General features: G+C 40.9%; 2 protein-coding genes across 2 annotated transcripts; one reads left to right on the top strand and one right to left on the bottom strand.

Annotated features, from left to right (window-relative positions):
• The first annotated feature begins 4,759 nt into the window (after positions 1 to 4,759).
• SLC4A8 (solute carrier family 4 member 8) lies at positions 4,760 to 82,885 on the top strand. Its single transcript, XM_032211475.1, has 24 exons — positions 4,760 to 4,838; positions 11,223 to 11,348; positions 20,251 to 20,386; positions 23,759 to 23,919; positions 25,934 to 26,113; positions 37,377 to 37,465; positions 38,474 to 38,631; positions 43,265 to 43,352; positions 44,265 to 44,411; positions 47,924 to 48,024; positions 50,837 to 51,011; positions 52,043 to 52,176; positions 54,208 to 54,453; positions 58,313 to 58,418; positions 61,551 to 61,712; positions 64,143 to 64,256; positions 65,340 to 65,501; positions 67,311 to 67,562; positions 71,429 to 71,497; positions 74,391 to 74,564; positions 79,298 to 79,435; positions 81,994 to 82,109; positions 82,544 to 82,615; positions 82,753 to 82,885. Exons 2-24 carry the CDS (start codon positions 11,252 to 11,254, stop codon positions 82,883 to 82,885), a joined length of 3,210 nt encoding a protein of 1,069 aa, XP_032067366.1. The 5' UTR covers positions 4,760 to 4,838; positions 11,223 to 11,251.
• Positions 82,886 to 100,476: 17,591 nt separating this feature from the next.
• On the bottom strand, positions 100,477 to 111,901 carry LOC116504456 (exendin-3-like). Its single transcript, XM_032211461.1, has 4 exons — positions 111,801 to 111,901; positions 108,541 to 108,696; positions 104,518 to 104,586; positions 100,477 to 100,570 (listed from the first exon to the last, which is right to left on the bottom strand). The coding sequence occupies exons 1-4, from the start codon at positions 111,899 to 111,901 to the stop codon at positions 100,477 to 100,479; spliced, it is 420 nt and encodes a 139-aa protein (XP_032067352.1).
• Between the last annotated feature and the right edge of the window lie 9,995 nt (positions 111,902 to 121,896).

The raw sequence follows: 121,896 nt of genomic DNA, 5'->3' as shown, positions 1-121,896 counted from the left end.
TCAAAGTACTACTTACAAATGAAAATTATAAAATAAAATACAACTTTCATTAATATGAGATAAGCAGAAAGAGTAACAATTTAAAAATTGTAAGTTGCCAGTGACATTAAAAACATTTCCAAACTAACTTGTTTTAGAAACTGACTTAATGTCTATGGGTAAATAGGCATTGATTAATTGGATGATTGGGAAAATGGAAAATGTTAGAGTTATGAACTATGGGTGTAATTGAAATAAGGGCAAAACAGAAGTGCAACCTCATAGCTATGCTGGCCTCTAAGAAGGATGATTGTCAAAAGAAATTAATGGATGCTGTAGGTTCATTTACTTTTAAAGGTTTCCTTCCATTTTGTTATCCTTTTTGAGTTAAGCCTTTACGTTGTTTTTTGTTGAGTTGGGAGGATGCATGCAACAAAAACACATCTGGAATACGACAGGATTTCAGATTCAGACAGGATATTTGAAGTTGTGGTTAAAACAAATCATGGTGCTTTTTGGCCTAAACCAGTGGTGGGATTCAAATTTTTTTTAACTTAAATTTAATTTTTTTTAATCAGCTGGGACCCGAGAGGCAGCGAATAGATTGGAGGTGAGTCCAGTCAGCGGTGGTATTTGCCTGTTCTCCAAATTAATCAAACTTTCCGCTACTGGTACTCCAGAACTGGTCAGAACTGGCTGAATACCATATCTGGCCTAAACATAAGGTAGCACTTGTTGCTTAAAAGATGGTTTGCAGGATCATTTAAACCCAATCAGATTAATTAAATCCCAAATCCTGGTTTTCCGTTATGCACAGATCATCTCCAATATTGATGGAGGAACTACAAGTAATTGTAGAGGAACTTTAAAAAAACCCTATGCATTTAAACTTGACTGATGACCATTCAATTGCTGATATGAGGTAAATTTAAGAACCCAACTGGAGTTCTATTTATGGAATAATCTGGTTAGAGACAGAATTGCATTTTGTTTTTATATTGGAATTTGGCTTCATCTTGTAATGGCCCATTGATGAGAAAATGTTTTGGTTTTCTTTGGGGAATATCTGCTTTCAGCAGAGCTATATGAGATGGACATGCATAATTTATGTTTCTAGGTTGAGGAAAGAAATAAAAAGAAAAGGCCGCTTTTATTGAGTGGTTTTTCTTTCCCTTTGAAGGACTATTAAAATTTTAATAAATACGAGGCATAAGCAGCAATGGGTTAGTACTTTAAACCAAGAGGATCATTTATGTGTTGTCATTTCCCATTTATTTGCCAGGAAAAAAAGATTCCTCATTGCTAAGCTAAGTCTCATGGATTTCTTTTTTTAAGTTTGACAATGAGAATTCCTGCATGTTTTTCAGAATCTCAGCCTCTATGGTATTTTAGTGAGTTGTGTCTTGATGAAATAGCAGAAACAACATTCAAACAAGTGACTTACAGGTTCTCAGGATCTGATAGAAAACAGTGCAAATATCACTTTAGACTTTTCCCTCTAAGAGGCCACCATCTAAGTGCATTCCTCAGCAAGGTTATGTAAGGTTACCTACAGCTCTCCCACATTTTCTTGGCTGCTTTTACAGATAAGCAGAAAAGACTACCTAAGTCATATTCTGAGGTATTTTTTCCTTTTACTAAATAGGGACCTAAAAGTTTCTCTAAATATATATCTTTGAAAAATATAGATGCAAACTGCAAGATTTGAGCCAGTTTGGTCTAGTGCTGTGATGATGAACCTATGACACGTGTGCCACAGGTGGCACATGGAGCCCCCTCTGCGGGCAGGCGAGCCATCACCCAGCTTAGCTCCACCGCGCATGCGCGGGCGCCTCCTGCCGGCCAGCTGATATTTAAGTCTCTGCTGTGCATGAGGGAGATGTGTGTGCATGCGCAGGGGGTGGGGGTGCATGCATGTGCATGGGTGGGGGCGCATGCATGTATGAGAGGTGAGGGGTTTGGTTTTAGGAGGCTTCAGGGAGGCCTGCTAGGCCTAAAACGGGGCGGTGTGTGTGTGTGTACTGTCGGCACGCGAGGAGAAAAAGGTTAGCCATCACTGGTCTAATGGTTAAAGCATCAGACTAGAAACCAGAAGTCTTTGAATTCTAGTCCCAGTTTACTGTAGGTATGAAAACCAGCTGGGCCAGCCACTCACTTTCAGCCCAAGTCATCTCATAGGGTGGTTGTGTTGAGGAAAATAGGAGGAGGGAAAGTGTATTGGGAATGTTCACCGCCTTGTGTTATTTATAAAAATAATAAAGGTGAAGACAAACAAATATATTTCTTACTTTGTTATGGGTACTCTTTTATGTTTTTAAATACTTTTAATCAGGTATATGGGATTGCTTAAAGATATTGGCTAACAGTTTCTCTGTCAATCAAGCCAACAGTTGGCTTTCTTTCTGGCTGGTAAAACTTGTTCTCTTCTGTCATGTTCAAGCCCTACAAAATATACTGTAAACTTTCTCCCACAATCCAGCCAGCTCTTTGTCTTCAGCACCATCTTCCAGTTCATACCATGCTATGTTTAAAATATTTTCTGCAATCACAGAAACAAAATAAAGTTTCAGCAGTTTAACATTGCACAGTAGAATTACCAGTTGCCAATGCATTTTTTTTCTAAAACAAACAGCTAATCAATTGCCAGGACTGTCTATATCCATCTTAGATGCTAATCTTTACATGTTTTCATTCAGTTCACTTTCCTCAGTTCCCAGAGTTCTGTGGTAATTTAAGACTGCACCTCCGATGCCATGTCAGAGCCCTTCTTTCTCCTTCTTCTCCTTCTTGTGCCATATCTGTCATCATCGGATGTTGGGGATCCTATTTTTATCAACAACACACAAAAAAGTGGTGCTGAGTTTTGTCTAAACTAGTCCCTTAGATTTTGAAGCCATGGTATTGTTCTTCTGCCTGGATCTCGTTTGCCTTCAATCTTCCCTGGAGGATTAAGTGAAGGATGCCGTATTTTCCCGTGTGTCGCATCACATGTCTGAAATATTCTACCTTTCACTGTTTTATGGTTTTGATGAGCTCCCTTGGCTTTCCCAGGTGGCTTATCACCACCTCATTTCTGATTTTGTCAACCCAGCTTATACATAGCAGCCGTCTGTAAATCCACATTTCAAATGCTTCTAGTTTCTTCAAGTGGCTTTCTGTCAGAGACCAACTTTCTACTCCGAAGAGCAGGATAGAAAAGATATAACATCCAAGAAGCCTGATTTTCAATCTTAGGCTTATGTTGTGACTGCAGAAGACCTTTTTTATTTTGAAGAATGCTATTCGAGCAAAGTGCTTCCACCACCCCGCCCTCCCCTTCCACTCAAAAAGAGCCTGCGGCAAAAACAGCAGAAGGCCAGCAATGCGATCACCCCCTCCCACCTGTTCCTTCTTACGCAAAAAAACACCGCCCACCCCAATGGTAAAGGCAGCCTGCCTGGTTCCCTTCCATGCCGTCCCTTTAGTGAGGGGTGGCAGATGGGGGTGGAGAAGCGAGATGTGCCTCTTACCTTTCCAGCTCCATCGTGTTCCTCACCCTTTCGCCCAGGCAAGGAACGCAATGGAGCTGGAAAGGTAAGAGACACGCCTCACTTCTCCCCCCCACCTGTCACCCCTCATTAAAGGGACAACGGGGAAGGGAATCAGGCAGGCTGCCTTTACCATTGGGGCGAGGTGGGCAGCGTTGGGCCACGAGGCACGCTTCTTACCTTTCCAGCTCCATCGTGTTCCTCACCATTGTGTCCAGGGAAGCCCCTGGTTAAAAAAAAAAACCATTCTCAGGACTTCATGATGTTTGATTGAACTTGCGAGAAGGTTTTTTTTACCAGATGCTTCCCTGAGCACAATGGCGAGGAACACGAGGGAGCTGGAAAGGTAAAAGGCGCGCCTTGCTTCTCACCTGCCCCAGAAAATAATAAGCCCTCCCCTATAATAAGCCCAAGGCCATATTTCATGGAGCAAAAGAAAATAAGACCCTGTCTTATTTTCGGTGAAACATAGTATTAAACACGGCTTGATTTAAATCAACTCGAATTCAATCATAATTTTTAAAGAGCAACTGTCATCTCTTTTCCACAGCGGCTTCTCCTCTGACCTGCTGTTGACTCACTGACAGTCCCAAAATTGCAGAATATACAGCCTCATGCTACATAAACTAAGCTCCATTTCATGCTGAATAAACTGAATTATTAATGTATCTTAAATAGAAAACAATCTTTGGATAGATTTTTACTCCAAAAGCAATTTATTAAAATAAATTTAAAATCTGATTTAAATTAAAAAAATCCGATTTAAACTAAAAAAAATCTGTTTTTTTAAAAATAATAAAAAAATCATTGATTTTTATCCACCCTGGTAATAAAATGTTGCTTCTACTCCATTCTGAAAATGAAACTGATTCTCCTATGCTACTAACTGAACTTTCAACAATATAAAACAAAGAAAAATGTGTAAAAGAAGTAAGGCTGTGTCTTGCACAATTCATGTTATCATAAAGAATTGTCATGATATGCTGTCAGTGTGTCTGTTGTACAAGATTCTGAAGTCTATCCATGCCAGAGAGACCGAGTCCATTATATTGGGAGGTACAATACCACAAAGGAGTATTCACCAGCAGACAAAGCTCAAGCAGTCTCTCTCCCTCTCCCTCCCTCCCTCCCTCCCTCCCTCCCTCTCCCTCCCCCCCTCCTCTCTTCCTCTCTCACCCTTTCTCTCTGTGTTTAAAGGGGAATCCATAGTGATACATTTATGCGATATTCCTTGTGTATCTTTCCAACAGAGGCCTGAGGATGAGGTGATTGTTGATTTGGGAAGCACCAGCAACGCTATTAACATTCATTATGAACCAGAGGAGTTGGAAGGTAAGACAATTATTTTCTAGTGTTTTTATTTTTTCCTCCATTTTTCTGTTGCAGACCCCAAGTTGGAATTTCTGCCCCCCTCTGACCCGCACAAAAAGACCCCGAAGGGGGAGACTCTGCAGCAACACAAGAGTTCATTGCACTTATCCGGGACTGTAGTTTGAGGACCCCTGATTTAGTGCAATATAAAAAATAAAATTTTCTGCGGACCACCAAAATTTCCTCGCAGACCACCAGTTGGTGATCGCTGTACTAGACAATTCAGATCAAGGGTTTTTCATCTCTAGTTCATAATGGGGTTCCACTCTCCCAGATGCAACAGTTTGGGAGACTTCCAGGACCCTCTTAAAGAGCAAATTGCATCTGTAGCCACCAAGGCCTTTGTACAGATTCTTAATTGCATCTGTATGTGGAACGGGAGGGCTCTTCTCATGGTCACTTGTTTACCTCAGGTATAGAATACTGTTCTTTGCTTTATATCGTTTGCTATTGAAGGTTATTCAGAAGCTACAACTGGTAATATCAGCAATTTCTAGTATGATCCTGTACTGGGGTTAATATGCAGTTTATTCAAAATGATATTTGGGGAAAACTGCATTTTAAGTATATAGCAGTTACTATTCTATTAATAGCATACAGCAGCAGAAGTATGTTTTCTACTGATTTAGGAAAAATGGATGGAAAGCATGCAGTAGAAGAGTCACTGAAACAAATCAGACTTAAACTGAGTCAGATTGTTGCAGGGGTCAGCAACCCACGGCTCTGGAGCCGCATGTGGCTCTTTCATCCCTCTGCTGTGGCTCCCTATCTCCAGTCGGCTCCACAATTGATAGGGCTTTCAGTTAGGACAGGTAGACGAAAAAGGATGCCGCACTAGGAGGAGACTCTTATGTTGGGTGAACCGGACTTCCGGCCGGCTCCAGAATTGAACGAGGGGCTTCCGGTTAAGACCTTTGTGGCTCTTTGCATGTTTAAGGTTGCCGACCTCTGTACTATTGAATCAAATAGGTAACTGAATCTATACATCAGAAGAGAATCTTCTGACTCTATACATATTTATGAAGGTCCATGAAGTGGACTGAATGCCACTAAAAGCATACAAAGAAGGGGGGGGGATAAAGATACATTCATTTTAAAGATGTTCTCTAACACAAACGTCGTTTCTTCAGTCTGTAGCTATAACTTTTGAATTCTGCAGATGAGATTCTTGCATACCAGTAGTGATTTGATCAGAAGGCTGGTTATATTCACTCCACTGGGGGTTGATTCTGATTGGGGAAAAACACCCCTATTTAATAAAACATTCTTGCTATGAGTTTCAGAGTGGTAGAATAGTGAACTTATGCTTATGTACCTTGCTTAAGAACATGCTTGTCAGTGTTTTAATTTACCGTTTTTTTTTAATGGATTTAGAAATGACATGTATATTGCCTGCTTCAAGTCTTTATCACATCCCCAAAAGCAAGCAGGTTGTCAATTCCAATAAATAATTCCTTTTATGCCAAAAGAAGCGTCACTCTTGAGAGTCAGTACAAAGGGGGAATAAATAATTATTTCTGCAGCTTATACTTTATTCTCTTTATACTTGTTCCGCATCCTGCCTGGCACAATGTGTTTAAATTAGTAATAAAGAGTGGAGCCACAAAATGTCACAAAACCTTTCCTCTCTTGTGAATTCAGGCATGTGTTTTCATTGCTAGGGTTCAGGCAGTGGAATAATAGTGGAAGAAAGAGAGCTCATATCCATGAACTTAGTTCATCCCTAAAAATGTACAGCATGAATTCTGTGACATAGGTTTTACGAAGTCAAAAGAGTATTGCTTTGTAGTAGATTTGCATATACTTTGCTTTTTTGTATTTGCTAGAAAGTTAAATTCTGGAAACCGGATAGATGAAGTATGGAATTGTATCTGAACAAATTACCATCTTGGTAGAACAAAAGACAGCAAAAATTAGCAATCTATATATTGGCTTGGAGCCATCTTGTTCCAGGATACATAAAAGGAAGCTCCACTATAGGTAGTCCTTGACTGAACCCAAATTTTTTGCTAAGCAAGACAGTTGTTAAGTGAGTTCTGCCCCATTTTATGACCTTTCTTGGTACTGATTTACTGACTTATTTCATTTATACGGTGGCCCATTGCAAGCAAGTGACTCTGAGTGGTAAAGAATTAATTAAAACCACATTACAATCACTATACCACTTAGAGAGGGTTGTAAAGCACTGTAAAGCAGTATATAAATCTAAGTGGTATTGCTATAAAAAGATGATATATATATATATATATATATATATATATATATATATATATATATATATATGTATGTATGTATGTTTTTTTAATTTGTGCTGATAAATAAATAAAGGGAGACTAGTATAGATCTATTTCAAGCTATTTAGCTCTCATCAGCTAGCCATACCCTTACTGGGATTTGAACCTTGTGACGAGCCGAAGGACAGATGATGGAAGCAGTTAGCTTCTTCCCATAATTGGGGCTTACCAGGGGTTGTAAAAAATCTTATATATATATATATATATATATATATATATATATATATATATATATATATATATATATGAAAAATAACAGTAGTTGAAAAAGATAATTCATACATGCTAACAGAGCCTTCCCCCCCTTTTTTGCTAGCTACCTCAAACTGCAAAAGCAAGAGAATTGTCAAAATATCCAAGAGGTTATTATGTGTTAAACAGTTAAAACAACTGTGTTTAACTTGGTGACTTATAATGCAGGTGAAAATAGATCTCTAAAAAGGGGTTGTTCAAAAAATTGTGATCCCCTTTCCTGTTTATGAATTGTGATATTAATCTATGCAGATAAGTGATTTTTTAAAAAATCAATATGCACCAATCATAACTTTCATTCAGAGCTGGGTTGGCGAGCCCGGATTTGGTGAACCGGTAGGGGCAGCGGCGGGAGGCTCCACCCATTCGCACAGAAGTGTTGCGTAAGCACAAGCAAACCAATAGTAAAACAAATAGCAACCCATCACTGCTTTCATTGTCTTTTCTTCCAGACCAATTCTCCTGAGTGTATAGGCCTTTTTACGAGAAATTTTCTTTCTCCTTGTGTGGTGCGCAGGCAATCACAAAAGAGACTCCTATTCTCTCATTTCCTATATTAGTATGATTCCCCCTGAGCCTGCAACATGTTTACACCATTAACATCAGAGAATTCTCACCAGGAGCAAATGTGAAACTCTTGGTAGCATAAACATCCTGGCTAAACTCATGCCTGAGCAGAGACTCTTAAGAGACAGAGAGGGAATGCTTACGATTTTTCTGTCAATGGAGAATGTCAAATGGTATGAACAAAATATGTAGAAAGGCAAGTCTGAAAGATGCAGCAATCACATGAGCAGTTCATCTCATAGTCATCTAAACATTGATGTGCTATATGGGAACTATAATTCATAGTAATTATTAATGTACTGCTCACATGGTAATGCTGGATTTCCCTCTTTTTGTGCTAATTTTGATTGTAAGGCTTCGGCTGCTATTTCAAATTCAGAAACTAACAAGCTTGCTGTACTGACTTAGTTTGTACCTCACACAATAATATAAATCATTCATCATTTAAAGATTTAGCAGATGAGAGACAAATCAGAAGGCAGACAGACAAAAAATCATAGGAAATTCAATTGAACACTAACAGGAGCCAATCACTGGGCTTACTTTGAAGTTGTGATGGAGGCCAGAAATATTCTCTTCCACCATTTATCCTCTCACTGCCAATTATTGGAAGTCTTTCCAGGTAATTGTAGTGCTATCATGTCCATTTAGATCATACAGAATCTTTGGTAGCTTTCTGTGTGATTTATTGGCAAGATGCTTTGAAGACAAAACAGATCAAATATGGCAAAATCAGTTACAGTTTCAGCATTAATTCATAGCTCTGCATGAATTAATACCTGATCATATTAGTCTATGTAGTTTCTATCGTTCTAAGCCATTTCCATAGAAGTCAAATTAGTAGCTTAGAGTACTTCTAACCCGTCTTTGTCATGAGGGACCCAAGTGGTGGTAGTTTTTTTTAAAAAAAAAATGAAATACCTTCCATTACCTCTGGCTTTACTGGCATAGAGATAGCTGCATTACAAAAATCCATCCCTTCAAAATTTCTTGTTTAGATTACTGTAATGAACTATATACTTGTGGCTGCACTTGACGATGATTCAGAAATATCAATTGTACTACAAAATATTGCAGCAAGATTTGAACTGTGAAACAGGTTCATCACAGAAGTTCTTTATTCTTTTTATTGGCTTGCAGATCAATTCCAGTACCAATTATAGGTTCTGGTTTTAATCTATATAGCCCTTCATCATTTGGGAATGCAGTATCTTCTTTTTACACTTCTTTTTATATGTTCCTACTCTTTCTCTAAGGACATCTATGGAAAGCCTGTACTCTGGGTGCACTCTCTCTCTCTCATGCTGAGATGTAACAACTGGCTAAGGACTGGTGTTTTCAGTCTTCACCATTTTTATTGCCTTTTCTTCCTCTGGCAAAGTCATTTTTATTTACCAAGCTTTTAGGAACAGGATAATGTTACTGTGGGTTTTAATTGCTTTAGCACTAATTTTACAAGTGATATATTTTTGTCACTTGTTTTATCCTTTTAAAATTCTTTTTGATTGTAATTTTAAAGTATAAATTACATTGGGATTTCTCTTAAAGAAGGAAAGCAAATAAATAAATAAAAATAATAAATAAATAAATAAATGCATACTTGTTCTCTTAATGTAATTAGCAAACTTCATTGTTGTTCATTTTGAGTCAAGGCTGCTTCTGACTGCAGGATGCATCTCCCCCCCCCCCCCCAATATTAGAAGTTTTAATCACATTCTGTTAATGGTTTGGTTCTTCAGTTCATTCTGGATGGAAGCATCCTGTACCTCATATTTAGATGATATATTAGCTTTCAGGAAATCATGGGTAGGTATTTCATTAGCTGTATTACATAAGAAGGACCAGAAATTATTAATAGCTGTAACAAATCTTATGAATTACAGTAGTATGTACAAAAGCTGCCGTAGTTTGCTTAGAGTGTAATGACAGCTTGAAGTATAGATAGTCCTTGTTTGATGAATGCCTTGTTTAGTGACCATTTGCAGTTATGATATTTTTTTACAACAAATCCTTATTTTATTTATTTATTTAAAGCAGTTGTATAGCTTCCCATCTTCTAACCATCTCTGGACAGCTCTCAAGGAGTCCTTATCCATAGAACAAAGGAAAGCAAGATCAAAAGAAGCAAGATCATAAGCACACTTGCTTCACTTAACGAGCGCTTCGCTTAACAGCTCAGTTACCAATCCCAATTGTGGTCGCTAAATGAGGAATACCTATATACAATTTATGTATATAAGTAATCCTCGAGTTACAGCAGTGCATTTAGTGCCCCTTCAAAGTTACAATGGCATTGAAAGAAGTGATTTATGACCATTTTTCACAGCTATGACCATTACGACATCCCCACAGCCATGTGATCAAAATTCAGATGCTTGGCAACTGATTCATATTTAGGACGGTTGCTGTGTCCTGGGGACATGTGATCCTTTTTGCGACCTTCTGACAAGCCAACTCAATAGGGAAGCCAGATTCACTTAGTAGCCATGCTACTAACTTAAGAACTGCAGTGTTTCACTTAACAAGAGCCAAGATGGCGCAGTGGTTAAATGCAGCACTGCAGGCTACTTCAGCTGACTGCAGTTCTGCAGTTCGGCTGTTCAAATCTCACCAACTCAGGGTTGACTCAGCCTTCCATCCTTCCGAGGTGGGTAAAATGAGGACCCAGACTGTTGGGGGCAATATGCTGACTCTGTAAACCGCTTAGAGAGGGCTGTAAAAGCACTGTGAAGCGATATATAAGTCTAACTGCTATTGCTATTGCTAACTATGTCAAGAAAAGTCATAAAATGGGGCAAAACTCATTTAATGTGTCTTGCTTAGCAACAGAAATTTTGGATTCAATTGTGGTTGTATGTCAAGGACTACCTGTATATATTGGACTGATATCAGGTTTTCAATTTCAATTATATAGCATGTGAAGGATGTGTGTTTGTGTTTTTATTTTTATAGTTATAATGTACACTGAAGACAGCATTTAATTTCGTTGTATGATGTGCAATGACAATAAGGTAGAAGTAGAAGTAGAAGTAAAAGAAGTAGAAGTAGAAGTAAAAAAAGTAAAAGTAAACGTAAACGTAAACGTAAGTAAAAGTAAACTCATGTTCCAAGGTCTACATTCAACATAATGGTGAAGTGTGGCTTTAACAAGGAAGATGACCTTTTCTGTATTTCTGATGTAATTTCAACAATGTCAAAGCCATAAATACCTGACAATTTGCTTTTGTTCCAGGGCACAGGACATTATATGTTGGGGTGCGGATGCCTTTGGTTAAACAAGGCCACAGACAACACAGAACCAAACACAGGAAACGAGCTCGGATAAAGGAAAGTATATTGGAGGAGCATGAAACTTACGGTAAGTGTGTGTTGATAATAGAACACAATGGGGGAGTGAGCCATATAGTCTCCTATTTGCCATACTATTGTCGTGTATAAGTTCTTTAGGATCTTATGGAGGCATTCAGAATATGGCTGAGAACTTTTAATGCTTAATCTTTGAAAGATTTGCAGATGGACAGGACCTATTGTCTCTGAAATAGTAGGATCACCCTAGAGTCACCCAAACACACAAGCATTTGCAGGCCATTATTCTGATTCAGAAACTAAAATATACAATTGGTGGCAGCTCACCCTCTGCTTGAACACCTATCCTAATGGAGAAGCCTGAACTTCCAGTCAATCAGTTCCATTATGGAACTGCTCTTAGAGCAGCACACTTCATGCTCAAATAAAAATTGCCTCTTGCAGCTGAATTTTATATAATCCTTTCCTGGTAGCAAAGGATGTGTTTGCATGCTAGCCTTTCAGGTATGTTGGAAAGTATTGTTATGTCTCCCCTTGCCCATTAGAGTTATGTGTATTGTAACTGTCTCCCATATGATGGATCATCTGAATTTGCCCTTTTCCCAACTAAGATACATTTCTTCTTAAGTGTCTGAGCCAAAAGTGTTTTCCAATCTTCAGAGGTTCTAAAGGATTGCTTAGTATGGAATAAAGTGGGAAAGTTCCTTGCCATGACTTGGCGCTATGATTTCCTTTTTGCAGCTTCATTAGCCATTTTTACCTTCCAGGCCTAACACACTTACTCATGTTCAGCTCGTGAACGAGCATGATCCTAAACATTTTTCAGATACACCATTGGGTATGTGTGATCATTAATGTAGGGCAGGGGTTTTGGCCTAAACTACAGAAGTGAATTACTGACAACCAAACTGCTGCCCAAACTAACTTTTGGTGGTCTTGGATTGCTCTCTAATCAGCATTAAACCTTTAAACCTGACATTGTTTCCCACAATTTGATGTAGTTAATTATAGTCGTCGTCATCATCATTATCATTTAACAATTCCATGATCCCTTGCGGGGTGGAGTCTGGGCAACTGAATAGAGCTAGCTGAGCATTTAATGGCTGGATGCCCTTCCTGTCACCAGTGCGGAGCTTTGTTCAGCAGATATATTCTCATTGCCTCCAGAGAGAAAAATATCTGTCTCTACCTAAGATTGAACGCACAGCTTCCTGATTGCGAGGCAAGAGCTCCATCTCTAGGCCACTGCACCACTCTGATGTAGTTAATTATAGTGTAACCCCTAAAATAGATACCATTCTAAATATTTTTTAAAAAGTTGTAAAACTCGCCACAAAAAGAAGGAAATGGGAAGTCCCACCTGTATTCATGTGTGGTGTAATCCCATACACTTTGCATCCTTACACCAGTACAGTAAAAGTACATTACATGTGATGCTTAGGCAGGTAGAGACTCTCCACCTAGTTACTTAGAACTCATAGGGTGCCATCCAGGACTGAACATTTAGATATCAGTCAGACAGCTGACTGAATGCAGCTAAGACATTAGATAACATGTTGCCGGAATAAGGAATCTAAAAGGGAACTGAAAGATTAGAGTGGCACATCACAAATGAAAGATACTTAGCAGAAACAAACAAAATGGCAATATAATCTAAAGTGCAGGAGTGTCAGCTTCTGCCTTGCTGTTGCTTCAGCTGCCATGAAACGGGAAGGGGGGGGCTGGTATTTGGGAGGGGATAATTGATGTGCTGGAGGAATGTTCTAGGATGTACCAGATATTGGGATTGCGCATGCGTGAGTGTTCCCGCCTGCATCAACGGCCTCGACATTCCATCTTTGGCCTGTCTTTTTGAAGTTATCTCACACCTGACACTTGAAGGACTTATGATTGGCCTGGAGCTATGATCCTAAGGGGTGGGGAATGGGCTATTCTATATATCAATCGCTTTCGCGCCTTATTAAGTAGACTTTGCTTTGCAACTGCTTGCTTACCATTTATAATTAGTAAAAGTACTTTGAATTTCCAACTCATGGAGTCTCTTAGTTTTCTTTCCTAATTATGGAATGGAGTAACGCTGACAAGAAGCAAAGTCTACTTTAAACCCTTTCCAGGAGATTTACGTCTACCGTGAAGGGAGATATGTCTTCACCGATCAGAGATATGGAAGGGGCCGTTAGCGGCGTGGATTCCAGCGAAGCCGGACCTCCCGAACTTTCGCTTCACGAGCCAGAGGGCCCCGACCTATCACTTCATGAAGATTTATTTCAACTGCAAATTTCCAGCCAGCCGGACCTTCCTCCCCCTCGATGGTCTACTTCGGTCGGGCAAAGAGAAGAAGAGGCGAGCTGGAATGCAGGGATCACTCAAAGGCAACCCCGACAACCAGCGCTGGAGACTGGAGCTGTGAGAAAACCCCAGAGGAGTGAATTACCTGATTATTGGGGTCAAAGGTATTTTGGGGAAAGAAGGGGGGAAGATGAAAGAGACTGGAGAAGCTGGCGTCAACAAACTCCACGCGCGCCTTCACCCCCTCCCCCTAGGCCTGCTACACCCCCTGTGGCTAGAGGCTTTGCTGGACCCGGGGCCCCTCCTCCCCGACGGCACCGAATGGCAAAAATCCCTCCCCTGCCTGTGCGTTTCAACGGTGATTCTGCTACCCTGGCCTCTTTCATTATGCAGGTCTTTAATTATATGGAGATTTATGGCCGTGATTTTGAAACTGATGGCATGAGAGTCCGGATGGTTCTCTTATCTTTAGATGCTGAAGCTGCCACGTGGTCCACGGCTTTGCATATGTCTGGTTCTCCCCTCTTGGGAGATTTCAACCGCTTTATGGAGGCTTTCCGCCAACGCTTTGATGACCCTTTGACAGAGAAACGAAGCAAATTGAAATTTATAACCCTTGAGCAAGACGATAGACCTGTTGCCCAATACATCCAGGAATTTCAATGTCTGTCGCAATACATGAGAGGCTGGGGGGAGGACGCACTCCTGGACAAATTTGCTTCGGGGTTAGATGAAGACATTTACCAGCAATGTGTCAATCGTAACCTGCCCAGGCGTTTGGTCACTTGGTTTGAACATGCTGCAGACGCTGAGCTCGACCTCACCAGGCTCCGTTATGCCAAAGAAGAAAGAAAGAAGCGAAAGGAGAAAGCTGCGAAGTCTTCTCCCCCTCCTGCCAGGAAATCCCTCTTCAAACGACGGGGGGAAGGGAGGGGGCCCCCTTCAGGGCTCTCCAGACCGTTAACCTGCTTCCGTTGCGGTAAATTGGGGCACACCACCCCCGAATGTCGTGCTAAATTGCCCATCTCTGCTCAACCCCCTCCCAAACGTGAGGAAAAGTCTGGCAGAGTCTCAGAGAAGAAGAAAAAAGAAACTGCCTTTGCTGTGGACAACAAACCCCCTCCTTTCGCCCAGCCATTAGAGGGAGACGCAGACGCCAACTCCTCTTCTTCTGAAGATTCCGATGATGACACATCGCCTCACTGGGTGAGTTCAAACAAAGGGCCCCTGCTAATCCCCATTGAGTTAAAAGTACCCCCCCAGGGACCACCTGCCACCCTTCTGGCCTTGCTCGACTCCGGCTGTTCCCGATCCATGATCAATCCGGCCATGGTGGAAAAATTGGGCCTCAAATTGCGCACTTTGAAAACCCCAATTGTGTTTTGCCAAATAGATGGCTCTATTGCAGGGGGGGGGGGCGCCCATTTTTTTACTGAGCCTTTGGAAATGAAAATGGGTACCCATACTGAACTAATTTCCTTTGTGGTCGCGCCTGGCATGGACAGGCCACTCATTTTGGGCATCCCCTGGCTCCGGAAGTGGAACCCTCACATAAATTGGCGCACAGGCCGCTTACGCGTCCGCTCCAGGGTGCCTCCAGTGGGGGAGGACTCTCCTGAACAACCTGTAACTGACATTCCTGAAGTGGCCGCTAGAGGGCAGGAGAGAATTGCAGGAGAGGAGAAAATTCCGAAAGAGTATTGGGATCTTAAGGAAGTCTTCAGCGAAAAATCTTCAGACAATCTACCCCCCCACAGGCCTACTGACTGCTCCATAGACATTTTACCCGGGGTTAAGCTCCCTAAACCCCAGATCTACTCCATGTCTCCCAGGGAAATGGAGGAAATGCATTCTTTCATTGACAAAAATTTGAAACGTGGTTTCATTGAACCGGCTCGCCCCAAAGTGGCTGCCCCTGTACTTTTTCGTGAAAAAAAAGATGGCTCTCTTCGTCTATGCTGTAATTTTAAAAATCTTAACGCTGTATCAACTCAGAACCTCTACCCCCTCCCGTTGATGAAAGACTTATTGGCACAGCTGGGGAAGGGCCGCATCTTTACTAAATTGGACCTCCGGGAAGCTTACTATAGGGTCCGCATAAAAGAAGGAGACGAATGGAAGACTGCTTTCAACTGCCCTCTTGGTTGTTTCCAGTTCCGGGTTATGCCTTTTGGCCTACAGGGGGCTCCTGCTGTTTTCATGCAACTTATTAATGAGATCTTGCACGATCACCTGTATAAAGGAGTTATCGTATATTTGGACGATATCCTTATCTATACTCGCACATATGACCAACACGTCGCTCTGGTGCGCACTGTTTTGAAAAAACTACGTGCCGCTGACCTCTATGCCAAATTGTCTAAATGTGAGTTTCACCAAACTAAAATTGACTATCTTGGCTATCGCATCTCACCAGATGGCATTGAGATGGACCCTGAGAAAGTGAGGGCGGTCACTGAATGGGACGCACCCAAAACTCGTAAACAATTGCAAAAATTTTTGGGTTTCGCTAATTTTTACCGTCAATTCATTCCCTCTTTTGCTAAGATTGCTCTTCCTATTACTAATTTGCTCAAGACTAAGGGCGATCCAAAACCTAAACCTAATAGGCCTTTGGACTGGAACATGGAATGTCAGGCGGCATTCGAGAAACTTAAACGCCTTTTTGCCGCTGAACCAGTACTTAAGCATCCTGACCTAGACCGGCCTTTCGTCGTCCAGGCTGATGCCAGTGATGTCGCCGTAGGGGCCATTCTGCTGCAAACCAACGACCAAGGTAACCTGCAACCTTGCGCGTACACCTCCCGAAAGCTCACTGACACGGAGAGACGTTGGGCGGTTTGGGAAAAGGAGGCTTTCGCGGTCCGTTGGGCCCTGGCTACGTGGCGCCATTTCCTAGAGGGCGCGAAACACCCATTTGAGGTGTGGACTGACCACAAGAACCTGGAAGCGTTGCGGACGCCTCGTCGTCTCTCCCCCAAACAAATGCGATGGGCCCAATATTTCAACCGTTTCAATTTCACTCTAAAGTATATCCCGGGAGGGAAGAACTTCATGGCGGATGCTTTGTCCAGATTACCTCAATATAATTGCTCTAAACTGACTATCGTCCAACCACTCCTGGCAGCTCCGGTACTCACACGTCAACAGACCCAGGCACAGAGAGAGGTGCCTCAAGATCTACTTTCTGACCTTAAAAAAGCTCTTGCTCACGACGACTGGTTCCTGAACCATCGTGACGAGTGCACCATGAGAGACGATCTACCGTGGATTGGTGCTAAATTATACATCCCCGCGTCCCTCCGCCTCGTGGTCCTTCGCCGCGCTCATGACTCCAGATTGGCGGGTCATTTTGGATTCGTAAAAACTTTACATCTCGTGAAGCGACAATTCTGGTGGCCCTCTTTAAAAAAGGACATTGAACTTTACGTGGCTAGTTGCCCCATTTGCGCTGCCGCCAAGAAACCACCTGGGAAACCGCAAGGACTGCTCCAGTCCGTCGCTCGCCCAGTTGCCCCTTGGAAGGAGATTTCTATGGACTTTATTGTTGAGCTTCCCGAAAGCCAGGGGCATACCGTTATATGGGTGGTCACTGATTTGTTTTCCAAGCAAGTTCATTTCGTGCCTTGTCACAAAATTCCTTCCGCCAAGGCATTGGCTAAACTGTTCATTTCCCACATCTACCATTTGCATGGAGTGCCCGACCGTATTATCTCCGATCGGGGGGTCCAATTTACATCTAAATTTTGGAAGGAATTTCTCAAGCGCATCGGCTCCGCCCAGGGCCTTAGCTCCGCCTACCATCCTCAGACTAATGGCGGCTGTGAACGTACAAATTCTGTTCTTGAGCAATATTTACGTTGCTTCATCAATTATCAACAAGACGATTGGGTGGACTTGTTACCACATGCTGAAGTGGCCTACAACAACTCGGTTCACTCCAGCACGGGGTTCACCCCTTTTCGGGTCGTTTACGGTCAAGATTTTGTTCCTATTCCCGAATTGCCTAGTGACCAACCGCAAGTCCCTTCAATTGTGGACTGGAGTGAACGCCTCAGTCACATTTGGCCGTTGACCCTTTCCACTTTGGACGCTGCTCATAAAGCCCATAAGAAGCAAGCAGATAAAAAACGCACTCAGCCCTATGAATACCGCCCTGGGGATTTGGTATATTTGTCCACAAAATTCCTGCACACTACGCAGAAGTCAAAGAAATTGGGGCCCAAATATGTTGGCCCTTTCCCTATTGTAAAGGTCATCAATCCTGTTTCTGTTCGTTTACAATTGCCAAAACACCTCAACCGCATCCACCCGGTTTTCCACATCAACCTCATCAAACCTGTTCGGGTTTCCCACTTGCGCCCCCCAGATGAACCTCCGCCTACTCCGTTACTAGTGGATGGGGAACGTCATTTTGAAGTTCGTGCCATTCTTGATTCCCGCAAACACCGTAATCGCATCCAATACCTAGTGGCTTGGAAACATTTTCCTCCCTCCCACACTGAATGGGTTGATAAATCCCATGTTCGAGCTCCCCGTTTACTTCGAGACTTTTATGCTGCTTATCCCGACAAGCCTTGACTTTCTTTTTCCCCCTCCCTCTTTTTTTTGTGTTTGTCGTTTGTCTGTTTCGTTTGTTTTTTTTTACAGGCCTAACAGCCTTTTTTCCGGGGGACGGCCGGATGTCAGCTTCTGCCTTGCTGTTGCTTCAGCTGCCATGAAACGGGAAGGGGGGGGCTGGTATTTGGGAGGGGATAATTGATGTGCTGGAGGAATGTTCTAGGATGTACCAGATATTGGGATTGCGCATGCGTGAGTGTTCCCGCCTGCATCAACGGCCTCGACATTCCATCTTTGGCCTGTCTTTTTGAAGTTATCTCACACCTGACACTTGAAGGACTTATGATTGGCCTGGAGCTATGATCCTAAGGGGTGGGGAATGGGCTATTCTATATATCAATCGCTTTCGCGCCTTATTAAGTAGACTTTGCTTCGCAACTGCTTGCTTACCATTTATAATTAGTAAAAGTACTTTGAATTTCCAACTCATGGAGTCTCTTAGTTTTCTTTCCTAATTATGGAATGGAGTAACGCTGACAAGGAGGAGGTGGGCATCTTTGCTCATAGGTTAATTATTGACTGATCTTTTCTAAGCTCGGGACTAAGTAGAATTTGTTTAGAAACCTCCAGGAAATAGAAGTCTGTAAACTACACAAAGAAAAGAAATCCCAGAAGAAGGGGGATTTATTAATCTACCTCTATATAGTTACCAAAAAATCTATATGGGTGAGTCTATGAACTTGAGTTTCATTTAAAGGTGACTTTACTTTTGTGTAACTTGTTTTTTTTTAAATGAACTTTTGGTTCTGCAGATTCTATTTACTTCTTCACTAATAGAAAAATTACTAATAATGACTTTCATTCACCAAAGAATAGAACACCAGAAACAACGAACTAAAAGAATCACATCTTTGACTGATATTTTTGAGAACTGATGACTTTGCAAGATCTTTTCTGTAATTTGCCCCTTTTATCTGTTAGATTTCTCTCTGTATACAGGTAGTGCTCAACTTATGACCACAATGGAGCCCAACATTTCTGTTACTAAGCAAGGCAGTTATTGAGTTGTGCTCCATTTTACGACCTTTTTTGCCACAATTATATTAAGTGAATAATTGCAGTTGTTAAGTGAATCATTCAGCTGTAAAGTAAATCTGGCTTCACCCACTGACTTGGTTTGTCAAGCCAGCTGGGAAGTAACAAATCATCTCAGAAGGTGATCACATGACCTCAGGACACATCATAAATACATGCCAGTTGACAAGTGCCCAAATATTGATCACATGACTGTGGGGATGCTGCAACGGACATAATTGTGAAATCTGCAGAACGACTACAGGAATTGGGTATGGCCAGTCTAGAGAAAAAAAGGACTAGAAGCAGTGGTGAAATTCAATTTTTTTTACTACCAGTTCTGTGGGCGTGGCTTGGTGAGCGTGGCAGGGGAAGGATACTGCAAAATCTCAATTCCCATCCCACTCTGAGGCCAGCCAGAGGTGCCATTTGCCAGTTCTCCGAGCTACTCAAAATTTCTGCTACCAGTTCTCCAGAACCTGCTGGATTTCATCCCTGACTAGAGGTGACATGATAACAGCATTCCAGTATTTGAAGGGCTGCTACAAGGAAGAAAACTTACTTTCCAAAGCACCAGACGGCAAGACAAGAAACAATGGATGGAAACTAATCAAGGAGAGAAGCAACCTGGAATTCAAGAGAAAGATCCTAACAGTGAGAACAAACAACCGGTGGAACAGCTTGCCTTCAAAAGTTGTAGGTGTATTCATCACTGGACATTTTAAAGAAAAGACTGGACAGCCACCTATCTGGAATGGTATAGGGTCTCCTGCTTGAGCAAGGGGTTGGACTAGAAAACCTCCAATGTTCCTTCCAGCTCTATTCTGATTGATTGGCCATAAGCCACTTTTGTCAATGCTGTTATAATTTTGAATAGTTACTAAATGAATGGTTGTAAGTTGAGAACTGTCTGTATGCTTTGTAATTCTTTTTTCTTAATTTTTCTGTTCCTGTGCGTTTCCATATCTACAAAGAATACATTACCACTGTCCTCATCATTAGACTTATTAATACAATGTTCCACTTTTTAGATTCCCCATCTCAGCGAGTTCATTTTATCCTTGGTATGGAAGAGGACGAGGAGCATGTCCCCCATGTCCTATTCACAGAAATGGATGAAATCTGTGTGAAAGAAGGTGAAGAATCAGAGTGGAACGAAACAGCAAGGTAAAAATTAATAAATGTATAAACGTACAACAAGGCTGTATTCCACCTTTCTGTATAATTGATTCAGCTTTATAATCCAGAAAGAAAGCAAAAGAACCAGGGAGTTATTTTTCCTGCATGTTGATTGTTAACAGGGAACAAACAAATCACTTTTTAAACATGGTCTTCGGTATGTTTGTTCCAATTATACTTGGACAGAATTTGTCAGATCAGGATTTCTGGTTTAGAAGCAGCTTCTGCTCCTGTGCGGAATCTGTTCTAATTTTACCTGAAAATCTCTGAATCTGGTAGTCTGTTCAAAAGTTTTCCCAATTTGTGAGTTATTTTGAAGTGCACAACTGGTTTTGTGTCAGCATGAGATAATACCATGTCAAATCAGGACAATTCTGTGCATTCAGTAGCTCATCTTACAATTGTGGGAAAAATTTCAAGCTTACATCATTATCTTTGGATTCAATAGCAATAGCAATAGCAGTTAGACTTATATACCACTTCATAGGGCTTTCAGCCCTCTCTAAGCGGTTTACAGAGTCAGCATATTGCCCCCACAGTCTGGATCCTCATTTCACCCACCTCGGAAGGATGGAAGGCTGAGCAACCTTGAGCCGGTGAGATTTGAGCCGCTGAACTGCAGATAACAGTCAGCTGAAGTGGCCTGCAGTACTGCACCCTAACCACTGCGCCACCTCGGCTCTATAGTTGATTCAATTTCAGTTGAAATTGTTTCAGTTAAAATCAATTTCTGGAGGAGTGCATTTCTGTTGGCTATAGTACTGATAACTATTGTGCCAAATACCACTTTGAACAGAGTTCAGAAATGGTTTTAAAGTAATTCCAAATTTGATTCAGGAGTACATTTAATGCACTACCAAACATAATTCAAAATATATGAGTAAGTAAATAGAAAATAACATTTGGAAGCTGATAAAAACCTTACAATAATACATTTATTATTGCCTTAGTTGGTTGTAAAATGATGCCATCTTCTGGCAGATAGAATACTAATGCCTGCTACTACACACACAGCAGTACCTATTTATTACTTTTATAGCTGCTGTTGTTACTATGATTGGTAGCACAGTCAGCCCCAAATGTTTAGACTTTTGTCATTATTATTATTTAAACCAGAAGGTTGAGAGTTCAGTCCTAGGTAGCAGTAAATGTTTCTCTCCTACAGTAGGACGCAAAGGATAAATATCTGCTCCAAACTCCATGTGGCGTCAGGAAGGGTATCCAGCTAGAAACATTCAGCTCCATCCAGTCACATCCCAACTGTACCCTGAATTAAGGGATTATAGGGTTGTAAAAAAGGAATTTATTATTAGTTAAAAATATAGGAATTGGAATGAAACAGTAGTGCCTCCTTGTAAATTTAGCATATGTATATGCTGAGATTGAGGGCAAAGCCAGAAATCTATGAAGATTATTGCCAAGGTAAATTTAAGTCAGGCAGCATTCTATGGAAAAATAGCACTAGCACTTAGACTTATATACCGCTTCACAGTTTTTTACAGCCCTCTCTAAGTGGTTTACAGAGTCAGCCTATAGCCCCCAACAATCTGGGTCCTCATTTTACTCAACTCGGGAGGATGGAAGGCTGAAACCCTAACTTTGAACTGGTGAGAATTGAACTGCAGTCAGCTGGCAGTCAGCAGAATTAGCTTGCAGTACTAATTTCTTACTACTGTGCCACCATGGCTCATTAAAGCTCTTAAAGAATCAAAACGTTGAAGAAAAACTCATTCCATTCCTGTTCCATAATCTGTTGTCTCGGTAGTTCAAATACATGCAAAACGGGATCTGGGGAAAACCTTTCCTACTTGCTATTATTTTTCTAGCACTCTTCAAAGAGAGACATGTTGCAGCATGAAAACATACATTTGGGGAAAGATCACACCTTGGAGGGGAGTAAGATAGATTCTTTAATCATGATAAAGGTTACGTTTTGTATCTGAAAGATCCCCAATACAGGTAGTCCTTGACTTACGAGCACAATTGAGTCCAAAATTTCTGTTGCTAAGCAAGACATTTGTTAAGTGAATTTTGCTCCATTTTGTGACATTTTTTGCCATAGTTGTTAAGTGCAGTTGATAAGTGAGTAACCTGGTTGTTAAGTGAATCTGGCTTCCCCATTGACTTTGCTTGTCAGAAGGTCGCAAAAGATGATCACCTGACCTTGGGACACAGCAGTGGTCATTAACGTGAACAAGTTATCAAGCACCTGGATTTTGATCACATGATCATGGGGAGGGGGGTGCTACAGAGGTCATAACTGTGAAAAATGGTCATAAGTCACATTTTTCAGTGCCATTGTAACTTTGAACGGTTGCTAAATGAACTGTTATAAATTGAGAACCACCTGTATTATCTGGCATTTCTTTTATAGCACCTTAAATATTTTGGAATTACATTGTATAATCAGTCTAGGGGATATTCATGTAATCTGCAGTCAAGCATGGTTCACTATGCATATATCTCCAGCATCAGAAAAGCTACAGCAAATGTTTCTCCAGATTCGCCTATCTGCTATAAATGAAATCCAAAACTGAACTTAGTTGGATTATTTATCAGATATATTTCTAAATTAATCTCCCATCTTAAAAAAAGTCTGTTTAGTTCCTGTTTTGTACCAATTCTTCTTTTGAAAATATGTCTAGCTCCCTGGAGTATATATGTGGCTTTTGTCCCTGTGAATGAGCCAACAGGGCAGTGATAGGTTGCAGGTGGTACGCCTCAATACGGGCATACCGAAGCCTCCCCGGAGCACCAGGTACCGTTCTGATACGGTGCTCCGGAGGGCCCACCCGCCTGCCTGCATTCCTTACCTGTCTTTAAACTCTTCAGCGCTTCCGTGCATGTGCACGGTGCGTACAGCGCCTGCGCGATGGTCCGCCGAGCAGCTGGAGCATCGCGGAGGCGTTGCTGGATGGTAAGATGCATGCGTGCGCTGCATGTATGCATGCACACACTGCGTGCGTTCATGTGGAGGACACCGGGCAAAACTTATATAACAACTGTCTCACTTAGCAACAGAAATGTTGAGCTCAACTGTGGTCTTAAGTCGAGGGCTACTTGTACTTCTGTATTCATTTCTGATTTCCTTGAGACTTGTAATCCCTTTTGTAAATAAAAGTAACAATAGAGACTGGTGTTTTGCATTGCTTTCATTGATGTGGGACAGGGCCTGGTAGATTTTGTGGGATTTTGACTTCACATTACAGTTCACTGATATTAATGCATAAAAGCTTGCTTGGCTTCTCTATTTCACAGCTGGGTCTTCCAAGCCATCTGGAAAAATAAATATTATGTATTGATCCTGAAACCTTTTGCTGTAGTATTTGATTTGGGTTGTGTTGGTTGCCTCACTTGCAGATGGCTGAAATTTGAGGAAGATGTGGAAGACGGAGGAGAACGATGGAGTAAGCCGTACGTGGCTACTCTCTCACTGCACAGTCTCTTTGAACTGAGGAGCTGCATCATCAATGGGAGTATCCTTCTGGATAAACCTGCAAACTGCACTGAAGATGTTGCAGGTGCTATTTTTAACAATTTATGAGAATAAAAGTCAAGGAATCTGTTCTCTATGCCGCCTTCTCCTGTGTACAGAGAACATCCTTCCCGGATATAACCTGCCCAGATGCAAACTTGGATTAGACAGAAATTTCCTCAAATTCTAGAAATCTGTTTCAAGGCAGAATAATATAGCAGTCTTCCTTAATTTGGTGCCCTCCAGATGTTTTAGGGATATGACATTGGGAATATCGAGCCTTGCACACGATGACTAGGAATTTTTGGAGTTATATTTCCAACAATCTGCAGGACCACAGATTACGGGAAGGTTTAATTTAAAAATCAAGCTAGTTTGCCCAGTTTGGTGATTCATTACATTTAGAGAATATTAATCCTCATTAATGCAGGTTGGGTGGGTGGGAAGATATGATGCCAAAGTAGCACAAATGGTTGAGAAAAGAGTGTTTATTGTGCCTTCTGTTTTTCCCCCTCTTTAACTATTTTTAAAATGTTGGATTAAAACAAAATGTGGAAGCCAGAACAGATTTGGCTCTTTATATGAATCTCCCTCCTACCTCCATTACTCATGGAATGGAGCATCATGGATAGCTATTCTGAGAATTAAATATGGCAGTTAAGAATTTTCCTCTGATTGTCACTTTGGGGTGATTGCATTGTTTCTATGTTAGATTTTTTTCCCCTCAAAAAGAAATAGAATGCATATTTTAGTATCCTTACTCAAGCATACTGCTGCCACTGTCTAACCAATCCCAGGGCATGAGATCTAATTTAAGAGAAGAACAAGCATGGACTTCTAAATCAAAAGCCAATAAGAATGCATTATCTGATGACTGAACCCTTACACATTGAAATAAATGCCAGTACCCTTGAAAGAAGAAACACATTCTTGTTCTTGAATATGATACTAGATAGCAGTGATGCCAAACCTTTTTGGTACTGACTGCGCTCGTTTGGGATGTACTATGCGAACCTATGGCATGCGTGCCTAAAGTGCCATGTGGAGCCATGTCACTTGGCACACGTTGCCTCACCCATTCCTCTTACGGTTTCCAGCGGGTGCAACTAGACTTCCGGTTACTGGCATGCAATCAGCTGGCCGGAGTGACCAGCTCTTCCAGTTTCCGGCACTGCCGCCTGCACAAAAGCCAGCTGATCATTGTGCGTGCAGAAACCCAAAAGAGGAATGGCAGGCGACATGGCTCCATATGCCATTTTGGGCACGCGTGCCAATGGTTCACCATCACAGCTATATAGCTTGAAAGATACAAGAAATGAACTGATATTGCAAATACGCTTGTGTAAAAGTCTTTATATTATATTTTTTAGAAACCATTTTGGGAGTTTGAAGTTACAATCATTTGTTGTGACCACTTGAAGTTACAGTGGTATTGAAAAAAGTGACTTATCAGTTTTCACACTTACGACCTTTGCAGCCTGTGGTCATGTGGTCAAAATTCAGACACTTGGGAACCTGCATATGTTTATGACAGCTGCAGCATCCTGGAATCATGTGATTACCATATATAATTTTCGCAGCTAGCTTCTGATAAGTAAAGTCAATGGGGGAAGTCAGATTCACTTAACAACTGTGTGATTCACTTAAAACCTCTGGCAGAAAAAGATCATAAAATGAGGCACAACAATGGCCAATGGAATGGATATTTGGGGCGCCATTGAGATTGTAGTTGAGGACCTCCTGTATTTGTCTCCTTTGAAGACAAATGATGAATTACACTCATTTATTCTATTATAAATGGTCCAATCTGATGTGTTGTGAAATGCTCTTTTCTGTTAATGGACTAGTTTTAAAAATGCAGGTGTGCAAAGGATTATAAGGATTGCTGCTATAATAGGAAAAATATATAATTAAGTTTTTCTTTCCTCCCATTGGAAAAACTATACTGCTGAACCTTCCAACCATACCCAGTCTAATTAATATGATTTTAATTCAGGTTCACTAATCGCAGTGTAATCTGCATTGCATTTGTATAACTAGGTGGTTTTTCCTCTTTTCAGAAATGATCCTGGATAGCATATTTTCATCCTATGATGAATCTACACGTAAAAAATTCTGGGACACCCTCTTGAAAAAACACCATCATCTGCATGAAAAGAAGAGAAACATCCTTCCAATGGTCGGTTCTTTTGGACAAAGTGGCCAGAGAAAGTCTGATTCTCACTCAATTGATAAGACAGGTAAAGAATCCCTGTAATTCTGGTCCAATTTGCTCATTACATTAGGAATTATAAACCAAATGTTGAGAAATCATTGGGAATATGTAACAACTTCTGATTTACAACAACCACTAGTTCAGTTGCACAACACCCGAATCCAAACCACAAATGTTTGTGTATGGATCTAATGATCAGAGAATGTGCCTCTGCTTGGTTTCTGGATTGTACATACTTCAGAGTAGCAGAGGAATATGAAAAACAAACACATTATTTTGGCAAATACTTACTCCATCTGACAAATTTTACTCAATCTATCATTTATTTATTTATTAATCTTATAGGCCGTCATCTCCATTCAGTGACCCTGAATATGGACTTGATGCATGGACATGACTAATTGCATGCAGCTTGTCCTTTCCCTTTTGCTATACTGCTTCAGCAATTTGGAAGACAAACTGGCTGCATTCATATAATAAAGTTGAATGATAATCTCGAGTGAAACCAACCAAAACTACTCTGTTTGTGTAATATGCTATCCCCAAATAAATTAGCCATATTGAATTGACAGCCTAGTTCACACATTATATTAAGGTGTAATTTGTTGCCTTTTACCTTAACTATTTCGCCTAAATAATTTATGTATGTTAATCACCTTTTAAATAAGCATTTTAATTGTAAATGTTCAAAAACCTCTAGTAGTCAGTTGTATTGATTTATTATGTCATGTTAATTCAGTGTTGACAGTTAGCAACCATATAGATAGACTCTCTCCCAAGATCAACTGTCCCAGCATGAACCTTTTTCATTATGTTCCTTGACTTTAATTATCAGAAGTGGCATATCATTTATCATTTAATGTTGCCAAAGGCATAGTACAAGTTTTTGATGTTTCGGCCTCCAATTTGAAAACCATACTCATTTTCTTTCAATCCAGCTTCGTTCGTACTTAAGAAATGGAAATCCCAAAACATTAGCCTGTCCTCACACTTATACACAGGGCAGGGTGCGTGTCACAATCCAGACAGAAGGTAGTTGTGTGTGTGTGTCTGTGTGTGTGTGTGTGAGAGAGAGAGAGAGAGGGAGAAGGAGAGGGAGAGAGAAACTAAACTCAAAACTATGTTCAGCACACAACCAGTGTTTACATTTTCCCAAAGTTCAGCAGTGGCAATTTCTAATTCCAATTTTTGAATGCTGTTGATAATGACAGAATTAGATCCTTTGTTTTCCATGAAAAATTTCCCAAGTAATGGAAATCTTTTCTAACAGCCCATAGATAGAAGCAGCTATGGTTTCACTATAGAGAGTCGATCCACCACTTTCATTGCTACTATTATGGAAGAATAGTTGGCAAATTCATACAATGTTTTTTGCTTGTTTCTAAAACTAAATTTTCTTTTTGGGAATGAATTTTATTATTTTCATAAGGTATAATGACTTCTTTAGGATGTGACCGTATCACGTCCTCCATTTGTTTAGTTCAATAATAAAAAAATGAAAAAAATGGAGGGAGCTAGGAAACATTTGTCATTTTGTTCAAGTTGCTTTTTTAAAAGAACATGTCATTTGCTTGCAGTGAAAATTGTTATGAGCTTTACCATGTTAAAAATTTGTTACAGCAAAGCATCAGTTCATGACTGTTGTTTTCTTTTTGTACATGCCATTCACATAAGTAAAATAATCCATGGACAGATAGACATTATGAGTGAAATCAAGCAATCTACATGTGTTTATTGTTGATAAGGGTTTGTAAAATATTTTTTTTCAAAATTATACCTTCAGTGTATGGTTGCGAGAGTGAGCTTGCATTGGGAATACAAGCATTCTCACAATCCGATGGTCCACTTCACGAATCTCTAATTCCTAGGCTGCTTTGGCAATGAGACACACACACACTCTGCAGACTGGGTGAAAATGGCGTCTTCTGGCTAAACCAGAACACTTTTTATTAGGAAAGTTCAAAGAAAGCTAGTCAGCAGTTTATTACAAACAAAGGATCTCACAGTATGTTACAAATCACTTCTTGATCACACATTCTGGCAGAAAGGCAGGGAGGAGGGACAAAGGGTACTCTTTGATAAGGGGAAATGAGGAGGTATGGAATTGTAAATCACATCCTGATAAGGAGAGCAGGAAGGAGGAACAAACGGTCTTAGAATTGTAAATCACAGAGAGCTACATTAGGCATATGGGAATGACTGATTTGTTACACGAGGCGGCAAAAGGATGCAAGGCTAATTCTGTGTGTTTATATCTCAGATAATAGAGGCCTCTCATCTCTGTGTGTATCCGTGTATAGACACCCGAAATGAATTCGGCTTCCTTATCTAAAAGCTTTCCCAGGACTGTTCTTTCCATATGGCTTTTGGCAAATGTTCACTGGGACCTTTGATCCAGATAGAATTGATCCAGATAGAATATTATATCCTATCCTATTGATCCCAGCTAATTTCACCCAGCCAATTATGGGATAATTTCCCACATCTCCTCCTTTTTTATTTTTTAAATGGAAGCAATTGCCATGGGTTGTTTCTTTCTCACAAATCCCCCTTCCATTGGATATCCAGGGATTATTAATTCTGATGTATTGACACTTATTAATAATGCGTGATGCTTCTGGATAGCAGCGTCCGCAATACTCTGCATAGTGGATCTCAATAATGGTATTATGCATGGCAACATAGTTAATCCCAAAAATATCATCCCAATAAAAAATAGACCTTGCTTCCAATTGTTAAAAATACCTCCAAGCCAACCATCAGTGTCCAATATGCCTTTCCAAGTTTGTACAGGAACATGTGCAGTTTGTATCATAGTTCGAGTTATTTTTTCTATCACAATTCCAGAATCATCAATTTGTATACAACAATTACTAAGATTAAATTTACCACACACTCCGCCTTCGGCAGCGAGCAAATAGTCTAAGGCTAAACGATTTTGCATAATATAAGTTCTTGACAATACACTTTCTTTTGCAAGCTTAGTTAATGCCAATGCAGTTTCATTTGTAATTATTTCTAATACAGCTTGTAATCTAATAATGCGATTTATCATGTATATAGGCGTTCTATATCCCCATGATCCGTCTTGTGCCCACGTCGCAGGATCATAATATGCAATAATTCTCTCAGGGGGCCACTCATCATCCTTCCAGTTACCTATTTTTATCCCTTTAGCAAGATCTATGGTACGTTTACGTCTTTCAAGAGTATCATATACAGGGACTCCCAATTTTTGTTTTTTCTCTATAGGCATGAGGAAGAATGAAGGCTGAATCGCCCCTAAGATGCATGACCCATACCAACCCGTGGGTAACATATTATAGGCAAAATTACCACATATCCAATATAACCCATCAGGTGAATTCCACACAATAGTATCATTTTCAGGGTCTGAAAGTCCTCGTAACTTAGTTACTTCCAGCAATGAGTTTTCAGGTTTGGTCATATTAGTTTGTGAAACCCAAGTGTTATTTTCCCACTCATTAGAACATTTTAAAAATCCCATAGGTTTATTTCTTTTAGTCTGATTATTTTTATTTCTGGTATAACATATGTGACCTATTATATGAGAGGTAACTTGCCAAGTTTCATTGAAGTTGTTATTAAAGGTGAAGTTCCCTTTCCATTGAGCTATTTCAGTATAATTTGCTTCTTGTACGTGCCATGGCCAGCGATCTCCCATAGTGGTTCCTCCACATACAAAACAATTTTTTAACATAAGTTCTGTAGCAACTTCTTGAGCCAAATTAATAAACATATTTTTTGCTTTTGGAGGTGTAGGTAGATCGTTAAGTTTAGCAATCTCCTGCTCATAACTCCAAAAAAACTTTACAGGTTGATTTGTCAATTTTGTTGCTTCAGTCTTTACAATGATGTATCCATAAGGATCCTTTCCTGCTTTATCTATACCAATACCATAATGATAGTATCGGGTGCCTAAAGTACCTGCTACCTGTGCAGTAAGGCAGAGTGGTGTGCAGTGATGGGATTGACAATCAGTAGTGACTGGAGTAATAGAAAGATCAAAATTGTTAGGTCCATAGCCACTTGTATACCAATATACACTCGGTTGGGTATAGCCTCCATGTGCTGAGAGTGTTGAGCGAGTGAATAAATATCTATGGTTTTGGATATATGATTGTTCCCACGACTGTCCTCCACAGGTTACCCCTGCGGATCCTGTTCCTTGCCCTATGGCAATTGCTAAACATGTATCAAAACAAACAGTAATGGGTGCCATTCCCTTTGAAACATTATGGGCTATGTATCCTGATAATCTTTGTGCTGTAAGAAATTGATGTTTTAAATTAGTTGATCCTCCTTTATAGCCATAAACATAGATGCTACTTGTTATAGGTCCTACCGCTCTCGGTTCATAACACTGTATTCCATTTGGTGTATAGCACTGATTGTATTGTGTATTATTATGTGTGCATGGTGGTATTAAAGTTCCATTGCATTCAGGTTTCATAGTATAATATATTAAGGTCATGGAAATTGTTTTGCCTTGTTTGGTTTTTTGTAAACAGGCTGTGCAAATGTCCTCTTTTATCTCTCTTTTTGTTTGGTGGTGAGAGCTGTCTCCTCTTATCTCTTGTTGATAACTCAATAGTGTTAAGAACCACTCACTAACTGGGGGAAATTTTATACTTGCTCTTGAAGTTACTTCTGTTTTTATCATTTTATTAGGCAACCCTTTTTGGTATTGTGTGCATCGATACCAACCTATAGAGTTCTCTGTAATTTTTACTTTAATGTGTGATAAACAGCCGTTCTCTTTCGGGTGTGAAATACCTCTCACATTTTGGATTGCCTTTTTGTATTTTGCAGGCAAAAATTGCCATGTAATTAAACATGCTGCAGCTGGATTTTTCAAATAACAAGTTAAGGTAACTTGTGTATTGGCTTCTCCGTATGTATTGTGAGGGTAGATGCATATCCCTTGAGAATTGCAGTTTTCCCCATTGGAGTATGGAATGATCGCTCTTTTTGAGTGGTTGTGTGTGAAAGGAATTTCTTGAATATCCTCCACTATTCCCTTCTTATTTTTGCGTTCATATTCACATGCCCCCCATATGATTAAAAGTACAATTCCCATTCCCAACATCATTAGCAAAAGGTGTAACAGAAAATGCTTACAAGACATCGGAAGAGCCCAAAAATCCCAAAATCCCATTTCCTGTCCAGGCGAAGGTCCTCTGAAAAATGGGCATCGGGGCTGACGTACTCTGGGAACATATGACCGGCCAATGACCTGTTCCGGACGGATTTTCATCTTGAGTATCAAAAGAGGGGTCAAGAGATCCTTGGTGATAATTGTTAACCCAATGACTGTCAGGGGCCTGTTGCACAGTAAGGGTAATGCGAAGGCAAGTAGTAGTGTAGAAAGGATTTGTGTAATCAAAATATTCTTCAAAAAGCTGTTCAATCACCACAATGTCGCACTGGAGTTTGCAGTCAGCTCACAGGAGAAGCAATGGAAACACCAACAGGCTTCGCAGGGAGCAATGTTAGTCGTCTGTGGCTTGAAACAAAAGGGATAGGCTTGCTTCGGGATCCTTGTTATCATCTGTCTTCACTGATTTCTCATGAAACGGTCGTATGCATCTTCCAGGAACCCACAACACTCTGTCCGGGAGTTGCACGGCAGCGTATCCACGTCCCCAAGTAACGAGCTCCACTGGGCCCTTCCACTGAGGGTCTGGCAATTGTCTGTAATAAACAAGAGGGCGGGGAGAAACTACGCTATTCTGAAAATGTCTTTCCCCAGCTGTGGAAGCTATGGGTGAGCCTGTAAGATTCAAAAAATTCTGTGTGTATAAGGCTTTGCTCAAACGGTTTTGGATTTCAGGCAACCCTATCTTAAAGGGGCCTTGCTGTTTATCAAGCATCATTTTTAGTGTTAAATTTGCTCTTTCCACAATTCCTTGTCCTTGGGAATTGTATGGGATGCCAAATTTATGGACAATTTTCCATTGATCACAAAAGGTAGCGAATGCAGCGCTACTGTATGCGGGTCCATTATCTGTTTTAATCTCCAGGGGGCTCTTGCCTGCTACAGGTTGAGCACTGCTGGATGATCGCTACAGCCTCAGTTTTTGAAATTCCAAACATCTTCACTAAGGCTTTTGCATTTTGATGAAAATACTCATGGCTTTCCCATGGAGTTGCAAATCCAATAAAACTTTCCCTAGCGGCTTTGTCCGCATAATCATTTCCCTCTGTTAGCATTCCAGGGAGTGACTGGTGACTCCTAATATGAGCCACAAAATATTGAAATTTTCTATCCATTATTAATTGCTGTAACTGTAAAAACATATCTAACAATTGCTTATCTAGGGCTGGTGAAAGATAGGCATCAAACAAGTTATTAATCACTTGGTAAACATACAATGAATCCACAATTAAATTAAATGCTTGATCTTTTAATTTCTCAAATGCTAATATGGATGCAGCCAACTCAGAACGCTGTGCTGAACTCTGAGGGTGCGTGTGGTAAGTTATCCACTGTCCTGAGATTTGATACACACATGCACCCCTGTTCTTAGTTCCATCAGCAAAAACTGTAACTGCATTTTTAATTGGCAGTTTACTTTGTAAGGAAGTCAATTGTAAATGTTGTAGATTCAGTAACAAAAACCTATAATCTGTGGGATAGTGGTATTTAATTGTCCCTAAATAGTCACTTAAGGCCAATTGAAGTGCATCTGATATTTGAAAATATTTTTCCCACCAAGGTAGTGGGTAAGGAACGTAAAAAGTTTCTGGATCAGTTCCTAGTGTAGCTCGAGCTCTCTCTCTTAGCTTTATAATTATCTGGGATAACAATAGAGGTTTTGTTGAAACTGTTCTCCCCGGGCTGTTTGCTAAGTGTATCCATTCAATCACTAACACTTTGTTCTGTTGTATTTGCAGCAAACACCCTGTGGGCAAGTTTTTGGTATTGAAAATAGCAGCTGAGATAGGAACGTGTGAAATCATCCTGTCTACCCAGGTTTTTGTTAAGGCTGCCTCAATCACCTGAATACACTCTTTTTCTTTGTCCCCTATGGTTAGTATAGCAGCAGGCTCTTTTCCTCCTGCCAGCAATGCAAATAAAGGTTGTAATTGACTCGTAGTTAATCCCATGTAGGGACGTGCCCAGTTAATTGAACCCAAATATTGTTGTAACTGCACCAAACTACATTTATCCATCTCAGGTAGTTTTGGAATTACTGGTGAGGCGTGAGAAGTCATGATTCTATGTCCCAAATATAAATATGGTGGCATAGTTTGAATTTTTTCTGAAGCAATTTTAAATCCTTTATCATTAAATCCTTGTATGATCTCTGTTAAAATCTGTGGATATGCACTTTGTGCAACTTTTTCTATGGCTAGCAAGATATCATCCATGTAGTGGTAGAATAGGATACCTTTATACTTGGCTCTAAAATGTTTTAAAATTTTATTAATGTAATATTGACAAAGCGTTGGGCTATTTAGCATTCCCTGGGGTAAAACTTTCCACTGATACCTTACTGTTGGCTCACTATAATTTAGTACAGGAATTGTAAATGCAAATAATACTCTGTCCTTTTTATGTAAAGGTATTGAGAAGAAGGCATCTTTTAAATCAATAACTGTTAAAGCATAATTTTGAGGAATTATGTTAGGGTTGGGTAACCCGCACTGCAGGGGCCCCATGGGACAAATTACTTCATTTATCTTTCTTAAATCCTGAAGCATTCTCCACTTCCCTGATTTTTTCTTAATTAAAAATACAGGAGTATTATAAGGGCTATTTGACAATTCTATTTTTTTATCTAATAACAACTGTTGCACAATTTCTTTTAAGGCTTCTAACTTGACAATGGGGAGGGGCCACTGTTCAATCCAAATTGGGTCATTGTTTTTTAATGTTAATTTCATTAAAGGGTCCATTTCATTTATTCTTAATACAAAACATTCATTACCATCAGTTCAAAAAGCTATACGTAAGCCAATGAGCTCTATTTTCTTACTGTCTCTCTCCCTCTAGGTCTGAAAGCAGTCACTCACACACACTTCTCTTTCTCTCCCCCCTTCTCCTGTTTCCTTCCAAGGAAAGGCTCAGGAAAAAAAAAGGGGGGGGGAATGGCTGGGCTAACCTCTCACAAACTCTCCTTTGTTCTCACTCTGCTTTCTCTCAACAAGCTTCTCTCTCCCCCCCTTCTCCTGTTTCCCTCCAAGGAATGACTCAGGGGGGAAGGGGGGGGGGGTGGAACTCACGCACGCAATCACTTTAAGTTAGCCCAGGGCTGAACAATTCTACAAACGGCTATCCTGCTCTTTAAAACATGCTTTCTCTCAACAAATTTGGAAATGATATCACAAAGGCATACACACATAAACAATCTTTGCAACTTGCTGTTTCTTTATATGAAAGAAATCAAAGTACGTGCATACCAACTTTTACCATTTAACATATATTAACACTGCAATCAAACTGCTTGTGTAAATTAATTTCACATGCAAAATCCTTAGTCATGCATTCTTCAAACAGCGAGGAATTTCAGAGAGCAGTTTAAATCCTAACTAATCTTCTCACCCTCACGGCTTCAAGCCAAAAGCCCATTTACAAACTTCAAACATCAATTCAATTCAATTCTCCTCTTTCTCTTTTCCTCTATTCACTTCCTTTTTTCTCTCTACCTCTCTCTCACTCTTTTTTCACTCTTTCTCTACTTTACTCCAAAGTTAGGGTTGCCCCAAACTGAGACAACAAATCTCTCCCCCACAAATTAACATGCAGTTTTAAAATAACCGGTCGTGCCTTAATTATAGAACCTTTAAGAGACAACTATTACAGCTGTAACAATTTTCATCTGATGGTGGCCAGAAAGTCAGCAAATTTGTTACAAAATTGAACACTTTAAAATCCCTGTCTTTTGGATTGAAGACATCTTATCTACAATTACCTTGAGGGTGCACAAAAACTTAGGCACACATTCATACACGCACAAAAACATTTTTTCTCCATTCCAATTCAGATCTGACACGGGCTTTTGTAATTAGAGCTGCAAAGAGTGCAGGTTTCTGAGAAATGAAACATCTGTGAAAAAGTTTCAGGTGCTCAGGCAGAAAAGTGTGCTTAAAGCAATCAGAAGAAAAATTAGATGAGTCAGTAAGAAAGGGAGTAACAAGAACTCCTTGAGACAAGAAATGAATTAGAGGTAGCCGGAATCACCAGAAGAAATAGGAAGAGCCAGGCAGATTCACTTGCCAAAAGATTGAAATGAGAAGGAAAATAAAAGGCAGCCTTTTGTGTGGGGCTGGCCGAATGCCCCAAAATTAATCTCCCGACCATGAAACAGACAGAAGCGTAACGTTGAGAAGCTTCAAAGGCATACATACAAGGGAAAAGAAAGCCTTGGATTCAGAGTGAGAGTGTGAATTTAGCAAAGAGGTTTTCAAATATAGCGGGGGGGTGTCTGGTCCCCCCATCACGGCTTGTTCATGAGTTTTTAAACATTCCGTGATGATCTGCCAAGTGGAAAGTATTTTTGCTACTGAGTACCATTCATTTGGCAATAAAACATAATTTTCAGACAAACTCTGCAATAAACCTTGCACATATGGAGACAAATCTTTTAAAACACTAGATGGCAAGGGAGTGAACACAGGGTTTTGTCCTGTAAAATCAACAGGAAAAGTGGCTAACATTTTCAGGTCGTCCAACTTCACATCGTCCCCACTTCTCTTTTTTTGCATTCCTGCAGTGAGGGGACCGAGTGAGTACTCAGTACTTTTTAAAACTGGATAAATATTAGATTTTTCTTCCTGAGGAGCCTGTTGTTTGATCTCCTCTTTTATCTTTTCTACAGTCTCTGTTGTTACTTCTTCATATTTAGGAGGGATATCAGATTTTTCTGGGGTGTTGGATTTTTCTTCTTGAGGAGTTTGCTTTAAAATCTCCTCTTTGCTTTCCCTTTTCTCTTCCCCTACAGCCTTTGTTGTTATTTCCTCATACTTGGGAGGGGCAGTGGGTTTTAGAGATGTTAATTCATCTGCCTGCTTTTTGGAAAGCGTGAATGTGTCTCCGTGATGAAGACAGAGAGCAGTTAAAACAGCTTTACAGCTGATTAATATAGGTGTCGGTGCTCTAGGCTCCTCGTGTAAATAGGAGCCTATTTTCTCCCACGTGTCTATATTAAGAGATCCAAATGTTGGGTAACACGGACAGTATTGCCAAATGTACCTCATTAATTCTCTAACCTCTTTTTTTGTGGGAAGTTCACTTTTATCCTTTAATATAATTTTGTGAGCTCCAATTATCTGTCCAATCTCCTTAAGGTGAGCCTTCTGCTCTCTGGACAGGGGTCCTGTTTCCTTAAGACGGGCCGCCCGCCCTTTAGACAAATCTTTTCCCATACTTACGTAAGGTGCGCTGGGTAAGAGATGGGAATATTGGGCACGCTGAAAGTCCGTTCGACCTGTCCGGGCCTCCCTGCGTCGCACCTCGACTGATTCCTGGCGTTGTGAAATGGATCACGTCGGAGGTCACCACTTGCGAGAGTGAGCTTGCATTGGGAATACAAGCATTCTCACAATCCGATGGTCCACTTCACGAATCTCTAATTCCTAGGCTGCTTTGGCAATGAGACACACACACACTCTGCAGACTGGGTGAAAATGGCGTCTTCTGGCTAAACCAGAACACTTTTTATTAGGAAAGTTCAAAGAAAGCTAGTCAGCAGTTTATTACAAACAAAGGATCTCACAGTATGTTACAAATCACTTCTTGATCACACATTCTGGCAGAAAGGCAGGGAGGAGGGACAAAGGGTACTCTTTAATAAGGGGAAATGAGGAGGTATGGAATTGTAAATCACATCCTGATAAGGAGAGCAGGAAGGAGGAACAAACGGTCTTAGAATTGTAAATCACAGAGAGCTACATTAGGCATATGGGAATGACTGATTTGTTACACGAGGCGGCAAAAGGATGCAAGGCTAATTCTGTGTGTTTATATCTCAGATAATAGAGGCCTCTCATCTCTGTGTGTATCCGTGTATAGACACCCGAAATGAATTCGGCTTCCTTATCTAAAAGCTTTCCCAGGACTGTTCTTTCCATATGGCTTTTGGCAAATGTTCACTGGGACCTTTGATCCAGATAGAATTGATCCAGATAGAATATTCTATCCTATCCTATTGATCCCAGCTAATTTCACCCAGCCAATTATGGGATAATTTCCCACATATGGTGTATAATGTAATAATTAATGCAACAAATTATCTAGATTTTTCCTCTCTGTTTCTATTTAGGAGTAATTTCACTGACTCCTCCTCCTTCTAACACACTAGAAGTTAGAAATGGATTGACTCATGATACTACCCCAACAGATATGTGCAAAGTGAGTTAATGTAATTGTTTATCACTAATTGTAAGAGCATCTTAGAGCCAATCAGATTTGACTTCATCAAAGTCAAATGAAAACAATTGGCATTGCTTTTATTCTGAATTGGCATCTTCGGCCAAACTGACTTTGTGAATAATGTCACTGTCAATGGGAAAAAAGTTTTACCATAGGTCATTATTGCTGTCATGAGTAGCAGCCATGGTATATCAGCATCTCATCTGGATATGAGCATCTCTGTATAATGTCTATTTTTAAAAACTCTAAAATCAGCCCCAAAAGGAGGAGGTTCTCTGGAATCTATACAGGTAGTCCCTGACCACAACTGGGACCGTCACTAAGTACAACAGTTGTTAAGTGAAATGTCACATGTCCATGCTAACTTACATCGGTTCCAGCTGCAGGTGTTAAGCAAGTCACCCTGAATCATTAAGCATGATATCATGTAACTGCAACTCGTAAGTTCCTTGCTGACTTCCTCATTGACTTTGCTTGTTGGATGTCAGCTGTAGACATTGCAAATGGTGATTGCATGATCCCAGGACACTACTCCTGTTGTAAATGCACATAGGTTGTGAAGCACCCAAATTACATCAGAGATGCTGTGACGGCCACAACTTCAAGGACTGGTCATAAATCTTCTTATTCAGTGCTGTCGTAACTTTGAACAGTTGCTGAAAGAGAGTGTTGACTGTATTTATTAAATTACCTGTATTCATTACCTGTATTTATTAAATGCATCATAATATCTGTATTTATTAAATGCATCATAATATCTGTATTTATTAAATGCATCATAATATCTGTATTTATTAAATGCATCATAATATCTATTTATTAAATGCATCATAATATCTGTATTTATTAAATGCATCATAATATCTGTATTTATTAAATGCATCATAATATCTGTATTTATTAAATGCATCATAATATCTGTATTTATTAAATGCATCATAATATCAGTTCTGCCTTAAAAATTAAGCTTTTTTTCTTTGTAACTAGGCAGACCTTCATTTTATGAAGAAGATTCCTGTTGGAGCTGAAGCTGCAAATGTTTTAATTGGAGAAGCAGATTTCCTGAAACAACCTATTATTGCCTTCTTACGCTTATCACCAGCTGTTCTTCTTCCAGGCATGACTGAAGTTCCACTCCCTACCAGGTAAAATGTGGTAGTGATGATGGGAGCGTTTGGAGATAACTAATAGTACTGATGTCCTCAAGTCAATGTTGCTTCTTAGTGACTGCAGCTATGCAGTTTTCTTGGCAGTGTTACAGAAGTGATGGTTCACCATCAACGCCTCTGCGATTTCATTTATTTTATTAAAAATTTTTTTGTAAAAAAAAAATCTTTATTTTCAAGACAAACATACAAATCCACCTTCTTTACATATGTAGAAACTGGTTACAAAAGGCTTCTGTGCATCTCTTCTACCGTCATCAAATATAATTCATATTAATTCAAATATCTTAACTCAAATATTTATTATATTACCATCATCATACCTCCACTTTTATTTGGCTATAGTTATTTAAACGTCCTTCATCCTAAAATATACCAAGATTTAATACATAACCACATGCTGGCATTTCATTTACTTATTTATAAAATCCTCCATTAACATTAAATCCTCATATCCTGTTTTAGCTAAACATCCATAATATTTAATACAAAAATTTTCTAATCCTCCATGTATATAATTTATTATCATTATCCTTTCTTCATTTAACTATATCCTATATCATAACATTTCCCCTATTAGTTAAAACTTAACTGTGTCTAATTTTGTTCTTTTTTATTATTATTGTTATTATTAATCTTTATATATAGTCCAAAAAATTTCTAACCTTCCCTTCTCAGGTAACATTCATTATTCATATCCAATCATTACTTATCATAACAGCTCAACATTGTATACATTACTATCATTATCAATTTTTATTTAACTATACCTATTATCACTGAATTTAACTAAGTTTAGCTAATTTTGAATTATACTCTTCCATCAACCTGTATCTCTCCAATAGCAAAACAATCTTATATCTACTGCCATTTGTGGATCCAATTCTCCAAACATCTTCTTAAACAAATCTGTACAGACTCCTCTTTGCAACTCCTTGTTTGTAGTATCTCTCATATAATGTTGACACCCTCCTTCTGTTTCCTTTTTCAGTTTATCTTTAATTCTCAGCAGTGTTATCAAATATTTTGCAAATAGTATTTTATAATCCACAAATTCTTTAATGCTTTTAATGCTTTCTTCTCCTTCTATGTGCTGTCCTTTGAAATAGGTTTTCTCTCCATTTAATTTATCTTTGAATATTCCACTCTTTCCTCCCTCAGAAATAAACCAATTTCCACGAATATCAACAGGCTCAATCTCTTTATATTCGTCTTCCATTTCAATTTTTTGAATTTCCATCTTCTTATTTTGCATTTGAAGAACATTTTCAGTTTTTTCATCACATTTTGTTGCCAAATGCACCAAATAGTCCAATTTTCTCTCAATTCTTTCCTCTGTATCAAACACCCTCTTCAAAGCTAAAAGCACCGCTTGAAGAGGCGCCATGTTTATATGCAGGTATTTTTTCTTAGAAGCTCAGCAAGATTGAAACACACTCGCAAACTCTCTGCAAGCGAAAACAAACTTCAGAGGAACAGCTGTAAAATCTTATGAGATCTTAAGCCAGAGCAGCCAAGCAATAAAAGTGTCAAAATAAAAACAATTTGTAGCTTACAGAGTCAGAAGAAATGTTAGGATAATCTATCCATTTGAAAAGGTTTACTTAGAATCAGTCCATGTAAATAACATTTAGAAAGTAAGCTAATCACTGTCCAGAACCATTACAAAAATCAAATTCACCACTAAGTTCTTCTGTTCTTTGATTTAAATTAGTTTTTAGATTTTATAGGCAGTCCGTTTTTTTAAAAAACAATAAAAGTTTCTCACCAGCTTAACACTTCTCCTCCATATTTCTTTTGAGGTCACCCTGACTTTGTCAGTCTTGACAGACTGGAATTTTTATTGCCAGCAGAAGACTTTTGCCTTGGTTTTCTCGGAGATTTTGCGATATCCCCGAGATCAGCAAGATGTAATCTTCCTGTTCACCATCTCTTCGGGATGATTTAGGTCTGTTGGAACCCCCCAGCAATAAAAGTGTCGAGTGCAATCTCAGAGCTTTGAGATTGCGCGTCATCTCGTCACGGCATCGGCCCCTTCCTCTCGGGATTTCATTTATTTTTTACCTTCTCAGTTTACCCAACAGTGATTAGTGCTAATTTCACACTGATTGTCTACTAATGTGCATAGTTATGTATATGCTTAATATTTATTTATTTATTTAGTCATGTTTATGTAGTGTATATTAGAGGTAGAGACCCTTTGAGAGATGTATGCAACGAAATTTCATTTTAATATATGCTGATTAGTGTACATTCAAAGTGGCAATAAAGTTTTCTAAGTCTCCTACTATTATTTGTCACCTTGATTATTGCATTTGAGTTTATGCTTGTAAATAATTTGTCCATGCCATTTAAAATTGTGCTTGTTGCAAACTTTGGCATGTTGCACTCCCATTGAGTTAAAAAATATTTAATCATCCATTTTAATAATTTTGTAATTTAGACTGAAGCTTTAAAAAAGTATTTCTACAATTTTAAGCTCTGCTGAAATAAAACCCCAACTTTTTCAGTGGACTCAGGAGAAATTTAAACATTTATTTGGATGGGTTTGGATAGTTCCTGTTCTTACACTATTTAATCCTTTTAAAAAAACTGCGACCTCTAAAGAGGCATTCTATTAAAGGATCCATAAATATTCATACAGTATTAGATACAGGTAATCCTCAAGGTACAACAGGCCATTTAACGAATGTTTGAAATTGCAAGTGACAGCTCCCCAAAGCTACTTATGACCTCAGTTCAAAATTAGGACAGCTGCAGTTGGCCTGCATTCACCCAATGACCCACTACAAGGTCGCTGGAGTGCCCTCCTGCCTCTCTCCCCCATCCCACCCCACAGAAAACTGCAGGACTTAGGTATTCTCCTCACACCCCCACTCCACCCCACCTTTAACTTATCAAACTCTCCAGATCTCATGTTATGGAAGGAGGGCAGGTCATGTGTTCCTGCGTTGTGGAAACACAATGCAGCTGTCATTTTGTCCCTGTTCACAGACGGTATGGGGACGAAATGATGGCCACCAGACAAACTGTTTTGTTTTGCTACCTTAGGTCTCCACAGTGCTGATTGTATAGAGCTTGTTAAGGCAGCAAAATGAAGCAGTTTGTCCATGTCGCAGCGACCCAAATGCATCCGCCATTTTGTCCCTGCCCACAAATTAGCAGGGACAAAATGATGGTTGCCAAACAAACTGCTTCTTTTTGCTGCCTCAGAGAGGTCTCCACAGTGCTGAAGAAGCTTCTGAATGCTTTTGCAGCGGCGTGCAGAGCTTGTTAAGGCAGCACAATGAAGCAGTTCGTCCCCAGGCAATGCAGCAGTGACCCGAATACGGCCACCATTTTGTCAGTGGGTCAAAACGGTGGCCGCTTTTAGAACTGTGCCATGTGTTTGGGCAATGAAGAAAGTCATCCCGGCACTCTGGAAGGCCTTGGAGCTCTTCAAAAGGTAAGTAGCGAGAAGGGTGTTTTGCTAGGCGAGGTGGGAATCAGGCCTAAAGCCTGGGAGATAACCAGTAGAAGTAGGAGTAAACCTGTTGGGACTCAAGAAATGGGACATGGAGCATGAAGCATCTCGGGGTGGGGGAAGTCTTGGGAGAGTTTGTTACATTAATGTGTATTAATGTTTTTCTACATATACTGTATAATCCAAAATGTCATCAATATTTAATAATTTCTTGTCTGTGGATAGCAAGACACTAACAGGCATAGGAAAGACGTCTGTGCATGCAGAATGTCTATACAGAGGAAAGTGAAAATTTCACGTAAATGCACATACATTGGGCACAACCTTTGTGTATTTTTCAGAAAACAATATGCACTGATATACAGGAAGAAAGCATGTGTTTGTTTTTTGACATTTGCTAGAAGTGCTGTTCCAAATAATACAGAATCCTTCAGATCAACCAGTGACTAATCAGAAAGGCCCTTTGTTCCTATTCTCTTGAGGATTTTGTTTTGCATTGACTGAATCCTGAAAGGTACCATATGTGATCTGAATGGAAAGGAGGTAGGTTTGCCTCCTACCTTTTTTTCATAAAGTTGAAGATGACTTTAGGGACAAGAGGCTGCAAGTAGGCGAGACTTTAGTGTAAACAACACAGAGTTGAACAGAGCCTGATGGGTTCAGTAGGGAGTGAATACTGGGGCAAGGGAATATGGAGGAGTAATTTCACCTTCAGAGATTTTTAAAGCTGCATACCTGGAGAAAAGTTTCACTGTTCTGGAAGATCTTGGAAATAGCAATAGCACTTAGACTTATATACTGCTTCATAGTGCTTTACAGCTCTCTCTAAGCGGTTTATAGAGTCAGCCTATTGCCCCCAACAATTTGGCTCCTCATTTTACCGACTTCAAAGGATGGAAGGCTGAGTCAACCTTGAACCTGGTGAGATTTGATCTGCCAAACTGCGGGCCGCCGGTGATCAGTAGAAGTAGCCTGCAGTACTGCACTCTAACCACTGCGCCACCTCGTCAAAGGTCTTTTGAAGTCTTTTTCCTTTCTTTAATTGGACAGGGTCTGTCTCGTTTTAATGAAACTTAATTTCCAAATGGCTTTAAAATGTTTGACTTATATTGCAACCATTTCTTCTTCTATTTCTCTCTTAATGACCAGGTTCTTGTTTGTCTTGCTGGGTCCAGTAGGGAAAGGACAGCAATATCATGAGATTGGAAGGTCAATGGCTACCCTCATGACTGATGAGGTAAGTGAAGTATGCAAGACATTTCACTCTGTACAGCAGTGTTTCTTAACCTTTGCATGGCTGGGGGATTGTGGGAGTTGAAGTTCAGGTTTCTTAAAAGTCATCAAAATTGAGAAGCACTGTAGGCCTAAGTCATTTACATTTTTTGGATGAACTATACATAAAAGGACACCAACAGAGCAGGGGTGGGTCCCAGCAGGTACTACTGCTGGTTCGCTCGCTCCGTGCGCATCCACAGTGCAATGAAAATTGCTCTGTGCATGTGCAGAAGCAAAAAGGAAGTTAGCAGCGCCTATGGCACTACCCGGAGAACCAGTTCGGGGGTGTGGCAGGCCTGGGGTGCTGCCAGTTCCAGTGACCCAGGCCGCCATACCACTACTGGTTTGGCCAAACTGGTCCGAAACGGTAGGAACCCACTACTGCAACAGATTCATTAAATAGTTATAAAAGTCAGGAATAATGACCCCACACGCTCCAAATAAAGCATTAGTAAATACATGGTAGAATTGTTTTTTGTGATGCATACTCTCCTTTTAATATTTACATGACTTGGTTCATTGTAAATTCTAGTAACCTGTAATATGTGTTACTTTCCATTCATATACTATATAATCACAACCAGTTCTGTTCTTTTTTAGTGAGCCATGGTTAGGCAGCTGTGGTTTAGGGTGACTCAGCTAAGTGAAATAGTGTTTGATTCTGGTGGGAACTTATGCAAGGATGCTGTTTCACTGTCTGTCAAATACTATGTATCTATATATTGTTCCATATTCAAGGTAGATGATTTTAAAGTTTTGCTTGTTTAACCAAAATAGTTGTCCTGACAAAGATTCTGTTTGAGAGAACATATGGGGAAATTAGAATTGATTTAGCTATTATGTGTAAGTAAATGTCTCTCTCCTGTCTGTATAGGTTTTCCACGATGTTGCTTATAAAGCCAAGGATCGAAATGATCTTTTAGCTGGCATTGATGAGTTTCTAGATCAGGCGACTGTGCTGCCACCTGGCGAATGGGACCCATCAATCAGAATTGAGCCACCTAAAAGTGTTCCTTCTCAGGTAAACTATGGCTTACTTCTCTAGCTCAATAAAACAAAATATTTCTTTTTAAAGTATTTGTTTTAAAAATATTTGTAATATTTTTAAAATAAGTCTAATATGGGGGGATACTGTCTATAAATTAGATGGGTAGAATCATAGCACAATATATATTTGTCATTTATTGGCTAAGGTTCCCTAGAGCAGTGTTTCTCAACCTTGGCAACTTGAAGACGTCCGGACTTCAACTCCCAGAATTCCCCAGCCAGCATTCGCTGGCTGGGGAATTCTGGGAGTTGAAGTCCGGACGTCTTCAAGTTGCCAAGGTTGAGAAACACTGCCCTAGAGGGCTGCCTCAGCCTTTTGGCTGTTGTAATTGCAAGGAAAGAAAAACAATCCTGCGTGCTTATTGGAAGCTACATCAACACTAAGGCAATTGTTCCAATCAGCTATTGATTGAAACAGATGATAAACTGATAAACTGTATTGTTATTTATTAAGTATTAAACTTGAAATTGCGCAGGTAAAGGAGACAATGATTGCCTGATCTAAAAACTTTGGATATGCAATAGATTTAGAAAAATGGCAGAAACTGTGGGATAGAAATATTAAGTTGATGATGTCGACTGCATATAAGGAAAATATGTATAAAATGTTTTGTAGATGGCACTTTGCACAAGCAAGACTGGCAAAAATGTATAAAGACAGATTGGCTAAATGTTGGAAGTATAAACAAGTATCTGGTTCATATTATCATATGTGGTGGACATGACCAAAAGCAAGAAAATATTGGACAAAAATACACACATGGCTGGAAAAAAATGATTAAAAACATATAGAACTGGAAATAGAAATATTTTTGTTGGGCATTCTACCAGAAACATATGATAAAAAGACTACATACTGGATTCTTCATATTTTAACTGCAACTAGAATTGTATTTGCGCAACCATGGAAAGACAATGAGATTCCGTCTGAGGGTGATGTAATTAAAAAAATATTAGACTGCGCAGAGATGAACAGATTAACACTTGCTATTAAGGATAAAGAAGAAACTGAATATTTTTTGATACGGAACATATTCTATCAATGGCTAGATAGTAGAAATTTCATCTCCTCCTTAGAAAGGAGGAGATACAATTGGTGGAAATGTAAAGAGGAGAGTTGTTAAAAAAGATGATGTCAAATGTTATCATATTTTCATCTTATTATATTATTAATATGATGATGAGGAATTATAAGAAAGATGTAAAATATAATTATTTAAGCATAATTGTACCAGAATACACTGATGAAAATTGGATGTAATAACAACAACAACAACAACTATTGTCAGGGGAGAGTACACCAAGAGAGTTAGGAAAATTTTGAAATCTAAATTGAATGGTGGAAATACAATCAAGGCCATAAATATCTGGGCAATACCAGTTATAAGATACACAGCTGGTATAGTTAACTGGACACAAGCTGATTTGGACATTTTGGACCGAAAAACCAGGAAACTAATGACAATGCACTACAGTTTACATCCATGTGGTGATACTGATAGATTATACCTGCCCCGAAAATCAGGTGGCAGAGGATTATTACAAGTGAAGCAAATAGTTGAAGAAGAAAAACACGCACTGGCTGATTATTTAAAAGAAAGTCAAGAACATCTATTAATTGAAGTAAAGAACAAAAATCTACTGAAGGCCCAACAGACGAAACAAGAATACAGAAAAGATGTGATAAAATCAAGAATGGAGAGTTGGCAGAACAAAGCATTGCATGGCCAATTTCTGGAAAAAATAAAAGATAAAGTGGACAGTGAAAAAAACTTGGTTATGGTTAACAGCAGGTACATTAAAGAAAGAAACAGAGTCACTAATCCTGGCTGCGCAAGAACAAGCTATCCGCACAAATGCCATTAAGGCCAAAATCGAAAAATCCTCTGATGATGCCAAATGCAGACTTTGCAAAGAAGCTGATGAAACTGTTGATCACATACTCAGCTGCTGTAAAAAAATCGCACAGACTGATTATAAATTGCGGCACAATTCAGTAGCACAAATGATCCATTGGAATTTGTGCAAAAATTATAATATTAAAACAGCAACAAACTGGTGGGAACATCAGCCTGAAAAAGTCACCGAAAATCAGATGGTCAAGATCTTGTGGGATTTCCATATACAAACGGACAAAATACTGGCGCATAATACACCAGACATCACATTGGTTGAGAAAAATAATGTCACAATCATAGATATCGCAATACCAGGTGATAGCAGAGTCGCCAAGAAGGAACATGAAAAAAATCGCAAAATACCAGGACTTAAAAATCAAAATTCAACGATTATGGCACAAACCAGCAGTGGTAATTCCAGTGGTAATTGGCACACTGGGTGCTATTCCAAAAGCACTGGAATTACATTTAAAACAGTTAAAAATTGACAAAATCACCATCAGTCAAATGCAAAAAGCCGCACTGCTTGGATCTGCACGCATATTACGAAAATACGTTACGACGTCCTAGGCCCCTGGGTGGAGCCCGACTAGTAACCAATGCCAAATCCGGCGAAACAACTGGCCGCTGTGATTCAATTGTATAATAATAATAATAATAAAAACACTAATTGTGTGCAAATGAAATTGCAGGTAGTCCTCGACCTATGACCATAATTGAGCTCAAAATTTCTATTGCTAAGTGAGAGACATTGTTAAGTGAGTTTTGCCCCATTTCATGACCTTAAATTAGTCAGTCATGTTACGACCTTAAATTAGCTATCCTTTTATGTTGCAAAAAGAATCACATGACCCTGGGACACTGCAACTATCATAAATGTGAATTGGTTTCCAAGTGTCCAGATTTTGATCTTGTGACCCTGGGAATGCTGCAACAGTTGTAAGTGTGAAAAATGGTTATGTCACTTTTTCAGTGCTGTTGTAACTTTGAACAGTCGCTAAATGAATGACTGTAAATCGAGGACTACCTGTATGACATTTATATGGCTTTTGATATACAGTAGTTGTCAGGCCTGAAAGTCATCTTTTGCGTTGGCCTTCAGGCCTGCCACAATTATTGCTGTGGGAAACTGGGAGGGAGCATTATATGGAGTGGGGTAGATAGAGTCAAAATAACATTCCTTTCTCAGAAAGTCAAGGTCATCCTGGCCGGCACCTGGAGTGGCATGACTGGGAGGCATCTCCAGTTCGGACGGTGCCTGATTGGACCATGTGATGGATGTGTGGATGCTGGGCAGGGACTTCAACTTTCAACTTGGGTGGGGAAAACTTGGAAACTTTCAAATTCGGTTTTTTCCAGATGTGCCAATATGACAGCTCTAATAAAATGGAACTTTGAGAAATCTCAAACCTCTGACTTTTTTTCATTGGGGACTTGGAACCCTGACAGTAAAGTTGCAATTGTAAGATTAGGTTTAGCCTCCAATTTGAAATTGTTGGTTTTTTTTTTTAAAGGCCACTCTGCCTGCCTTGCACTGATTCAAAAACTAGCAGAATCATGTTAATTTGTCATACTTCCTTTTTATTAGTATAAGAGGAAGATGCGAGGAACGCCAAACTTCTCTAATGGAAAGATTTGTGATGATGAGATGGAGGATCACGAGGGGCCAGAGCTCAAGAGAACAGGAAAGTGAGTTATGGGAGTCTTCTTCCAAAGCAGCGATAAGCAATCTTTTTATTAGCTAGTACTGCATTTTAAAAAGTATTTGACCTTTGGGGCCTGCAGGGGACATGGCCAATAACATCCTTGCATCAATGCAATGGAGAGATTGAAATTATTGACTTATTTTGGGAGTGTTTTAAGAGGTTAAATGCCTCTAGCTTAAGATGCTGATTTTCCTCTCTAGAATAATAATAATAAAAACATTGGCAGAGTCCAATCATTATTAAAGAGGGAGATGAGCGGTTAAGAAGTGTGAAATATAAATAAATAAATGAAATAACTTTTCCAAAATTGTAAGACTTTCATTTTGCCCAACACTACTGTGTTTCCCCGAAAATAAGACAGGGTCTTATTTTCTTTTGACCCCTGAAATAAGCACTTGGCCTTATTTTTTGGAAGATCTTATTATTTTTGAGGTGCAGGAGGCGGTGAGCGTAGTCACCTCATGGCTGCTGCTGTTTTGCAATATTTTGGGGGAGGGCTTACTTTCGAGGGAAGGCTTATTTTAGTGCATGTGCTCAAAAGCTCAATTGGGCTTATTATCCGGGGAGATCTTATTTTTAGGGAAACAGGTTATTACTACAAACTGCATGCAAGAGTTTTTGCATGGTTGCAGAAGTAGTGGTTGTGGGCCGTATACTGTCCAAACTTTTACTAAAGGAAATTTTCCCATTTTTCATTACAAGAGCTCTAAAAACTCAGTGACACCTTATGAACTAGATTCAGGTAGTCCTCGAGGTACTACCACAATTGGGACTAGAATTTCTGTTCCTAATCAAGACAGTTGTTAAGTGAGTCACACCCACTTTTACAACCTATTTTGCTATGGTTGCTAAGTGAATCACAGTTAAGGTAAATGAATTACGCTGTTAAGCAAATTTGCCCCCCCCCCATTAATTTTGCTTGTCAGAAGCCATTGAAGAAGGTTGCAGATGGGGAATCAGATGGCCCTGGAATGCTGTAACCATTATAAATACAAAGTGCCTAAATTTTTATCACATGACCGTGGGAATGCTGTGTGAGTTGTAGTGTAGTTTTCAGTACCACTGTAACTTTGAACTGTTGTATGTCTATGAATGGCTGTAAGTCTAGGAGTACTTGCAGTACTGGTAGATTTAGGATGGCGATATCTGGACAACTTTTGAAGAATTGGCCCAGATCACTTTTGCTAGCACTGAGGACTATAATGAGAAAGAAAATGTCCTGGTAGTATGGAACAGAGGAATCTCAGTATTTATTTATTTATTAGAATTTGTCAAACAAGAATAAAAGAAAAAAAATACATTGACAGGGACGATAGGCACATTAGTACAATTATACAAGCCCCCTCTACTGACCGATTAAGTATGAATTAAGGTCCACGGATGTCAATTTGTGACTGAAACTGAAAATTTGTCACTGACACAACTGGATCAATAGAACATTCCAGACTTTGACCACTCTATTACAGAAATCATATTTTTTTACAGTCAAGCTTAGAATGATTTACATTGAGTTTAAAGCAGTTGTTTGTGCGTGTATTATTGCGATTAAAAATCATTTACAGGTGAAGCATTACTAAGTATAATTTGTTATGCAATACACTAGGTCTGATCGCAAGTGATACAGGTCTGAGTTATCCAAACCAAGAATTTTGAGCCTAGTAACGTAGGGAATTCTATTGTGTATAGAAGAGTGCAAAACTTTTCTTGTGAAATACTTCTGAACCTGCTCAATTGTACTGATGTCTGATAGATGGTGGGGATTCCAGACAGTTGAACAATATTCTAAGATTGGTCTAGCATGGGTTTTATAAGTTTTAATTAACAATATAATATTTCCAGAAAAAAAAGCTTCACAAAATTAAATTTACAATTCTTAATGCTTTTTTTTAAAGCAACGCTGTTAAAGTGAATTTTGGAGCATAGATAGTCAGAGATAAATACACCTAGGTCCTTGATAAAGTGAGGCTCATCTGCTAGATCAGTACCACCTAGCTTATACTGGACATTCTGATTATGTTTACCAATATGTAAGACATTTATTAATCAAAATTTGAAGCTGCCAAATAGATGACAATTCAGACACATAGTCAAGATCCCTTTGCAAAACAACAGAATTATCTGCAGTATTCAATAATTTTACATCATCGGCAAAAAGAACGCAATTGCTTTTAAGTTGATCCCATAAATCGTCGATATAGAACAGGAAAAATGTGGGACCTAAAACGCTGCCTTGCGGAACACCACTGCTAACTGACGCAGGATTAGACAGCGAGTTCCCTATTTTGACTTTTTGCAGTCTATCAGACAGAAAAGCAGCAATCCACTTGTGCAAAGGTCCAGAAAAGTTTAATTTCAGCAGCAGTTTATGATGTACTACTGTATTCAAAGCCTTACAAAAATCTATGCAAATTGCATCCTAAGCTTTACCTTGATCAAGACATGTAGTCCAGATCTTTTTACAGTGGAAAAGTTGTAAATTACAGGACGAATTTTTCCTAAAGCCAAACTGTTTGTCGGATAGCAAGTTGTTTGTCTTTAAGTGGTGAACGATGGATTGGTTTATAATTGATTCCATAACTTTGCATGTAACACAACACAGTTTGAATCAAATGCAAGCTTATATAAACAAGAATTGTGGACAAATAATGGGACGAATATGTCAAAGGCAAAGAGCTGCCACTCCACTTTCAATATTATGTGTTTGGAAATCGTTTATCTCTAGCCATGTTGTTATTATATTTAACCCATTGCTGTGAATCCACCGTATCTTTGAAATTTCTATCCTTGCTTTTCAGGCTCTTTGGTGGCTTGATCTTGGATATAAAACGGAAAGCTCCTTGGTACTGGAGCGACTATAAAGATGCTTTGAATTTGCAGTGTTTAGCTTCCTTTCTCTTCCTGTATTGTGCCAGTATGTCTCCTGCGATCACCTTTGGGGGCCTGCTTGGAGAAGCAACAGAGGGAGAAATAGTAAGAACATTTTCCCCTCCTTCCTTTTATGTGTTATGAATAATTGTCAAGGTAGGTGACAACAAAACCAGAATTACAAAAGCAGTGGATATATAACCTCACCCCTGTTGGTCTGTATACTATTTTGCATTATTAGATCATTGCTTTAAACCATTAGTGCATTTTTTTCATCAAGGTTTTAAGTGTGTGGTGATCCATCCACATAATTTTACAAGGGCCTCAGAAATTTCTGGACTTCCTATGTTTCCCATCTTCTCTTTTTTTCTTACTGGAAGAAATTGATGAAGTAGCTTCAGCATGCCTTATGTATAGAAGTACAAGGCACTGTTGATGCAAAAATTACCCCATTCATTTTCTATGTCCTGTTAATAGAATTTTAAACCTGCACCCCTACAAAAAATGTGGCCTTCAGATATTCATTTCTAATATAAGGCACATACTATAATTACTTTTTTGGAAGAGGAGATTAAAATTAGTTAGCTGGATATATTTCAACCAATCTTTCATATTCACAGTTAAATCCTGGACAGTTTGATTGATGGATTCATTCATTCATTTCATTCATCTTTAGAATGTTTATTGCAGTTTTTAGGGGGAATTAACCTTCATGAATATAAAGAAGGGCAGCTATTTAGAATATTAATCTTCAGTAGAAGTTAATTTGAGAAGCACCTTCCATTTCAGAAGATAAGAAACTGAATTTGCCAACACTGTCATTTTTCTCAATGTGGCTATGTGACATATGGCAAAAGTGCTGCTTTTCCCACATCACATCAGATCTGTCTCCTGAATTAAAATAAATGTGTGAAGGGAAGAAGAATGTTAGTTCAGATGCCCCTAATCAGAGTTCAGCCAACTGGTCACCTTGACCTGTCTTTAATGATAATTCATAGAGAGAAGAAATTAAAGCAATTAAATTAAATACCCTGTTTTCTGACCTCTGAATCCTAAAGAGGGAATGGCTGCATGTACTGTCAGCCTGACCCATTATGACAGCTCTTCTTTTCTTCTGTTTGTGCTCAAACCTGCAGAGTGCTATAGAATCCTTGCTTGGAGCTTCGCTCACTGGAGTGGTCTACTCTCTCTTTGCTGGCCAGCCTCTCACCATCTTGGGAAGTACCGGACCAGTACTGGTTTTCGAGAAAATTTTATTCAAGTTCTGCAAGTAAGGTTATGTACTTTTGCAAGGGATGATGGTGATGATGAATCTAATAGAGATAAGTTAACTAACCCATTTCTAACTGCTGACCTCTCAATCCTCTTTTATAAAACAAAACAAAATGTGAATCAAGATCACGTGAAGTGTTAATACCACTTTATAATGCCTTGGTAAGGCCACACTTGGAATACTGCCTTCAGTTTTGGTAGCCACGGTGTAAAAAGCTGTGGAGACTCTAGAAAGAGTGCAGAGAAGAGCAACAAAGATGAATAGGGGATTAGAGGCTAAAGCATATGAAGAATGGTTGCAGGAACTGGGTATGTCTAGTTTAATGAAAAGAAGGACTGGGGAGACATGATAGCAGTGTTCCAATATCTCAGGGGTTGCCACAAAGAAGAGGGAGTCAAACTATTCTCCAAAGCACCTGAGAGTGGAACAAGCCATGAGTGGAAACTAATCAAGGAGAGAAGCAACTTAGTACTAAGGAGAACTTTCCTTGGAACAACTTGCCTCCAGAAGTTGTGAATTCTCCAACACTGGAAGTTTTTAATAAGATGTTGGATAATCATTTGTCTGAAGTGGTGTAGGGTTTCCTGCCAGGCAGGGGGTTGCACTAGAAGACCTCCAAGGTCCCTTCCAACTCTGTTATTCTATTCATATTCTATTCTATTCTATTCTATTCTACTCTACTCTACTCTACTCTACTCTACTCTACTCTACTCTACTCTACTCTACTCTACTCTACTCTATTCTAGTCTATGAGTACAATTAGGCAGCAGTATTGTAAGCTGGGACTCATTTGAATGCTTAGGAAGCCTGAAATGCTAGTAGAGCAGAAAATGGGAAATTCTGATACAATTTTGATGCATGCATGGATATATTATATCTGAATATCTGAAGAGAAGTAGTGTTCCATCCCTTTCCACTTCCTAGGAAAAGTTATGGTTAGTATTCCCAACACAGGTACTAATTGTCAGCAGTTATTTCTCTGCTCTCTTCAGATTCAAACCCTGGCTTTGATTGATAATAACAACTCCACATCCAAAATAGTAGAGAAAGGTAATCTAATCTGGAATGCTGTCAGATTTCTATCGAAAACATACGTATTTGGCCAAAAAATATTACAGAATTTTAAAATGTGCCATGTTGCCTGGGAGTTCCCTCATTATTTCTTCAATGGATTATTCCACTCATATTCTGTGAATCCCAGTTCCTGCTTAAATCATTGGGGATTTAATCAGAAGGTTTTGTGACTTGTGAAAAATAGGCTGAATGAAGAGAAGAGATGAACTGCTTCTTTATAATTTATCCAATTTTGAATTTGAAACTAGCTTTGTGATGATTCTAAGGTGGAAATTTTAGAATGTTTAAGGTGCTTTAGATGGCAGTCATTTTTCAATCACCAACCCATATCAGTGTATATAGTTTTCAGCCATTACAGGTAGTCCTTGTTTACTGCCCACTTGTTCAAAGTTACAACAGTATTGAACAAGGAGACTTATGTCTGGTCTTGAAGTTGCAGCTGTTTCTGCATCCCTGCAGTTCTGTGATTCCCCGTTTATGATTTTCATGGCCAGCTTCTGACAAGTAAAGCCAATGGGGAAATGGGCAGACAGTTGCAAGTCACAGTCATGCAATGTCATTTAATAATGGGTGATTAGCTTAATGGCCACAGCCAGAACTGATGAGCTGATGTTGTAAGTCGAGCATGGCCATCATAAATATGAGCACCAAACGTCTGAATTTTGAACATGTGGCCATGGCATAGCTGCAAAGGTTGTAAGTATGAAAAACGGCCGTAAATCACTTTTTTCAATGCCAATGTAAATTCGAACGGTCACTAACAAACTGTTGTAAGTCAAGGACTACCTTTATTGACACCTCTTATAGAATTGGTAGGAGTGGAGAAAAGATCAATTAGCGGACAGCTTAGTGAAGCTTAACAATTATTGCATTTCAATACTTTTACAATTTTATGATCAGAATTATTTCAGCATGTAACGTTTCTTGTTTCTTATCTTTGGCACACCTTTGCAGAGACTATAAGCTTTCTTATCTTGCTCTGCGAACCTGCATTGGCCTGTGGACAACATTCATGTGCCTTGTGCTTGTGGCCACCGACGCTAGCTCTATGGTCTGCTACATCACTCGGTTTACAGAAGAAGCTTTTGCCTCTCTGATCTGCCTCATTTTCATTTTTGAGGCCATAGAGAAGCTGTTTAAGTTGGGAAGGACTTATCCATTTTACATGGATAGCAATCTGGACCACCTGACCTTCTATTAGTGAGTTGCTGTTGTTTTTTCTATTTCAAACAAAAAATGGTTTACTGTACTTTAATTGCTTTGCTTCAATATATTTAAATTCATCAACTGGCATAAGATTCCTAATTGTGCAGAAATAGCAATAACACTTAGACTTCTGTGTCACCATGCACTGCTTTACAGCACTCCCTGGGAGGTTTACAATGTCAGCATATTGCCCCCAACAGTCTGAGTCCTCATTTTACCGATCTCAGAAGCTGGAAGGGGGAGTCAACCGTGAGCCCTGTCAGGATTGAACTCCAGGCTGTGGGCAGAATTAGCCTGCAATACTGTATTCTAACCACTGTGCCACCAGGACTTCCTAAATAAGAAACAAAGAAGGCAATTAACACCTACTGGTAACAATAGTCAGATAAGAGGTCTGGTGTGTAGTAGATTCACTGGAGCAGATATAGACTCTCTAGTTAGGACCTTGCAAGCTTGAGATAATACAGTATATAGCAGTGATGGCGAACCTTTTTCGCCTCAGGTGCTAAAAGCATGTGGGTGCCCACTCCCATAATGACCCTCCTGCCATGCTCCCTGCACATGTGTGCGTGACACCCCCACTGCCCCATACATGACTTTCTAGGAGTCTGGGGAGGGTGAAAACAACCTCCCACGCCCCCAGAGGCCCTCCGGAGGCCCAAAACAGCCTGTTCCCCAACTTCTGGTGGGCCTGGTAGGTCCATTTTTCATCCTCCCCAGGCTCCAGAGGCTTTCTAGGAGACCGTTGTCCAACTTCCGGGTTGCCCGTTGGGCTATTTTTTTTCCCTCTGGAGACTTCAGGGAAGCCTCCTGAAGCCTCCAGAGGGCAAAAAACAACCAAACACGAAAACTGGAAGTTCAGGAACAAACTTCCGGTTTGCATGTATTGTTGTTTTTCGCCCTCCGGAGGCTTTAGGGAAGCCTCCATAGGGTGAAAAACAGCTGAAAATCAAGGGATAAAATCAGCTGGCCAGCGCAAGCATGTGCGCTGGAGCTGACAGGGCAATGCCTTACGTGCCCTCAGAAATGGGTCCATGTGCCACCTGTGGCACGCGTGCCATAGGTTCTCCATCACGGGTATATAGCATGAATGGGCAATTTATAGCTCTAGGTTGAAGCCCCTTTTTGAGCTCCAAAAGCAAGAGGCATGCACAGGTTGTCCTGTATCAGTGATAGCGGTTGTGGTCTGCTGGCAGCCTGTGCAGCTGGCAGCAGAGTCGGACAATGAGGAGGTTGGAGAGGAACATGGGCCAGTCCTGGGGTCTTCGTCAGAGGCAGAGAGGGAGCCAGGGCCATCTGGGAGTTATGTGCTGCCCTGGAGCCTCCAGTGTCAGACAGCAGCGAGGCAGAGGAACAGGCTCCCTTGTTCCCAGTGGGCGCATGTGCAGAGCTGCCAGAAGGCAAGAACAGTTAAGATAGAAGGGACGACTCAGGAGTAATACTTGGAGGTGATTGGCCCCTCCCATAGGACATAAAGGAGGAGCAAAGGCACGGGAGCCTTTGCAGGAAGCAACTTGGTTCATGCTGGTCAGTTTGCCTTCTGAAACTCCTTTTTGACTCTTTGCTCTGTGTGGCCTTGCCAAACTAATTGCCAATTAAATCTTTGGCAGTGTTTTCAAAGAAGATAAAGGTGGGTGCTTATGAGCCTTGTCCTGACAGACTTTGGCAGCCTACTACTCTTTACAACTATTTGGGACTCATTATGGACTGTGAATGAATATAATTCACAGCCTTTGAAATAAAAAGAACATTTTTGGACCTAAGCATGTGCTTTTTACTGTACGAGGAAGCCTAGATGAGAACAATACCTTCTTGATTCACTCCTTGTCCTTCTTGAACTCTAGTGATGGAGGAGATATGGTGATAGCTTTTTTGCATTTGAAAGAGACTCAATATTTCCTTTGCTAGTAGGGGGATGACTTATGGAAGAAATAATTTAAGTTTGGACAGAACTGATTTGGTAAAAAAAAAGACAATTCAGACAATTCATATATTATTATTAAAATTACCATATTTTTCAGAGTATAAGACGCACCCTTTTCCCCCTTAAAAGAGGGTGAAAATTTGGAAGTGTCTTATACACTGAATGTTGCCCCACCCACCCACTGGCCCCAATCCTTTGGCCTCTGCTTCCCAGCAATTTACCTCTTTGCAGCAAATGGGGGGGGGGGAGGCTTGCGGAGGCTTCAATAAGCTATAGCAATCCCTGCAGCCTCTAACAGCTGATGATCAGGATAAATTGAAAGTGAAACTTGCTGTTTGCTCCATGTGACAAATTGCTGGGAGGCAGAGGCAGATTTTTTTTCTTGTGCTAATCAGGCTGTTTGCTGCAAGGAGGTAAGTCAACAACTATAAATGCCTATGGAATGTTCAAATTATTAGACTTATTTTTTAAAGACTGCTTTATTATTATTCTAGAAAACTTAACAAAATGAAGAAGATTTTTAAAATAAATGCTTGATCTGAAGAGGCCCAGTGCTATTGTTTTTAAAAGTGCTATTCTTTTAAATAGCAGAGAATAACTATACTTCCAGAAAGCACACCAATTTTAACAGCATCTGTACAAGTATAGTCTGAAATATAACACTACAGCGTATATTGTCTGTACTGTTTGTTGCAAGGAGGCCAATTGCTGGGAGGTAGAGGCAGATATTTTCCCCTTGTTTTCCTCCCTAAAATCTAGGTGAGTCTTATACTTTGGAGCATCTTATACTCCGAAAAATACAGTATTATTATTCCTATATTGTTAAAATGAAATCGTGCTTTCATATAATTGTTGATTAGTTTTATCTTGGATTAACAAAGATTGAAATACTTTTTAAAAGTCTGCAGTGACATTAGTAAATGTGTGCAAAACATTTTGAATCCAATTGCCTCAAATGGGTCCCCCCTCCTCCTTTTGATCCTGGTACACTTGTTATAAAACAACTTTTTTACATTGACACAAGCCATCACTTTTGAAGTGTTTTGAACTCTGAAATGAAATCATCCAAAGGCCAACAACTTCACAAGTATATGTGGCCAAGTAATTTCTTTGTTATTTCATCCATCTTCAATTGAGCCAAATGGTAATTTGTCCTGTGATTTGTAAACTCATGCAAAAATATTAAAGTGTTCAAGATTTTTAAAGATTTATTTTACATTGGCTGCTTACTACCTTTGGCTGAGTTTAGACAAATAATTGATGCCAGTTTGGATGAAGGGCTAAAGACATTGGATTAAAAGTAAAGGTTCCCCTTGCACATATGTGCTAGTTGTTCCTGACTCTAGGGACTGGTGCTCATCTCTGTTTCAAAGCTGAAGAGCCAGCACTGTCCAAAGATGTCTCTGGTCATGTGGCTGGCAGGACTAAATGGCGAAGGTGCACGGAGTGCTGTTACCTTCCCACCAAAGGTGGTTCCTATTTTTCTACTTGCATTTTTACATGCTTTCAAACTACTAGATTGGCAGAAGCTTGGACAAGTAACGGGAGCTCACTCCATTATGTGGCGCTAGGGATTTGAACTGCCGACCGTTCTATTCGACAAGCTCAGCGTTTTAGCCACTGAGCCACTGCGTCCCTTGACATTAGACTATCAGCAGGGAAACCTGAATTCTAGTCCTGCCTTAGTCATGAGAACTAGCTGAATGACTTTGGGCCAGTCCCTCTCAGTCCAACTCATCTCATCCAGGTGGTTGTTGTAGGGAAAATAGGAGGAAACATGACTATGCAGAATTTATTAAATAATGGCAAAATACAAATCACAACAAGCCAATAGAAACTTTCAAAAGTTGTTGGACCAGAGACTTGGGCTTTCAGAAGTAAACGTGGTTTTATGCGTGATGCTCATTAACTCTTTTCTGTGCCCACTAGCTGCAGATGTGCAGCTCCTACCAAACCCAATAATGAAACCCTGGCGTATTGGAGCACCAACAATATCGACCCTTCCAAAGTTGTCTGGGCTAATATGACTGTCTCTGTAAGTATATGAGCTTGACCTGCCATGCATAGTTGACACAATGATTTCTGTGATAACATTACTCATTGATTGGAATTGAAAATTAGTCTTTGTAAAAGGGATGAAGAATTACATGCATTTCCTTTCCACCAAACCAGTGATGGATGGAAGGAATTAAAAAAAATATTATTTATTATTATTATTTATGTTCATTGATTTATCTCACAAATTCCATTTCCATTTCTATATTGAACAGTGTGTTTTCTAGGTGCCCAAAGTGTTAAAATGTAAACATCATAAACATATATGCAATAATATCAATCGTTATTGAAAAGTATACTATCTTCCATTATGATATCAATTATATAACCATCCATTTCTATATTGAACAGTGTGTTTTCTAGGTGTCCGGAGTTTTAAAATATAAATATCATCACAATCATTATAATCATGTACATATAGACATATGTATGTATATGCAATAGTATCAATCGTTATTGAAAATTATACTATCTTTCATTATGATATTAGGAACATACATACATACATATATATATATATATATATATATATATATATATATATATATATATATATATATATATATATATATATATATATATTACAACCCCCGGTATGCCCAAATATGGGAGGAAGATCACTACATCCATTCTCTGTCCTTCGGCTCGTCACAAGAGACCATCCAGACAGAACCCAATATTTTTATTTATTTATTTATCAGCACAAATATAATATTTTGATAAGGAGTTGAGCTTTGTAGCTCAATGGTTAACACATCTGCCTAAGAGGCAATAGAGCACAGGTTCGATTCCCAACAAGGGTGTGGCTAGCTGATGAGAGCTAAATAGCTTGAAATAGATCTATACTAGTCTCCCTTTATTTATTTATCAGCATAAAATATAACTACATATATATATATATATATATATATATATATATATATATATATATATATATATATATATATAATATATATATATATATATATATATATATATATATATATATATATTATATATTATATATTATATATTATATATATATATATATATATATATATATATATATATATATATATATATATATATATATATATATTATATATATATATATATGCCTCTTCCCTCTTCCTGGATTCACTCAGATGTTTTTAAAACTCACAGCCTGTGCCCAGCACACACTTCCAGCCCCTCTGCCTTTTCCCTCTTCCTAGATTCACTCAGAAGCCTGTGCACACACAAATTTTTAAAAAAACCCATAGCCTGTGCCCAGCACACACTTCCAGACCCTCTGCCTTTTCCCTCTTCCTGGATTCACCCAGAAGTTTTTAAAACTCACAGCCTGTGCACACACAAACTTTTTAAAAAACCCACAGCCTGTGCCCAGCACACACTTCCAGCCCCTCTGTCTCTTCCCTCTTCCTGAATTCACTCAGACGTTTTTAAAACTCATAGCCTATGCACACTCATACACTTCCAGCCCCTCTGCTTCTTCCCTCTTCCTGAATTCATTCAATGTTTTTAAAACTCACAACCTAGGCACATGCACACTCTTCCAGCCCCTCTGCTTCTTCCCTCTTCCTGAATTCATTCAACGTTTTTAAAACTCACAGCCTATGCACATGCACACTCTTCCAGCCCCTCTGCCTCTTCCCGCTTCCTGAATTCACTCAGCTGTTTTTTAAAACCCACAGCCTGTGCACACGCACACACTCTTCTAGCAGCCCCTCTGCCTCTTCCCTCTTCTCCAACATCCTCCCCGTCCCACCCCAGCCACTCACCACTTCTTTCTTCTTCTGGTTCTTCTTCTGAGAACTTTTCAGCAGCATGGTGCGGATGGGTGGGGTGAGTGAAAGAGCGAAGGAGGGGAGGGAGCGTTCCAGTATGGGGCCTCCTGACCAATGGGTACAGGAAGGCATGCTAAATTTCACCATCCAGTATGGCTGTAGCGGTCCATACCGGTTGAAACCCACCCCTGCTTGGGTGGCATAGGCCAGTCCCTCGCCATCTCTGGGATGGCACTGTGGGAGAACATTTGGCCCACGGGCCCCATGTTTGACACATCTGCCATAAAGTAACCAGATCCATGGCCTAAATTCAGCGTGTTTCTCCTGTTCTTCCTGCTTATTTTAATAACTGAAGATCTAAGCCAGGGCTGTCAAACTCCTGGCTGACAGGCCAGATGGGTCATGTGCTGGCCATGCTCACGCCCGGTTTAGTGAAGGGGGAAAAAGTCCCAATATGTCACATGACGCCACCGTCATGACATGAGTTTGTCGCCCCTGATCTAAGCCATTAATGCTTTTTTTTTTTAAGTCTTGAATCAATGAAAACACTTGTAGACATTTGAAAAGTAATAATAATCCTTTTAAGTAATTATTGGCTAATTTGGACAAAATTAAGTTTTGAATTAAAACTGAAAACAGCTCTTCTAAAGTTGGCCAGGCATATATGTATTCTATTCTGCATATGTTTGTCAATTGCTCTGCTGCTGATTAACTAAACAATAATTAAGCAATTACTTATAAAATGATTGGATTAGTGATATTTCATGCTTTTAATAAATATCACTGCATAATATTCGTTAAACTGTATAAGCTTCTGTGCTCTTATATGTGTTTCACTTTGACCTAATTAGGACTAATAAATCAAACAAATTCAATATGTCCACCTGTACCTTTAAGTGGGATGGATTTTTTGTGAGGGATACTTCCAGACTAATCAATTCTTCTTTTGTTTTTAATGCAGAGGGTATGAATATATCATATTTCATTTTAATTACATTTTGATTTACACCCCTGATGTTTTTTACTCTGGTGCTAAAATTTAAACGCATCTTTTATGCACGCATTGACAATGTTCTGGACTGTAAAAGTTAATATTTTCCCCAAAGCATTATTAAACATGCACAATTATACCTAAGGGTTCTTGTTGCTTGGGAAGAGAACACTACGTTTAACTGCAATTGAGATCTAATTTTGGTTCTTGCGTGACATTTTCTTCATTTGAGAATTAAGGACCCTTAATGTATTTAAAATGCTTATTTTAGTTTATCCACCGCTAGTCTCGTATCTTTGCTGAAGTCACTGTACCTTTTTGCTACTGTTCCCTTTTAATTATTTTGTCCGATCAGCAATGTCAGGAGATGCATGGAGAATTCATAGGATCTACATGTGGAGCCGAAGGACCTCTTACCCCCGATGTTCTTCTGTGGTGCTTCATCTTGTTCTTTACTACCTATATTTTGTCAAGCACACTGAAGAGATTTAGGAGCAGTAGCTATTTCCCCTCAAAAGTAAGTAGATTCCAGCAGCTTAACACTAGTTTTGAAACCCCAACTAATTCCTGTTGTCTGCTTTTCTCTATAATGGCGATTAGATGGATTTCCTCAAATGCATAATTATCTCTAGGAGAGATGGGTAGCATAAACAGTAAATTTTAATTAATAAATAATAAATACCACTGTTGGAAATTGAAAGGAATCCCTCCCTTTATTTCTAGGCACTGGAACCAATCTTCATTCAGATGGAAGTCTAGTTCTCTTTGTTTTTCTGTTTTTCTTGTCTTACCTACAGATTGTGGTTTGAAAATCAGTGATACCTCTGGGTTGGGTACAGCATGTCTTCATATACCAATTTCAGGGCAACAGTGGTGGTAGGGGAATATGTTTCTGCCTTCTCCTTTCAGGTACTACAGAGGCAATTTTTGGACACTGTAAGAAGCAAAAGGCTGGGCTAAGAAGGGCATTGACCAGATTTATTTGGCGTAGGTGGTCAAATACTTTGGCCACCTAATGAGAAGGAAGGACTCACTAAAGAAGAGCCTAATGCTGGGAAAGATTCAGGGCAAAAGAAGAAGGAGACGACAGAGAATGAGATAGCTGGATGGAATAACCAAATCACCAAAGCAGTCGGTGTGAGCTTAAATGGACTCCAGAGGATGGTAGAGGACAGGAAGGCCTGGAGGAACTTTGTCCATGGGGTCACAAGGGGTCAGACACAACTTTGCAACTAACAACAAATTTAAGGCGTTTACTGTATTTCTCAGAGTATAAGACGCACCTTTTTCCCTCAAAAAAGAGGCTGAAAATCTGGGTGCATCTTATACACTGAATACAGCATTTTTGCCTCCCAAAGCCCTGCCCCTTCACCAAAATGGCTGTGCAGGGCTTGTAGAAGGCTTTCAGAGAGCTCCTGGGGGCTGGGGATGGCAGAAATGAGTGAAAAACAGGCTGTTTTTTGCTCAATGTTGCCCCCCCCAGCTCTCAGGAGTACTCTATAAGCCTCCTAAAGGCTATGCATGAAATTTTTTTTGACAAAAAATGGACCATTTATTGCTCATTTTGGGGGGGGGGGTCTCCACCCCCCAGGAGCACTCTGCAAGCTCCTTAAAGGCTGTTCATGCCTTTTTTTGGGGAAAAAACAGGGCCGTTTTTGCGAAAAACGCGCCATTTTTGGGAGGTTAGCAGAATGCAATACCTTTTTTTAAATTTGCCTCTTCAAAACCTTGGTGAGTATTATACTCCAGTGTGTCTTATACTCCGGTGCATCTTATACTCCAAAAAATACGGTATATAGTTGCCCATTTTAAAACAACTAAGTAGCTCACAACCCATAAAATAACATGCAGTATAAAACTAAAATAATATAAACACAACAATAAAACTAAAAACAGAAAAACCTGGTGCTACAGCCACACTTCTTTGATGCAGCCACATTTCTTATCCCACCCTAACCCCATCCTGTCCCAAGGAAGAGCCAGGTTTTAACCAGGTCTGGAAGGATAGGATAGGAACCTGTCAGTTCTCAAAGGGGAGACTGCATTCCAGAGGGCAGAGTTTGCAATGGAAAAGGACATGCTTGCCGGAATCCATTAGTTGGCAGGGTTTAAGAAAAGGAGACCCAAAGTGTTTCCATCTGGTAGGATGCACAGTTGTCCTCAGGGAGAGAGGAGTCTGTAGACATAGAACCTGGTTCCATGCCATGTAGGGCTTTAAAAACAAAACAATAACCAGCACCTGAAATTGCACTTCGAAAAAATTGCACTTGGGAGTAAATACTGCTCATATATCAGGGGCGTAACATGGATTAACCTAGGAATGTCCAACACTGTGAGTTCTATTGCATTCTGGACCAATTGTAACTTCTAGGTAGTCTTCAAGGGCAGCCTTATTTAGAACATGTTGTAATAATCCAAACAGGAAGTAACCAAGACATGAGTGATCACGAGCTAAGCCTCCTGGCCCAGGAAAGAGCACAGGTGGGCAGAAGATTAATCTGTGGAAACTCCACCAACAGTTACCACCCTCTGATCAAGCAGTAGCCACAAGTCCAGGAGAATCCCCAAATTACGCACCAGCTTTATCCAATAAGTCAAAGATGACATATCTCCAGGCCTGAAAGGGCCAAAAACCAAAAGCCACTCCAACTTCCCAGGATTGAGTCAAAGTCAATTCCTCTCTTTCCATACCCTCATAGCTTCAAGGCACTAGGTCTATACCTCTAAACCCTGATTTCATGAAAGTTATTTTCAGATTTGGGGAGCAATTATTCATCAGGTTTACAGGGCATCTATTCAATATCCAGCAGGTGTCCTGGTTGGCAATATGAATATCATACATCCAACACTTGGTTTATCTGGAACTAATTTTTTAGATACGTAGATCAAGTCCTATGTATCCTAACCATAACCCTGTAGAGACTTGTCTGTTTTTTTTCCTCTTTAGATACGCTATGTGATAGGTGATTTCGCTATTTTTATAACCATTGTCACTATGGTCCTAATTGACTACTTCATTGGAATCCCATCACCAAAACTGAATGTTCCAGGTGTCTTTAAGGTAGGTACTTCACCTCATCTTCTTGAATTCTTCTAAGTGCAGGTAGTGGTATATGGAAAATATCCCTTGTCCGAGTAGCTGGAACAAGTGAGTCCAAGGCCTGCCCTTGATTATTTCTCCTATCCTTTAGGGAGGAAGAAAGGATGTCACACTTTGTGGCTAATTATGTGTGGGTGAAGGGCATTGAGACTGCATGTATGGCTGAGTGGGAGATATGCTGTACTTTGTTTCTGAAGTGGGAAAAGTACTTTAGAGCGGGTGGGAATATAAGTAGGATGACAACCTGAGATTCTTGAGTTGCATTTAACTCCTGAAAGGCTTGAATGCCGAAAAAAATGCCCCAAAGTAGCATAAAATTGTGGTTTTAAATGTGGTAATGGGGAAAAGGCTAACTTTGTGGGGAATGATCATAGTAAGGATATTTAAATGAGTTTAAATTAAATTAAATTTCACTTTTAATAGCCAGCCTCCTTTTATTTCATTCGTTTAACTCAGAGGTCCTCAAACTTTTTAAACAGGGGCCAATTCATGGTCCCTCAGACTGTTGGAGGACCGGACTGGTTGGGTGGGATTTGCTAGGTGGTTATATGACTGGGTGGGCATAGCCAATTTAGCAGTCCATTAAACAATACACTTTAATTAAGTTAAACTTTAATTTGTTATGCTTCTGGGCAGAGGTGGGTTCCTACCTGGAATTGGCAGCGACCCAGGCCTGCCATGTCCCTGAACTGGTTCCCTGGTTGTCGCCGTTGTTGCCACCGTCTTGTTTTTGTGTTCTGCGCATGCAGAACTGGTTTAACTCCTCCTGCTTTTTACAGTGAGATCTCTAGCATGTTACTCAAAAGGTTCTGTGCGCTTGGCCCTAGAAAACATGCGTAACCAACACTTTAATTCTCTACCAAAGAGGAATAATAGGTTTACATTCACAATTGAGTGGCCATAGCAAGGCCCATATTCATCATCCAGTGAAACGCCAGCTAGTAACATTCCTATACCATTGTCTATATATAGCTAAAAAAAGGCTGGGTAGAGGGCATACTGATACAAACATGGCATAATTCATGTGTATTTTTTCCCCTGCAGCCAACAAATGATGACCGTGGATGGCTCATTAGCCCAATAGGCCCCAATCCTTCCTGGACTGTGGCAGCATCTATCATCCCAGCATTACTCTGTACTATACTTATATTTATGGACCAACAAATCACAGCAGTTATTGTGAACAGGAAAGAACATAAACTTAAGGTAATAGAGCAGCACGGCCAGGATAATTTGCCAAGCTTATTTTTCTATGGCGGTCAACTGAGAAGTAAAATCCCAATGGAACAGCAGCATAATCCAGACTATATGGAACTTTAGTTTGAGTAAAAATCAAACAGGTTTTATACGAGTGACATAGTGAAATGTATCCCATTATACAGCTATCATCCACTGTACACATACTGTATGGAGGGGAGGTGGGGATGACCCATAGCATATGGTAGAGATTAAAACTTTAAATCTGTTCTTGAAATGGCAATCTAAAATTCCTGTGGAATAACTTTATTTCCAGTTTTCGGAAACCGAGCGAGCCAGATTTCCATTTCAAGTGACAAATAAGGCTGTGATCCTATATTGCTTGTGTGAAAATATCCTGGAGTCTGTTGCATTTTTCAGATTGCTCTGATCTCAGAAGAAGAATCAGTATTGAAACATTCCCAAATTCAAAAGTAATTTTGATTATTTTATAGAGGAACATTGTTGTTGCAAGTGGAAGAGATATGGCTCTGGTCGACTTAGCATTTGTTTATCTTCCAGGCTGACAAAAAACAGAGTGAACAATTTAAGCAACCTGCAGGAAAGGAAATTAAATCATAAAAGTGTCTCTCTCCTGCTCTTCCAGGTTCCTGTATCAGAACCTCTTAAGTTGATAGGAGACTTGGTGTACCAGCATGCACATCTGCTGCTTTAAAGTGGAAACAAATAAATTCCTGTGGTTTATGCACTGTAGTCTGTTTTGTTCGCCTCTTCCACTTTTGGCAAATGTGCAGCATATATGCAAGGATCAGAATAGGAAGCAAGAGAGCCACTCAAATCAAACCCTGAAGGAAAAAAGAATAAGAAGTGACAATATGGATTCATGTTAGTGATTTTTAAGTAATGTCAAAGATGGACAATGAAAACAAAGGGATAATTTCTGGCTGCATCCCTACCCATTCCATATATGAGGGATAGGGTGCAGTACTGCAAGCCACTTCAGCTGACTGTTATCTGCAGCTCAGGGGTTCTAATCTCACCGGCTCAAGGTTGACTCAGCCTTCCATCCTTCCGAGGTGGGTGAAATGAGGACCCAGACTGTGGGGGCGATATGCTGACTCTGTAAACCGTTTAGAGAGGGCTGAAAGCCCTATGAAGCGGTATATAAGTCTAACTGCTATTGCTATTGCTATTCTGGAAAGCTCAAACCAGTCCTGAGAATATTGAATTCCAAAGATTTACCAATAAGATGCAGCTGCCAGTAGTGCACAATTTAGTGAGCTGCACTTCTGCTCGTCACAGATGCATACACACAATTTTAAAACATGTCCTATAATCAGAGCTAAAGTGGGGGAATAAATAAACCAGGAAAGAGATCTGATAAAGACCCTGTTCAAAAACCTGAAAAGCCTTGGAAACAGCAATTAGCTTTCACTGCTAGTTAAATGTGTGTGAAGCCAAAGGTGCTGAAATAAGTTTCTTCCATCCCAAAGGATAGCATCTTAGTGAAAAGTCCTTATTCCATACCACGGTTCCCTAGTTCTCAAGCATATGAAGAAAGATTGAGCGACAGGTGTGAAGGAAAGTTGAATCATAGCAATAGCGAACATATTTTCAAACATGAAAGAATTTTGATTATAACAAATATGAATAAGCTACTTTTCACCCATACCACCATCCAGAAATAAGGCACTGTACAGACCTCTTCTAACTTTTGATGATTCTAGTAACCTTATCTCTAGTATGTATCCTGTGATTTACAGTGAATGATAACAGGGTTTTATGGTTGACCTCTGCTAATGATTTCTATTTTTACAGAAAGGAGGTGGCTACCATCTGGACCTTTTCGTGGTGGGCCTCATGCTTGGTGTGTGTTCAGTGATGGGGTTGCCTTGGTATGTTGCTGCCACCGTCATTTCCATCAGTCACGTGAACAGTCTTAGACTTGAATCTACTCTAGCAGCTCCTGGGGAGCAACCTAAATTCCTGGGCATAATTGAACAAAGAGCAACTGGAGTGATGATCTTTATACTAATGGGCCTCTCAGTCTTCATCACTAGTATGTTAAAGGTAAAAGCATGGAAGAACATTCAAGGGTATGTCAGGGCAACCTCCTCTCCCTCTTTTAAATAGTCTTAGCTTTAATGGAGTTGTGTTGGCTTGAGATGTCAACTTTGTCCCATTCTGAAAGTGCATCTCTTTAGTAGCATTTATCAAAAACTACTTCTGACTTTCCCATACCAAAGTCAGGAGAAGATTTGAAGCCTATTTAAAGAAATGGGCCTTGGTCCTTTTGAGACCCCCACCCCCGAAGATATTTCCCCTCCCCGTCAATTCAGGTTGGTATCTGATATTCCTTATATATCCAAAATGTAAAGATGTATCTTTCTGCATCATTTCCCAGAACAGTGAGCCAATTCTGCCCATGGAGTTGCAAGACAATAGAGTTAATAACTGCTTTCCACATCTGGGTTTAAAGCAGGGCTAAAGAAAGGAGCAGGAAGTAAGTGGTGGGATGATAACATTTCAGGTTAGGCTACACTAGCTATAACATGATATGAGGACAATTTTCTTATTTATTAGAATTTATTTTTTATCCCACCCTTATTATTTTTTAAAGGGACGTGGTGGCTCAGTGGCTAAGACACTGAGCTTGTTGATTAGCAAGGTTGGCAGTTCAGCGGTTCAAGTTCCTAGCACCGCGTAACGGAGTGAGCACCCGTTACTTGGCCCAGCTTCTGCCAACCTAGCAGTTCGAAAGCATGTAAAAATGCAAGTAGAAAAATAGGAACCATCTTTGGTGGGAAGGTAACAGCATTCCATGCACCTTCTGCGTTTAGTCATGCCAGCCACATGACCATGGAGACGTCTTCGGACAGCGCTGGCTCTTCAGCTTTGAAACGGAGATGAGCCCCGCCCTCTAGAGTTGGGAACGACTAGCCCATATGTGTGAGGGGAACTTTACCTTTACCTATTATTTTATAAGTAACTCAAAGCAAACATACATAACACTCCTTTCTGTTCCTATTTTCTCCATAACCACCACCCTGTGAGGTGCTTGAGCTGAGAAAGAATGATTGGCCCAAAGTCACTCAGCCGACTTTCATGCCTAAAGTGGGACTAGAACCCACAGTCTCCTTGTTTTTTAGGCCATCACCTTCACCACTACACCAAACCAATTCTATTATGTATAGCTCTGGTATCCCAATGCCATAAAGATAGTCCTTGGCTTACAACCATTCAAAGTTATAGTGGCTCTGACAAAAAGGGTTGCGGAAGTGGTCATATTTACGATTGTCGCAGCCTCTCTGTGGTCACTTGGATTCAGGTGCTTGGCAACCGTTATGCATTTATGACAGTTGCATCATCTGGTCACATGATCAGGTGCTTGGCAACCGTTATGAATTTATGACAGTTGCATCATCTCCTGGTCACGTGATCACCATTTGCTATCTTCCTGGCCAGCTTCCGACAAGCAATGTCACTGGGGAAGCCCGCAGGGATGTTCGCAAGTCATTGTCATGTGATGTCTCACTTGCCAATCACAATGTTTTGTTACATGACTGTGGCTAAAAAGGTCATAAAATCATTTGCCATCATGGGATATCCCACTTAATGATCACTTCACTTAATGATTAATTTTCCAGTGCCTATTGTGGTTGTAAGTCAAAGATTAACTGTAGAAAGCTGTGGCAGCGTGTGTGGTACTCCATTCATGATCTCATTGTTACAATTGTCTAGTATCCTGGATTCATCCTCACAGAGATGTAGCAATTTGGGTTTGAAGGGGAAAAAAGGTGCTTTGGCATACTCATAGGTATGCACATAGCTCCTGTAAGATGCTCCTTAAAGCTTGTGTTGCTGTTGTTGAGGACATCTGTATAATCCTGAGGGAAAAACAGCTGCTTTAAAAATTTGCTGGCTGTTGCTGTGTAAGCATTCCCAGAATGTATCCATACATTCTGAAACACCATTCTTTTCCCAAGGCCAAAGTGTATCCCAGCCTGATAAAAATGTGGAAATCCTTTAAAATTTAGAGATTCTGTAGAATGTACTTTTAGTACACGAAACAGAAGTGCGCGGCTGTTGCTGCGGTGGTCTGGGAGAGCTTCCCAAGAAAACCGTATGTGCCTGGAAAATGACTGGGTTACTTTGAAATGTTCAAAAACAGGTGCTTCCTTATGGGCTCCTTAAAAGCACTCATTAAGAGTTGCGGTGGGGCAGTGGTTAGAGCGCAGTTCTGCAGGCTGCTTCTGCTGACAGTCGGCTGCCTGCAATTTGGCAGTTCGAATCTCACCAGGCTCAAGGTTGACTCATCCTTCCATCCTTCCAGGGTGGGTAAAATAAGGACTCAGATTATTGTGGGCAATAGGCTGACTCTGGAAGCTGCTTAGAGAGGGCGGTAAACCTCCACGGCCAGAGAAACCTGCAACTTGTTAATGTGTGATTTTCCGCATTCAATTCCAAAATAAAATGTGTAAATGCAACACTGTATCCCATGGCACAAATTAAAGACAGATGTCATACTAAAATTAACTTTAATAACTCCTTGGATGTAAAGATCAAGAGTGACTATTCTCTTCATTCAAAATAAAAGCTATCATAATTGTTCATAAACATGACGCTTGGTGTTTAAACAGAATACTGTCAGGGTTCCAGATAGCACCCTCAATCAAATAAGAATCCAAGACTAGAGATTCCTCAAAGTTCCAATTTATTAGAGAAGCCATGCGGGCATATCTGGGAAAACCCCTTCCACGTCAGTCCAGGTGTCAGGGCAAAATGACCTTGACTCTCTGAGAAGGAATGTTGTTTTGGCTACATATCTCCCATCTCCACGCAATCATTCCTCCCAGTTTCCCACAGTAAAATGTGTGGCAAGCTTGAGGTCCAAAGGAAAACATGGCTGCCAAGCCTGACAGGTACCTTATTTTGTAGGATTGGAACGCTAGTGTGGAGAGTAAATCAGATCTTTTCTCCTTCTCTGAAAACTAATTCAGAACTCTGCGATTCGAGAGTGCAGAAATCTACTAAACCAGCGCCCCTACCAACCTGTTGGGTGCCTGGGACCTGTTCTGCACACTGCTTGCATCTCATGTGTGTGTATGTGGATGGGGCTTTGCTTGCTTGCGCAGACTAGTTCCTGGGGGGTTAGGATCCCCTGTACTAAGCCACCCCTGGTAAGTGCCCATCAAACTCCTGTCTAAAACCCTCAAGAAAAGACAATACACTGGTGTTCTTGACCTTTGCAGGACCCTGGCAGTCACCACTCAATTGTACAACCACATTAAATTATAGTTGCCTTGTGTGGTCGTGCCTCTTTTCACCAAGTAGAAAGGTTACATTTCCATGTGGTATTTCAAAGGCCGAAAACAGCAACAGTGTGGTTGCCAAAATGTACTAATTCTCCCCAGTATGGTTAACAGTGATTGAATAGGGTTGTTTTTTTAAAAAAGATGTCATATGGGTGAGAAGCTATACAGGTAGTCCTCGACTTATCACCACAAATTCTGTTGCTAAATGAGATGGTTGTTAAGTGAAATTTTGCCCTATTTTATGACCTTTCTTGCCACAGTTAAGTTGGTAACATGGTGGTTAAGTGAATCTGGCTTCCCCATTGACTTTGCTTGCAAGAAAGACACACAAGGTGATGAAATGACTTTGGGACACTGCAGCCGTCATGAATATGAGCCAGTTGCCAAGTGGTTGAATTTTGATCATGATACCATGGGAATGCCACAACAGTTGTAAGTGTGAAAAATGGTCATAAGTCACTTTTTCCAGTGCCGCTGTAACTTCGAACGGTCACGAAACTGTTGTAAGTTGAGGACTACCTGTATTTTTAAATGATCTAGTATTTTTTTTTTAGTTATAAAGAATTTGGTGACATACCTAAACTCCATCTCATGTAGTACTTATGCTCTTTTTCTTTTTAGTTTATACCTATGCCTGTTCTCTATGGAGTGTTTTTATACATGGGTGTTTCTTCTCTGAACGAAATACAGGTATTTATATATTTTTACTTTGGCACAGCAAGGATGTCTGGGCCTTTGATGGGTTAATGTTTGTGGTGAGGCTTTGTAAGTGGCAGGGACATCAGAAGATCGAGGCAAGCACTTCACAGTTTGAACAGAGAAAACATGTATTCCACCAGATTTGCCGTAGTAAAAAAGTAGTCAGTCGTGTCCGACTCTAAGGCCCAATGCTCATCTCAGTTTCTTGGCTGAGGGGGCCAGCATGATCTGAAGGCAATTTCCCACAATAATTTCAACATTCTCCGAAGATTTTGCTTTAAGTATCAGGACTTACATTTCTCCATGGTTCGATCCCTTGTGCTTCCATAAGATGAGTCATTGATCTGTTGGGCTTCGATCTTGTAATTCTGGCCCAGATGTTACTAAGCTGGACAAAAGAGGTTTGGATGTTTGTTACATACTAGGACCTGGTTCTCTGGGCTGTTTAACTCTTAATGGATCAGAGCACATAATGTTCACTTCTTCCCCCATCACCCTCTGAGTTGGACATCATAAAACCCTGAGATTTGGACCATTTTTCAGGTTTTTAATTTTTAAGAATTGGCAATAAACTCCCCCCTTCTCTGTCTGTCTGTCTGTCTGTCTGTCTGTCTCTCTGTATACACACACACACACACACACACGCTATATTGCCAAAAGTATTCGCTCATCCATCCAAATAATCAAAATCAGGTGTTCCAATCACTTCCATGGCCACAGGTGTATAAAATCAAGTACCTAGGCATGCAGACAAACATTCTTTTACAAGCATTTGTGAAAGAATGGGTCACTCTCAGGAGCTCAGTGAATTCCAGCGTGGAACTGTGATAGGATGCCACTTGTGCAACAAATCCAGTCGTAAAATTTCCTTGCTCCTAAATATTCCAGTCAACTGTCAGCTGTGTTATAAGAACTTGGAAGTGCTTAGGAATGACAGCAATTCAGCCAAGAAGTGGTAGGCCACGTAAACTCGTCCAACATCAGTGTGTGACCTCACAAATGCTCTTCTGGAAGAATGGTCAAAAATTCCCATAAACACACTCCTAAACCTTGTGGACAGCCTTCCCAGAAGAGTTGAAGCTCTTATAGCTGCAAAGGGTAGACCAACGTCATATTGAACCCTATGGATTAGGAATGGGATGTCAGTTACCGTATGTTCATATGTGAGTAAAGGTAGGTGAGTGAATACTTTTGGCAATACTTTTGGAATACTTTAGTGTATATGTGTGTGTGTGTGTGTGTGTGTGTGTGTGTATGTATGGAGAGAGAGAGAGAGAGAGAGAGAGAGAGAGAGAGAGAGAGAGTGTTTATTGCCAGTTCTTAAAAATTAAAACCTGAAAAATGGTCCAAATCTCAGGGTTTTATGAGATTCTACCTACTCAGCTGAACCGGTCTGAACCAATAGGAACCCACCTCTGATACTGTGTATGTCTATACCTATATGTCTATATATCTATATACCTATACCTCTATCTCTATACCTTTATATATCTATATCTAATCTCTCTCTCCCTCTCCCCCATCCATCCATCCATCCATCCATCCATCCATCCATCCATCCATCCATCCATCCATCTATCTATCTATCTATCTATCTATCTATCTATCTATCCCTAGATAGATAGATATAACTACGGTATATAACCATATATATAACTGTATATATAACTATATAACTATAACACACACACACACACACACACACACATTGATCAATAGAGATAGAGATAGATGAGACATATAGTTATAGATAGATATAGATTTACATATAGATATACATATTATTGCCAATGTCCTTGCTGGTGTAATGCCATCTCATAAAAAAGATGGTGACCTCTATGTTAAAAGGATGCAGATATGCTTTGTATGCTAGCTCCTGAGAAGAGGATTAATTGGAAAAGGCCCTGATGTTGGGAAAGATTGATGGCAAAAGGAGAACGGGAGGGCAGAGGATGAGATGATTGGATAGTGTCATTGACACACTGAATGTGAATTTGGGAAAACTCTGGGAGACAGGGGAGGATAGGAGGGTGGGCATACTATAGTCCGTGGGGCCACAAAGAGTTGGACATGATTTAGTGACTGAACAACAACATAATTTGTATATTTTGTACTGCACCAGAATATGACACAATATATTTATTTCATGGTTGGTTGTGGCCCCCAAAGTCCTTGCACTTTCTTTTGCTGTACTGTAAACCTTTTCTATCAAGCACCACATTCCACCTTTCAACAGAAGATACTAGGGGCTAAAGTTTCGATCAATAGAATGCAAAGCATATGCCTTACGTTGAGCTGGGCTGTTTTTTAACATTTATAACATTTTGAAGTAACCACTTTCAATTATAAGTTATGAGGATATGTCATTGTTTAAGAGCAGTGTTTCTTAACCTTGACAACTTCAAGATGTGTGGATTTTCAGAATTCTCCAGCCATTTGAAGTCTATACATCTTAACATTGCGAGATTGAGAAATACACTGTTTAAAAGTATATTACCATACGTATATAAGTTAAAGGATCCCTGGGAAACCACACAAACCGATTTTATCAAAGTGCTTTTTGACCGGGAGGGGAGTGAAAATACAGTATATGATTCCTGTTCATAGGATGCAGATTTAAAGAATTCAGGTTAATGGTTTTTGTATTGCTGCAAAAAGCTCTTGTGTGAAAAATGCTCTTAACCCACGTACTAGATTGTGCGATGGTTTCCTTATGGCAGCACATCCATAAAAGTGTTAGTTGTACAATTCTTTGCCTTGCCTTCCTAGTCATCAGGAACAATTCCAGGCTGCTTGGTTAGAGCAATATGATTTCTAGAACAACTACCCTACCAATTGCATCTTTTCCAACACATGCTCTGCTTTTGTTGTACTGTTTTCCTAGTTTTTTGATCGCCTGAAGTTAATGGGAATGCCCTCCAAACATCAGCCTGATTTCATTTACCTGCGACATGTTCCTCTAAGGAAAGTGTATCTCTTCACGATGATCCAGCTGAGCTGCCTGATCATTCTGTGGGTTGTCAAGATGTCTCCTGCAGCCATTATCTTTCCCATGATGGTAAAAACACTTAAGCTGAAATGTCCATCTCTGTCATAAGGGCTGGCGAGGAGAGTAAGAATTGCATCTTGAAGATATTTCCCAATTTTGAGAAGACCTGATTTTGCTCAGAATCCTGAGTTGTAAGCAGGGTTGGGCTTCAAATATTTCAGCAACAGGTTCTCTGCCTGGTTGCTGGGTGGGTGTGGCCTAGTCAGCCTCCTGCACCACGGTGGTGGTGGTGGTGGTGGTGGTGGTGGTGGTGGTGGTGGGCATTTTCACCTTCCCCAGGCTCTGGAGGCTTTCCTCGCGCCTCTGGGAGGGCAAAAACTGCCTTCCCCGGCCTCTGGAGGCCCTCTGGAGGCTGGAAACAGGTCCATTTCTGGCCTTTTGCTTTATAGCCTGGTCCCAACTACTATAAACTATTAGCTATTGCTGCTGGATTAAGAGGAAATCATTAACAGTGGAACCATTTGAAAACTGGAAATTAGGATAAAAAACGCCTTTGTAGATTTGACAGAACGTCATTTCTCAATTCCATATACAATTGACGTAATAAGTCAATACCATCTATTAACTCTTCCTAAATTTCTGTGTTAATTAACAGAAATCTTGCTTGTATGTTTAATGGCTATGATGGAGGTTCTCTCAAGTGGGCTGTACGGGTAGTCCTCACTTACTGAGCTCAACTAGGACTGGAAATTACTAAGTATCATGGTCGTTAAATGAGATATCCCATGACCACAACTTGTGATTTCACTTCTGTGTTCTCCCAATTAATTCTGCTTGTTGGAAGCTGGCTGTGAAGTCCATGAATGGTGATCACATGGCTGCAGGATGCTGTGATGGTCACAAATGAAGAGGATCGGTTGCAACTTTGAATAGTTGCTAAACGAGGCAGTCAGTAAGTGAGAACTACCCGTAGTATGCTTGCTGACATGAGCCTTTTGTTTTTACCAGGGGAGTTGTGGTTTTAATCATGTGCTTGAAGTTAAAATATCTGATTTTCTCTCTGTGATAATTCCTGAATGTCTACCAAATAGCTCCAAGATTATTAAATCCACTTTTTCTTTACATCCATTGTCCCTAATGAATTCTACATTGTTTCTTGTCTTTTCCTATTGGTTTCAGCAGTATCACAAAAGACCATGGTTGTGTTTATTTAACAATGGGAGCAGGAGTGAAATGCTACCAGTTTGGGCTGAACCAATAGTAAAAAAATTCTTTAAAAATTTTTTTAAAAAAAGGTTCCACCAATCACATAGCACAGCTGATTGTCACAGCTGATTGTTGGAACCTTTTAAAAAACTTTTCAAAAGCATTTTTTAACTAACGGTTCGGGTGAATAGGTAGTAAAAAATGTTTTAAAAAATGTTTTAAAAAGGTTCCAAGGATCAGCTGTGACAATCAGCTGTGCTGCGCGATGGTTGGAACCTTTTCAAAAAACTTATTTAAAGCATTTTTTTGCTACCTATTCATCTGAACCGGTAGTAAAAAAGTGCTAAAAAAAAAAAGTAAAAAAGTTCCGATCATTGTGCGGCACAGCTGATTGTCACAGTTGATCATCGGAACCTTTAAAAAAAAACTTTTTAAAGCATTTTTTTTACTACCGGTTTGGGCGAACAGGTAGTAAAAAAAATGCTAAAAAAAAGTTCTGATGATCAGCTGTGCAACAACCAACTTTGCCGCACGATTTATATTCGCTAGAAAGCAGGAAATTCTGCTTTCTAACTAATATAAATCGCCCGGCACAGCTGTTCCACCCCTCGCTGTTCTGCTTACCTTTGCAGACTCAGAAAGGGCTTCTTAGCGCCTGAGATGCAAATGTGCATGAAGCAAACTGGTGGCAGACTTCAGAGCATTTCACTCCTGAATGGGAGAACAACAATCCCAGAATTAGCATAAAAGCAAGCTTATTTGCCATAATGAAAACTTTTGGAAAAAGAGACCTTGATGATGCATGACTTACTCTCTGGTTCTCTTGCTTTCAATTTATTTTCTCTAGGGCAGTGATGGCGAACCTTTTTGAGCTCCCATGCCAAAAGTGGGGGGAGCGCAAGGGGGTCCTACATGGGCATGCCATACCCATAATGCTATGTGTGGGGCCCCCATGCGCATACGCATGCACACACACTGCTTTTTGGCCTGCGATAGACCCATTTTTCACCCTTCCCAGGCTCCAGAGGCTTTCAAGGAGCTTGGGGAGGGCAAAAACAGCTTCCTCCACCCTCCCGAGGCTCTTTCCGGTCTCCTGGATTGCACTGGGAACGACCGAACAGCCTGCTCTTGGAAATGGAGGCTGTGGCCGATGGGCTTGCCCCTGGGCTCTTGCTCCACCTGCCCAGGAGACGGAGCACAGGGAGGAATATAACGGCCATTTTGGAGGGAATGGACCCATCACCTTCCACTTACATCCACAGCAGCCACACCTGCCACTCCCCACCGCATTTGGAGTCAACAGAGGAAAATGCTCCTCTTGGTGGGGTGGCTGAGCTGGCCCACGCCGGGCCGCAAGCCTCCCAACCACCCTGCCCAGCACACAAACTTTGTCTCTATTGCGGCCTGCGAAGGCCTGCGCTTTCCCAGCCGACGCCCTGGGAGACTCATTTCCTGGCTCCATGTTCCCGACCTGGGTTATGGGGCAACCTCTGGGCATTATCCTTTGCCCACTACAATGCTGTTGCCACCGCCGCCTCTGCCAGACGTGTTGCCTACATCCATGCTTCCGCCGCCTCAGGTCCCAGTAGTCATTCTGCCTGTTCCATCAGATGCAGCAGAAGCATCTGCAATCGGTGTCTGCCTGGCCCACCTCCCCACGGCGGCTTCTGGCTGCTCCAGCGTCCCAGCCAGAAGCAGCACTGTGACAGCCGCTGAGGGCGAGGGGGCAGCGGTGGCAAGGATGGGCAAGAGCTTCCCTCCCTCCCCACCCGAGCAGGCTACTTGCATGGCTCCAGCTCGCCTCCCCGCCAGCAGTTGCTCTAATGTCCTGGCTGGAAGCAACAGCACAACAGCTGACGCTCCCAAGGGCTAAGTGGTGGTGATGGCGAGGATGGGCGGGCCCGTACTTCCCTTCTTCCTACCCACCCAAGCAGACTTCTTGCACAGCTTCAGCCCACAGTTCTGATGAGGATCCATGGTCCGGAACGCTGTCGCTTCCAGCCGGGATATATTCTGCCAGGCCCTCAGCGGCGTCTTTATGCAGATAGCTCACCTCCCTGCCAGCAGCTCCTCCAGCGTCCTGGCTGGAAGCAGCAGCACAACAGTCGAAGGGGCGAAGGGGTGGCGGTGGCGAGAATGTGTGACCTCCACTCCTTTGTCCCTTCCCCAACAACGGTTGTTGCACTTCCTCTTCCAGCCGGGATGCTGGTGGAGGAGCTGTTGGCGGGGAAGTGAGCTACCTGCATAAAGACGCTGCCAAGGGCCTGGCAGAATATATCCCGGCTGGAAGCGACAGCGCTCTGGACCGCAGATCCTCATCAGAGCCATAGGCAAGAAGCCTGCTCGGGTGGGGGGAGGGAGGGAAACCCAGGCCCACCTGTCCTTGCCACCGCCACCTCTTCGCTCCTGGTACCAGGACACAGATGAGGGCCTGGCAGAATATATCCCAGCTGGAAGCGACAGCGCTCTGGACCGTGCATCCTCATCAGAGCCTTGGGCTGGAGCTGTGCAAGAAGCCTGCTTGGGCAGGTAGGAAGGAGGGAAGCCCAGGCCCGCATATCCTCGCCATCGCCACCACTTCGCCCTCGGTAGTGTCGGCTGTTGTGTTGCTACTTCCAGCCGGGACGCTGGAGGAACTGCTGGTGGGAAGGCGAGCTACCCTCATAAGGACGCCGCCGAGGGCCTGGCTCACTGACATAGGAGCAGCTGCGATGGCTACCCGGTTGCTCCTGCCCTTCCTCCTGTGGCTGCAGCTGATGCTCTTCTGGGGCTGCGCAGGGACCGGCTGTCTCTTCTGAGGCAGCCAACCAGCAAGGCATTCCAGACTGTGGATCCATGTCAGTGCCGCGGGCAGGAGCCATGCAAGTAGCCCGCTCAGGTGGGGAAGGAGGGAAGCCCTTGCCCATCCTTGCCGCTGCTGCCCCCTCGCCCCTGGCAACTGTCACAGTGCTGCTTCTGGCTGGTGTGGGAGTGGCTGCAGGGGCCGGCCAGCTGCTCCTGCCCTTTCCCTTGTGGCTGCTGCCGCTGCCGCTTTTCTGGGGCGCCCGAGCTGGCCAGGCACTTCGGACTGCAGATTAACCACGGGCTGGAGGGCTGGGGCCAAGCAAGAAGCCCGCTCAGGTGGGCAGGAAGGGAAGCCCCGACCACAGCTCTGCTCCGCTAAGAAGCAATGGCCAGGATCCCTTCTCCGCGTCTTTTGGCATGCATGGCTGTTGCTCTTCTGGTTGCTGGTTTTTGCGTGTACATGCGCACCAGGAACCAGATCACCAAATTGCTGATGCGCATGTGCACCCTGGAAACAAAAAGATCATTTTCCTGGCGTGTGCATATGCACCAGCCGGTTCCACTTCTGCTTTCTGGCATGCCAATGTGCATGAAGACCAGCTGGCTGCTGTACCGGAACCCGGAAGAGCAACTGGTGATGGCTCCGCGTGCCAGGAGAAATGGCTCTGCGTGCTGCTTCTGGCACACGTGCCATAGGTTCGCCATCATGTCTCTAGGGCTTGTTATCTACTTTGCTCATTTCCAGTGAATTCTGTTGTCATCTCAGGAATGTTACTCTCTCCCCCCCAACTTCTCTTTTCTCCTTTCCAAAGGTTTTAGCATTGGTCTTTGTTCGGAAGATTATGGATTTATGCTTTTCAAAGCGGGAACTCAGCTGGCTTGATGATCCCATGCCAGAAAGCAAGAAAAAAAAATTAGATGATGCTATCCAAATGGCAAAAGAAAATGATGTGAGTAGGTTTAAGTACACATACAGATAGTCCTTGACTTGCAACAGTTCATTTAGTGGCCATTCAAAGTTACAACAGCATTGAAAAAAATGACTTATAACCATTTTTCACTTTTACGGCCCTTGCAGCATCCCCATGATCATGTGATAAAAATTCATTTAACTGCCTCTCTTAGCAACATAAATTTTAGGCTCCCTTGTGGCCATATGTTGAGGACTACCTATACTTAGTACCAAGATGTGTGTCTCTGTGTGTCTGTGTTGTGTGTGTCTGTTTGAAATTAAGTGTACTTCAGCAGAATTGAAAGGACGAGTCTTTAGTGAGCTCTTTTTAAAGTTTTCTTCTGCTTAGGGGCTAAATGATTTTCCTATCTCTTCTCACTGATCTTTGGGATAAAGTTGAATAGACTGTCGTCTTTACACAGTCTGGAATTCTGAAGAAGAAGAAAAAACAGATGCTATTTATTTTTATTCTGCCTTTATTATTTTCATAAATAACTCAAGACAGTGAACATACCTAATATTCCTTTTTCCTATTTTCTCCACAACAATAATTCTGGGAGGTGGGCTGGGATGAGAGAGAGAGAGATTGGCCCAAGGTGACTCAGCTGGCCTAAGATAGGATTAGAAGTCCCAGTGTCCCAGTTTGTAGTATGGTGCTTTAACCACTATACCAAACTGGTTCTTCTAATTTTTCAACATAAATATGTGGTCCATTCACCTGAAGGCCAGACAAGGAATAATGGATGGAAACTGACCAAGGAGAGATTCAGCCTAGAAACAAGGAGGGATTTTCTGACAGTGAGAACAATCAATCAATGGAACAGAAGTTGCCTTAGGAAGTTGTGGGAGTTTCATCACTGGAGGCTTTCAAGAAAAGTTTGGGCTGCCATTTGTCAGAAATGCTGTGGAGTCTCCTGCTTGAGCAAGAGGGGAGGTCCCTTCCAACTCTGTTAATCTGTTATCTGTTATATGAGTGACCACTAGAGGGGAGCATTAGATCTTTCTTTAAAAACCAAGACTGGCTTTCTCTCCAGAAATTTCATCAGGAAAAACAGTTTTTAGCTGAAAGGGTTATTCAGCTAACTTTCTAATGTTTTTAATTTGTTTGTTTTTACATAGTTATTTCAGTCCTTTTTTCTTACGTTTCCATATCTTTTTTCTTATCTGCTGTATTGAAGTTCAGGACTTTTTTTTTTAAAACTGAGGTTTCTTGTTTCCTAGCCTTTCTGGGTCTGATCTGATCTTTTGCCATCTCTCTCCCTCTCTCCCTCTCCCCCCCCTCTCTCTCCCTCCCTCCCCCTCCCCCTCCCTCCTTTGGGTGACAACTGCTCTGGGTATTGTGGGTCCTTAGATCAGGTTGAACATAACTTTCTGGCTCTGGTGGTAATTTCCAAGAAAGAGATTCATGTCTTGAGACATCATGGATAGAACGTCACTTCTTCCAGGCATGGACTATATAGGTGCTAAATAAACTGGAACACTTTAATACAGTAATGATGGGATTCAGATAAAATAATACGTTCAGGGCTGTTGGAAGAAATATCCAGGTCCATTTCCAAGCTGGGAGAAAGGCACTGGAAATAAAATGGAGGCTGGAGGCTGATTGTAAAGACAGGTTCCCTTTATTGATGGAGCAGAACCAACAACCAGATGTGATTTTGGGACAGCTGACCAATAGCAATAGCAATAGCAGTAGACTTATATACCGCTGGTATAAGACCAAATGGTTGAATGAATGGGTGGATCTTTATAGGTTTATTTGAAGTTTGTTCTGGGGGTGGTGCAATGATGGCGCTTGTGTTCTGAAAGGGTGTTGTGGCTAATGCAAACTTTGTTGCAAGGAGCTTTGAAATATCCTGTCTTGAATGGGCTTCTGCTGGCAATATTTGTTTTGTATATGAATTGAGCCATCTAGACTGTTGGCTTCCTCTTTCAATAAGCTCTTTATCTCCTTAAGTGTTGGCATCTGCTGTGGGCTATTAAGAAAGACTGGGGGCTGCTTACTGCCTCTAAAAACATGTTTCTCCATTTGTCCTTTTCTTCTTCTTGTGTCATATCCGTCATCGGATGTTGGCGATCATGTTAGCGATCCTATTTTTATCAACAGCCACAGAAAAAAGTGCTGCTGTGTTTTGTCCAAACCAGTCCCTTAGATTTTGAAGCCATGATGTTCTTCTTTAGCCTGGACCTCGTTTGCCTTCAATCTTCCCTGAAGTATGCTGTTATTTTTCTGGGTGTCGCATCACATGTCCAAAAAAATTGTCCTTTAGGGAAATGTAATATTCTGCCTTTTTAAATATTTCCCAAAATATTTCATTCTTCTGGGGAGTTTGGGGGGGGGAGCTTCTCACAGGACATAATGCAGAGCAGGCTACTTTAGTTGAAATTTGTTTCTTTATTGTCAGCAAATATCATGGAAGTTGATAAATTATGCTAAATGGTGAAAATGTTGTCCAGAGGTAACCAATATCAATTTGGTCATAGAAAACTTTGCTTGGTCTCTGTGCAGATTATTTTTTATCACAATCTAAACCAGAATTTCTCTGTGTTAAAAAGGAATCTCAGAAGATGATGGAAGATGGCACGACGGCTGTAATTGAAATGTCTCCAATGAGTTCAAATTATTTGGCAGCTCCAGGACACTCAAAAAATATACCAAAAATTGAAATTAGGTAAAAAAAAAAAAAAGACGCTAAAAGCAATGATCACATTGTTGTTGTTTGTGCTGTTGTTGATGCTGCTATTGCAATTTTAATTCTTCCAGTAACCTCTTTGGGAAGAAAAAAGCAGAATGCCCTTTGGCACATCATTTGAGTGGTATCAACCACTTTTACAACTGTGCTTATATGCAGACACTCGTGTCTCCATCGCTGGCATTTTTTTAAAGAGTGGCATTTTAAATAATTTCCAGCTTTGTAAACATATACAGGGCCTAGTTGTGCTGTGTCCCATCAGCATGGGAAATGATATGGATTGAATTATATGTGTTGCATTTGGAAATGGTCTGTGAATAAGTCCTAAATCATTTAAGGCAGGGGAATCAACTCTAAATGATGAAAATAATTTTATAAAATAATAAATTATCTTAATGAAAATGTTATTATAGGCCTGATCCTGCAGATATTAATATCTCAGAAGAAATGCCTAAAACGACTGTGTGGAAGACTCTCACCATGAATACAGAAAAACTCTGAAGTTAAAAGGAATAGGTATGGAAATTTTCCATAGGGAAGTCTCAAATCAGTACATGCAGTCTTCAAGAAGTGATAATGTCACTTATATTGGTAATGAAACATCTGCAAGAAAACCACCAAGCTCTGGGAGCACCAAGAGCCCCACAATCTTCAAGGAAGATTATATAAAGGGGATAGTTTTAAAAAATGGCATGCTAAAAATAATTATCTATGCCTCTCCAACTACTGTAGCTTTCCTACATCTATTACTGTGAAGTGAATATAGTCAATGTAGGCCCACAAAATCGCCATACCATTTATGTAGCATGGCTGGTCAACAGTTGTATTATATATAGCTTATAAAGAAGACCAGTCATTTGACTAATGATAGAAACTTCTGGTACAGAAGCAAAAGTTTGCAAACTATTTCTATATATCAGGGACATGCAGTCACAAGAGGCAAGGGAGGCGGAGCCTCACCAGTCTCCTCAGGAAAAAGAAAGAAATTTAAATATTTGTTTAAAAATAATTAAAGCCAAGATAGTTGCTACGAGATTCCAGGTCACAGTGGCTTGGTGTCTGCTTAGTGTTAACCAAAGCAGTAGGTGAGAGAACTCCGGGGCCTCCTTTCCATAAGGAATTTTTCGCCTTCTAAAAGTTAAGAAAGAGTTAAAAGGCAAAAAAGTTCAGATGCAAAAGAGGCACTAATTCTTCCGCCTCCTGATCTGGAAGCAGCGAATCATGTCTTCTTGAGCACACTTACGTTGGGCGGGGCGTGCTTCAGAGGAGAGAGGAGTGGGAGAGAAGGAGGAGGCTGGCTCTTTGCTGCAGACCTGGGCGCTTGGCGGCTCCCGCGATGCAAAGTGCCCCACTGTCCCCGATGCTGCCGCCCACCCGCTGCCCCGGCCTGCTTCTCCAGGCTCCACCGTGGAAGTCCCGGATCGCCTCTGGGGGAAGGCTGGGTGAGAAGCGGAGCGAAGCTTCTCTGCGGCCTCCTGGCGCTGCACAGAGGCTCTTGCAGGAGCGCATGTCAGCAGCCGGCGGCCTGGAGCGGCCCCGGCTGCGAGACAAGGGAGCGCTTAAAGCAGCCGCTGCCGCCGCCACCGCCCCTCCTTCGCCCGGAAGAAGCTCGAGCCTTTACTAACTGGATGCCCTTCCTGACGCCTATGCAGAGTTCACAGCAGACAATTACTCATTGTGCCCAGAGAGAAATATCTGCCACTTCCTAGGATCGAGCTCACAGCCTCCTGATTGTGAGGTGATAATTCCACCTCTAGGCCACTGCGCTGTTCTAAACGATTTTTGTATGCCAAGGATATAATTGGACAACCATGACAAGCATATTCTAAAACTGTTTCATTTGCTTGGAAGTTGGGGTGGGGGAAAATAAAAGATATGGGAAAATGCCTTCAGGGTCTCCAGGACTAGTATCTCTAATGGCAATTTTTGATTTGCAGCTTGACCGTTCGGGACTTGGCTTAGGACAAGGAGCTTGCAGCACATGAAGATGACTCAGGGAAGAGCCAAGATGTGCAGGCAAAGGAGAGAAAATGCTTTTGCAATGGGAAAGACACAGACTCACTAATTGCCCTAGTACTTCCTTCACACAAGTAACTGGGTTCATATTAAAGCCATTGAGAAGTGTTCTGATTATCCTTTGTGTGCTTCAGTGGGCATTCTAATTATCTTTTGACCAGCAAGGTAATAGAAGTCTGATGTTAAAAGCCTCTCTTGTGTGTGCATACACACGTGCTTATTTGATGTATTACAATTTCTTAATAGTAGAGAGATTGCTGCCACTTTTTTTAAAATTTGCCTTCTGGTGTGAGTTCAACAATTTCCACTTTGAATGTATAGCAACATTATGCCACAGTTTAGTTTTCTGTTTAGTTTTGGTTTATTGGATGCTACTTAGAGATGTGGATGCTGTTTGCAAAAATCCAATAATAAAATGTTACCAAGTTACCATGCAAGCAATTGATAAGAGGTAACCCAATATTACAGATAAGTGGGAGAAATGTCTCTACGTGTCTCTCTCCGTTTTTATTTCATAATCATACTGCTTAAATTCTTTTTTTTTGGTTCCTTTTTTATTTGGTAGCCAATCCTGTGAGGAGTTTTTTAAAAAGGAATTGTGTCTGTTGTTTTGTTAATGTGATTTCATGTCTAGGTAAATTCAGCCAAGCCATTGATCTCAGCAGTGCAAATTACTTAAGAGGAGGGAAAAGTGATTAACAGAAGAATTGTCAGTGTCACTTTTTTCACTATTTTGATGGTTACTAACTGCCAAGATAATGTGAACAAAAATTAAAATAGATATTGGAGCTCAAGGTGTGTACAAATGAAGAGGCAGTGTAGTGCAGTGTTTTTCAACCACTGTGCCGCGGCACACTAGTGTGCCATGACATAGTGTTAGGTGTGCCGTGGGAAAATTACTTTATATATAGTCAATATAGGCACAGAGTTAATTTTTTTTAACATTTTCTAATGGTGGTGTGCCTCGTGATTTTTTTCATGAAAAAAGTGTGCCTTTGCACAAAAAAGGTTGAAAAACATTGGTGTAGTGTGTTTAAGTGCAATGCAAAACATCTATTATCTCTCTTCATCCACGTGATAAAATACATATCTGGCCTTGGGAATAGGAAGGGATGAGTGAACTGTAAAGGGTGGTCATTCATAAAATATTACTCAGATGTGAGAAATAAGGAAACACGAGAAAGAAAATAAAAATAACGCACACATACAAACTAACTTTGCTCATTATAAGATATAGTACAAAGGAGCTCTGACAGTTTTCAAGATTCTGTTCTTATTCTCTAGAATAATAAAGATAATTTTAAGTGATCCTCAGTCTCATTTCAAAAGAGTTGAAGTTATAATGTCATCAGATAATAAAATTATTTGGCAGAAGTGATTCCTCCCTTTCCACATAGCCTGCTTGGTTGACAGGGAAGAAGGGGAGAGGCAGAAGGAGAGAGAAGATATCAAGAAGATAGAAATAAAATGGGAGATCAGGGTTGCAGAGAAAATGGATGGCTTTAATCCTGCAGAGAGCTTGCTCCTGTCCCATCCACTACTGTCATGTGGGCCCCATAGTTTAATCTCCCTGGAAGTAGAAATTGTTCTACTTCCTGCCCTATAGTTCATTCTAAACCGTTGCTTTTCCTTTCCTTGTTGTTGATGGTCATAGAATATTTAATCTCGCATTTTCAGCATTCAAAACAGCTTACAAAAAGAAGGACCAAAATGATAAATACGAAAGCACACTTTGCATACGATCCTAAGGAAAACAACTTTAAACTAACCCCACTAAACCACTATTGTTTGCGAGTTCACTGTGTTTTGGAGTGTGGTCATCATATTGGAATGGGGATTTCTGTTTTTGGAGAATAAGATAAATATTTTGCAGGCTTTTTAAAAAGTACAGATGCATATCTATTTTTTTTTAGCATACAACAAATTGTAAACACTGTAGTACACTGTCCATTGAAGGCAATGCACAGTGTATTACGTGGATATTCTCTCCTTTAAAACATTTAACCTGATGTGTTAAAATTCATTTCCCAAAATCATTATCCAGTATCCTGGCATGTTAAGGAAGATTGGTACACATAGTTGCCTGGGAGTAAATCAGATTCAGTATAGCATTTCTGAGCAGCTGAAGCTAAAGCTCCACTTGGAGCTTTGGACAGTTAAGTATAGAGTAAAAATTACTTTATATTTAGCAATAGCAATAGCAGTTAGACTTACATACTGCTTCACAGTGCTTTTACAGCTCTCTCTAAGCGGTTTGCAGAGTCAGCCTATTGTCCCCCAACACTCTGGGTCCTCATTTTACCCACCTGGGAAGGATGGGAGGCTGAGTCAACCTTGAGCCTGGTGAGAGTCGATCTGCAAAACTGCTAGCAGCCGGCAAATCAGCAAAGTAGCCTTCACTATACTGCACTCTAACCACTGCACCACCAAGGCTATTTAGTTTATTTACTTTATGCATTTTAGCTCCAGTACTTAAAAACTAAACTGAAAAAAAGCTACATAGATGTGCGATGTGATTGACAATGAACAATTGTATCTCCTTATTTTTCCTAATAGCATAAATTGCTGCCTTTGTTAGGAACTGGAAGGCAAACTTCTTGCAGAGAACTCTTAGATGATCCACTTTGGTTGCATGCTTGATGCAGCCAAATGACTGTTGGGTCTTTTGTGATGCTGTGAGGAAGTGAAAAAAGTTACATACACTTACACCCCAGGTTTCCATGTGGGCTGCTGTTTTTGGAAATGAAGCTGGCTTTGTATTCTTTATGCTCTATACGAGGAGTGTCAAACTCAAATTCATTGAGGGCCACATTAGGGTTGTGCTTGACCTTGGGGGGCTAGGGGTGAATATGGCCAGGGTGGGTGTGACCAATTCATCATCACTCGTCAAGGCTCTGTTTTTGGCCATGACAGTCTCCTGTAGCCCTCTGCCAGCAAAAACAGAGCCTGGGAGGCAGGGGTGGGTTGCTACTGGCATTACTGCTGGTTCAGCATGCAATTTATTGCGTTAGAAAAGGAAATTTCAATAAAAAATAAAATAAGAAAAATAAATAAAAAATAAAGAAAAGGAAATTTCCATTAGAAAAGGGAAAAAAATTACATTTTTGGAATGAAGATTGTTCTGCGCATGCCTAGAACCGAAAATCAAGATGGCGTTGCCGGTCCTAATGGATCCAAACTGGTAGGAACCCACCAGTGGTGGGTTGCAGGTGGCACATCCCAATATGGGTGTACCGGTGCCTGCTGGGAGCACCCTGTACCATTTCGGTACGGTGCTCTGGAGGGCCCGCCTGCCCAAGCTCCTTACCTGTATTTGAGCTCTTCAGTGCTTCCGCACACAGAGTGTACAGCGCCTGCACGACACTCTGCCAAGCAGCTGGAGGTTGCGGAGGCATCGTAGAGGTAAGGACACATGTGCACGTGTGCGCATTTGTGCATGCATGCATGTGGGGGACATTCGGCCCCATTGCACTGTACTGGTTGCAGTGGGATCCGAAACCCACCACTGGAACCCACCTCGGCTGGGAGGGCTGCGTGTGGCCTTCCAAGGCTCTGTTTTTGCTGGCATAGGCACCACAGGCTGGTCCTTCGCTGTTTGCAGAGCGGCCCTGCAGGCCAGATCTAAGCACCCTGTGGGCCGGATCTGGCCCATGGGCCTTGAGTTTGACACCCCTCTCTATACTTTAGAACTGTGGGCATCTTGTAAGCTCATCTGTTTGGTAGTTCATTTCTTAGGCTGTTGCTCCACTATGAGATCTCAAATTCTTATAGTGTAACTACTAAATATAGAGAAGAATCAAGTAATTGGTTCTTGCTGAATGATGTGAGACAACTTAACCTTATGCCATGGGTTTTCAATCTTTTGAAGCCAGTAGGCATATTTAACCTTGGCATATTTAACCTTCGGAAAGCATGGTATGGGTGAAATTCCCCAAATGGTCCATATGCAAGTGTGGTTATTCATACAATGACCACTGCATGGAAATGACAAACCTTCCTCAAAAAAAAAAAATAAAAAAAAAATCTGCATCACAACACAAATTTTGAGGGTTTTTAAACAAAAGCATTTCAATCATGTCACATATTAAAAATGAAGAAGATAATATTTAAAACAATACCAATTGTCCTACCTAACTAATAATTACAGGAAATAATAAAATAATGGCAATTTGAACAAAATTAAGAGAATTAAACAGATTTAAAACTTCAGGGGATGAATAACACTGTCTTATGCCTGTATGATGTCTGACACAGCATACCATCTCCAAGTTTACCATAAATTAGTTGCAGGTAGTTCTCAATTTATTACCATTCCTTTAACAATCGTTTGAAGTTACAATGGCATTAAAAAAAAGGTACTTACGATCATTTTTCACATTTACAACAGTTGCAATAGCCCTATGGTCACACGATCAAAGTTTGGATGCATGGCAATTGGTTCACATTTATGATAGTGAATGCAGTGTCCCAGGATCAAATTCATTTAACAACCATGTTACTAATTTAACAACTGCAGTGATTCATTTAACAACTGTGGCAAGAAAGCTCACAAAATGGAACAAAAGCACTTAACTGTCTTGCTTAGCAACATACATTTTGGGATCCACTGCAGTCAGAAGACAAGGATAACCTCTTTATATATAGAGACAGTACTTTTCAAACAATTGTTCCAGTGCCTTTCAGTAAGACATACCATTTCTTTGATGGATTTCATTGCTGAAAAAAAGGAAGTCACAGAAATTTGAGCTTTCTAGCAGTGTCTCTCATCACCACCCAATTCCAAAAGTCTTCGTGAGTTTAATTTGGGTGGTAATGAGAGACACTATCACTGAAGACTGGTTTGCATTAGTATGTATTTTCTTAAAGAGCACTGGGAACGAAGGAGTGTTAAATATAAAGGCAGCATTCCACCACTGTCAAATTACAAATAAATATACATCATTATTATTTTATTCTGCCTAACAATATAAAATAAAATTTATCACCGATTTATGGATGACACGCATTTCATTAGCAGACACAGTATATTCAACCTGATAAAACAATTTCAGTAGTTGGATAATTTGATGTCCCCACTGAGAAAAAACCCAGTAGTAATTAATCAGTTCCCAACTGATTTCCCAAGGAAATCTTTCAAAGGATTTGTTGATTTGAGAAGACAACTCTTATCTCACCTCTCCTAGAATCAAATCTGGTAGAGAATCCAAATCATTTGCCTCTTAATTTTCATAAAGGTGTTTGTCTTTGTTGTATTTTATTTAATACTCCTAAAAAGAAAATGCTTTGTGTACAAACTTTCTGAAGGGTTCTTCAGATAAGTTGGTAGAACCTGAGTAGGAAACAGCAGAGCAATGCAGGTAGTCCTCACATATCCACCACTCATTCAGCAATCATTTGATGTTACAACACTGAAAGAGGAGACTTGCAACTGATCCTTGAAGTAGCAGCTGTTGCAGCATCCCTACCGTTATGTGATTGTGATTTGGGGACTTGGCAACCGGCACACATTTATGATGATTGCAGTATCCCATGGTCATGTTCTTGTCATTTACAACCTTCACAGAAGGCTTTCAACAAGTTAGTCAATTAGGAAGTCACAACTCATGATATGATGCCATGCTTAATGATCCACAGTGAATATCTTAACCACCACTACGTTGGCCATGATCATGTGACATTTACTTTTCACCTGATAGCAATAGAGTTGCCAATCCCAACTGCAGTTGGTAAATGAGGACTACTTGTACTAGGGGCTAAGAAGAGAAGGCAGACTTGAATGGGTTGTAGACAGTGTCATGATGGAGTTCTGCAAGGGTACAGCTAAGGCAGAAAATACATTAATGCATGGATTGTGGCGATTATTGGTTATTTACAGAGCACTGCTATATTAGTTGGTCAAGTAAAACACAAACAACCTCAACACATGGTTAGATTCATATCACAGGGCCAGTCTGGTATAGTTACTAGATAAGGTATCGGCCTAGAAATGAAGAAACTGAATTCTAGTCCCACCTAAGGTACAAGCCAGCTGGTTGATCTTGGGCCAGTCATTTTGTCTCAGCCCTAGAAGGAAGCGAACCATTTCTGAAAAACCTCATCAAGAAAATTCCAGGTGGTTTTGGACACAATTGAATGGAAGAAATAGACTCATACCAAACGATGTGTTCTGGAATAATGAAAAGTGCCCCAAGATGGATCTGTGTAGCTATGCATTATTCCAGGTACTTGGGATCATTCTGAATTAAAGCATAAACCTCAAGACTGGAAAAGGTCCCAGCATTAAGAAATAAGCCAATTGTGTCTTTCGCTTACATAATTTATACCCGTGGTAGCGAAACGATAGCACGCGTGCCGGAAACGGCATGCAGAGCCATCCCGTGCAGGATGCGTGGCCTTGCTGGCTCCTCTTCCATGTTCCTGTGCACACACGCATGCCTGCCAGCTGGCCTTCGTGCATGCGGGAACGCCAAAATCCGGAAGAGCAGCAACCTGAACTTCCGGGTTTCCATTGCATGCATGCGTGGCGGCCAGCTGTTTGTCGGTGCATGCATGGGTGACAGAACACTGCTCTTCCGGGTTTCAGCGCTCCCGCGTGCACGAAGACCAGCGAGGCCTCGTGTTCCTCACAGGATGGTTTTGCGTGCCACTTCCGGCATGCAGGTCGACACACGGAGATGAAAAAGGTGAGCCATCACTGATCTATACCATATTCCCATTATTTATTGATGAATAAAATATTTTTAGAAAAACAATGGAATAAATATTTGTTTGAGAAATTGCATCCAGATGGGTAGTTTTTCAAATTCAGAGGGTTGACATTCATTTGGGGTAGCAGGAGGAAGGAATCTTTAAGTTATGGGAACTGAAATAGAAAAGGTCAGGACAGGGAAGTGGAGAGATTGCAGGCTGGCAAATTTATCTTTATTGCTCTGAATGTCTAACAGTTTCCACAATCACAACATAGTTTTTTTTTAAAAAAAAAATCATTCCAATCTTCTGCAGAGTAGACCAGAAAAATACAATTAAAGGCTAGCTAGAGATAGAAGATCCATATCATTCATTGGAGGCTAAAGGACTGTAGATTTCATTCCAGTTTTTCCCCCCAGAACATTCATGCAGTCTGCTCTTGATCCATTTTAGATTAATCTCCCACAAACTGGGTGATGGAATTGCAGTTCCAAGAGACGGGGCGCCATTAGGAAAAGATGATAAAACACTCTGGGTCAAGTTGTTCAAGCATGTTGACTATTTTTGAAAATTATGAAGAATTTCATAATCTTAACTGAAGAAGGAGGGGGATCCAAGAAAAGGTGCTGGCACATTTTTCTAGTGTTTATTCTTCCTCCTTTTACAACTACATGTAGAAATAGAGAAACTATTTTCTTTTTAGATATAAAGGAAAATAATATTTATTTTGTTGTAAGAAATGTAATTTTAAAAAACCCACCCCATATTGTAAATAAATGTAATAATGGGGAGAAGAACTCTTATTGGTTCTATAGAGACTGAAATACATTTGCTAAAATTTTGCTCAAAAATGAGTTATCTAAATAAGTATAGTTTTGTTGTTTTATGGTTTTAAAAAAATCACTGATTCTGTCATATACTTCATGTCTGTACAATCTCTGTCAGTAATAATAATACACTGATGATTGAGAATTGTACCCATTGTTGATTTATATGTTAAACCTCAATATTAAAATATTATTCTAAGTGTGCTCTTTGTCACGTTATTTTCAGAAGACAGTGTTTTCCATTGAAACAGGTTTTAAAAACTTATAGTGTTTTCCCATTTTCTGATTTTTAAAAATTATTTTACTTGTATACTCAACATATTTTTAAGATACTTAATTTTTTAAAAATCTGTGTGTATGCCATGAATAAAGGAAACCTTCAATGACCAAATAATGAGCTGATATGGAAATATTGTTCTCTGCTCAAATTGTTCTCTGTTTTCTGATTGGTGTATGCCATCTTTTTAAAAAATTGTTTACAAGTCTCCAATGAAGTGGGCTTCCTGCCTGCTCAGTGTTTTCATTCTGAAAGAAAAGCAGATCTAGACCAATAAGTGCTTACGGATGGCTAATGTATATCAACATTCCCTATTTAATGTTCATTGTAGGAGGGAGGAGGAGGAGGTGGTAGTGGTGATGGTGGTGAAAAAATGCACATATACCGTATATACTCGAGTATAGGCCGACCCGAATATAAGCCGAGGCACCTAATTTTACCACAAAAAAACTGGAAAAGTTATTGACTCGAGTATAAGCCTAGGGTGGGAAATGCAGCAGCTACCGGTAAATTTCAAAAATAAAAATAGATACCAATAATGTTTTTGAATATTTATTTCAAAGAAAAACAGTAAACTAGCTCTGGGATATAGTTATGTGGCTGCTTGCCATAACAAGGAGGAGGTGGGACATCGTTGCAGAGCGGCAGGAGGGGGAGGAAGGGGAATCGTAAGACAGCCCTGCATTACATTAGAACGTGAGGAGGGGGGATGGTGCGGTGCGCGCTGCGTGGCAAACTGACACAGAGGGAGGGGAAACTCACTGGGGCGCCGGGCCATTCACGAGCGTCACCCAGCGGCATGGCCCCGCCCCTTTTTCTCCTCCATTTCGGGCAAATTTTTCACTGACTCGAGTATAAGCCGAGGCGGCTTTTTTCAGCCCAAAAAGTGGGCTGAAAAACTCGGCTTATACTTGAGTATATACGGTATATTGGGATCCAGAAATGAGTGTGAAAGTCCATTCAAACTATTTGTGTAAGAAAATGAGAAATAGAAAACAATACCAACAGCACTTAGACTTATATACCGCTTCACTGTGCTTTTACGGCCCTCTCTAAGCAGTTTACAGAGTCAGCATATTGCCCCCAACAACCTGGGTACCCACCTCGGAAGGATGGAAGGCTGAGTCAAACTTGAGCCTGGTGAGATTCGAACTGCTAAATTGCAGGCAGCTGGCAGTCAGCAGAAGTAGCCTGCAGTACTGCATTCTAGCCACTGCACCATCACGGCTCAACAATGCATGGTATTTGAGTATTTGAGTATTTATTAATACTTATAGGCCGCCCTTTTCCCTGAGGGGACTCAGGGCGGCTTACATAAAATGAAGGGGGGGGGTATACAGACAATAGACACAAACAATACATAGAAGTAAAATAGTAAGCAACATTCATTCATCATTCGGGTGGGGACAGTTATCTTTGTCCCCAGGCCTGACGGGCTAGCCAGGTCTTAAGGGCTGTGCGGAAGGTCTGGACGGTGGTGAGGGTACGAATCTCCATGGGGAGATCGTTCCAAAGGGTCGGAGCTACTACTGAAAAGGCTCTCCTCCGTGTAGTTGCCAGTCGGCACTGACTGGCAGATGGAACTTGGAGGAGGCCTAATCTATGTGATCTAATTGGTCGCAGGGAGGTAATTGGTAGTGGCATGCTATCGATGGCTCAACCAGGCAAAAGGACAAGTTAATGCCCTCTCTGACATACTACAGAAGTTTCAGGCGAGAAAGACATAGTAACTGAATCAACCAAGGTTGCAAGGTCTTAAAAATTCCTCAGAGATTTTGCTGAGTTTCATTTTTTTTATTTTCTGGCTCGTTGAAGAAGATACTATTCTTCCAGGTAGTGATTCCATCATCTTGAAGTTCAAATATTCCAGAATGAAAAATTGTTCCCGCATGTTAGTTCTCCGGAAAGTCACTTTAAAACAAGAGGTGGGGATTAAAACCTCAGTTTAAAGGGAGCACAGGATATATTTTCTAATTGAAAACTAATATGTTTCAATACTGAGCAACTTAATTGACTATAAGAATGCAGTTTCTTCAATATGGCCTTCAACTACGTCTCTTATGAAATTTTAATAAGCCCACAAAATATGGCTTGGACAATGTTACTCTTAGGTAGATATAAAAGTGATCAGAAACACTCCAAAATGAGTGTCAACACTGGAGAAGATTTTGATGGGCCATTGGCTTGATCCGTCAGGGTTCATATTGCCTTCTTTTTCTTTACATCTTTTTGTAAGATTACAATGATTCTGCATTCACCATCTGTGAAAAAGAGCTCTATGTGTTCTTTGGTGACAGCAAAAAAATTCCTCTTGGGGCATCTTTGGCAAAAAAAAATGGTAAACAGCGAGGTGGGAAGCTGACTTGTGAATAACACTGGACTCTTACAAAAAAAAGTAAACTAGTAAAACATACTTCTCAAATCTTTAATCATTTAGGATCAGGAACTGAAACTGAAAACAGATTCTGGAGTATTAGCATAAAGTGACCAGACATCCCGATTTCAGCGGGACAATCATGCTTTATAACAATTTGTCCCGTGTCCCGGGCCGTTTTAAAAAGTCCCGGTTTTCTGGCTTCATGTTGAAAGCCCAATGGATTTGCTTAAGAAATCCTAACCGGGGCAAGACAAAAGACACCCTGTCTAACCTCTCTCTCTCTGTCTCAGTACTTTCATTGAAGATATTAAAATGTTAAAGCAACAAAACGGACCCCCCTGCGCCCCTTTTACCTCATTTTATAAGAAAAAAATGACCAAGTACCATAGAGTTGCAGGAAACACTTGGCTAGAGAGGTCGTGAGTGTTACTTCCTGGATTTTCTGGAGGGGAGGGGCACGGAGGTTGGAGGTCTGCTCGTGTAGAAAAAATGGTGGCAAAGTTTCTTTGAAAAATATTTCCCTGACTAATTTCACCATTTCAATTTGCTCAGTTCTTTGTATTAACATCTACATCATTCTGGGTTGACTTGGAATGCTCACTTGTGCCTGCTAGTAAGTGAGCTGGGGTTTTTTCTTTTATTTTTTTAATGTATTTTAAAATAATATTTTATTTATTGTGCATAGGATTTTTAAAAATTCTGTGTGGATTCTTTTTTTAAATTGTCTTAGACTATTTAAAAATAGGTTCTATCCAAAATAAATTGAAGTGAAACCATGTTTAAAAATTCTATGCACAATACTTTGAAATATATTGTGCATAGAAAGAATAGTTTGAAATGTTTTACTTCAATTTATTCTGTGTGGATTCTTTTTTTAAATTGTCTTAAGCTATTTAAAAAAAGATTCTATCCAAAATACAAAATACCAGCTGCAGTTATTCACTTAAGAACTGTGGCAAGAAAGGTGGTATAATGGACTTAGTGACCAAAGTTACAACGGCATTGAAAAAAGTGACTGATGACCATTTTTCACACTTAGCGACCATTTTCACACTTAGCAACCATTGCAGCATCCTCATGGTCACGTGATCAAAATTTTGATGTTTGGCAACAGATTCATATTTATGATGGTTTCAGTGTTCTGGGTTCATATAATCACCTTTTGACAAAGTCAAATGGGGAAACCAGATTCACTTATGTTACTAACTTATCAGCTGCAGTTATTCACTTAACAACTGTGGCAAGAAAGGTGGTATAGTGACCAAAGTTACAATGGCATTGAAAAAAGTGACTGATGACCATTTTTCACACTTAGCAACCATTTTCACACTTAGCGACCATTGCAGCATCCTCATGGTCACGTGATCAAAATTTTGATGTTTGGCAACAGTTACAATTTTTATTTGTAAATTGTAATTATGTTGAAATAAAAAAATATTACAATACTATTTTTGCGTTGTATGAAATTTTTTGTTGCTCCGTATAAAATTTTTAATCACCCCCCCCCCCCCAGGTCAAAGGTGTCCCTCTTTACCAATCTGAAAATCTGGTCACCTTATATTAGCAGTCCAAACCAAGAATTAAAAAGTAAAATTTCCAAATAAGATATCAAACCAATGGAGAAAATGGGTTAGGGTACAACAATTTGAGGCTTGTTTCCTTTTGTATCAAAAGACTCAGTGGGCATTCTAGCCTAAGCCTTGGCATAAAGTTTCCTCAGAAATCACTGGTATCTTATTTTCTTCTAACCAATAAGACAGCATAGAAGGTGGGGATAGATAGATAGATAGATAGATAGATAGATAGATAGATAGATAGATAGATAGATAGATAGATAGATATAGATAGATGATAGATAGATATAGAGATAAAGATATATAGATATATAGATATAGATATATAGATAATAGATAGATAAATATAGATATAGATATAAAGATATAAAGATATATAGAGATAGATAGATATAGAGATAATAGATAGATAAATAGATATAGATATAAAGATATAAAGATATATAGAGATAGATAGATATAGAGATAATAGATAGATAAATAGATATAGATATAGATATAAAGATATAAAGATATATAGAGATAGATAGATATAGAGATAATAGATAGATAAATAGATATAGCAATAGCAATAGCACTAGACTTATATACCGCTTCATAGGGCTTTCAGCCCTCTCTAAGCGGTTTACAGAGAGTCAGCATATTGCCCCCAACAATCTGGGTCCTCATTTTACCCACCTCGGAAGGATGGAAGGCTGAGTCAACCCTGAGCCGGTGAGATTTGAACCGCTGAACTGCTGATCTAGCAGTAGCCTGCAGTGCTGCATTTAACCACTGCACCACCTTGGCTCTTTATATAGATATAGATATAGAGATAATAGATAGATAAATAGATAGATACAGATATATAGATGATAGATAGATAGATAAAAATAGATAATAGATAGATATAGATATAAAGATATATAGATATATAGAGATAGATAGATAATAGGGCTTTCAGCCCTCTCTAAGCGGTTTACAGAGAGTCAGCATATTGCCCCCAACAATCTGGGTCCTCATTTTACCCACCTCGGAAGGATGGAAGGCTGAGTCAACCCTGAGCCGGTGAGATTTGAACCGCTGAACTGCTGATCTAGCAGTAGCCTGCAGTGCTGCATTTAACCACTGCGCCACCTTGGCTCTATATATAGATATAGATATAGAGATAATAGATAGATAAATAGATAGATACAGATATATAGATGATAGATAGATAGATAGATAAAAATAGATAATAGATAATAGATAGATATAGATATAAAGATATATAGATATATAGAGATAGATAGATAATAGATAGATAAATAGATATAGATATAGATATAAAAGATAGATAGAGATAATAGATAGATAGATAGATAGATAGATAGATAGATAGATATATAGATAGATAGATATAGATATATAGATGATAGATAGATAGCTAATAGATAGTTAATAGATAGATAATAGATAGATATAAAGATATATAGATATAGATAGATAAGGGTATTTCCAACTGGTACCTCAGGCTTTGTTAGTCCTCCTTCTCTTCTCTTCCTCTTCCCCACTTTTGACAGAGCAACATTTAAGCTTAGCTCTAAGTCTGCAAGGATATACACAGGGGTGGGCTTCAAAACTTTTAGCAAGGGTAAGGTGACCAGACGTCCCGCTTTTGGCGGGACACCCCCGCTTTTTAATGCATTTTCCCGCGTCCTGCACGCTTTTTTAAAAAGCACGCTTTTTTTGGCGCTCGCAGCTCCCACCCATCAGCTGCTAGCTTGCTGGGCTGGCTCATCGTTCTGTTCTATCTGCTACCTACAAATTTAAGCCAGCCCAGCCTGCCGCTCACTGATTTAATTGGCCAGGACTCCAGCCAATCAGTGAGCTGGCTGGGATGGAAAATTTTCCATCCCAACCAGCTCACTGATTGGCTGGACTCCTTAGCCTGAGGACGCCTGTGCGAGTCTCCATTTTCCTTTCGTCTTTTGGGGTTGCAGCTGCGCTTGTTGGTGAGTAATCTAATCTAATTCTAATCAGAGAATTTTCCGCTTGCCGCGGCAGGAGGAGAGGGTGGGGGCAGCGGCAGCCGCCCGCAGAGAACTTCCTCTTGCTTCCAGGGCTCCCGCCGCCCGGCAGAAGCCCCTGAAGCGCGTGGAAGTTCTGTGCGGGCAGCTGCCGCTGGCCCCACCTCTCCTCCTGACTCTTCGTGAATGGGATCGCCGCCTCCGAGAGCGTGGGGACAGCGGCAGCCGCCCGCAGAGAACTTCCTCTCACTTTCGGGGCTCCCGCCGCCCGGCAGAAGCCCCTGAAGCGCGTGGAAGTTCTGTGCGGGTGGCTGCCGCTGCCCCCACGCTCTCGTTCGTGCAGAGAATTAGCCTCGGCTGCTGAAGGGATCGGGCCGCCACTTTAACTTTCTCCTCCTCCTCCTCCCGCCCTCAGCAAGAGAAACGGCAGCCCGCCCGGGAAACGGACACTTTGGCAGGGCTTGCACAGTGCTGTGGAAGCCCTGTCAAAACGCACGTTTCCCGCCTCGGCTACTGAAGGGATCGGGCCGCCACTTTAACTTTCTCCTCCTCCTCCTCCCGCCCTCAGCAAGAGAAACGGCAGCCCACCCGGGAAACGGACACTTTGGCAGGGCTTGCACAGCGCTGTGGAAGCCCTGTCAAAATGCACGTTTCCCGCCTCGGCTACTGAAGGGATCGGGCCGCCACTTTAACTTTCTCCTCCTCCTCCTCCCGCCCTCAGCAAGAGAAACGGCAGCCGGGCTTCCGCCACGCCCCCGCGCCGCCGCTTTTTCTTCTTCCCCGGCCTTCCCAGTTAGCTTGCTTGAAGCTCCGAGGAGGCGGGAGGAGGGTCGCAAGAGTGGAAGTGGGGGGAGGTCTCCCCGGCCGGGAACAGCTGAGAGGCTGCCGGCCCCTTTCGCAGGAAAGTTAACTTTTCTTGGCGAAATCCTGCCCCCCCCCGCGTGGTTGAGTGGTCGGCTGTCCTCTTCCCGTAAGCCGCCCGGAGTTACCTGTGTGTGAGGTGGGCTGCCCTATGCATTTGCGTGTGTGCGCTGGAGAGAGAGTGAAAAAGAGAGGGAGAAATAATTATATGAATTAGATAGATCAGTCTTTCTCCACCTTGGAGATTTGAAAGTGTGTGGACTTCAACTCCCAGAAAGGGAGTTGGGAGAAAGGGAGAAAGGAGGAGAGAATGAAAGGAAGATGGAAAGAAGAAAGAGGTAAGGAGAGGAGGATGGAAAGGAGAGAAAGAGGGGGAGAGAGGGTAGAAAGGGGAAAGGAAGAGCAGGAGTAGGAGAAAGGTAAGGGAAGAAGGAAGGGAAAGGAGAGCAGGAAGGAAGAAAGTAGAGAAGGGAGGAAGGGAGAAAAGAAAGGGAAAATAAGGTGGTGTTATAACAGGAGGAAGGGATGGTAAACAAAGCAACCCAAACTGTATATTATAACCTATTAAATGAAATAATAAATGTATAAGAATGATAAATGTTAAAACACTTGTAACCAAATGACATGCTATATGTGATGATGGTTTTTTTTTCTTTTTGTTTTGTTTTGTTTTTATTGTTGTGGGTATGTGTTGTCTATGTAACAAAAAAAAATAAAAAAAGTTCATAGGCAAGAGGAAGGAGGAAGGAAGGAAAAAAGAAAAAGAGGGAGAGAGGAAAGAAGAAAAGATGGAACTAGAAAGGAAAGAAGGGAGGGAGGGAGGAAAGGGGAAGACAGGGAAAGAGCAGAAAGACAGAGAAGGTGAAGGTAGATAGGCAGAAGGAAGGAAGAAGGAAGAAATAGGAAAGGAGGGAAGGAGGAAGGAACAGAAGCGAAGAAATGGAAAGAGCAGAAAGACAGAGAAGGTAGATAGGCAAAAGAAATGAAGCTGAAAGAATGGAAGGAGGAAGGAAGAGAAAAAAGGAGGAAGGGAGTGAGTGAGGAAAGAAGAGAGGATGGAAGGAGAAAGGAAGGAAGAGAGGGAAAGAGCAGAAGACAGATAAGGTGAAGGTAGATAAGCAAGAGGAATGAAGGAAGAAGTGAGGAGTCTCGAGGAGGGGGAAAACATTTAGTGACCAAAGTTACAATGGCATTGAAAAAAGTGACTGATGACCATTTTTCACACTTAGCGACCGTTGCAACATCCTCATGGTCACGTGATCAAAATTTTGTTTGGCAACAGATTCGTATTTATGCTGGTTTCATTTTCCTGGGGTGACCTTTTGACAAAAAAAATTTTTTTTAATCAAGCCGCCCCCCCCCCCGGTCAAGGGCGTCCCTCTTTTCCAATCTGAAAATCTGGTCACCTTAAGCAAGGGGTTCTCTGCCCGGTTGCTGGGTGGCCGTGACCATGGTGGGCGTGGCTTAGTCGGCCTCCTACACTACAGGGGGGGGGGCTTTTTGCCCTCCCCGGGCTCCGGAGGCTTTCCTCGAGCCTCTGGGAGGGAGAAAACGGCCTCCCTAGGCTCTGGAGGCCCTCAACGGGCCTGCTTTTCACCCTCCCTGAGCCTCTGTGTGTGCCCTGCGCTTACCTGCATCCAAAACGGGCCGTGTGGGGACTCCTGGGAGGAACAGGGTGGGGTGGGTGGGGCCAGTCAGGAGTGGGAATTGGGAGTTCTCCAAACTGCACAGAATCTTAGCTAGAGGTTTTCCTGAACCCCTGGATATACAGCCAACAGCTGTGACAAGAAGGCTGGTGTTTCTCTTTCACCACAAATTATCCTCTTGTGACATCTAAAAGGCAATTGTCTTTTGAGTCATTTATGGGATTTTCAAAAGAAAAGGCAGTTTCCAGTAATGGACTTGATTCCTAAAATCCCTTCCCCCCAGTTGCTTAACATCCAAAATATATATGGTAAGTAAAAAAGAAGCAGAGACTGAAATAAAACAAGTTTAATATGAGATTTACTGTAGATACATTTAGGAACAAGGAAAATGAGTGTCTGTAATTCACTGGGTAGGAAGCAACAGAAAAAGAGCATCAAAGTATCAGCAAAAGTTCTCATTGCTGGGTGTGCTTAAATGCTGCAGGTGGGGATGTCCAATTCCTGGATTATCCTTTCAATTGTACCTGTAAAAGTGACAGAGTGAGGAAATAAGCTGAGTTTTGTGATCAGGGGGAGCTGAGACGTTCCACAGAATTTGCTTTGATCTACTGGTGCGTTTTAGAAAAATTACAATAATGATGAGAAATTATTATTCAGTTGGGTTGGCCAAAACCAATTTGGATCAATGTCTGTCCCTGCAATTACAGGATAAAATCGGTGATTTAGGAGATTGGAGTAATTTCTCTGCATGAAAAGACAGGGACAATTGTTATCAGCTCTACGGATAGTTCTTGATTAATAAAAATTGGGACTGGGATTTCTGTTGCTAAGCAATGCGGTCCTAAAGCACCAGGTCATATGGCTGCACTGCTTAATGATGCCAGTTTTTGCAGACCTGGTTGCCATCTCTAAGCATGGACTGTGTGTGTCATTAATTTAGTCATGTGACCATGACTTCTGACCAGCTTCTCTATTGACTTTACTTCATGGGAAGCTGGCAGGCAATGTTGGAATTTGAAGGCTTGCAATTGCAGCCCATTGCAATGTTCTAATTGTGTCCCAGACACCAAGCACCCAGAACTTTGAGGACCTGTCATAAGTAACACTCATTCAGTCCCACCGCAAATGTGGTCACTAAATGAATGAATGTAAACTGAGGACTACCTGCATTGGACTAAGATAAGGCAAGTCATGGGCAAACAATAGATACAAACTTAAGGTAAACTGCTCCAAACTCGATTGCAGAAAATACGACTTCAGCAACAGAGTGGTCAATGCTTGGAATGCACTACCTCAGTGGTCCCCAACCCCCGGTCCGCGGACCGGTGCCGGGCCGTGGAGTACCTGGCACCGGGCCGCGCAGCGACCGGGGGCCATGATCACTGTTCCCTCTAAGTGCGCACCTGCGCGGCCGCGCACGTCGCAAAAAAAGCCTGCGCAGCAGATTCTATCTGCCGCGCAGAGTTTTCTGTAAAGCAAACGTGGGGAAGTCCTTTGCAGGCGGCTAGAACTGGCCGCCTGCAAAGGACCTCCCCAGACTTGTTTTGATGAGCCGCCAGTCCTCTTGCTTCTTCTCCTTCACCGGCAAAGCTCCCGCTGGCGCCCTGCCCATGGCAGTGGCAGTGCCTCTCTCTCCACGCGGAGCACCTGAGCTGGCCCCCGCGTTATCCCTCCCCCTTCCTCCTCTGCCGTGCTTTTGAGGCCGCGGGAGCTAGTAGGAAAGCGGCAGAGGTGGAGGCAGGGATAACCCAGAACCCAGCTGAGATGCTCCGAGAGGAGGGGGAGGCACCACCGCTGCTGCCATGGGCGGAGCCGCCAGCGGAAGCTTTGCCGGTGAAGGAGAAGAAGCAAGAGGACTGGCGGCTTTGAAATGCAACCCCCTGGTCCCGCCGGCCGCGGATTTGATTCGGCATAAGTGGGGGCCGAACGCATGCTGAGCCGACTTTGCGCCGTGAGGCAGAGTAATTCAACCCCCCCAAAGAACGTGTGTGTGTGTGAGAGAGAGAGAGAGAGAGAGAATTGGATCAAAATTGGTGGCCAAAGGAATGGAGGGAGGGAAGGAAGGAAGGAAGGGAGAGAGGGAGGAAGGAAGCCCTGCCCCCTGTGAAAAAAACTGAAGATGGAGCAGTGAATGAATAAACCATAAAAGCAACAAACAGTTAATGCGTAAGTAAGCTGAGGAGCAAGTTCTCAACTAAGGAAGCAATATAAGAAAGAAATATAAAAAGCTCAATATGCCAAAACACTTATTTTAGTCTTCATTTAATTACTTGTATTGTAGTCTGATGTAACATCTTTTTAAAGTTAACGTTAGTTAGAAAATATAGGGTACAAAACTTAAATAATAAAAAAAATGTACATTCATTTTGAAAAATAAATGCAATACTTGATTAATTTCATATCTTTATTTAAAATAGTTTTGGCATGGCATATGATTTTATTGACTCAGTTGGAAATGAGGTGGATGTTGTATCTGATTCTGAGGTATATATATTCTTAAGTAACATAACATATAGCATATTGGCTCCAGGGAAGTTTAATCAAAACAATCTGATATATAAACAATCAATGTGTCGTCGCGAACAACGCCCCCCACCCCTGTGCGCGCTCAGCGGGCCACGGTAAAATTATCAAAGGCTGACTGGTCCGCGGCGATAAAAAGGTTGGGGACCACTGCACTACCTGACTCTGTTGTTACATCCTCAAATCCCCAAAACTTTAACCTTAGACTGTCTACTGTTAACCTCACTCCAGTCCTAAGAGTATAAGGGAGCATGCATAAGCGCACCAATGTGCCTACCGTCCCTGTCCTACTGTCCCTATTTATTCATACCCATTTCCTGTGTTCATGTCCATGTTTCTACTTATACCTGTTATCTCATACATGCTTGACTAACTAACTAACTAACTAGCCAGCCAGCCAGCCAGCCAGCCAGCCAGCCAGCCAGCCAACCAACCAACCAAATAAATAAATAAAGTCAGAAACTAAGAAAAAGACACTCTGCAGACATAATCTCCCTTTATTAGAACAGCTATAATAGTAGAATCTTGTAATCATTTTTGCCTCATTTATAGTATCTTCATGAGAATTGGGATGGGGTGGTGGTGAAGCTGTCTAAAGCATTTTTGGCCTTGGCTCACATTTTTATTTGTCCAATTGTTAATAGCAGTTCTTCCTTCTTTCCTTCAAGGCTGAAATGTTTAGCTTTTTACCTGCCTTCATTCCCAGGTAAGGGAAATGATATTAGAAGACAAATCATGCATAGTACAGGCAGGTAATCCTCGACTCACAACTGTAATGGAGCTTGCCCATTATGGTCTCAAGTCATGACAGTCGTTAAGTGAGATGGCCATGTGATTGCCTTGCTTACTTACCTCACCCCTGCTCTCCCTGATGGCAGTTGTTAATTGGATCGTGGGGTGGCTTACAGGTGGGGGAAGTGCTGGGTGGACTAGGACAAGTCTGCAGGGACCTGGTGAGGAGGGGGAAAGTAGGCCCAAAGCCTGCGGGGACAGGGTTGGGCAGGATGGGACAAGAGTTAGGTAGGGGAGGCTGCTGCAGTGCCTCTGCAGTTGGTCATAAGGGCAAATGACCATGACTGAATGGTTGCTAAGCAACCAGCCATTAGTTGAGGACTACCCATATGGAAAGTGTTGTTTCTAAAGGCACTTTTGAAAGAGCCAGAAAGATGCATACATTTCTTGTATTTATTCTGATCAGTGGTGGGCTATGACCAGTACGCCTCAGTTGGGGCGTACCAGTGCCTGCCGGGAGCACCAAGTACCCTTCCAGTATGGTGCTCTGGAGGACCCACCCGCCCGCGCTCCTTACTGGTATTTGAGGTTTTTGGGGCTTCTGCTCCAGCACACGGAGCCTACGGCGCCTGCACGACGCTCTGCCGAGTAGCTGGAGTGTCACAGAGGCGTCGCAGAGCATCACAGGCAGTAAGTACACAAGCGCGCATTCATGTAGTGGATACTCGGTCCCGTTGCACCGTACTGGTTGCAACAGGATCCGGAACCCACCACTGATTCTCATCCACCCAAGGAGGTGAAGGTGGTTGCAAAAGACAGAGAAACATGAACCGAAGCCTAAAGATGCAATAACATATTTTACATACTGTATAGCCTCACCTCAGCCAGAAAGAGCCAGGAGGATAGCCTAAGAAGATGGGTTTTTCTTTAATGAACCGCTTTGTAGAGCTGTAAAAAGAATGAGGCAAAGGCTATGAGAGCAGCAAAAATGTTGTGATCTTAAGCAGGTTTACTCTGAAGTAAGTCACACTGCATTCAGAGGAACTTAATTCCAGGTGGAAGTTCAGAGAATTGCCTGCTCTGAATAGCCAAAATAGAAAGCTGATTCATGGTTATACACACTGCCCTCAAAAGGATACTCAGGATATTATGTCTTGAAGAGCTGTCAGGAGGTCAGTATTCATTTTTGAGGCTGGCTTCCTTAACAGAAAAGTTTATCTAGACAAGCATCTATTAAAAAATAAATATATCTTTTAGATGTAGATCTTTTATTTATTCCGCCATTTGCAGAATAAGCTATGGATTGTCATCCTTGCAAAGCAGACCAGAGAGGAAGCATGGCCAGGTGAGCTAATCCTACACTATTGTAATATGTTAATTAATAATAATTAATATTATTGTCCAAAAGGTGCTTTTTCAAGAGGCAACTGGACTTTCTGATTTTTCTTTGAAGATGTTTTGCCTCTTCAGCTCTTGCTAATATTATATTAACAGAATCTTGCAAGTCTGAAAGTATATTTCTCCCCCACCCCAATCTCCTTTATTGCTAAAGATACTTGGGAGAGTTTCTTCTGAGCTTCTTGTTCTTTCCACAGTCTTTTTGCAGGGTCTTTATATCTGACCTTTTCCTAAAGTAAAGATTCCTTCGCACATATGTGCTAGTCGTTCCCAAATCTAGGGGGTGGTGCTCATCTCCGTTTCCAAGCTGAAGAGCCAGCACTGTCTGTAGATATCTCCATGGTCATGTGGCTGGCATGATTAAATCCCAAAGGTACATGGAACGCTGTTACCTTCCCACCAAAGGTGGTTCCTATTTTTACTACTTGCACTTTTACATGCTTTTGAACTGCTAGGTTGGCAGAAGCTGGGACAAGTAGCAGGAGCTCGCTCCATTACACGGTGCTAGGGACTCGAACCGCCAAACTGCCGAACTTTCTGATCATCAAGCTCAGCATCTTAGCCACTGAGCCACCATGTCCCTCTAATCTTTTCATAGCCAGTGTATTTTTGCTCTGTGTCTTAAAGTCATTCCCACATACCTTTACACATGGGGGGATATCTTGTTAAGATAGATTTGTATATATAAGCCCATACCAGAGGTGGGTTGCTGCTGGTTTGGCCTGGATCAGCCAAACTGGTAGTAGCGGTGGTGGAAGGCTCCGCCCACCCACCCGGATGCTTTGCGCATGCACAGAAGCATCGTACATGCACGGGAGCAACGTGCATGCACAGGAGTGCACCCGAACCAGTAGTAAAGAAATTGGCAACCCACCTCTGGTCCATACACATTATACCCACCTATGTCCTCCTTTTTGGCTATGCATTTCTGTCTTGTTTGGGTTTTTCCTGAGGTATTATGGTTAATCAAATCAATTCTGGAAAACTGGAGACTAGTCTGTGAGGTTTTAATAAATCAGCCTTTGATTAAAGTTTCTTAATTCTGAAGACCTTGTGATGTGCTTGACTGTGGCTCCCATTATTTTACAGAATCAGGAAGACTTGGCAGGTATGATGTAGTTTGTAGACTGACATGCTGCATACACAGATAAAAGTAATATGAGCAAGTGGAGAAAAGAAGAGAAGGGAATTAGATTGTACTGAAGAGTGTCAGTGTAGATTCATGAACTGGAATAGGGCTTAATAACAAGGTCAGCCAATGAAGAGACGTGGCAACTGGGTCAGCCAATGAGGGCTGTTTGGAAACTGAAACAGTATTTTCTGGAGACAACTAGGAGCTTGGGCATGGCTTAGCTCTGTAGCTCTGAGTCTGTGCTGAGCTCTAAACTAGTCTGCTGCTCTGAGCTGGAACTGAAACAGTTCTCTGCCTGTGTTTGCTTGTATTTACTACCTTGTTGGAAACCTGCTTTTGGTATTGTATATTTACTTATGTGTTATTATGTATATAAAGAGAAGTTGAATCCTGCTGAATCAGTTACTTGTGTGTGCTTTTTGGATGTGATTGCTGCTGCAAACTCTGATAGAGATTAACCTGCATCTACAAGTGCAATCTAACAGATATCTAACTTAATACACATAAGGATCCCAATGAACCAATTGCAGTGAGGAAAAACTTTCTCATTTTGCTATTAAACAACAAGCAGTTAGAACTCACTTATAATTTTATCACAAGCCATCCATTGACTCGTCATTAGAATTGATCCAGTGGTGGGTTCTGGTACGGTTGGAACAGGCCCGGCATTGTCCACATGGACGCACGCAGCATGCGTGCATGTGTCTTACCGCTTCTGCGAGCCTCCATGATGCCCCAGCTGCTTAGTGGAGCATTGCACAGGTGCTGTACGCTCTTGCACGGAAGCACCAAAGATTTAAAAGACCAGTAAGGAACATGGGCAGGCGGGTGGCCCTCCGGAGCACCATACCAGAACGGTATTCGGTGCTCTGGGCAGGCTCCGGTATGCCTGGACTGGGGCATACCACCTGCAACCCACCACTGAATTGATCACTATCTGCAGTGTTCAATCATCACCTGCTTAAATGTAAAAGATGATTTTCAAAAATTATTTTGCTTTGGACTCTATAATCTTCCTTCTTAGACATATTAATTCTTATTCTGAAATGCACAGCTATTTAAAGGACATCCCTCACCATCTTTTTAAATCACCCAACTTAACTCTGTTGAATGTATTTTGAATCACTTCTGACAACAAAAAGTATTCTAGTCATTGATGAAACTGAATTCTTATTAAAACTCAGAAAATGGTTTCCCATGAAGGCCAGCGGTTTTGTTCAAGCTGCAGCTTGATTGTCATAAATAGCTCCTTCATAGAGTCATTAAATATAGTTACTTTTATTTTTTTTAATGTAATTTTTGAATGGCTATTCATTTAATTGCATATATTTTTTTAACATTTGCTTCTTCATTTACTGTTTTAATTGCTCACCTGATAACTGAAGATTGTGTTATACCCTATGAGTTGGAATAATAGGTTAAATAACTACTATTATGGAAAATGGATATTTTTCTTAGGTGAAAAAAATTCAATTTGGGCACAAAAAATCAGGACCATGTGTTAAGGTCCAGTTAAACTGATTTATTACTTGCACCAGTGGTGGGATTCAAAAATTCTTATTACCAGTTCTGTGGGCGTGTCTTGGTGGGTGTGTCTTGGTGGGCGTCGCAGGGGAAGGATACTGTTAAATCTCCATTCCCTCCCCACTCCAGGGGAAGGATACTGCAAAATCCCAATTTCCTCCCGATCAGCTGGGACTCAGGAGGCAGAGAATAGATGGGGGCAGGGCCAGTCAGAGGTGGAATTTACCGGTTCTCCGAACTACTCAAAATTTCTGCTACTGGTTCTCCAGAACTGGTCAGAACCTGCTGAATACCACCTCTGACTTGCGCCTATATTCAAGAATTTAGTCAACTAATATTCCACACTAATTTGGTCCTGGATAAGAGTTAACAGAATTCAAGAGGGGTTGCTTAGACATGGAATGTAAGGACTGTAGGGCAGTGAGGGCTAACCTTTTGGTTGTTGGGTGCCAAAAATGCAAGTGTGCGCATGCGATGGCATGCACATGTGCTGGCACCCATAATGCAAAGCACACGCTCCCACATGCACACGCATGCACAACCCTCCATGCTCTGCCCCCATACACCTCCAAGCTGAGCTTGGTATTTCCTCCAGGAGGCTGGGGAGGCCGTTTTTGCCCTTCCCAGGTTTCGGAGGCTTTCCTGAGGCCTAGGAAGGGCAAAAACAGCCTCCCCTGGCCCTCCAGAAGGCCGAAAATCAGTTGGCCGGCGCATGCATGCACACTGGAGCTGATGGCTCGCGTGCCGGCAGATATGGCCATAGGTTCACCATCATGGCTCTAGGCTAATTATTCTCTTGACTCGATCTTCAGGCTCTGCCTGTTCTTCTACAGTTCACCATCTTCTACCTGTAACGTTTGGCATTGATGAGCCAATGCACGAAATCTCTGGCCTTCATGTTGTCCAAATGTTCAGAAAAATCGCTGGTAAAGGTCCCTTCAGAATGGCGTTTGATGTCGGAAGTAAAGCTGCGGGCACTTTTCATGTTGTAAGACTGCTGCCATCTGAGTGAAAGCCAAAGATAAGATAAGATAAGATAAGATAAGATAAGATAAGATAAGATAAGATAGATAGATAGACGATAGACAGATAGACAGATAGACAGATAGACAGATAGACAGATAGACAGATAGACAGATAGACAGATAGACAGATAGACAGATAGATAGAATAACTTGCCACTTTGAATATACACTAATAGCAATACAATAAAATGAAATTTTGTTGGATACAGCTCTCAAAGGGTCACTACCTCCAATATACACTACATAGAAAGGTAAATGTAAAGGTTCCCCTCGCATATATGCGCTAGCTGTTCCTGACTCTAGGGGGCGGTGCTCATCTTCGTTTCAAAGCCGAAGAGCCAGCGCTGTCCAAAGATGTCTCCATGGTCATGTGGCTGGCATGACTAGATGCTGAGGGTGCACAGAATGCTGTTACTTTCCCACCAAAGGTGGTTCCTATTTTTCTACTTGTATTTTTACATGCTTTCAAACAGCTAGGTTGATAGAAGATACACTACATAAATATGTCCAAATAAATAAATACAAAATTATGCATATACCCATATGTATTATATGACACAGAAAAACAACACACTATTCTCCCTCAAAAAAGAGTATATATAATATGTCTGCCTGCCTGCCTGCCTGCCTGCCTGCCTGTCTGTCTGTCTGTATGTATGTATGTGTATATATATATATATGCAGGTCATGGCATATTCGGGTCTTTTCCCATGTAAGATTGAGAGTATCTTGGTGATGTTTCGATGAGGTCCCACTCGCCATCTTCAGGCTGGTGCCTTCGGCTTCGTGCTTGTGCGAGCAAAGTGTGATCGGACATGGCTGAGAAATTCTGGGAGCTGCACAGATCTTGCCGAGGTTGAACATTCCTGTTCTAGCTTCAAAGCATCTGACAGTAATTTTTTGTACATCGAATAAAACCATGAAGTAATCGGATATAACTGATAATCCAGCATTGACACATATAGTTTGAAATTGTCTATGGATGTCATAGTGTCTGCCGTACTCTTGATTGTGCCCACCAAGGACATTCACGGGGTGGATATATGTGTCAAAAGGTAAAGATGGGAATTGTGTCAGCATCATCAACGCCCTGTCTCGTTTTTATGGGTGCAAAATAATGTCTTTTGAAAAAGAAAAAGAAAAAAAAAGATGAAGCATGAAGAAAAAAAAATTCTGCATGTTGGCTAGTTCTGATGCAATCTCACTAGATATCATGGCTCTGAATTCCTAGTTATTTCATTGCCCTGAATTTTCCAGTTTTAGTTCTGAATTTTGGGGTTGCATTCTCTTGGACATAAATGGTATGCAATTGGGGGATTTTTCTAGACTGGCAGTTCATTCTCAAAGTGGATATGGCAGCAATGGCCAGGAGGGTCACAACTCAGATTCATCTTTTACACTAATCGAACCTCTTCCTGAACTAGGAATGTCTCCTCAATGTTACCCAGTGGATTATTGCAATACGCTCTACATGGGGTTTCCCTTGAAGACCATCCAGAAGCTGCACTTGGTCCAGAATATGGTGATGCAGATAGTGATGGGTATGCCTCATGTAATACGTCTGTTTTTAGGATACATGGAACTCAAGAAATGTGCCTTCTCTAGCTCTATGTCTTTCCTTTGGAATAGTATCCCGCAAAAGTTTGGGTACCTCCAACCTTGCAAGCCTTTAAAAGGGCCTTTTTCACCAGGCTCTGGTTAGGTAGAGTATATGTTCCCTAAGTGGTATTGAATCCATGGATTGGTACATGCTCTTTTCCTTGCATTAAGTGTTGTTTTTAAATTATACATCACCTAGAGTTATCATTATTTGAGTGGTCTTGTAAATTATTTCAACTCCTATCCTCAAAACAAGGCTATAGAGCAGTGTACAGCAGAACAACTAGATGCAAGAACAGTTTCCCCCTGAACGACATCTATCTATCTATCTATCTATCTATCTATCTATCTATCTATCTATCTATCTATCTATCTATCTATCATCTATCTATCTATCTATCTATCTATCTATCTATCTATCTATCATCTATCTATCTATCTATCTATCTATCTATCTATCTATCATCTATCTATCTATCTATCTATCTATCTATCTATCTATTTTGTCAAGCATGTATGTATAATGGAACAGATATAAGTATAAACATGATTGTGAATACAGGAAATGGATACAAATAAGTGGGGACAGTAGGATAGGGACGGTAAGCACGTTGGTGCGCTTATGCACCAACTAAATTATTTGCTAAACAAATAATTCCCTCAACACCGTCAAACTATTCGCTAAGTCTGCATTACTATTACTATTAGTCTTCTCATTGTTCCTATCACCCATCTCCTCTTATACTTATGACTGTATGACTGTAACTTTGTTGCTTGTATCCTTACGATTTATATTGATTGTTTCCTAGTATGATTTGATTGCTATTTGTACCCTGTGACTATTACTAAGTGATGTACCTTATGATTCTTGATAAATGTATCTTTTCTTTTATGTACACTGAGAGCATATGCATCAAAGACAAATTTCTTGTGTGTCCAATCACACTTGGCCAATAAAGAATTCTATTCTATTCTATTCTATTCTATTCTATTCTATTCTATTCTATTCTATTCTATTCTATTCTATTCTATTCTACTCTACTCTACTCTACTCTACTCTACTCTACTCTACTCTATTCTAAAACTGATAAATTAAACAAACAAACACTCTAACTTAGCATTTTTAACTTAGTATTTTTAAAAATATTTGTTTCCTTCCACCAAGTTATCTGAAATTACCCTATGATCCAACCTTCTCCAAAAGGGTCATTGGTCTGTGACAAGACCAAAGCTCCCTTAGACATCATAATTCTTGATCATCTCTTTCATTTTCACATTTTCTTTCACTTCTTGTCTCATCCTATCTACTGCAGAACATCGCAGCAACATTCTCTGCCTCTGTGCTTTCCTCAGATTTTCTTTCCCCAACATTTAGTTTGGGGAAGACTGTGGTAGGAAATTGGCGAACACAATGGCTTCTGCAATTCTTCCCTCTCCCCATACAACTCCTATTAAAATCAAATATATTAAAAGTTTCTTCATACCTAGACTCATCTGTGGAATCCTTCAGGATCATTTGCCAACTAACAGGGAGTAAAGCTGCAATGACAATTCCACAGATACAAATCCACCATGTTTTCTTCATCAGATCTTCTGAAGAAAGAAGGCATGAAAAAGAATTGGACCACATTTTTAACTTTCCTAACAGTTTAGTACTGGATGCTCATAAGAAAACCCAGTTCAATCTTTTCATTACCCCAGAGATGGTGAAACTGTTCTTGCAGGCATTGCATGTATAATCCCAGTTTTGTATACTGAAGTTTTTTCAAAGCTATGTAGATGAATTCAAAATAGATAAACTAAAGCAGTTGGTCAGAAGTTGATTCATGTTTGCATTATTTAGAGGCATTGGCAAATTCCAACACTGGAAGAACAATAATAAAGTTCATCCTCCACAAAGAATGAAGATGATCAGATGATCAGATAAGATAGGAATCATTGCTCAGTGTACTCCCATCTCCCTTTTAGTCTTATTTTATTATTATTTTTTAAAAAAAATATGTGACTGTAGAAGACAGTGACCCAGATTTGATCAGATTGTCTTCTAAACACAGAGAGCTTTGAATTATGTTAACTTGTGGACAAAAACTGCCCCCCCCCCCAAGTGGTTCCATTTAATACGATTGATCACTTTGGAAAAGAGGCACCCAATCGAACAAGCTGTGTATCCGTATAACATGAGAAATGCCTTTCTCATACCACTTCCAGTATGTGAAACAGAGCATCATCCCTCAAGCTTAGTAAGACTGTTCTTCACAAATCTGCCTTTAAACAGAATTAAGCAATGCAAAGGACTTCCAGTGAAAGTGATAAATACAATGACATGTCAGAAATAGCTCATGTTTCTTACGTTTTATTCCTTTCACAGAACAGCTTATCCCATCTAAGACAACCTCAATGGACCACAAACAACATTCTTTCATTCTTGACTTAGTAGGAAAATAGAATATGGTGGGAATAAGAGATTCTCCTCCTTTTCAAACTGTGTTTGAAAAATAGATTATTTTGACAATGATAATGCATACTTTCCTGCTACAGGTAGTATGGAATGGGATGGGATGAAGCATATAGTGCTTACCTTCCAAAAGATGAAGCTGCTCCTTAAATCCTAGGTTCCTTTCCTTTGTACGAGCTCTTTTGTGTCTTAAGGCTGTTCTTACCAGTGTTTTTAAGCTTGTTAGCAGAATGTTAAGGGATGACAGGTAGGTCATTAGCGTTACAGGTTTTAGTTGGATAGGTCACTTATGAATCATTACCGGATCTTTCCTTGCTTTCTTCTTCTTCTTCTAGAAAGCTTTATTAGTGGTTCCACAGAGAAGATGAAGCCAACTAGCTCCTTCAAAATGTCTTGAGCAATTGATGGAGAAGGAATTGATGGAGAAAGAACCATGCATTTTTTGGTATTGTCCTACTAAAAAGTCTACCATCTTCAGATATTAACTGAGCCCAGGAAAAATATAGGTCTGTCTTACTCTATCTTGCATATACTTGGGATTTGCATTAAAAAGCAACGGTTAGGCAGTTGGGCTCCACCATTTGTTTATATTCGCCCTGTGCTCTATTAAACTATATACAGGTAGTCCTCAACTTACAACAGTTCATTTAGTGACCGTCCAACCTTACAACAGCAGTGAAAAATGTGACTTATGACCATCTTTCATACTTATGACTTTTGCAGCATCCCCTTGGTCAGGTGATCAAAATTCAGATGCCTGGCAACTGGTTCATATTTATCACTGAGCCCATAGCCCATTGTTGTGTCCCAAGGTCATGTGATCTCCTTTTGCGACCTTCTGACAAGCAAAGTCAATGGGGAAGCCAATCTCACTTAACAACCGTGTTACTAACTTAACAACTGCAGAGATTCACTTAACAAATGTGGCAAGAAAAGTCATAAAATGAGGCAAAACTCACTTAAGAATGTCTCACTTAACAACAGAAATTTGGGGCTCAATTGTGGTCGTAAGTTGAGGACTACCTGTACTCCTATGAACAATAAAAGGAGTAATTTAGTATACATTTGATGAAATAACTTCTAATCCCTAAAACCTTATGTTGTAAAAAACCAGGCTGATATTGTTGCAATAACATGAAAAATATTTTCATCAGGATTATTTTCCCTCCATATAGCCTTTATATTGTTGGGGGGGCAGGGCGGGGAGAGGCCAACTGATCTTCCAGTTAAAGAGGCCTACTACTACTTCAAATGGAGCTCTATCCATCACTTTTTTGGCCCCAAATATCTTCATGCAACCATAGACAAAGAGCTAAGATTTTGAACAAAAAAAATCTGAAATCTGCTGAGGTTGCTGAAGTCTTGTGAGTGACATTTCAGCAAAGTTGGCCCAAATCTTGTAGAATTTCATGAGGAAGACTGTGCAATGGTTGTAAGATTTTGTGCAAGGACGCTAAAATAGTCTGAGCTCTATCTGAAAGTGCCCTGGGTTTGAAGGACCGTGCTCTACAAATCTGGTTGAAAGATGCAGGAAGAAAAGTAATTAAAACTTGAATGGCAATTCTTCCTTTGCTTCTTGTCCAGACGTGATTGGACATTGAGCTGTGGTGGCGCAGTGGTTAGAATGCAGTACTGCAGGCTACTTCTGCTGACTGTTGCCTGCCTGCCATTTGGCAGTTCAAATCTCACCAGGCTCAAGGTTGACTTAGCCTTCCATCCTTCCGAGGTGGGTAAAATGAGGACCCAGATTGTTGGGGGCAATAGGTTGACTCTGTAATCCGCTTAGAGAGGGCTGTAAAGCACTGCGAAGCGGTATATAAGTGTAAATGCTATTGCTATTGTTATTGCCATGTGGATTTTACCAGTCCTGGTCTTATAATAGGGATAACTCTTTTTCTCATTTTGAATGCAACTGAGTTTGTCCTAATATCATTTAAAAAGTCTCTGTAGGAGAACAAGAGACTCCTACTAATTAGAACCTTCTAGAGCAGTGGTCCCCAACCTTTTTATCGCCGCGGACCAGTCAGCCTTTGATAATTTTACCGTGGCCCGCTGAGCGCGCGCAGGGGTGGGGGGGCGTTGTTCGCGACGACACATTGATTGTTTATATATCATATTGTTTTGATTACTACCATAATATGAGCTAAAAATATATCAAGGAAATATTTCCATGATGCTTTTTTGTAAAAGAAAAAATGGGGGAATACAAACATACTTTTTAAATCCACCTTCCCAATTCAACACCTGAATCATATCCCACCTTCCATTTTGTATGTAGATTTTAAGGAATAAACAGTACTATGGAAAGTCAAAAACTTTTTATATGAATTGTGAGCATGTTATGGTGCCACACATTTAGATCTCCAAAGACTCATTTTTACTTTGAATCAAAGCAGCATATAAATTATTTACCCTCCTTAATTCATTCCATCATCAATTAAATGACTTTCTTTATAGTTCATTTTCTCTCTCCTCTGGAACAAAATTAGGCACGATAAGTTCTAATGAAGATGTCACTGGTTTGCAGATCCAATTATGAATTCCATAACTTTCCCAGGATGCTTTGGCCCAAAATGCATTTCAAATGCGAAATTTTGGAAGAGAGGCAAGAGACTTCAGGCACCGAGCCCCCACCCCTGGCTGCGGCAACTGGAGCGGGCGGGAGGCAGGGAAGGGGTGGGCAAGACCGCCGCTTTCCCACCGTGCGCTGCCTCCCCTTTCCTGCGCTACCGTTAGACTCCTCTCAGCCCCACGCCCACGCCCGCGGAGGGTGCACGCGCGCCAAAATCGCGCACCCCCATCTCTCCTCAAAAGACACCCCCCCCCCGCCCTCGGCTGCCCGACGTTCTCTCTCTCTCTCTCTCTCTACCTCTCCCGCCGTTCCTTCTCACAAGCCAAGGCCGGGCGGGGAAGCGCCGTCTCCGTCCCGGGCGCGCCGCCCCTCCCTGGGCAACTCGGAGACGACTGAGCCGCTTTTTCTCCAACCACGCCGCGCGACCCTTACCAATGCCGGGCGCCACATAGACGAAGTAGAGGAACGAGGAGGCCCCCGGCCGCTGCGCGGCCCGGTGCCAGGTACTCCACGGCCCGGCACCGGTCCGCGGACCGGGGGTTGGGGACCACTGTTCTAGAGTACAAATAGACTGACCTTCACATATACAGATTCATTAGTGCAACCTCTGATGAACTGAACTTCCTCTTAAGCTAACATTTTAGTGCATCATTGCGTGCTTCTGTTATGATTGCTGTCAAATTAAGTTGCAGTGTGATAACATGGTTCTTGCAGATGTTAGGCATAATAGATATTAGAAGCTAATGTAATTCTGGATATATACTTTTTCAGAGTAGAAATAAGGGGAAGAGAATATTAGAAGCTAATAAGTAATTCTTTACTGACTATACTTTTTTGCAAAATAGAAATATGGAGAAGAAACAGGAAAGTAATATTCTACCTCCAACTTGGGATGCGTGAATCAATACACATTTCATTGTCCTTGTAAATAAGGAATAGTCATCTTATCAACCAGCCCTGCTGCCATGCATAAGCAGAATAAAATGGGTCTCTTCTGGAAGCCTTTTTATATTCTGCTAAATTAAAAAGTACAAATCTTCTGACCAAATCTGCACCAAACAGAATCTAGGGCACCATTCTTTCTCTTTATCCCCATGGATTTTTAAAATGTATTCTTTTACTGCTTTCACAATAATGACAGAGAAGCAGAAACAACTCCCCACCCCGCGCAAAAGATATAATAGAAACATTCTCAAACAAAAAACAACAACACAGTGTTCTTTAAGTGAAAAACATGCAACAAAAGAAAAACAATACATATTTTAGTTGTAAAATAGTTACAATTATATATATATATATATATTGCAATTATTAAAAGGGATGCGGTTGCTCAGTGGCTAAGACGCTGCGCTTGTTGATCAGAAAGGTTGGCGGTTCAGCGGTTCAAATCCCTAGTGCTGCGTAATAGAATGAGCTCCCGTTACTTGTCCCAGCTTCTGCCAACCTAGCAGTTCAAAAGCATGTAAAAAATGCAAGTAGAAAAATAGGTGCCAACTTTGATGGGAAGGTAACAGCGTTCCGTGCGCCTTCAGTGTTTAGTTGATATAGTTCCCTACTGTAAGGGGCAGAATAGATGAACACCACCCCCTAGAGTAGGGAACGGCTAGCACATATGTGCGAGGGGAACCTTTACCTTAATGCAATGTCTACATCTATAGGCAATATGCTCATAGGTGGTGTGCATGCATCTGATCTCCAGTCCACTGAGTGAAAGATGGCATTGCTTCTTGATCTTCTGGTAAAGGTCAAGTTTAGTCTTTATCTCCATATTGGGTGCCTATCTACTTTGCATTCAGTGCTTTTGATTTCAATTCCAGACCTTTGCAGTTTTAAGAAGTTGCAGATAGTGAAGAACCCTATCCTATGCTGAAGAATGTGGTCAAGATTTCTTAGCTTGGAAGCTCCTCTACATACAGGAACTTCAATTCCTATGTTTCTTAGACAAAATATGAGCAAGGCTGAGAATGTTAGGGATTAAAATTCATTCATCTGAGGTTGAGTAAGGCTGCCTGGGAGAGTTGTTGCAATAGATCAATGAACTAGTTTTGGAATTACACCATTAGAACAGGACATGGACAATAAAAGGGAAGTAATTTAAGTTAGGAAGGGACAAACTATAGGGATAACGATGTTGCAAAGTCATTAAAAAATTTAAAAATCCAGGATCCTTTTAGTTGTGTTTCTTGTGGAAGACTATGCCACTTGAGAACAACCAGTGGTGGGTTGCAGCGGGACACCCCGGTACGTGCATACCGGTGCGTGCTGGAAGCAGTAGCCACCGTTCCGGAATGGTGCTTTGGAGGGCCCACCTGCCTCCCGCCTTCGTTCCTTACCTGTATTTGAAGGAAATGGGCCATCTGTGCACATGCGCGCAGTGTATGGTGCCTGCGCGATGCTCCGCTGAGCCTGTGGTGCACGGCCACAAGTACCCAAAGGCTAGTATTCATTGCAGCGTACCAGTTGTAAATGGGAGCCAAAACCCACTACTGAGAACAATGTACATACCCAAGAAAAATGGCAACATGTGCTATAGTCATATGTTTAAATTGAATCCACTTCCTACATTTTGCAGCTTTGCACCCTTCTTTTCTGAACCTGTTCAGGGGTTCTTTTATGTATACCTAGGTTAATGGGCTCCAAAACTCCAAGGTAGCTAACACAATCCCATCTGGCCTCTGGACAACACACCCACAAGTACCCAAAGGCTAGTACTCACAACTTACTTGATCCCTCTTCCCTTATTCTACCACAACTTCTGTTCTTTCACATCTTCTCTTTGTGAGGCCTCTTTTTGGAGAATAGTGAAATAAAGTAAATTAGCCTTCGGCTACTTTGGGTTCCCAAACAAATGTAAACTACCTTCCCTCTCATTCTCCTTCCAATCCCTGGTCAGGTTTATAGACACCAGTTGCTGGGCTGGCTAAAGGGAGGTCTTAAAGGGACAGGACAGGTGCTGGCCATTTAGCAGGAACTATGTTATCTCACACCACCATTCCAGTTGATACCCTTCAGAATAAGGGATACAATCATGGGTGGGATTCTACCAATTTGGACCAGTTCGGGCAAACTGGTAGCTCTGACAATCAGTTGGGAGCGAACTGATTCACTCCTTCGACCAGGTGGCCCTGCCTGTTCGCCCCTGCAATTTACTGACCGACCGTTTTTTTCAGTGTATAACACACACCTTTTTCCCTCAAAAAAGAGGGTGAAAATCTGGGTGTGTCTCCTGAAACTCTTCCCCCATTTGCCAAAATGGATGTGCAGAAGGCTTGAGAGGCCTGCAAAGTGCTCCTGGGAGCTGGGAAGGACAAAATCGAGAGAAAAACAGGCCATTTTTTGCATGTTTTTGCTCCCCCAACCCTCAGGAGCATTGTACAAGCCTCCTAAAATCTATGCATGCCTCTTTTTTTGGCAAAAAACAGGCCCGATTCCGTGAAAAACAGGCCGTTTTTTGCTCAGTTTTTTGGTGAATCGTTGAGCCATTAAGTGAATCTGGTTTTCCTTATTGACTTTGCTTGTCAGAAGCCTTCTGGGAAGGTAGCAAATGGTGATCATGTGATTCCGGGAAAATGCAACTGTCGTAAATACATGTTGGTTGCCAAATGCCCGAATTTTGATTGTGTGACTCTGGGAATGCTGCCAGACTTGTTAGTGTGAGAGCTACTTTTTTCAATGCCACTGTAACTTTAAACAGTTGCTTCATGAATGATTGTAAGACCTGTATATTAGTAGAGAAACTGACAGGTTTCTTTCTCCACAAGGTGTCTCTCCAATCCAACAGTAGACTGGACCTCTGAAGCTAGGCAGAAAAAGTAAACGTAAATATATAAAAATGTCTGTATATTAGCTGAAGCCATTTCTCATTTTATAAATTATTGCTGGGTGGTTATGACGCAGATTGGACTTACTGAGCTGTGGGGGAGGGAGTGAAGTGACATGATTTATTTAATTTTTTTTTTTACTTTTTATTCTGTGTTTGCTTGTTAGATTGATTGCCTCTACAATATCCTATTTGGCCAGCTGGGTTTTTTTTTTTGGGGGGGGGGGGAGTGCTTTTTCTCCATGTCTCCATTATTGTTCCTTGGTGGAAAGGCAGGTCAACATTCCACCAAGACACAAAGACAACCTGAGCAAAATTTTGTTACACAACTGTGGACCAAGAGTTGTCTACTCACTCACTTATTTATTTAGTATTGTTTTAACACAACATTGAACACAAAAAGAATCTATCTTCTCTTTAAAAAAATAATCCAGAAAATCCTCTCTACTCCCAGAAAAGGGTACTTTGAAAATATAAAAATATAAACATAATCTTAAAGATAAATACAGAATGCTCTACTTTTGTAAAACATGCTTAGAGAGCTGGATGAAATATAATAAAGGTAAAGATTTCCCTCGCACATGCATGCTAGTCATTCCCGACTCTAGGGGGTGGTGCTCATCTCCATTTCATAGCCGAAGAGCCAGCGCTGTCTGAAGACGTCTCCATGGTCATGTGGCCGGCATGACTAAATACCACTGAGTGCAGTTACCTTTCCACCAAAGTGGTCCCTATTTTTCTATGTGTATTTTTTACATCCTTTTGAATTGCTAGGTTGGCAGAAGCTGGGACAAGTAACGGGAACTCACTCTGTTACACGGTGCTAGGGATTCGAATCACAGAACCGCTGACCTTTCTGATTGACAAGCTCAGCTACTGAGCCACCGTGTCCCTTGAAATCTATTAGGAAATGCTTAATTAGATAACCCAACAAGAAAGGAACTACTGGCTGGATTCTGGAATCCCTCCCAACTTAAGTACGTCTGTGTCTTGGGTCACATTACCAAGAAGGGGGAGTGAGAATGGAGGACATGGCATCATTCTGACTCACAGATGTCCTACCATGTAATGTTGGAAGGACATTAGGGAGAAGAGCCATAATCAGGGAACGGTTGGAGAAGAGGCAGCTTAGCCCAGAAAACAAATACAGATGTGGCAAACATCTCAGAAGGGACTTTCCATATTTTCTTTGGCTGTAAAGACATGGTGGGGGAGAGAAGTACTTTCAGTCTTGAAAAACCCTGTTAATATAACCATACAATAAAGTAGAATTAGTCCATCCAGGTGGACTACCTTGCTAAGCTGATGTCAAGCCCCTCTCTCATATTGGGTGATACTCCCCCCGCCCAATTTATTGTTTCTTTGCAACCTTTATTCTGATCCTGTCCATTTTCAAGCTTGATCTTTCTTTGGCCAGTGTCTCCCCATACACTAAATCTGGTCCTATTCTGTTTCCCAAGCGTGCTACTGACAGATAAGCAGATAGAAAATCAGACTCTTGGATCCCTATAACTAATTGGTTTCTGGCATACTTTTGAGCTGTGTAAAAAATAAAAACTGAGCCTAGAAGAACAAAATAACCTTTAATTAAAAGCTTGCTGAAGGCCTTTTTGCTGTGTTCATTTTTCAGCCAGTGCTATGGCCAATGCTTTAAATACTGTTTAGCCAAATTAAAGCTGTTTCCATGTTCTGCTGCAGCAAATCTGCTAACTAACAAGAAAATGTAGATTAGTTTCTTGTGTTAATCATGTTATTATTCTTGAAGAAAACAGACATTGAAGCTAGACTAATTTATTATAAATGCAACCCCCCCTCATTTACAATTTGCTCTCTGAGTGTTTTGGGATCTATACAAACAGGGATCAGGTTGCATCTGACATAATGATCTACAAATTGCCTAACCTTGTAACGCGCCAGCCATTCAGGACTATTTTTCTGTTTGCCCATTGGAGAGGAAGGACAGTACCCAATCATGTCATATCCTTCTCTACAGTAACCACTCCTGTCATGTCCTTCTCTATGGAAACCAATCATGTCAGGTAGCACTTTCCTGGTCTTACATGATGGAGTAATCAATAGTTTCAGTGAAGCTTGATATTATTTGGCACTTATTACCTGGGAGTGGGAGACTGGCTGGAGGAAGATTAGTGGGTGGGAATGCCTAAAGCCATAAAATAAGCAACTGATTGAGATGGAGACAGAAGAATATGCAACCAACCGAGGATACAAGGTATGCAAAGAAGGCAGAAACATATGGCTTCATTTTTGTGAAGCAGAGTTTGTTGAAGAATGAATCATGGGAAAGAATTGGATTGCTCACCTGGCTGGAATAGAACCCAGTCCCAATTTTTGATTCTTCTTATGGGAAGCCCATGGATTGACAAATGAGGGAGTAGAATCTTGAACCCCATCTGACTTTCCTGGTGCTTCTTCTTTTGTATTCTGCCTCATGGGGCCCCATCTCTATCCTTCAGTGTTTTCCTAGTCTCACTCCTGAGACCACAGTCATGTGATTTTTTTTTCCAATCCTGAGTCAGAATAAGGCTATCTTGGCTCTCCTTGAGGAGGCCTTTCGTTTGTTAACAGCATGTGCCTCCCCTTGGCATCTCAAATAACTTGATGTACTGTATATTCAGGATTTAAAAGTCTTCATCCACAAACCAGTTTGGTTAGTTGATTAGTCTATTTGTCCTTTGTTTCACTGTGCTGGGTTTTGGTATTTCCTGGTATCAA

This window comes from Thamnophis elegans, chromosome 2, assembly GCF_009769535.1.
Source record: "Thamnophis elegans isolate rThaEle1 chromosome 2, rThaEle1.pri, whole genome shotgun sequence".
Lineage (NCBI taxonomy): Eukaryota > Metazoa > Chordata > Lepidosauria > Squamata > Colubridae > Thamnophis > Thamnophis elegans.
Note: the sequence above shows the minus strand (reverse complement) of the source record. Positions and strands in the feature narration are given on the sequence as shown.

Excerpts from the sequence above, each read along its gene's own strand:
- SLC4A8 (XM_032211475.1), top strand. The coding sequence starts at position 11,252 with ATGCCTTTGGTTAAACAAGGCCACAGACAACACAGAACCAAACACAGG. Across the intron at positions 11,349-20,250 it reads GGAGGAGCATGAAACTTACG|ATTCCCCATCTCAGCGAGTT; the intron begins GTAAGTGTGTGT and ends TCCACTTTTTAG. Across the intron at positions 20,387-23,758 it reads GAGTGGAACGAAACAGCAAG|ATGGCTGAAATTTGAGGAAG; the intron begins GTAAAAATTAAT and ends CCTCACTTGCAG.
- LOC116504456 (XM_032211461.1), bottom strand. The coding sequence starts at position 111,901 with ATGAAGAAAACATGGTGGATTTGTATCTGTGGAATTGTCATTGCAGCT. Across the intron at positions 108,697-111,800 it reads GATTCCACAGATGAGTCTAG|ATGGCAGCAGTCTTACAACA; the intron begins GTATGAAGAAAC and ends GCTTTCACTCAG. Across the intron at positions 100,571-104,517 it reads CCTGGCTCTTTCTGGCTGAG|ATGTCACAAGAGGATAATTT; the intron begins GTGAGGCTATAC and ends ATTGCCTTTTAG.